The sequence below is a fragment of the Artibeus jamaicensis genome, unplaced genomic scaffold, assembly GCF_021234435.1.
Source record: "Artibeus jamaicensis isolate MK-2021 breed Jamaican fruit bat unplaced genomic scaffold, CSHL_Jam_final contig_466, whole genome shotgun sequence".
Taxonomy (NCBI): Eukaryota; Metazoa; Chordata; class Mammalia; order Chiroptera; family Phyllostomidae; genus Artibeus; species Artibeus jamaicensis.
The window spans coordinates 12,031,293-12,175,471 of NW_026521844.1; the positions used below are offsets into that span (position 1 = coordinate 12,031,293).

Consider the following 144,179-nt stretch of genomic DNA (forward strand, 5'->3'; position numbering starts at 1 on the left):
ACATTATTCCCCTTCTGGACTACTAGCTCCCCAACAAATCAAGCCTGGGCTTGATTTTATCCTTGGCCTCCAAATGTGACACTGTTAACTGAATAAATCTTTGCCCTTGGTCAGCTGATGGCCAAAAATCCCAGGGAGCCTTCCTCAAAGCACCAAGTCCCCCAGCCGGTCTAGTTCCTGCGCTCCAGGGTCTCCAAGTTCCACTCACACCCTGCCTTTGAGTCACTCTTTTTAAAGGGCCAGTTTCAGCATGGAACCTCCCAAACCCAAAGACGTGATCGAAGCTCTGTGCCTTTCCATGGAGCACAAGGACCAGGACCACCTCTACTGGCTGGCTGGTCTTTTATGTGTCACTAATCTGGGCACTAACCTTACAGCTAATAAATCCCACTCTAAAATAATGCCAGAAAAACGAGGACGACACTTTTTTTAAAAATTATGTATTCAAAGAACACATGAATAAATTCTTATTTCAAAAAAAAAGAGAGGACTAAAAAAGAAACTACAGAGATATGGATAATATTAATACAAGGCAACAGCTCCCCACATTCATTCATAACCCCCTCTCCAGAACCCATCACTGTCATCAGCTCACTGTCTCCTTCCAGGCCTTCCTATGCTGTTTAGGCACATAAAGAAATAGTTTGTTTTGGCTCCTTTTACATAAGTGAGATTTGGGGGAGACTTCCAGGTTGCAGCTTGCTTTTTTAATAGAGCAGTTAGTTTTCCGAGTTGCAGAAGATTTTGTGGGATGGCTTATGCAGTTCATTTTCCTGTTGGTAAACATCTACATTGTTTCCAAACTAAACAATGATTTCATTTTGGCACAGCTTCCATCACATAAAATTATCATTTTAAAAATATTAATTTAGAGAGTCCTGGCCAAGATGGAGGCATAGGTAGAAACGCTTTGCCTCCTCGTACAACCAAAAGACGGATAACAAACAATTTAAAAACAGTAAACAACCAGAAGTGCCAGAAAATCAAACTGCAGGACACCGACAACCAAGGAGTTAAAGAGACATTCGTCCAGCCTGGTAGGAGGGGTGGAGATGGGCAACCAAGCAGAGAGGACCCATGGCACAGCTTCGGACAGTGCAAGTGAGGCAGGACTGGCTTAACGGGAAACTGAAGATTCAGAACTTCAAACTGTAAAATTCTGTGGGGATTGAGACGGCAGGAGAAACTCCCAGTCTCACAGGAGAGTTTGTTGGAAAGTGGGGTTACAAAGGAGCAAGCAGCAGCACATTGCTTCCCTCTCTGACCCCTCCCCCACAGACAGCACCACAAAGCAACAACAAGGGTTGCCCCACACTGGCAAATACCTAAGGCTGCACTCACTTACAACATAACAAGTGCACCAAGACAAAGAACTATGGCCCAGATGAAAAAACAGATCAGAACTTCAGAAAAAGAGCTAAGCAACAAGGAGATAGACAACATATCAGATGCAAAGTTCAAAACACTGGTAATCAGGATGCTCACAAAATTGAGCTCAGCTGCAAAAGGAAGGAAAAAATGAAGTTCACAAAACAAAATAAGGCAAAATACACTGGGAGCCAGCCATGAAGGGGAGCAAACTGGGATTCAAATCAATGATTTGGAACAAAAGAAAGAAAGAAACATCCAACCAGAAGAGAATGAAGAAGTAAGAATTCCAAAAAAAAATGAAGAGAGGCTTAGGAACCTCCGGAACAACTTTAAACGTTCCAACATCCAAATTATAGGGGTACCAGAGGAACAATAAAAAGAAATTGAAAACTTACTTGAACAAATAATGAAGGAAAACTTCCCCAATCTTATGAAGGAAATAGACTTCCAGGAAGTCCAGGAAGCCCAGGAAGCCTAGAAAGTTCCAAAGAAATTGGACCCAAGGAGGAACACACCAAGACACATCATCATTAAGTTATGCAAAATTAAAGATAAAGAAAGAATCTTAAAAGCAGCAAGAGTAAAGGAGAGAGTTACCTACAAAGGAGTGCCCATAAAACTGTCAGCTGACTTCTCAAAAGAAACCTTACAAGTTCTGGCCAAGATGGAGGCATAGGTAGAAACCCTTCACTTCCTCAAACAACTAAAAGGAGGATAACAACCAATCTAAAATCAATAAACAACCAAAAGTGCCAGAAAAGCAAACCGTATGGAACTCTAACAACCAAGGAATTTAACAAATAGTCAACCAGACCAACCAGACCAGTGCAACAAGACAAAGAAATATGGCCCAAATGAAAGAACAGAGCAAAATCCAGAAAGAGAGCCAAGTGATGAGGAGAGAGCCAACCTATCTGATGGAGAGTTCAAAGCGCTGGTAATCAAAATGCTCACAGAACTGATTGAACATGATTGCAAAATGAAAAAGAAAATAAAAGCTACCCAAAATGAAATAAAGCAAAATATTTAGGGAACCAACAGTGACAGGAAGAAATCCAGGACTCAAGTCAGCGATTTGGAACAAAAAGAAGAGATAAACATCCAACCAGAACAGAATGAAGAAACAAGAGTTCAAAGAAATGAATAGAGGCTTAACAACCTCTAGGACAACTTTGACGTCCCAGTATCCAAATTATAGGGATGCCAGAAGGGGAAGAACGAGAGCAAGAAATTGAAAACTTAGTTGAACAAATAATGAAGGAAAACTTCCCCAATCTGATGAAGGAAATAGACTTCCAGGAAGTCCGGGAAGCCCAGAGAGTTCCAAAGAAGTTGGGCCCAAAGAAGAATACACCAAGGCACATTATCATTAAGTTACGCAAGATTAAAGATAAAGAGAGAATCTTAAAGCACCAAGAGGAAAAGAGACAGTTACCTACAAAAGAGTTCCCATAATACTGTCAGCTGATTTCTCAAAAGAAACCTTGTAGGCAAGAAGGGGCTGGAGAGAAGTATTTGAAGTCATGAAAGGCAAAGACCTACACCCAAGATTACTCTATCCAACAAAGCTATCATTTGAAATGAAAGGGCAGATAAAGTGATTCCCAGAAAACGACAAGTTAAAGGAGTTCATCATCACCAAGTCCTTCTTTATATGAAATGTTAAAGGGACTTATCTAAGAAATTGAAGATCTAAAACTATGAACAGTAAAATGACGACAAACTCACAACTATCAACAAATGAACCTAAAATAAAAAGAAAAACAAATAAAACAAAAACTAAGCAAACAACTAGAACAGGAATAGAATCATAGAAATGAAGATCACATGGAGGGTTATCAGTAGGGAGGGAGAAGGGGAGAATGGGAAGGGAAAGGTACAGGAAATAAGGAGCATAATTGGTAGGCATAAAATAGACGGGGGCAGGTTAACAATGGTATAGAAAACAGAAAAGCCAAAGAACTTGCATAGACAACCCATGGACATGAACTAAGAGGAACAGGTTGATGCTGGAGGGTGGGGCAGTGTGGGGCAGAGGGGGGATAAAGGGGAGAAAAAATTGGGGCAACTGTAATAGCATAATCAATAAAATATACTTAAAATGTGGATTTAAATCAGAATAAGTAATAAAAACAAGATTCTGGATATGTTGGTATTCCCAATTTTTTATTTTTATACCTGCATACGACAATAATCATAACAACTGTATTCCTAGATTTATTTCTATATACTTAAGCAGCATTATAATAAAAATAATTTAAGAGGAAAAAAATGTAGAGGGTCTATAATTTTCAATTCTTTCTACAGACAAGCTTTTGGACCTTGCACAAGTGTATTAGTTATATATTGCTGTGTAACAAATTATCCCCCAAACCTAGTGGCTTAAAACAACAAACACTGATTATCCTACAGTTTCTGTGTGTCAGCTCAGCTCTGTTGTCACTGGGTCCGCTGGCTCAGGGTCTCACACGAGTACAATCCAACTGTCGGCTACGCCTAGGATCTTTGCTGGCTATTGGTAGGAGACATTAGTTCTTTGAAGTGTGGGCCTTCATGGGGCTTCTCCCAACATGGCAACTGACTTCACCACAGAGAAGGATCACAGACAGGCAGAGAGAAAGACAGAAGTCTTAGTCTCTTTGTAACCTAGACTTGGAAATGACATTCCACCACTTTGGCCCTATTTCGTCCATTTAAAATGAGTCAGTCGGTCCAGCTCTCACTTCAAGGCAGGGGTTTTGCACAGGGAAGGACTCCAGGAGGAGGCATCACTGGAGCCGTCCTAGAGACTGCTTACTGCCAGTCACTGGGCCTTTCTGTACTTCAGTTTGGTCATCTGTAAGCATCTACCACTGTGAATATGAAAATAATTAATATATGTAAAGTGCTTAAAACAGTACCTGGCAGAGGATGAGCACTAAAAAACTTTAGCCAATTATGGATACAAAGATAATGCAAGTGTATATACCTACTCTGTGCAATACACAGTACTGAGTTCATGGTGGCTGTTCAAGAAAATACCTGGAAAGACCCACAATTATTCAAGCCCTGGCTGGTGTGGCTCAGTTGATTGGAACATCATTCCATAACCAAAGGGTTGTAAGTTGGATTCCTGGTGGGGCGCATGTCTAGGCTGCGGGTTCCTTCCCTGGCTGGGCACATATGGGATCAACCAATCGATGCTTCTCTCTCACATCCATGTTTCTTTCTCCCTTCCTCTCTCCCAAAGTGGTGAAAAATATGTCCTCAGGTGAGATTTTAAAAAAAAAAAAAGGAAGTTTGAGCATGTGGAAATTACCCCAGAAACAAAAGTAATTTATAAAGATAGAAGTTCCTACCATAATTATCAGGGGGCTTCACAGTTACCTCCAAATTTCCCACAAGCTTTCCCCTTATTAGAAATTTCCACGCAGCAAGCTCCAGTGCAATCCTGACTCATGTCTAAACCTCAACCACGCTTTGCTCTGAAAATGCACACCATTAGCCTGATTGCAGAAGTTGCCCGATTTGCAAAACCACACAATTTGTAAGTGACAGAAAGAAGGGCAAGAGCTTGTCTGCTAACTGGAGCCTTTCTCATCGAGCTTGGCAGTTTAGGTGAGGGTTTCTGGGGCTCTTCGTTTTGTTTTTTAAAGAAACAAGACTCACCCTGATATTTTAAGGGAAGAAAGGTTACTCAGTACACTTGTAGGCTTTAAGGGTCGTACAGAGGGGGAGAGGTGTCCTGCTTTGCACGTGTACCTTTTGTGCAATCCAGGACGCGGTGGGAGGGGGGAAGGAGGCCAGCCTGTCATGCGGTACAAATGGTAAATGAGTCATGAATCAGGAGATAACAAAAGGCTGGACCACCTCCCCTCTGTCTTCCCCAGGCCACAAAATCACCCAATTACAAGCCAGGCAGTAGTAGCAACTTTCCAGGGCAAATAAACCTCACAACGGATGTATGCCCTCCTGATAGAGTGCTCAAGCTCACTGTCCAATGTGCAAAGTCCTGAGGAAGGAGGAAGAAGGAAGTAGGACTGGAAAGGCCAGCCTGGCCGCCTTGAGCGGTCACAAATGTGGGTCAGCCACCAAGCCTTTCCACTCCCATCCCACCTATCTTCAGCAACTGCCAAAAGAGACTTTTGGTTTTTTTTAATTACCTGCTCGACTTAATCAGGAGTGCAATGATATGTAGATGGAAGTAAGAAGAAATTTCTCCATACCATGGGAGGCAACTGCCAGAGTAAGAGTAGATGGTTTACTTGTGTTTTTGGAAAAATAAACCAAATCTCTCCGCAGATAATTGCTTTTTCTGTTCATTGTTTCAACACCTCTGAAACAAAATTGCCTTTTGGACAACCAGGGCCTGGCTGAGCTGAAACACAGAAAGCTCACTGTCAACATAGCAAAGATGGGGACCCCTCTTCTCCAACGAGAGCTAGTAAGCCCTGGGCACGGGGGCCACCTACACTGAGAGGCCAGAGGTGGAAGGAAACGAATCTTGGTAACAATTCCACTTGTCCCCTGGTTGGGTGGCTCCACTGGTTAGAACGTCGTCCCTAGCGCCAAAAGGTTGCAGGTTTGACCCCTGGTCAGACAACATATGTATCCTCATGTAGGGATTACAAAGTTCCACTTGCTTGGGTATTAAATTAAAAATGGAAAATACTATACTTCTCCAATAAAAGTGAAACTGTGGTTGATTTCTTCTGTTGTTATTGTCATTATTATGTTCTTTATGACATAAAAAAGCACACATGGAATAAATAGAATAAAAATGTTAGAATGATTTAATGTTTTTTTTTGAAGGCCAGCTAAGGAAAGAATTTATGTAAAGTGCACCCACAAAATTCAGTGCTTTATTACAGGCCCTGCATCTGTTTTGTGACTGTGTTGAGTGTGCCAATCTTAACTCTTTAACCAGACCATAAGTGGGAGTCAGGCATCTCTGAAAGGGATATAGACTAGTAGTTAAGAAGGGCTCTGGAGCTTTTTCCAGACATTATCAGCTGTGTGATCCTGAGCAAATTAATCTCCCTGTGTCTCAGTTTCAACTATAAAAATAGAAATGAGAACAATAGTATCCATCATGTAGAGTTATTGCAGAGTCCTTAGAATGAATTATCCATACCTGGCACATAGTGGGCACTCAGTAAATATTACTTATTGTTATTCTGTAAAGAATTTTACAAGATTATTTATTTATTTTTAGAGAGGGGGGAGAGAGAAAGAGATGGAAACATCAATGTGTGGTTGCCTCTCGAACGCCCCCTACTGGGGACCTGGCCCGCAACCCAGGCATGTGCCCTAACACAGAATCAAACTAGTGACCCTTTGGTTCGAAGGCTGTGGCTCAATCCACTGAGCCACACCAGCCAGGGCCAGTTATAACTACTTTGTACCCCCTTTCCAAACTCTGACTCAACCATACTACAGTGCTTTTCAAAAACCTTCAGTGGTTACTCCTTGTCACTGAGGTAAAGGTCTTACCAGGCCACCTGAGGCTCCCAAGCACCACCACCAAACCCTAAGTCCAACGCACTCCGAAATGCACTGTCACACTCTGCTTTAGCCCCTGTTATGATGTCTCCGACCCCACCGCACCTCTTAATCTGACGCCCTCTCCCATGAGTGTTTGGTTATCTGCACTGCTCCCTTACTAGAAGGGAAACTGAATGACAACCATCATCAGAACCCAAACAATGGCTGGCGCATAGCAGATGCTCAGGAAACATTTACTGAATGATCGAATGGCATCACGGCTATTAATTTTTTTTCAAGACTCAGATTATATTCCACCAACTCTATGCATGCAGTCCTTCTAAGAAATTAAAATTAATTTCTTCTGGGCTTCAACAGTGTATTTCTTAAACACATTCTATTCACTGGTAATCAATATGAGTAGTAAACATTCACTAAAATATTTTTGAAGTAACAGCTAACATTTAAGCCGTGCTTATGATGGGCCAGGTTCTTAGCATATATCAAACTCATTTAATCTCTCTATCCCACCTATGAGATAGGTGCTGTTTTCATTCTACTTTTACAGATGAGGAAATGGAGGCACAGAAAATGAAAGAAATCCGAAGTGACACGGACAGTATGCATCCTTCGCCCAGTCCTGTCCCTCATTCCTTACCACTGTCTCTCCTACAAAATCATCTGAATCCCACCTAAGAAGCCCCTTCCTCCAATTCCAGTGTCAGCGGCTCAACTATGCAGAAAAGCAATTCAACTCGGAGCACGCAGTACACCTGAAACTGGCATGTGGTTCACTCTGCAGGATGTGTGCCTAACACCTCCCACCAAAGCCTTTAACTCGCGGGAATCTCAAGATGAGGGCACAATGCGTTATGTTGGGGAGTCACCCATCGTCTTCCTGTGGCCTCACGACCCAAGCCATATTCCCGTCACTCCTAGGGAACCTCGAACTCCACATGGACATGGAACACTGTTTATGAACTCCGTCCCCGGCCTACTAAGCAAGCCAGAAGCGCTCGATTCAATGAAGTCTCAGCCTTTCCACGGGCAAGAGAATAGAGTTTACCTCTTCCCCACCTTAGAGAGCAGGACCAGGGAGGGGCCCCAACCAACTCTTAACAGCCCAATACTAGGTGCTTTGCCCACTGCAAACCCAGCACGAGCCCCCCTTCCTGCTTCCACCCAAAGCTCCTGACTCCACGTTCCAGCCCAAGAGCCCAGCGGGCCGCACCACTCGCCTCCCCCGCGCGCCGGTGACTCAACCGGGGAAGAGAACCTCGGTTTTTTCCGACCTGTCCCAGGGCGCCCGCAGCCCGCCCCGCCCATCAGTGAAGCTCCCGCCCCGCTGGAAGTTGTCTTTCTGGTTTGAGCCCGGGGGGAGCGTCGCAGTGGCTCCACAGGGTGTGGCCACAGACTTCGGCGACGCCTTCCCCAAGGGCAGTCCCCTCCCCAGCCCCGAAAAGCAGACCCCGCGCCGCTGCGGGAGCCGAACTGCTCTTCGGCGCGGTCGGTGCTGGCAGTCGGGGCAGGAGGCGCCCACCCCAGGCAGTGCCGTGCGCCGGGGGCTGGAGCCGGGCGGGGCCGCCCCAGTCGCGGGGTGGCTCCGCCGGTCCCCGCGCGCCGGGCGGCCGCACACGTGTCCAGGCGTCACGTCCGCGCGCGCCCCCGGGGCTTACGTCAGCGGCCGCTCCGCGGGCCGGGTGCCGGGGTTCTGCGCGGCGCCGGGGTTTGGGGCCCGCGACGCCGCCGGGAGGAGGGACCTCGGGGCGCGGAGGGTGCTCGGGACGCGCGGGACGGCGGAGGGAGTCGGCGCGGTCCAGCCCGCAGCCCGCCGCGCGGCGGCCGATCCGGTGCCGGGTTCCGAGCGGGCGCGGTGGCGTTTCCCCGGAGCCCGCCGCCCTGGGGTCGTGCACCGCCCTGACCCCGGCGGCCCCGCGCTCCGCAGGCTCCCTCAGGTCCATGGTTGGTTCGGAGCGCGATGAGCCGCCCGTCCTCCACCGGCCCCAGCGCTAGCAAACCCTGCAGCAAGCAGCCGCCACCGCAGCCCCAGCACGCCCCGTCCCCGGCTGCGCCCTCGGTCGCCGCCACCATCTCGGCTGCGGGCCCCGGCTCGTCCGCGGTGCCCGCCGCGGCAGCGGTGATCTCGGGCCCCGGCGGCGGCGGCGGGGCTGGCCCGGTGTCCCCGCAGCACCACGAGCTGACTTCGCTCTTCGAGTGCCCGGTCTGTTTTGACTATGTCCTGCCCCCCATCCTGCAGTGCCAGGCCGGGCACCTGGTGTGTAACCAATGCCGCCAGAAGTTGAGCTGCTGCCCGACGTGCAGGGGAGCCCTGACGCCCAGTATCAGGAACCTTGCTATGGAGAAGGTGGCCTCGGCGGTCCTGTTTCCCTGCAAGGTAAGTCCCGGTGCCACCTGCGCACCTCTGCCTGGCGACCTCCCAGAACTCCTAACTCCTCCAGCCGACTTGCCGGCGCTGAGAGGCAGGTGATATCTGTCTTTTTTTTTTTTTTTTAAGTTTACACTTTGTCCACCTTCCCCCATACCCCATCTGGCCACTTGGAGAGTAGCTCTGGGCTGTCAGTTGCCCCAACACTGACCCCAGACTAAATGACACGGGATCGTGGTTAGAACACATCACAACTCTCCTCATGTAGTGCCTGTGTGCTCCGCAGATGTGTACTCGAGTGTGGAGTCAGGGCTGGGCCTCGCAAGTAAAACTTGGGCGGAGAAGCTGTCAATGGGGGTTTGAGGAGGGAGGAAACGGGCGAGCTACACGCACCCCTTACCAGCACTGGCTTGGCAGGATGGGTACCGGATTCCTCCTGCGCTCCGCACCTGCCATCTGCCTTGCCCCTGACACGTGGGGGCCCTCGGGAGTATAGCTAAAAAGGGGGAGGGGGTACCTACAGCCTGTTTTCTTTCCTCCAGCTACAAGAAAACCCTGCAAGCCACGCCTTCCCCTCCCCTGGCCTTCCAAGGACTGAAGAGTTGTGGGGGGTTTTGCTAAGTGGGTTGAAAACAGAATTCGATCAGGAATTTAACAAGAAGGGGATGCAGGAGCTGTTGTTACAGTTCTTTAAATCTAAATATACTATTGCAGTTGAATTTAGAATCCCAGATGTCAGTGTGTGTCAAGAAGGTTTATATATAAGCACACATAGACATAAGTTTTCCCCTCAAAAATGACTTATGCAACTTGCTGTTTTGAATGTATATTATCACCTATTTTTCTATGGCTGAAACATAGTTCTCCTTTGCTTTATTCTAAATGGCCACATAGTAGTGCATTGCGTGGTCATATTGTGACATCTGTTTACCTACATCTGTCACTTAACAAAAACCTTAGGGAGCAGTATCAGTGATATACCTGTCTATGTTCATTATAACCTAGAGCTATGCCATAAAGTTCATTTTCTAAACTTACAAATGGAAATAATGACGTTAATACTTTTGAATTTCTTTTAAAGTAACTGCTCTGTCTCTTGAGCCATTTAAGGTGTCTTGCATTTCTCCTTGGGGCTGCTTATTTTTATAGGGCAAGAGCTTATTTTAAAATTAAAAACAATCCACCTGAGAATTGAAGCTTGGGTCTCAAGTCAGTAAAATGAGTGATTTAATTTGGTCAGTGCCCTGCCACAGATCAGATTTAAAATAGCATATTCAAATAAGGGTTTGAATTCATGTTTGGACTCCGGGTTTTCTGTTAACCATAATAAATTACTCTGCTTTCAACCACTCTTCCTAATGCTTACTAATTCACCCAGTCCAGTAGTTGTTTCTCATAACATACGGACAAACTGTTTCTATAATTTTCTTAATGATCAAGAGAAGATTTGGTGATAGTGGACATAAGAGTTGGATATTTGATGCTGGGATACATTGTGGGGACTGGAGTTGCAGGGGGGATGTACCATGGGATTTCCAGGGAACCCTCTTCTCAGCCCTTTGCTTTCCCCAAAACCTCCAGTGACCAGCGGGAGAAGTGGCTTTAGGTGAATTACAGTTCACAGATGAGCGTTTGATATCAGTCGATGATATTCCATAATTTACTTTCAGAAACACGTTTTTCTCCCAAGAGAAAGCGAAGGACATAGTTATAACATGCTATATGAAGTATGAAGTTTCCCGTTCAGGACCCAGGATTCTGATTCCCATTGAGCTCTATGTTCTGTCTAACACCTGACATGCTAGTAAAGTCTTTCCGGAAGAGTGTTCTCTTGGGAATCAGGAGGGTACTCAGCCTTTCTGGACATGTCATTGATTTTCCACGTCCCTGTTCTCTAAGAATGCACTTGGGCAAAACTATCACTTTGCAAGCTGAAATTGAACAGGGTCAGCCATTCCCCTACAGACCAGGCACCAAACTTAGAACGTGATCTTGGTGTCACGTGTGTGTGTGTGTGTGTGTGTGTGTGTGTGTGTGTGTGTGTGTGAGGTTCATAATGCTGGAGTATCATGCCTCAACTTTGGTTGGCCAGTAATCCAAACTACTGACAGGGCAGCTCAGCCAGTCAGTTTGGATAAACCAAACTTGAATGTGTATAGAGGCCCACTAAGCAACCAAGATATGTTTAGTTTGGGAGGGTGAGAGCAGTAGGGAGTAGTAAGGCCTATGTCAAACTTCAGCCAAATAGGTCTGTGTACATAGCCCTTGCACTTGCTACTGTAACTCAAAAGGACTGCCTTGTCACTATCCCTGTGAGCTCTTAGAATCCGTCTCATGGGCTGGCTTATATGAGAAAACCAGTGTTGAGTTAAGTACCAAAGCACAGGTCTCAAGAGTTGCAGAAGCTGTCATTGTTTGGCTGGGAGCATTTCTGGGGGCCTTGATCCTCTCTGTGTTTGGGAGGGGATTAGACTGCTCAACTTCTAAGGCCCTGTAGTGTCTAATATTCTGTGAAATGAAGGGAGGTTATGTGGGATGTTTATTGGGTGCCTTATGTATGCCAGCTACTTCATCTGTGGGTCAGCTTTTGTTAGAGAACTCATGCCTATAGAGAGGTTAAGTGTTAAGTGATTTGTTAAGGACACACAGCTAGTAAGCGGACCAGCTTGTGAACCTACATCTCAAAGGAACACATCCTTTGCACTACTCAGTACATAGGTATTTTGGATCTAAATTTATCTCCAAGGCTCCAAATCATAACTCCAGGTTGTCACCAGTAACAAAACCTTCTGGTTGGATGAGTTCACCAAATGAGCTTTGGATAAGTACATCCCCAAAAGACAACATATCTGCTCACTATAAAATTCATTGCCAGAAATTTTGTAGGACACGGGGTAAGAGTATGGGGCTGGCATAACCTACAAACCTAATATTTGGGGGGATTTCCTTACATCTCTGCACTTTCCGAGCTTCGGTTGGCCGAAAATGGGTGTGTTGGCCAATGGCTTCCCGACGTAGGTGTGGGGCCACTTAATGAAGGGCTAGACTGCCACCAGCACCTTTGCTAGAGGGCACCATGTGCATTATTAGCACAAGTCTCCTTTTTCAAAAAGGCTCTCTGTCAGAGTGTGGCTCACTTCCACTTGTGATATTTTTAGTCCATTCTATAGCTTGTTCCACGCCTGAGAAGCTCTGATATCCGGTTCCCCGTATCTCAGACTCGCCACCCCCCGGAGCACAAGTGTAGGAGAAGTGAAGGTTGACACATTTGTGCCCTCACCCAACATTTTAGTTTAATTTTGGCCAAGTATTTCTCTCCACAGCTGTAGGAAATGCTAAAACCACTCCAGCCCACTTACACTCTGATGTGTTTTTCTTTCCTTTTTGTGTGTGTGTTCTCTAAAAGTTTCTAGTAGTGTATTTTTCAGTGATTATTGAACTGGTAAGCCTCAGTTAGCAAATCTTCCCTGCATTTGGATTGTGAGGTGTTATTCTTGTTCCTTAAGGGGGAAAAGTCAAGTTAGATAACCCAGTTGAAAGTTTAAAAGTTTCCAGTAAGGCCAGGGCTGGTGTGGCTCAGTAAGTTGAGAATTGGCTTTGACTCAGCTTGTAAACCAAAGGTCACCAGTTCAATTCCCAGTCAAGGCACACGCTTGGGTTGTGGGCCAGGTCCTCTGTTGGGGGCACACGAGAGGCAGCTGGCCAATGTATCTCTCATACATCTATGTTTCTTTCCCTGTCTTTCTCCTTTCCCTAGAAATGAATAAATAAAATCTTTAAAAAAATAAAATAAAAGCTCCCCCCGTGGGTACTCATCTAGTCCAGTGGTGACAAATTCCATATGCCAGGCTGTAGGAGTCATCAGACCCCTGGCCTCAGGGCTCGGCAGGCCCCCCGGGGCAGTGGAGACAGTGGGAGCTGTGGGGCACCTGCCACCTCCAAAGGCCTCTCTTGCCCAACACTGGATGATTGGTAGGGTGGCAGTGTGTGTGCAGCTGTGCCAGAGCTTTGGATTTTTTTTTTAAAGAAAAGCCAAAAATCTGGGTTTCTTTTAGTGTTAAGATCTCAGAGTATCTTTGTTTTGTTTTGTTTTTAACGTTGCCCAAACTCAAACGAAAGCCAACACTTTCAGGCCAGACCAACCATGTCTACAACCAAATTCCACCTGCCAGTGTGCAACCTCTAACCTGCTTCTCTGTTAGAAAGCATTCATTGCGCCTTATCTGCATGAATTTTGGAACTCAGGATGCTCCCAACTGTGTGGGGTTTTATGGCTTATTTTCTTTTCACCTTTATTTTGCCAAAAGAATACTCCATTCTGAACATTAGGAGACCTGAACTGTGTGATAGTTATTCTGTGTTTGACTTTCTACCAGCCGGTTTATTTCTTTGCACTCGAGTGTCTTCATCTTTAAGAAAAAGGCTTGGACTAAATGATTATGCCAAGGGTCTTTTTTTCAGAACCTAGTAAAACTGCTCCAGAGAAGAGGGCACTGGCCAGGAGATAAAACTAAATTCTCAGCCTGGCTTTGTATGGCCTTGGTTCAGTTACGTACTTCCCTGCGCTTGTCTGTTCGTCCATTAAAAAGAATGCAGATAATACCTAACTGGTCTGTGTTTTAAGAGCAGATTAAAAGTGGTGTTGCCCTGGCTGGTATGACTGAGTGGATCAAGTGCTGGCCTGTGAACCAAAGCGTCACTGGTTCGATTCCCAGTCAGGTCACATGCCTGGGTTGTGGTCTAGGTCCCCAGTAGGGGGTGAGTGAGAGGCAACCACAGTTTGATGTTTCTCTCCTTCTCTTCCTCCCTCCCTTCCCTCTCTCTAAAAATAAATAAATAAAATCTTTAAAATTTTTTACAAGATTAGAAGTAGTATAGAGGGCTTTTGCTTGCCACGTCAAATAGAAGATGACCTGCATCAGGGTGGTTGCTGGGTGGGAGTCCTTGGTCATCTGGAATTCTGAAGGCAGCAGCCAGGGTGCCAAAACCATTTCAGAGACCTCTTAACTTCAGAAATCCTCCTGAGACAAAATAATTTTGGAAACTGCCCCGCAGTCCTCTCTACTAGCCGCAGTTGACCAGGTTGGCTCATTGGAGCGTGCGCTGGCAAGCGCCGGCGTCCACACACAGTTACAGTGAGGCTCCAGATTTTAAAGCACAGCATTGAAAATACAGCTTTTAGGTGTAAAATTAAGAACAACAGCTCTAGAATGTTTTGTGGGAGTACTAAAGTTTAATGTTGATTCCACACATAGTTGGCCAAAGATTCTTCACAGGTCACTGTGGCCTGGAACTGGCATGCATCATTATTACTTATAGTTGGTCTTTAGCACAACCAGAGGGGAGGTGAACCCCAAAGTACATCAGGTCTGGCCTATAAGGTCGTCCCCAGCCTAAGACTGAATTAGATTCTTCATTCTGCATTTGAAGCCACACATACTGTGAAATGAATGTCTTAGGAGCCAGACACATACATCTGGTGACACCTGTAAACAGTGGCATTTTTATTCACACCCAGAAGGTCTCCACTCCTTGAAAGGGGCACATAGTAGGTGTACATTGGCTAAAGTGAATGGCAGCAGTTGGGGCCATTGGGCAAATCGTGCAGGGCGTGAACAGACCTGGGGCATTAGGATGGGGTTGCACTCTGAACATCCTGAAACAAAAGAAAGCTGAACACTTTTTCCGATCAAATGTATCTTTATGTTAAACCTTAGAACATTGTTGTCTGAGAGTTACGAGAGATACTAAAAATCCTCCAGCAGAATTTCATCAGCTTTGCCCCAGATGCCCATCATTCTCCACTACTTTCTTAAAAATTGAGAAACTGTTGTTTTCATTTCCATTTGGGTACCGATTTTCTGTAATGATTTTTAGACTCCATAGTGTCTGTGAGATAAGTTTTCAGCCACAGACACTATAGAGGTGAATGAAATATACACCTGGTGTTAAATGTGTGGGCCCGGCCTTATTTAAAACTCTGAATCAACAAAGGCAGTGTCTTCAGGGCACGGCTTTGCCCCAGGCTACCCCTTACTCTGGTAGTTTTGAGGTCAGGCCTTACCTACTGGGCCTCCTGGTCCAGATCCCACTGTGACTGGCTGGCGACCTCTCCAGGCCTCTGTGGCTTACTGGTAAAAATGGAGTGATGATTGGGTTGTCGTAAGGCTCAAATTTGGTAATAATTCATGCTTGGCCCAGCATGAGTAAACACTAACAGATGTGCACAATTAGAAGCTGACCGAAAGCAATGGCCAGTGTGGGAGGTCAGGCCAGGCATAAACTTTAAAAAGAAAAAAGAACTCTTTATTTTATTTTAGGAACCCATGGAGTCTCCCCCTGAGCTGCTCTTCCATAATCCTAATCCTGTAGGGCACAGGTGGCAAACACGAGGCCTGCAGGCCGAATCCAGCCCTCCACCTTGTTTCTACCTGGCAGCAGCACCGAGCTCCTTGACCCTAGTTCAGGAGTAGCTACATTTACACAGTCCTAAAATTACAGTCAGCCCTTTGAAGGCAACCACAGGGTTGATGTGGCCCCCGGTGAAAATGAGTGTGACCCCCCTGCTGCAGGGTTTTCATAGAGCTCAGTAGATTGGTTTTGACATAGGTTTTTCAGTGATGAGACTTTTTTCATTTCTTTAATGCTTTTAGAAGGGAAAGCCTGGTTTGATTAAGCAACTTTTTAAAATGTGTGTATGCGTGTTTCTACACATTATAGAATACGTTGTTAAAATTATTATTTTAAAATATAGAACATAGGAAGTAATATACAATTTTAATCCCCTATGATCCCCCTGCTTAGTAATAGCCACTATACTGTTTTTATATACCCTTGCCAAGTTACCTCTGCGTCCGTAGAATTTTTCTTTCATTAAAAAAAAACAGGTGAGATGGAGAATCCACACACTGTTTCATAACCTATTTTTACATCTAACAATGTGGCTACTTCCTTCACATTAATAAATAGTCTTTAAGGTCATGTTTTATGGCTGCATAGTATTGCAATTTTATAGCAGTACCAGGGTTACTTAATCAAGTTCTTGTTTGTGGTCGTATAAGTGATTGATTATTTTTCTTACTGTGATTTAAGAAAAGCAGCAGCAGCATTGCTATAACTGAATCCTTGTTTATAAGAAAAGTATTAGTTCCTAATGATAAATTTCTAGAAGTAGAATGGAAGGGCAAATGGTATGTGCAAAAACTAAAGGCTTTTGATAGCAGAGCCAACTTGCTTTCTCACTTGGAATCATTTACAGTGGAGTACCGGTCTGTCCCCCAGCACTGGCTGTTATGCTTTTGGTTTTCTTGATGCTGTTACCTTTTTTCTCTCTCAGGCCAGAGGTGGCCCCTCCGGACTAGCTACTGACTTTTCATTGCACTCACCCCTGCAGCCCCCTGCCAGTCCAAGCCCTCCTTGTCTTAGAGCCCAGCTGCCCAGCCAGCCAGTGCCTCCCCTTGTACCTCGTCCTTCTGAAACTGAATCTGTCCGAGCAGCAGGGCCCTTCTGAAGTGGTAGGAGCAGAGGAGGCTGGAGACCCCTGCAGCGGTGTGGTGTCAGAGCTGCACCTGGAAGGATGAGTGGCAGTCTGCCCGCGAAGGAAAGGATGGAAGATCTGATGGGGTTATGCGGGCAGGCCAGTGGAGTCGCTAGAAAACACTGCATACCGTTGCTTACCTAGGTATGTTTTCTCATCATGTTATCCTCCTAACTACTTTTAAGGGAGATAAGACAAACTTAGTATTCCTCTCAAGAGGTTTGCCCAAAGTCACACGGTTTGAAAGTTTGGGGAGCAGAAACTCTAATCTGGGCCTTGTGAGTTACACATACAATGTCCTGCTACAACCTCCTGCCTTTTTTGCTGCCCACTCCACCCTGCTGAGGAACAGCGACCTTCCTATTCCAGACTCTCATAGTAGCTTTAGGAGACATGGCAGTGGTACCAGAATGGCCCTCTTATCAGGATTGCCGGATTCTCAGTTCAATTTGAATTTTAGATAAAGAACTTTTTGGTGTAAATATAACCCAAATATTGCCCAGACATACTGGGCATCTTGTATTTTTATTTGCTAAATCTGGCAACCCTACCACTTAAGTCTCCTGGTGAATGCAATTGCTCTTGCCCTGACTGGTGTAGCTCAGAGGGTTGGGGGTTGGCCGTCATCCCACAAACTGAAGGGTCGCAGGTTCAATTCCCAGGCAGTTGGCTGGGGCACGTGCCTGGGTTACAGGTCAGGTCTCCGGCTGGGGGTTTGTGAGAAGCAACCGATACACATTTCTCTCACGCCTCAATGTTTCTCTCCCTTTCTCCCTCCCTTCCCCTCTCTCTAAAAATAAATAAAATCTCTAGTCCAGAAATAAGGGCTGCTGGGGATGATGTCGCACTATTTGACAAGCTGTTCGGGCAGTTGACCTGATTATGCCGGTGGGAGCCTGGCGTAGAAGAGTCAGGGCGTGTTGAAAGGGTAGGCAAGGTACTGGTAGCGTGGCTCTTTAAGGTGCTTTTGTTTGCTTGAACACAGACTCCTAAGGGACCTTACAGAACAGGTTCTCCAAGACAGTGTCTGATCGCCTGCTAACTCCTGCTACAGTCAGATGAGAAACATCCTTGGTCAAAAGTCACCTTTTGTTTAAAGCTGCTAAGATTAAAACTAAACCCCTGCCAGCCCAGGGAGTCTTTGTGAGGTTAAATGTACTCCCCCATTTCCCCCAAACCAGGATGTTCTCAGATTACTGAGATAACATTATGCCAAGGTCTTCTACCCAGATATCTTTAATAAGAAAGCTGTCTGCAACATGGTGTTTGTCAACCTTCACAGGCAAAAGGAGGACTTTTCAAGCCCCAGATTTCGACTAGAATTGCCTTCTCTATAATAAGATAGTTTGTAAAAGTTAAATATCAGTATTTTCTTGGTCCCTTCACTATTTAACAGTCCTGGTCCTGAGTGGTACTGTTCTGTCCTATTGTTATCTGTGAAACCGGTACTGTGCTCCTGGTGCGTAATTCTCTCTCTGCACCACGTCATAGCGGAGGTGAGCGATTTAGCCTTCAATTTAAGTGAAAATTTGCTAAGACTCTTACAGGAAGGATGCTAGACAGATGCAAGTTGGGTATTATAATTAATTCACAAGGAGAGATTTCACTTTCACCTGATGTTGCCCACGTCTGAACTGCTCCACTGTTAATGGGAGTCAAGGGGTGAGTCACAGGCAGACGTGTGGACGCACTGGGGGTGACATGGCAGTCTCAGTTCAAGGTCACAGAGGACACTGGGTACTTGAGTTCTAATTATAGCTACTCTCCCAATGGTTGGAAACACCTTTAGAGCAAGAAGAGCACACAGCTGTACAAATGACAACGGCACCTTTGTTTCCCAACCTGTGGGAGCTTGACAGAAAGCTGTCCACACCCTCACCCCTAGTAGTTCCTGTAAATAAAATGGCTTTTTCAAAAATGAGAAAATGAACCCTGGTTAACAAGTCCAGAAGAAACATTTTTTCCTTATATGATCTTAAGGTTTATTGAATTTTTGTTTTAATTCTTTCCAGAGTAAGGCTTTTCAATAAAGTGAAATTAAGATGGTGAGGAACAATTATCTTCTGTAGATAAAGCTAATATTCATTTACCAACAAATATCAGGTGGGTGGGAAGCAGGCAGTAAATCAGTAAATCAATGAAGAAAATTAATAGATCCATAAATTAACTGGAAAACAACCTGTGATCACTCAGTTGTATATAGGGTCACATAAATAATTTCAGTCACTGAAGAGCTAGCTTGAATTGCTAGACATCCTTTTTAAAAAGGTAAAATTTAAGTTTAACTGCAGGTTGAATTGTCAGTTTCACCATGATTTGAATCTACACTAGATCTAGCTACAGCTCTCATCTGACCAAGTCTGAAGAGTGCTGAGAAGCTAGAGACTATAACCCATAGTCCCCCAGTTATCTGCTCGTCACACCTAGGAAGTTACACTGCCGGGAATTGTCCGGGTGGAACTCGAATGGATAACTCCGATTCCATTTCTGTGCGCCTCCCCAGTGCTAAAAGGGGCTGAAGCGAGGCAGGGAGGGGAAGGGAGGGTAACTTTAATTCCTGGAGCTCCTTTTTTAGATGTGGTCCTGAATGGAAAACCTTGGACCTTGGACCACTGAGGGTGGTGGCTAGAAACTGCACTCTTGGGCCCCAGACTTGTCAGGTGCACACAAACCTCTAGAAGCATCTGAAGAGCGAGGAAAAGGCAGTGGCTTCATGGAGGTCAGAGAAGTGCTATTTATTATAAGCACTGACACCTTCATTGGGAAGTTTTGTTGGTCCACTCAAATTAGTCCCAAAGAGACTCTAGTAAAAGAAAAACTAACTTAGTTGCATTTATACATGAATACATAGTTAAATTTTTTTTTTCTTTAAAAAAAACACTATTATGATAAAACTTAATTTGCTCAACCAGTTCTGCAAAAGGACTCTCTATCCCATATGGGATTAATATGCTAACTATATCCCTGGATTCTTTAACATATTTTTATTCTTACATGATTTCAAACTTATATATCAGTCCATTGCAATAAGAGTACAAAAAAATTCCCATATACCCCTTTTCCAGATTCACCTGCTTTCCTTCAGATGCCTCGTTCTTTGTGAAACAATTCACAAAGTTGTTTCCTTTTTGCCCCATTTGCCTTTTCATTTGGGCTCACTCTGTGCAAATATGTATATTTTTCACCATTTGAATGTAAATCGCAGGCATCCTGCCCCTTTGCCCCTTACCCTTTCACTGTATTTCTCCCAAAAGCATTTTCTTACATAAGGAAGGTCTAGTTACCAAAATCAGGAAATTGGACATGGAGTAGATACTACTATCTAATCCACTGTATTCAGATTTCATTTGTTGCTCCAGTTGCACCCTTTTGTGGTAATTTTGCTTCCGCACGTCTGGTCATGCATTGCATTTAGTTGTCAGCGCGTGTGTGGCGATCATTACAGTTTACTTAGATTGAAGCAAAGTGTGGCTGGCTTTTGCATACTCCAAGACAAGGGCACATCTTGGATTTAATTCAGAAGTTTGAGTATCAATAACAAAACATCAGTTGTGCTTTGTTTTCCTTGAGATATTCTCATTTCAGGTGCTGGCACATATTCGGCTAATAAATTTCACTGTTTCCTTGGAGGGAAGCAGAAGGAGGCAGGGCCGCTGCTGCCTCACAGTCCCCATGAGAGACACGTTTCTGCCCAAGCTCATGGGGCTGCTCCTGTAGTAAATGTTGGTTGTTGGAGTTCGACAAATCGTTCTTGAATTGCTTGGACACATATAATTAAATAGGTTAAATGTCCTAAACCAGTCACAGGATCCATGACCTTCAGCTAGCACCTGGCTAAGAAGGGTTGTCCTATTTGTATCCTCATTCCATAAACAAATATAATGCAACTGTTTATTAGGTAAATTAACAGGTGCTAGTGTTTGACTATGTTTCTGATGTAGCTGGTCCTATTTGTACGTAAAGGGGTTTCTTTGCTAAAATCAAACCCTGTGCCCAAGAAAAGAATTACTTGTATTTTTTAGACCATAAGATGCACCTAGGTTTTTGAGGAGGAAAATAGGGAAAAAAATTGAAGCAAAAAATGTGGTAAAATATTTAATAACATAAATAACATATTTCACCAATGTAAATGTAAACAGAATTCAACAGCAGTATTAACAACCATTATTACTCCCAAATTTGTTGGGGGAGAGGGGAGTGTGTCTTATAGTCCAAAAAATACGGTAGCTCTATTTACTGCTTTGAGCAAAGACTTAAACGTGAAGCATGAGGTTACACACTGCCTTTCCAGGCAGAACACGTTTGCACAAGACTTTTGGGCCATTGCGATGCAAAGAGTTTCTAAAGAGAAGTCAGAAATGTTATTTCAACATTTCTTTGTTTCTCAGCCTACTGGGCTGTCCTACCCCTCCCTCTTTAGCATTCTTCTTTAGCTTTCTGCTTCTGTGTGTGATGTGTTTCACCTGTTCCCCCTCCCCCCAAGAGGTGTACTTAAGCATATTCCCACCTCACCAGAAGATATTTCCCTGTGGAGAAATCTCGTTTATAGCTGGAGACAGGTACCAGGACCCACAGGCAGCCCGGGCGCTTCTTCTCAAAACCCAGAACATGCGCCTAAGAACGAGGCATCTGAAGGAAAGCAGTGACCTTTGAACCCTTCCTGTTCTGTGGGACAAGCTGAAACCTCTGGTGAGGTGCCAGAGAAGACTTGGGGGGGGGTGCCTAATTGCTGGTTGCTTATTTGTGAGGTGTGCTCCCCACTCCTTAGGGAGGGGTTTGGCAGGGCTGTTTTCTCCTTGGCAAATCAAGGAAAACGTTAATTTTAGAACCTGCTTCTAAAAGCAGCATATTTCTCCACCTTGGTTTTTACGTTTGTTGGGTTAGGGGCAGGGGATGCAAAGCAAATATAAATTAGTTTCTTTTTCTCAAAACGTTCTTTGTTTGACCCTAAGCTGCCCTGGGTAGGGAAAGAGAAGCTGAGAGGGAGCGTGGGAAGCGGCTGTGCTCCTGAGTGGCCACAGATGACCCTGTAGCCCCGATGAGTCAGCCCGTGACACAGGTGGAGCCACCTTGCTCCATGCTTTGCAGACGACGAAGGCCGACTTCTGTGTGGGGCTGGCACCCCTGAGCTGTCCTGGGCGGTGCCTGTGGGGCTGGGCAGCGTGACCAGCTCGACCTGCCTGCCTGCGTGGGCCTCTCCTCACAGCTGTGACTGTGGCTGCCCAGCCAGGTTTTGACCCTCATTGAAATCGAAGCCTCCAAGCCTGGGTGATAAGTGCCCCCCAGGAGACACGTGGCCCCTAGAAGCCTGGTGACGTTTCTGGTTGGCGTACCTTAGGGAGAGGGCACTTGCGCTACTGGCATCTAGCATGCAGAGGCCAAGGATGCTGCTGAACATCCCACAATGCACAAAACGGTTTCTACCACAAAGGATTATTGGTCTAAAATGCCAGTAATGCCACTGTAGAAAAACACTGAAAATAAACTAAAGATTCGGTGAAGTCCCTGCTTTCCCATGCCTTCCCGTTTAGGTTTTATCCCCACTGTTTGCTCCACTCATCCTGTGCTGGAACCAGATGGAAGTAGTCCACCCGCTGTCCCTGTATCTGCAGTGAAGCCTTCCCTACCCCCTTTCCCTCCCCTTGTCCCCACTTTTTGAATCACCCCCTGTCTTCCTCTCATGGTTATCTGTATTTCTGCCGTATTTGAGTTTGCTCTTGCAGGGGATGGCCCCTCTCACCAGGAAATGTCACAGAGCCAGGTCTGCACTATCCCCCTGAACTCTAGCTCTGAGGTTCGCAGCCTGTTGAACCCTTGGACCTTGTGAGAAAACACAAGGCGGGGGGGCAGGAAGCGGGGGCGGCCAGTGCAGTTGGGGTTTCCTGCTCAGGGGCACCCAGCAGTTTTTCATACATTCTCAGGGTATCTCCAAAAGCCTCCCTCTGGTCCTGGAATGTGAGCCCCTAATTCAGGTAACAGGACCGTAGTGTTCTGGAATGTCCTTGTCATGCTGAGACTGTGACAAGCATGAAGCGTGACAGCAGGGTGCATGGGTGTGTGTGTGTGTGTGTGAATGTACACGTTTAAAGTTCAGGTTTTTTCTTTTAGAATCATTTCTAATCCAGTCGTCACAAGTGTGGCACCAGTGATCATGAAGACATGCCCTCACCCATGATGAAAAAGAGAAGGAATAGGTCGGCATTGAAGTTCAACTTTTTTAGAAAAAGCGGAGTAAGCACCTAACACTTTAAAAAAAAACTTATTCAAGTTAATGGAGGCTGTAGCAAGAGCTTTTCTCATAAGGTCATTTTCCACACAAATGCTAAGTAATGCCTTTTTCATTTGCGTAATTTGGGGAGCTTCCCTCTTCTCTATATTTGGGTTGAAGGAAGAGTGTGTGACTTGTAAGGCAAACCAAATAATTCAGAATATAAATACTCCTACTTGAGATACACAAGAAAAACTTCTGAAGTGATTGCTAGGTGAGGGATATTTGCTGTACATCAGGCTGCAGAGCAGGGTTACCACGCAGGTGGTACTGTTCTATACGCTCTTTGCCAAACTTCATCTCCTTCCTGGAATTATTCCTGGGCAGCCGTGGTAAGCAGCCCATTCTGAAATGCCTTCAGACCCAAATACTGAGGACTTGTTTCAGCCAGAGAAGCTGCCAGGGTCTGGGTTAATTCCTGCTATTTTTATGGTGTGTTTTACACTCTGGGCAGAAATGCCTCGCCCATCAGAACATCAGAAGGCTCTCTATTCCTGGCTGTACCCTGGATTTAAAACACAGTTAATAGGCATGTGTTTATTAGGGCCTTATCCTTGTTAGGAACACAAAATAAACTTGTTTCTCCCAATTAACTTTTTTATACCCATGCTTTTAAAATTAGTCCATGGTTAAAAATATGAACAAGCAATTCCTGTGGGCAAAGTAAATAACAGTGACATTTCTGCCAGTGTCTATTGAAGTTTATCACCATCCACTTTAGGTACAGGGAGGAATGGGCTGCATTTCTTTCTCTAAGCCACTTCTTCTTCCTTATTAGGGGAGTGCAGACTGGTTTCTTTGCTTCTGTACCCTCAGTGCCTACAGCTTGGGAACTTGTATGGAGAAGGTGCTCTGTGCCTGCTTGTTGCTAATGGTAAATTCAGTCATAAAAATGAGAATTTGACCTACTTAAAGTTTACAAGGGCTTGATTTCCTAGAGCAGGGTAGGGAGAAGCAGAAACAGCTGTGGGATTTTATTTGTTTTGTTTTGTTTTTAGCAGTTGGACGTAGCACACTAGAAAAACGGCCTGACCCCGCCCTCATTTGGTGTCTCCATGTCTCCCAAGGGGGTGGGGGCGTCCGGGTGGGGTAAGGCAGGCAGTGTCCCTGCCCCTGCTGCTCCGTGGGGCTGAGGCGCACTTCTAGGTTCACCCAAAGAGGTCATTCTGGCGCCTTATCCTTGATAAGACAACAGCATAGTACTCGGGGCAGGTGTCTGCTTGTGGGCCGACTCTCCATCTGATAGCTAAGAAGGAACATTGTCATTTTTATGAGGTTGGGAGCAAACATCTAATTCGGGGGTGTCCGACCTTGTGGCATCTCTGTACCACACTGGAAAAAGAGCTGTCTGGGGCCACACATTGAATACATTGTGACACATAATCACAAAAATGTCTCATAATGTTTTAAGTAAATTTATGACTTTGTGTTGGGCCCACATTCACAGCCATCCTAGGCTGCATGTGGTCCATGGGTTGGACACCCCTGAATTCCATTTAGTGTGGTCTTTTCCCATTATAGCTGTGATTTATCCATCAAAAATGTCATCCTGAGCACAAGGGAGAAAAAGGTTTTATTCGTACCCTGTTAAGGCAGTATTTTAAGGGCCGGTTGACCACAGCAGAAAACTCATGTACTCCAGGGCCCCCTCTAGTTCCTTCCTCCTGGGCCTGTCTCGAGGGCCTGACATACTTGGTCATGAAGAGGGTGTGCAGTCGGACTCGAGGGAGTGGCCTGGGGAAAGTTCGGGGGGCTTCGAGCGGAGTGTGAGGCCCTTCTCGTTTTAAACTGCACTGGCTGGAATCAAACTGACTGGCAGCCTCCCAGGGCAATTAAGCTGCTCTGGGGCGTGATCTCCTTTCACCCAAGAAGTATGTCCTAGAGCTGTCAGGGAAGATTCCAAAGGTGGAGAAGGTGAGGTGACATTACTATCATGTGAGGGGTCTCCGGCCTTCTTCTGCGCCGGGCCCGTCACTTCAGCAGGCAAGAGCAGGGGGCATTAAAGGGCCGCCTTCCCCAAAGCCTGCCTGCCAGTCACCAGCCTGAGCCAGGACAAAGTGGAAGAGACCAAAAAAGAGAGGAATCACACTATTTTCAAAATTGTCTTTAAGTGAAAAGTAGTCTGGAGATAACGTATTCCTTGTCCAACCCTACCCCTAAGTCATTTTAAATTCTTTAAAATTTTTTTTTAAATTCACAAAAAGTAAGAGGGAAGACCAGTTTTCCTAGGACTGGCTCAACAATTTTGTTTGAGGTATTTATGTTAAGAGCACTTCAGTCCTCAAGTTTTTAATGTCGGAATGGGCAATATGAAATGCAGAATGTTCCTCCAGGTGCGGGACCTGACCCCGATTTTGTGCAAGGTAATACGGTTAGTGAATGGGAACTGAGACTTGTACTCTGAAATATTCAACTCCTCTCAAGCAAAAACAGTTGAGATAAGACCATAGTTTAAGCCCCGGAGACCTGAGTGGGTGGATACTCATAAAGACCTACACCGGTAGGACTTTTGAGAAGGCTCAGCGTATTTCTTTCTGTCCTCACAGTATGCCACCACGGGCTGCTCCCTGACCCTGCACCATACGGAGAAGCCAGAACACGAAGACATCTGTGAATACCGCCCCTACTCCTGCCCCTGTCCTGGCGCTTCCTGCAAGTGGCAGGGGTCCCTGGAAGCCGTGATGTCCCATCTCATGCACGCCCACAAGAGCATTACCACCCTTCAGGGAGAAGACATCGTCTTTCTAGCTACAGACATAAACCTGCCGGGGGCTGTCGACTGGGTGATGATGCAGTCCTGTTTTGGCCATCACTTCATGCTGGTGCTGGAGAAACAAGAGAAGTACGAGGGCCACCAGCAGTTCTTTGCCATCGTCCTGCTCATCGGCACCCGCAAGCAGGCTGAGAACTTTGCCTACAGACTGGAGTTGAACGGAAACCGGCGGAGACTGACCTGGGAGGCCACACCCCGGTCCATCCACGACGGTGTGGCCGCGGCCATCATGAACAGCGACTGCCTGGTTTTTGACACAGCCATAGCACATCTTTTTGCGGATAATGGGAACCTTGGAATCAATGTGACTATTTCGACATGTTGTCCATGATGCACCAACATTATCTGGGTGTAGAGCTGTATGGTTAATAAAGGTTTTTACAGATGTTTTATTCACTATGACTTCACAGGTCAGAGTCCCCACTTACCTCGTGTTCTGTTTGAACAGCAGCTTCCCGTCTGGCATCTGCCCCAACAGAGTTCATTGACATGGGATGAATGCTGTTGGCCTGTTGGTCATTTGGAGGCTGTTCTGTAACTTGATTATTAAATTTTATTTCCTGAACAACCCTTGACAGGTTGCTTGGGGCTTCTGTAGACTGGTATGTTAGGAATCGGAACTTCTTCCTGCCCCATATTCATCCCTCCAAATTGACAAAAAGCACAGCGACTGTCAGAAGATTGCTTTCATCTTATGTTTGGGGATATGAATTGTTTTAATGCATTGTAAAGTGTTTCTCAAACTGGAAAGCTAACCAATGTGCATAGAGTCACCTGAAGTAACTCATTTTAGACATGCAGATTTGGAAGCCTGTGAATTTAACAATCTCATCAGGTGATTCTTTTCAACAGTCAGGTTTGAGAATTACTCAGTTAAATTGTGAAGAAGGGTCCAGATTTTAAAGGTGCTTTAAGATTGCCCTCTACTGACACTGTCTTTCCACAGTTTCATCCCCCAACAGCCCGTACCCCTAAATTAAAACTAGAACCACAGATCCCCAGAGCTACAGTACTCCTAAGATTTGGTCCCTTATGTTTGGGGTGGATTGCCTAGGAAAGCAAGTCATATTGCCATTGACTGTTCTCATGTAATTAGTTTTTGCTCACTAGTGTAGATGACCTGTTTACATGAGGCTTCCCTCGGAGGCCCTCCTCAACTGTAGACGGTGGGAAAGACTAGGTCGGTGGAGTTCGGAAAGCTTTATAACCAGTGTCATATGCTTGCTATTTAAAGTTATGTCTTGATTTTGTTTTTGTTTCTGTTTTTTTGCCACATTCACTTTAGTTTTTTAATAAATATTTTCCAAAAATGAATGTTGTACTTCCTTTTCCAAACTGAATAATGGGTATTTTGGGTGTACCTACTGTGTGCGGGTGCAGTGACACTTCACCACTACCTTGGGCTTGCGGCTCTCACTATTTCCACAGGAGGAAACAGTCGTTTGTCCAAGGTCATAGCACAAGCCAGGGGTGGCACTGGGGTCTAAGCTCAGTTCTCGGAACCATGGACTGTCGTCGGTGTTACGGAACTCCTCCTTGGAGCTGTCGTTTGTCTGCCAGTGCCGGTGCTAGTGGACAAGAGTGTTTCTGATACATTACGGAATCAGAAGGAAGAGGCCTGGCTAGAGCCGAAATGCTGGGTTTGAGCCAGGGTGACCCACTCCCTCAGTCCCAACCCTAAACTCTCAGAAGAATTCAGAATGTTAGCCCTGAATGCTCGGTGAGGGTTGACGACTGTTCACCTTAGTGGCCCAATGGCATTATTATAGTAACACCAGATGGGAGTGATGACTTTTGAGTTGTTTGTGTTTTTTGGGTGAGATGCAGGGTTGAGTTTTCAGCCAGGATGGAGTTCCGGCAGTTAAAGAATTGCTGAGGTAGCTTATCTTCTGGTATAGTCTTCAAATAAAAGTGAAAAGCAGTGGCCTGAACAAAAAGAAGGTGCTTAGAACACATTCGGTGAATGAAATGACAGCTCACCCAGTCAGTCACATTTCAAGCCAGAATCTGGGAAGATCCGTGGAGGTGAAACTGGGGTGGGGGAGCAGAGCTGGTCCAGATGTCTCTGTCCAGTGCAGACAGGGCCCCTAGGCACTGTTTTTGGTGCATAAACCAGCCACGTTTGTCATAATCACTTCACGTTCGTACCTAACCATTCTTGTCATATGTGATGGAGGAAACCAGGATCCATTGGTCAACAAGGTACCAAAGGGTAAGCCTGTAATCAAAAGGGGAATCAGTTGTTCCAAAGCATAAAATGTTAGCTCTTTAGCCCCAAGAGGTGAGGGCAGGGGCCAGCAGCCATGCGTGCACTGGTGGCGACACTGATTCTACAGTTCAGACTTCCCGACTCCACATTCAGACACGGTTCTAACTTAGCAAATGCAAATAAAGTTTTGGGCAGCAAGGCTCTGACCTCTTACTCCCCAGCGTTATGTAGTTCCTTTAAGTCTCTGTCACTGGAAATCTGTAAACTTAACTTTTACCTTTTTTGAAACTAAGCATTTTCTGCCAGAAAACAAACAAAAATCCCCCCAGGTCAGTACCTGTTGTAGGAGGAAGTGAAAACAGCAAAAAAGATTATGTAAATTAAATGTCTCTTTATATAGTTCCAATTTCACATGCAATTTAAAATAGCAATAGACATTTGTCATCACATGGTCCATTTATGTACCATATTTTTTTAAAAACAAAGAATTGTTTTCTTCCTGCCCTAGTTCTACATTCTAATTCGATAAAAATCTGGCTGACCAAGCAAGATGGTAAATTCAGTCTGTGCCTTACGATGCCCCAGCCATTCCAGCAAAAACAAAATTCTCAAAATACTGTGGGAGAAAATAGTCATTGATTCTGGGTGTATGTTATGTTAGTATTGGCATTGTTCTATATTTTTTTAAATGATTTTTAAACCAACCAACTTTGAGGTCAGTGATGCCCAGCCTCTGTGTGAAGAGGAGCTGGTCTTGGTTTCCCCATAAATTGAATCTTTACAATTTAACAGAGTGAGAGGGTGGAGTCCTCACAGTGAACTGCCTGCTGCAAATTATGGGAAACCCGAAGGGAGGTCACTGAGGCGTCAACCATCTTGGAATTCTACCAAGTAGAGCCTAAAACTCTACCAGTAGATTCAAACTAATGGCTGAGTGTCTCGGTCTTAAGCAGCAGAACCATGCAGCTTCCTCCCAGCCACCCAAGGAAACTTCCTTGTACCTACCTATCTTCATGCTTTTGGGACTTGCCAAGTAGCCAGCAGTCTGACCTTAGGTTTATCAGTTGACCACTCTGGTCCCAAGTTTTCTAACTAACAACATGTGAAGGTTTGTTTTCTAATAATTTTATTTTACTATAGTACTAATACCTGTCAGACAATCAAGCTACTACTAAAAAAAGTTAAGGTACTTGGTGGGGAGGGAGGAGGTGGACAAGAGTATAAGGGGCATAAATGGTAATGGAAAAAATAAGTTAAAATGTAAAGATACAAAATCTAAAATAACACAGAAAGTTAAGGTGAGTAAATCCTTCCCTGCATAGGGTGGTGCTGGCATAACTGGGACCTGCCATGTGTCAGCAGGTGTCAGCAGGTGAGTCAGCTCTCCAGCTGGCCCTCAGAGCTGGGGATGGGGCTGTGTAGTTAGTTCTGGCTTGAGAGGCCTGTGGCCTTGAGTCCTGACTCATGTGGCCTGAACTTAAAGTAAGATTCTAATTTCCCTTAGCTCGTGCTGGCCTGGAAGAAAGGGAGTGAAGAGTTCTTAAAGAATAGGAAATCTAGCTTTCTCTGTTGTTAAACCTTCTGCTTCTGCTACTAATTTTAAGCTTAAAGGTTTTTATTTGTGAATACCTTTAATTTGTCTTGAAGTTCCTAAATGACAGGTCAGGGGAAAATGTTAGACACCTGCTACCCTACCACTGTTTTACAGAATGAAGTATGAATAAATGAATGAATTTATGAATCAATAAGACCTACAAAAAAAAAAGTCACTGGTCGAAAACCACACAGCTAGTTAAAATTTTTTCTGATGACAACATGGTATATTCTGTAATGAGTAAAAGGAAAAAATTACAAAACTGTTAAAACCACAAGCTGACATTTTATGGTAATTAAGGCAAATGAAGGAAATTTGCTCCCAGTCCTGACTCCACCCACTCCCCAGCTCCTCTGCCTCCCCTGGGCCTGGACCTCTGGGAGAACTCCTAACCGCTTGTCCTTCCCCTCGCCCTGCTCCAATGCATTCTACACAGACGCACACAGCAGGCTCTTTGTAAATGAAAATGGGTGGTGTCAAAGCTCTTAATATTTTCTTTCGGAGTGCCATGATCTTCCCCTTCACAGTGCTCTCCACTATTGCAAGTGTCTATTTTATTTATTTGATGTCTGCTTCCCCTGGGCAAACTTCAGGACAATAGAGATTATGAAGTTCTTGTTTGTCCCTGTATCCCTGGGACTTGGGCACTCAATATCTGAGAATAAATTACTACCATCGGTTGGTCTGATAACAGCATCGACACTAACAACTTAAGAGTTACTATTTTATTTTTATACCAAAAGTCACTGGGGAATTTGCTGCAGTTAGGCAGGGAGAAAATCTTATAATCCAGAGAAGGGAAGAAACAATGGTATTCTCTGCCCAAGTCATTCTCTAGACATGGACAGAAATGCTGGCCTGGACACTCTGTGCCCTGAAACTTCTTATGTCATAGTGTCACCTGACATTCAAAGCAAAGGCTGATGCTTGCAGAGGGCACAGGTCAAGTGTTCTTTGAACTGCAGGGATTGTAGTACAAGAGAAGATCAGCTTGCAAAATCCACCGAGATAACAGCAGGTGCCATTTGGGGGTACCTAGTGGTGCAAAGTGCCGTGTTGGTATTAACCCATTTAATCCTCCCTATAACCCACTGAGATGTGGGTTTATTAGCCTCAATTTGGAGAAGAGAAAATTGAAGTTCAGAGACATTAAGTAACTTGCCTAAACTCACACAACTGGTAAGCAACCAAACTGGGATATGAACACATCGCAGAGTCTGTGTCCCTTCACCATGTTACATACACGATGCATCATTTTTGGTGTTTGACTTCCATGTTTGTTGACCACTAACAGAAATACTGCTTATTTGTAACAAATGGAGATGCAGGATGCCCGGTGGATACAGAACAGAACCTGTGCTTTAGAACTGCTTTCTCCACTGTCACAGCACGTTAGAAGGGAACAGTAACCTACAGGTCATCAGACCCTCACTACTCAGTGTGGTCCATCGGCCAGCAGCACCAGCATCACTGGGCAGCTTGTCAGACACATAGCATCTCAGGCCACATCCCAGACCTGCTAAATCAGAATTTGCATTTTAACACAACCCCAGAAGATTTGGGTGCAGTCAAGTTTGAGAAGCACTGGTCTAGACCAGGAGTTCTCAACCCACTTGCCCCCTTAGAAATGCCTGGGGAGTTTTAAAGCTACCAGGACCCGAGTTTGAACCCCTGGCAGCAGGGCTGAGCTCGAGTTCTTTTCAAAGCTTCCCAGGAGAGTCTAATGTGCAGTTAAGAGTTGAGAGCCACTGATCTAGCCCAACCCCACTGCCTTACTTTCTTGTATTTTTCCTATGTTTTATACTGCAGTTAACACGAGTGCCGCAACCTACCACGTCTAATGAAAGGAGTGTGGCCTTCAGGGATTAAGCAGGTCAAGATCTGGATCCTGCTTCTGCCACTCAGTAGCAGTGAGGCTTTAGGCAAATCACTATCCCTCCTTGGGCCTCAGTGTCTACATTTATAAAAGGGAGGTAATAATACGCACCTCAGAGGGTTATTGTGAGAGTTATGCACGCAAAGCGCAGAGGGCAGAACGGTCGCCCACGGTAGAGCCCTGGTCAGTGGCAGCTACTCTGACTTGCCCCGGTCAGATTGCCTAGACTGCGGATGGCTGTCTGCAGAGTGAAACCTAATGCATCGCAATACCCTTCTCCAGTATATTCTCCACGTGCGGAGCCAATGTGTTGCGGTAACTTTTGTTAGGACTTAATGAAAAGACGTGGGGAAAGGCGGTTGAAAGCAAGTTCCACAGGGAAGGAAGTCAGAGGGGTCTTCTTTCCCTGTGCTCCCTGCAGCCCCCAAGCCCGTGACCCTAGGCCCCCTCTGCTTCACTTTGCTCCAACTTGCTGCCCTGACCATAGAAACAGCTGTACCTATGGTCAAAGATGTACAATCATTGAGTTAGTATTTTTCAAACAAACAAAATACACTTTCCACACTGCATTTTGACCTGTATTTACTACAACAGCAAAATTAACACGAGTAGAAACAGCCCCTTTGAAGAAATGCCTTTACTATGACTAAAACTCTAAGAAAATACAAAATGTGACTGTGCATGTTTACCTTAGAAAGTCCAGGGCTTCAAAGGTGTGAAAAAGAGGTTTTTCTCACTCTCATTTTAGCTGTTTACAACACACACACACACACACACACACACATTTTTACAGTAAAAGGTACTTAACATAAAAAGTACCTTTTTTTTTTTAAGATTTTTATTTATTTATTTATCTTTAGAGGGAAGGAGAGAGGGAGAGAAACATCAATGTACGGTTGCCTTTTGTGTGTCCCCTGCTGGGAACTGGCCTGCAGGGAACCGGCCTGCAACCCAGGCATGTGCCCCGACTGGGAATCGAACCGTGATTGTCTGGTTCACAGGCCTGTGTTCAATCCACTGAGCTACACCAGCCAGGGCAAAAAGTACCATTTTAACCATTTTCAAATATACAGTTCAGTGGTATTAAATACACTCACATAGTTGTGCATCCTTTGAAAAGTTTTACTTATACTTCCTTTTCTTCTTGCACACAGCCACGTGTGTACCTGCAGTATCCTCATGATTCTGTGGTTCAGAAACATTTCACATTCAAATTTGAACTGGTCTGAAAAGGGGCGGCAGGGTGACGTGCATTTCCCTCGGGGTGTGCAGGGTGGAGGAGAAACTTATTTGGTGAGTGACAATCATGTGTTGAGGGCTTTCACACTTTCTTCATAACAACCCTGGAAGGGAGGGAGATAGTGTCACATCCTAAACAGATGAGGAAACTGAGGCTTCGGTAGCTAAAGTAGCCCATGTAGAGCCTCAGAGGGAGATGGAACTGCAGCCAGAAGGCACACCATGCCTGCGGGGTTCCAAAGGCAATGCTCTTTTTCTTTTCAAGAAAAATTCTTTTTATTATAGAAGTAACATATGAGTAATTGTTTCAAAAATTAACGCAGAAAAAAAGTAAAGAAAAAAATTGCTCACCACTCCTCTCCCAGAGACAGTCACAGACTCATTTTGCGGTCCTGTCCATTCTTTGCAAACACCAGCGCCTTTACTTTCATGGTGTCCCGCTGAAACTGGGACAGGAGATGGCAGAGGCATGTGACAGAGAACTTTTACATGGTTTTTCTTTCTATAGGTGTATGTGTTGCTTGAATCTTTAACAACAAAAATGTGTTCACACATTAGTTGTATGATAAAAGAATAAAAATAATTGGAAGTACAACACAGAAAAAGAATGCATTGATCAAAAAGGGAGAATTGTCAACCCTAATAACACTGAAAAAGGAGAATCTGAGAGACAAAGACTGACTCAAAACCTAGAACTCTTTAGGGCACAGGGTAAGACTTGAGCGGACGAGTTGTTTCTAATGTGAAGATCAGGCTTTCAAAACACGATGCCATTCAACCTCCCTCACCTGGTTAGCTCCCGGTGCTGGGGTCTGAACCTGGGCCTGAATACAATTTAACTCCCCCTGTAGTCTGCTTACAGAGTGAGAATGTGCTAGGTAGACTGTTACAAATATTCCAGCTATCTGGCAGTTGTACACCTTTCCGCTAATTAAAGTAATTCATTTTCAAATATTTCTTCATTCTGAGAGCTCTTTTGGTCAGTCGGCAACACCAAATTATGTCAGTGAGGACACTGTCAACTTGAACTTCCGAACTCTGAAGTCTGGACTCAGGATTATGCCAAATGTCAACTTTATGCGATTTCATAGAGTAGGTTCTAGAGTGGGGAGAGACGAGCTTGCAGCAAATAATGCTGGTCCTACATATCCCATTTGTACCAGAAAATACCATCACTAACATCATTGTTAACATTTCTCATGTTGTGTGTTGGCACAAGACCAACCTTGGACCATTTAACATCAGTGCAATACGAGGGTGGGATGGGCAGATTCTGAGGAGAGAGGCCCAGCCTCAGACAGGAGGGGGAGCCTCATCCAGCAAGCAGAGGGTGGTATCTGGCCCAAACAGTGACAGAAGATGCTACCAGTTTCAGCAATCATTCAGTCTCAGTTAGTCCAGGTAGGAGTGAGGCACCATAAGGTCTCATAAGAGCAGTAGTAAAAGGGAATCCATGAGTGAGTGACAGGCAGGAATCTAGGCAGCTGTTCACCTCAGGTAACTGGTGACTTAGACTGGGTTTCTTTCATCCGTTCATTCAATAAATATTTACCACATACCTTTTAGGAGACACCCTTCTCCAAGACTCTCATGCTTCTACATATCTTCCTGGGTATGTCCTGGATACAAGGCCTGACTGCTCTATGCCTGGGCCATTTCTCAAGGTTGTGTTGTCAGCAAGCAACCTTAAGATCATATGAATTCTCCCCTGGGGCCAAAAGGAAGGCTTACTTATTGCTTCCTATAAAAGTTATGGATTCCCCAAGTTCAATTGCTCAACTGCTTGTGCAGTCTCCATCTGGCCCACATTATGTGCATGAGAACTAGAGGTAAGGGAAAATTGGCCCAAATATGCTGATGCTCACACTGCCTGCTGTCCTGAGTGTAATGAAGTCCTTTGTTTCTGACCCTGGAGTCTCTTGTCTCTTGCTAGCACTCATGGACTAGTAAAAAGCTAACTAACTATCTTGTATGTGAGGTAGAATAAAATTCCAGACCTGAGAGCATCTAGTGTGTGTCAGGTCCCATAGTAGGTCTGGAGGATAAAGCAGGGCATGAAAATAGGCAAGGTGCCTGTTCCAGCTACATCACCAGTCAAAGTTACGCCCATCTCCCTAGCCAGCCTGCTGTTGATATGCAAAATAACCATTTCTGCATATTGGTATGAAGCTATCCTGCTATTATTGATATACAAAATAACTCTCAATGACCCTGCTCTTGTGTCCCATCCCCCAGCCAGACTTGCAGGGAGGTGGATATCCCAAATACCCAGACGCCCCAGGTTCTGGACCCCATTACAAATCCCCCTTTCCGGGGTCCTGGGGCCTCCCAGCCTAAAACCCCTTAAGGCCAGAGGAGGCTGAGGAATGCCAATCAATGTAAAAACCACATGGAGGTAGGAGGAGAACAGGAAGTGCAGAAAGCCTGAGGCAGAACCAGCCAGTGCAGTCAGAGCACAGTGCACTGGGGACCTGGTTTGAGGGCAGGTCAGTAAGGAGCCAGATCCTTGCCCTGTGAGGCCAAGAGTCTAGGTTTCTTTCCAGGTGCAATGGGAAGCTGGTGGAGAATTTTAAGAAGACCCATAAATAATCTGATTCAGAGTTTTAAAACTAGCTCTAGCTGCTCAGTAAAGAAAAATGATGGTAGTATGTAAGAGTGGAAGCCTTTAGGAAACTATTGCATGAGTCCAGGTGGATGATGTGTAAGGTGTGGCAGCAAAGGATGAGTAGAGGTAAAGCTAAAGAGAAGTGGGCGTATTTGGGCTGTTTTTTAAAGGAGCTGTTAAAGTATTGGAAAGGGAGACTGGGTGGGATGGGGATTTCAGGAATAAGAAAGAGGGAAGAACCAAAGGTGACTACTACTAGGTTTTTACCCTGAGTAACTAGGTTAAGTTCCATTTATGGAGATAAAGAGACTGGAAAACAAGTCGGTTTAGGAGAGAAATCCAGAGAGACACCTGGTTGAAGGCAGCAGTCAGATGGTTGTTTCACAAGTCTGGAGTTCTGGGGAGAGGCCAGCCTGGAGTGTCATGGGGTGGGGGGGACCACTATATATATCACTATATATAGTACTTAAGCTGTCGGGTGGGATGAGAAGACCCTATGGGGGGATAATGGGGACAGAGAAGAGAGTGGGAGTTAGGACCACATTCCAGGACCACCAACATTTTCTAGCTCACATGAGAAACCAGAGCCTGGAAATGAGAATTCTACAAGTGGCTGTCAAGGTGAGAGGAAATCCTAGAGGTTGTGGTGTCATGGGTCCCGAGGGAAAAAATTGGGTTCAAGCAGAACAAGATAGTAGGCTGTTGACTGCTGCTAAAAAGACAGTGGAGGTCAGGATGAGTTGACGTGAGCTGCTCAGCGGAGCAAAGTCAGGGAGGTCAGGTCTGGGACACCTCCCAGAGCTGGTCAGGGAGCGGCTGATGGGGGAGGTGCTGGGGAGCGAGGAGGCAGCTACTATAGGCAACACTGTCAGGAAGTTATGCTGACAAGGGGCAGAGGAATGGACTGGCTTCGGAAGAGTGGAGTCAAGTGACAGATTATTTTCTTTGTCAAGCTGGAGCAGTGAGAGCACGGTATTTTACAAGTGGGAAAAATCCCGAAGAGAGGGAGAAATGGATGATGCTGGAAAAGGAGGCAGTAATAGCAGGAGCAAAATCTCCACCAAGACCAGGGTTTTCCGGGCAGATTATTTACTTATGCAGTTAAAATGATCAAGGAGCAACCACTACTAGGCAACAGATCAAATGCAGAAGCATGGGAGAAAAAAAAAGATGTATTTTTTAAAGCCAGGTATTAAAGAGGATTGTGAAATGTAAAACAATGCCACCCCTCTCACTTTAATAAAATACACATTTTGCCCTGGCTGGATAGGTAGCTCAGCTGGTTAGAGCATCATCCTGATAAACCAACGTTGTGGGCTGGAGCCCTGACGGGGGCACATGCAGGAAATCAATTAGCGAGTGGATAGATAAGTGGAACAACAAGTCCATCTCTCTCTCTCTCTACTGTCTTCCTTTTTCTAAGATATAAATAAAATGTTTTTAAAATTAAAAAATGCATATTTAGAAAAAATGTGCTATGTTAATATGTAATGGGCTTATTATTTTTTAATAAATAAAAAATGAATTTTTAAAAATTAAAAAAAGAAGCAGCCACTATTAAAAGACACTGAAGTAAAAGAGAGAGAGGTTATAACTTCAAAAATTAAACTGAAAGCAAAGTTTGAAAAAAATGATATTTAGAAGGCCTTAGTGATTGCGTCTGTGCATATCCAGCCTTGCTGAGGAGAAAGGTACTAAATGCAGTTCAGTCTGGAACATTCCAGGCACCAGACAGTTTTGCTCTTCAGTAAGCTGTGGTGTTTTTCCAGTCTCCCTTAAAACCTGGGTGAAATTTTCCTGAGGACTGTCCAACTCCATTTGCCTGAGAGACAAGCCCTAAGTACTGCTCTGGTTACCGACCCGGCCCCCGGGACGGTGATATCAGGTAAGAGGCAGCTCAGAACAGAGTTTCCGTTACACCAAACGAAAGTGCAGGGCTGCCCAAGTCCTAGAATTACAGTGGCTCCTGCTGACAACATGAAGAGAGGTCCCTTCTAGAGTGTGGCCCACTTGCTGTTCTCTCCCTGGCCACCCCATCCTTGACACAGCTTGCAAATGGTGGAAATGGGATTAAAAATCCAGGACTGTAGCCCTTCCAACAGAAAGCTCTGCCTGCCTGCAAATGTTTCTAGGATACAGACTCTGAAGTCTAGAAGAAGTCTGAAAGTATTACACAAAGTGGCAAATTACAGTAACACAAGATATGCCACCACTACGTAAACAATGTCGTTACAAAGCAGACTGAAGTAGGAGTACATACAATTTGCTATGGGCTTCACGAGGGGGCCAGAAAAGGCTCCGTGGAGGAGGCGATATGTGCCGTGGGCCTTGAGGGTTGGACAGGGCTAGCAGGGCTGAGGCGGTGGGGAACACGTGCAAAGACAAAGGCGCAGCCTCTCCTGACCGCCCCCAGTCCACTCAGTCCCTCAGCCCAGCTTGGCTGCCTCCCCCTCCCCCCCCAGCTCTCACATTTCCTTTATCCCTACATCCCCAGAGCGGTTGTGAAACATTTACCAGCTCCTGGCACCCCCTGGCTCCATTCCAATTTCAAATCAGGCGCCCTCGTGCACGTCTTACGGAAGGGCCCACAGAGGGGTGGGAGCGAGGCTCCCAGGGCAGCCAATGCATGGAGTCATTTTGAAATCATCCTGCCCTGGGATTCAGAGTCAACCAGGCTGCAGGCACAGCCTCGGTGGTGACTCTGAATGTCAATGGTGACCTTACTCAGGGTGGGGGAGTCTAGTTCCAATGTGTGGCAGTGATACAGTTTCCTTTTCAAACAAAATTTTCTAAAGTACAAAAAAGAATAATTGAAAAAAATAACACAAAGTAAATGATAATACAGATAATACAGGGTGGGGCATAAGTAGGTTTATGGTTGTGACTATGTGAAACAGTTTATTCTTGTATTATTTATTATTGCATTATTTTCCATAAGAACAACTGCAAACTCCTTTTGCCCCGCCCTGTACACAGAAGTGGCAGTCTGCAGTGGTGGTCCCCAATGCCGACACTTTGGGAAAGACCACTCAGTGATGGGGAACCAGGCTCTGAAGACATGCACCTGGACTCAAACTCAGACATCCCTGATGAACTCCGGCCTTTCCAGCTGACAGCCCCAGTGCCGCAGGCACAGACTCCTGAGGGTGCCTGTTAGGGCCCAGAGAGATCAAGGGCTGGGGGTTGGGCAGAAACTAGCCTGACTGACGGGGGAGGGGGGGGAAATGTGGGGAGGAGCCTGGGCCGGGCCTGCTCCCCAACCCAAGCCCGGCAACGCCCTCCACTTCCTCTGAAGGGAGTAGTAGATATTCACAACACACAGCACTTTCTTCGGTAATCACCCCGCCGCAGAAGCCAGCACCCTGCTGGCCATGACTCAGCATCCCCTAGGCTCTCTGCACCGGAGGGGCTGGTGCTGCCGGAGGCCAGGCCGCCACCCGGACAGAGATGAATAAACATCCCACTGCCAGTTGATTATATAAGGGTTGGGTGTTGGTTTTTTTTTTTACTTCCCTGGGCAGGGTGGGGAGACGTGGGGGGAAGCAGAAAGGGTACTTTTAGGGTAGGTAACATAAACTAGTAGCTACATCCAGTAAACACTGGTTGAAGAGTCCTCATCCCTCCGTATGGGCTCTACAGTGATCAAACAACTTGCGGTTTAAATAAAAAGGCCCTTCAAAATTTAAAATATAAAATATAATAAGAAAATAAAATCCCAGTGCGGCGGATGGGTAGAAGAGGGTATGGAGGGATAAATGGCGATGGAAGAAGACTTGATTGGGGTGGTGAACACGTGACGGGAGAGACTCCTGGAAACTCTGTTCTTCTCACCAGTGCAGTAAAGACGTAGAGATCAGCCAGTGCAGTAGCGCGCACGCAGGGTCTATTGGTGATCCGTTCTCATGGAAGGGAACGGGCCTAGTTAAGGCAGGGGTGGGGAGCCGAAAGGCATAGGCTCAGGGTGAAGCAGGGTCAGGGCGGCCAAAGGCTGACACGGCAAACAGAGGGGTGGCAGGGCTAGAGTAGCAGGCGCAAGCACCCAGGGAGCCCAGAACACAAAGCCCCCACACCTCGCCCGCTGCCCCCTCCCCTCCCCACAGTCCTTTGTCCTGAGGACTTACTGAGGTGGCTGGATGGGAGAGGGTGAAGAGGTTACATATTGACTGACAGGTAAAGGTGGTGCTAGTTTTCCCGGACTGGGGCCTGAACAATCAAAGCTACTAATGGGCTTCTTCCTTTAGGCGCTGTGGGCCCTTTTCAGCCTTCAGGCCCTGGGATGAAAGCACAGTTTCCCAGACTTTCTTTCCCAGATAGTGGAAAAGATACACAGAGTTTCAAGGACTGCTGAGTCAGTGGGCGGGACGTGTACCCCTCCTCCTCCCTGCCTCGGTCTGCTATCTGTCCTACCACAGACTCTGTGTCCCCTGATTGCCGTCCTCTCTGTTGGGCTGTTTTGCTGGCAGGAATGGAGTCGGTGACGTCCTCGGTGACGGGCAAGCAGCCACATTAATGGGCATCTGTTCAGGGAAGGCGCCGGCTGCCTGATCTCCCCACCCTTCGACACCTGCTCTGGGCCTGCAGGCTGACTTCTGTGTTTTACACCCACCTAACTGCCTTGCCCGTTGGCCTCCAACTGGACTGGTCTTGGGGGACATGGGCAGGAGATCAGAGCTTGGGGTATGTATGCCCTCCACTCCTCCCCTGCAGGGTGTCCGGTGATGGTCCCTCCCCATACCCTGTCAGGCCCAGGGGACAGTAAGGAGTGAAGGCTCCCTGGGGTACTAGCTCTGGGGTGCTCCACTATCACTGCCGGTGTCCCTGTGGCTTACCCGCACTCTGGACACGGCCCCTCACATTCTCCTCAACCATCACACTGAGCGTCTTCCCCAGGCCCAGCCCGCTACCTAGCGATAGCATACTTAGTATATCCCAGGCTCTTCTCTAACTTTATATCCATTAAGTCATTCAGTCATCACAACTCTATGAGGTAGACAGCAGCATTGCCCAGTTTACAAATGAGAAAACTGAGGCACAGAGAAGTCAATTACTTGCCCAAGTTCACGCCATAGTTAGTGCAGCAGGACCAGCATTCAAACCCAGGCAGCGGAGCTCCTGACACTGTTCTGACTTAGGACAGGTAAGGGGACAGGGAAGGGTGTGTGCCTAGTTTTGCTCCTGGGAGTACCATGTACATAGGCTTCTGAAGTCTGGAATGCAGTTTGGAAACAGATGCCCCAGGTCCCTCTGAGGATGTCTCTCAGCCGTGGTTCTGCCGCATCACTGCAGCTTAGCCACATCCTCTCTGCCCGTCCTGTCACCCACACCCCGCTTCTGCCTGGTCTTCTCCCACCCTCGTTGCTCCTGCCCAGTGCCTTTAACCTGCACCCTCCACCCTGCCACTGACCCAGCGTGCCCTAGAGAGGGTCTGCTTGACAGCCAACCACCAGTCAGTCTGCCCCACTCTGAAAGTCACTGCCCTGGCCCTGCTTCAGGAGCCACATGGTTGCCACAAGGAGATGGGGGTCAGTGGAAAGACAGCAAGAGCCCCACTGCAGGACTGCTTCAAGGCGAAGAAAACAAGAACATACAGGAGCGGAAGCTTGAACAGCTGCTCTGAGGTAGAGATGCAGGCATTCTTTTGGGGGGCAAGGTGAAGGGTAGACATTCTCACTCCTCCCAACTGACCCAGAGACCCTGGTTCCATCCTGGCTTTCCCCAAGAGCAAGAAACTGATGCAAAATAACTCCGACCCAGTTCTGCGAGGCTGGGTGAGACCAGACACATGTCTCAGGAGCATCCACAGCACACTGGGGCCTCAGGCCTGTCCCAAGTCCATCTCTGCAGACATCCACCCCTGCTCAGCAGCTGCAGCTGGGCAGGGGCACAGGGACAGGCTACCTGGAAGAGGACAGAACCAGGCCAGCAACATGTGAAGCCCCTTTTCCAACCCCTGGGAGAGTGGCAAGTACCCAGATTCTGACAGGCTCCTCTGTGCACATTCCTTAGGCACCCTCCACTCCATTTCCCTGAACTTCCCAGTTTCCAAACACACCATGCTCATGACTGTCTGTCTCTGGCCCAGCCCCTCCCACAGTCCAGAGAGTCTTTCTCCCCTTGCTTCCAGCAAATTACCTTCCACTTGAGGAAACCTTCCCAGATACCGGTTGATCACTTGTCCTGTCGCCTGAGTCCCCCCTTCTTAGTTCATTAGAATGGCCTTTACCATGTCCCACTGCCAGTTCTTAGCTGTCTTCCTTCTCCATTAAACCATGAGCTCCTGAAGAGCAAGGGCTGGGTCTGATTCCCTCTTCTATTCCAGTGCCCTACCCTAGACCAGGGACATACTAGATGGTCCCCAAGTGAGTATTAACAAATGCGCAGCTGAAGAGTACAGGACGTAATCAGAATAGGACGGCGACTGTTGTTTCCCCAGCAAGCAGAGCCTGAGAAGAGGCTTAGACAAAGTATATATGGGAAAGTGACACCAAGGGATGGGGGGGGGATGCTGGGGAGAGGGGAAGAGGCAAGAAGGGAAAGCTATCGTGAGGGTGTGTCTTCGGACGGTCACAGCTGTGGACATCTGCAGCTCAAGGCTGCTGAGGACTCTGAGGAACGGTGCAGAAGGACCTCAGAACTGCCTGCCTCTCAGACAAAAGAGGGGCGTCTTCACCCTCTAGTCCCCACGCTTCCCCATTCATCAACTGTTGCCCACAGCATGCTAAGTCCCTTGCACGTCCAAAAGGCAACCAGGAGACAAGTGTGCCCTCTGTCCCACACCACAGGGTCAGGGGGATGTCAGGCAGAAAGTGAGCCATTCTCCACACAGCTGAAGCAATAGGTGACAGCCACATGTGCATGAAGCTGGTTGCCACAGCAGTGGCTAGAGGGGTAGCTGGGCTGAGAGGAGGTAAAGCAGGCACATGGGTTTAAGGAAAAAAAGATAGGTTAAAGCGGGGAGAAGGTTATATCACAGGGGGCCCTGAATATCAGCCCCAAGCATTACAGCCTTTTCATAGGCCACCAAGAGCCACTGCACATTTCTGGGCAGTGCAGTACTGTAAATGTCAGCACCAGGGAGTGGCTTGAATTCGCTCTAGTCCCCTCCGTCCATAAACAACCAGCCCTTCCCCAAGACTTCTCCAAACAAACACACAACCTTGGTAGAAGCCAGTGCAAGTCCTGCGCTCCCACTGCCATCAATCAACAGCCACGCCTCAGCCCCTCTAGGTAGAAATACGGAGCCCCATTTCATATTCTCCCATGTCTGCTGCTGTCTCTATCCTCCCATGAAGAACTCCCTATAAATATATAAAAATGTATTTACATTTTGAAATGTTTAGTTCTTCCTTGTGTATATCTTTAAGATCTAAAGAAAAAGGAACTTGGGAAACTTTGAGAAAGAAACCAAGAGGGACTTAACTTCTTGCAACCCATAAGGGGTCTTCAGAAAATGGGGAGCAGTCAATTCCACTCCAATTTCCAAAAATGCTTAGCAACACGATGGGTGAAAGAAAGAAACAAACACACAAAGCAAAAAGCACCTTCAAGCGAGGCCCCTGGAGAGGACGTGGGGCACAGTGTCATGACTCCCTGGTCACAGGCAGTGGCGGCTGCTTGGGCAGCACCGACACCTGCTCCGCAGTGTCCCCTGCTCCGACCGTGTGGCACGTCGTCACCCTACCTCCTGGCGCTGGGGGCACAGGTATGGGAATATCCTCCAGGGTTGTTTTCTTTGTCTTTTGGAGCTAACATAGGTTTTCCTGAACAGTTCAAGGTTAAAGGCAAGGTGACAGATTAAGATTTACCCTCTTGTATGAGTCATAGCCCGGAACACCAATCGCAGAGTTGGCCAAATGTTGTGAGTAGTGACGACACTACTGAGACAAGGTTATGGCATTCTGGCGTGATGTTCACTTAACACTGTTCATCTGATCAAGGGCACTGTCACTGTCGGTGACAGTGTATAAATTACCCATCACCCCGAAAGTCAGCTTCTGGGAATGTATCCTAAGGAGTGAATAAAGAATGTGGGGTAAGAGTTAGTTACGAGGATATTAACTGCTGCTCTTTAAGGAGCAAAAATTTAGAGACAGTGTAAGTTCCCAAAAGAGGAGGATTAAGGATGATACCATCATACAGTGGAATACTATATTCCACACTGCCATTAATATAAACACCACATATAATATATATTTTATTATATATACATATAAATGGAATTGTGGGTATTTTAGATGTTCTTTTGCTTGCTTTCTTCATTATGAGTAGGAACTGCTTTTGTAATACAGCAAAAATAATGAAAGAGTAGTCCCGCTGAGAGGATTCCCATCTGCCCGAAGTGATCATAATTTACTCCTTTTTCCAGCTTCAGCTCAAGGAACAGATTAATTTTCCCAGCTTTACCAGGACATGCCACATACTGCAAACTTCTGAGGACACAGTTGTGCAGTGGGGTACAGTCCCTGGCCTTTAGGAAATCACCTCAAGTGGTACACATAGACCTTAACGGAAACTCACCAGCAATCTCAGGGAAGCCTAGCACGTGACGCACAGCTGAGTCTCCAAGAACCAGATACTATGTTAAAGTGCTTGGAAAGGCAACGCTACACTAACACAGGCTCCCAAGCACCGCCCATTACAGGCACAACTCACAGGAAAAGCTGAGCTCAGTTGTTACAGAACTGGTATAGCGTGTGCCGCACCGGAGGGAGTGGTCACAGATAGGCCCTCTCTGTAGCAAGCTCTCTTGTATAGCTAGAATCTGAATAATGCAGCCATCCTTCCAAAAGCACCCAGTGATAGAATAATAATATTTCTCTCCTGTAGAATAATACTAAAAAACACTATTTTAAAGGAAGACATTTCACTTTCCTTGATACTATTTTACAGCTTCTCAAATTTTCAGGTGTGTCGATTTTACGGTAATCACAATTGCATGTTGCCCCCTAGTGCTCATCTGTATTATCGCACCCTGTTGTAACGGTAAGGTTGGAGTGGAGGAGGCAGGTCTGTCGGAGCCCCTCTATTTCCCAGAAGGGGAAAAATAAATGCATTGAATATGTGATAGAACTTTCAAAACTACTCAAATAGTCACTTAAATTACAAAGCATAAGCTATGGCTCTATTTTTCTATAACAATATAAAATTTGCTAACTTGTGTTCAGCATAATAATAGGTAATATTTAATGTACAATTACCATGAGTGAGGCACAATGCTAAGTGCATTGCATATATTAACACATTTAATCCTCACAACAATCCGAAGAGGGGAGAACTATTCATTGGTCTGAGCTTGTGCAGTGCCTCACAATTCAAAAGAGGGGATAGATATACAATGTTGCATCGAAACAAAGCAAAGGAGACTGCGCCCTGCAGACAGAGGAACAGTGAAATGAAGGACCACACTCCAGGTCAGTGCTCGCTGGTGTTGCCACATTAGTTGTTGTTGTATCTGGGTGAGGTGCTTTTAGGTTACCCGTAAAATTAAGCCTTTTTTTAAAACTTTTTTATTGAGATATAACTTACATATACAATTCACCCACTGGAAGGGTTCAATGGTTGTTAGTAGGTTCACAGAGATGTGTAACAACATCCCAACCAATTTGAGGTCATTTTTGTCATCCTGAAAGGAAACTGTGTGCCCATTAGCAGTGCCTCCTCGTCTCCCCAAAGTTCAATGGTCCTAGACGACCACTGACCCACTGTCTCCATAGACTTGCCTCCTCTGTCTCCATAGATTTACTCTACAGCTCATAAAAATGGAATCACACGGTACATGGTCCTTCACGACTGGCTTCTTTAACTCAGTGCCTTTTCAAGGTCCATCCACATGGTAGCATGCTTCATTTCTTTTTATTGCCAAATAATAGTTCATTGTATGAATATACCACATTTTAATTATCCATGTATCATCTTATGAACATTTGGGTATTTCCGCTATTTGACTTATGAATAGTGCTGACATGGACATTTATGTATAAGTTTTTGTGTGGACATATATTTTCATTTCTCTTGGGTATATTCCTAGGAGTGGAATTGCTGGGTCACGTGGTGATTCCATGATTAACATCAAGAACCTGCCAGGCTGTTTTCCGAAGTGGCTGCACCATTTTACATTCCCAACAGCAGTATATGAGTGTTCCAATTTGCCCACATTCTTCCCAACACATGTCTTAGTGAGTGTGACATAGTATCTCCTATGGTTCTGTTTTGTATGTATCTGGTGAGTAATGATGTTGAAGGTATAAAAGCACTTACTTTTGATACTGGTGACATAGGAGCTGCACAGCCCAAAGTAAAATAATCTAGTCTTACTTTTATTAACCATCTCTAGGCCACACTGGAAGAGCTGTCTTGGACCACACATTAAATACATTGTGACACATAATCACACAAAAAATCTTGTAACGTTTTCAGTAAATTCATGACTTTGTGTTGGGCTGCACGCAGCCCTGGAGCCTAAACATATCAGATAAAACAACAATAAACCACCAGAAGAGATGGAGTTGAAAGTTCTGAAGATGGCAAGTCATTACTCATTCATTTATTTGAGCCCCCGTTAGATGCAAAAGATTGTTCTTGGTTCTGGGAGAAAGGTGGACAGACACACAGGGGCAGTTTCTGCCCTCACAGAGCTTAATATTCTGTTAGGGGACACTGGTTAAGCAACTACTTACACAACAAAATAATTACTGTCATGAAAAACTGTGAAAGAGAAGTAGTGGAGGCTCTGAGGCCTACCACAGAGGGTCATGAGTGAGGGCCCAAGGAAGGCCTTGGAAGGGTGGTGCAGTACCAGAACAGGGGGCGGTGGCATGAAGTGGTGGGGGTGATGGGGATGGGGTGCTGAGCAGGTGTGAGGGACTGAGAGTTGGTGGGTGTGGCTGCAGTGTGGACACCCAGGAAAGGAGACTGGAGACACAAGCCAGGTGTTACAATTGGTGTTGGGGATTTTGACCTTTCCCCAAGAACAATAAGAAGCCATTGTTGAAAGGGGTTTAAATTTTAAAAGCTGGGTGATAGGATTGTATTGGCACTTTTAAATGATCACTCTGGCTGCAGTGTGAAGAATGCAGTGGGCAGAATGCAATTTGAAACTCAAGGGAAGGTAAGCAGACCTTCCAGGAAGCAATTTTAACTATGGCAGGCCAGAGGTAAAGGTAACCCAATTCTAGGGTTGGGAGAAATTTTGAGGAAACTTGGCGAATGATGCGATTGGGGGGTTAGGAAATGGAAGATGTCAAGGCTGACCCTGCAAATAGATAACAGCGGCATAAGCTTACTAATGGGAACCCCAGGGAAGGAACAAGTCGGGGACAGGGAACAGCGTGACTTCATTCCTGAGGACGTAAATTTGGGTCCAAACATCAGGTGGAGCGTGGAGTGGGCAGTTTGATGTACAAGTTGGGAACTCAGAGGCACACTCCAAGCTGGAGGCACACATGCGGGATGCCCAGGGTGCAGACGGCAAATGCAACACTGTGTGGACATGAGCTTATTTGTGGGGAAGCTATGGAACTAGAAGAGAAGGAAGCCCAGGGGCGAGGCATGAGTCACGACAATATTGGAAGGTCGCAGAGAAGAGAACTGGCCAGCCGAAGAAGCTGAGGAGAGAGTGAAGGGGTAAGATGAGAACTGGGAAGGTATTCAAGTCAAGAGACAAAAGAGTTTAGAGGACGGAGTGATCAGCGTGATTGGAAACTGCCAAGAGGCGTACAACACTGGACAACACTGTAACAACAGAGGGGTGACATCGGTGACCCTAGGGAAGGGGCTCTGAACAGGCCTGCCAAAGAGGCAACTCTGGCATGTGAGTTATTTTGAGCTGAAGGCACTTGAAACACCACAGGCTCACAAGAAACATTTACCTGTTCCTCAAAGAATTTAAGCTTGGGACCTTACCTGTGATAAGAATTATTACCAGAGATAACTTTTTCTGACTTTTCTGTAGGGCAAGGACATTACTGAACATCTGCTCTTCTCAACATCCTTGTGAGGCGCCTTACCTTTCTCATCCTTAGTGCAGAAAGCCACATGTACCTCATTTTAACTTTTTGTCTCTGATCCTCTTGTGCCTTTGGCTCTCTGACTCTTTCCTGTGTGTGGGGTCCCTGTACATGTACATGCAATTAAACTGGGTCATTTTCCCTTCCTAATCAGTGTCAGGTTTGGTTTGATTACTAGACCAGCCAGAAGAACCCAGAGAGGAAGAGAAAAGTTTCTTCCTCCCCCACATGTGGTTGAGGGGTAGGGGCCGAGGTCAGGCTGGAGCGAGGGGAAGTGAGGAGACAGACGCTGTGAGCAGGCAACCCCTTCAAGAACTGTGGAGGTAAAGGGCAAGGTCAGGGGCGGGGAGTAGCTGCAAGGTGTGTGGTCCAGGGGTGGTTGAGTGTAAGATGGCAAGATGAGGTGAGTTTAAACGTGGATGAGAAGGACCCTCCATACTGGCAGAGACAAGAGGATGAAGACACAAGGACCTATAAATCCAAGTGACAGAAAGCTTGGCTTCCAGGGTCAGACCACTTGAGTTCAACTCTTGCTCCTCGGCCTGCTACCCGCCTGGCTTTGGGTAGGATAACTGGCCTCCCTATGCCCCAGTTGCTTCTACTGTAAAATGAAGAAAAATGAGACTACTGTGAGGAGGGATAAGGAGATAATGTATGGAAGAGGCTGAGGCTTGGATAAAGCCATTTAACAATGCAGGATTCCTAACCCACACTGACCACCTTCACCCCCACCTGAGCCCTGCCCTTAGAGATTGCTCCCTTTTAATTCCTCACGGCAACTCCCAGACAATTCCAGACTCAAAGGGAGTGTTGGTGATGGTAAACTATCACCAACTACTCCCAAACTATCAAAACTACTATCTACTATCAAAACTTAACGACCAAGAGAATGTAAACATATGTTCACCAAAAGTCATAAGCTAAAAAGTTCACAGTAGCATGACTCACAATAGCCCCAAATTGGAAGCTACTCAAATACCCATGAAGAGAAAAAAATCAGTAAATAAACCGGAAAATGCAGAAACAAGAACACACAATCCACAACTACACAGGACAGCAAGCCCAAAGCAGCCAGACACCAAAGAGCACACGCTGTATGATTTCATTTTGATGAAAGACAAAAGCAGATGAAACTAATCAATACCATTAGCGATGGGGACAGGGATTCTTTCCCCTTGAAGGAGGGTAGTGGGTGGAAGGGAAGGAGGGTTGGACAAAGGGGCAGTTTCCCAGGAGGCTGCTTGTGTGTGCAGCTGACCCGTGAACAACATGGGCTTCAACTGTGTGCATCAACTTACATGAGAATTTTTTCAATAAATATTATAACTGTATTTTCTCTTCCTTATGGTTTTCTTAATAATATTTTGTTTTCTCTAGTTTATTATAAGAATACAGTATATAATACGTATAAAATACAAAGTGTTAAAACGATGGTTTATGTTATCAGTAAGGCTTCTGGTCCACAGTAGGCTATCAGTAGTTAAGTTTCGGGAAGTCGAAAGTTATATGCCGATTTTTATCTGTGGGGAAGGGGGGCTCAGCAACCCCTAACCCCCACTTTGTTCAAAGTTAACCATACTTTGATTTTTAAAAAAAATTCAGTAGAGAACATATTGGGAAAAATACTGCTTCATACTTCCCACAGCCATCTCTCAAAGTTCCTTTATCAGGTCAGCAAAGTGTATACATACATTCTGAAATGCAAAGCAGCAACAGGTTCTTGCACTTTTCCTACACAGGTAATAACCCCAGACTCTATCAAAGGTATTTAAGAGGCACCATCTCTCAGATGAAAGACTGTTGTTTCTTCTTATAGGATTTGAGGTCTTCTATTTACTCAAGATCTTCTGGATGCATAGCTTTTAAAAAAAAAAATCATCTTCCACCTCATCCCAGGTGTCCAGATACCCTCAGCCCAGGGAGGGGTTGCTCTGTGAGTCCAGGTTGTACCTCTTACTTATGGGAAACAGCATCTAATGCTGAGCAGCGGCGCTGCCCCTTTCTACAACACGCTTGCCCAGAAAACTGGTGGAGTTTCAACGAACAGTTACTTCTCGTCTGATATCTAAATCCCTGAATGCTTCAAGGTTGGGTGGCCGCCATCACAGTCCAAACTGACCTTCTCTTTCCTGGGTCTCTTGACCTTATTTCTCTCTCGAGTCAGAATCTTTGCCTGGATTTCTGACAGAATGGTTGCATGACCTAGTTCTGAACCTAACATCAAGGCATTTACCATTTGCTTTGAAACTGTACCTTCAGTTCGTTTCCACCATGGATTCCCTGTGGTCGGCACTGGGTGAGCTGCACCCCGCCTGGGACCTCCTCCAAGTCCCAGGGGCCTCCTCCCTGGGCCTTGCTCTGTCCCTGCCTGTCGCACATTTCTTGTTCTCTTCATACCTACACTCCTGCCTGTTTTCCCAGTTATGACCCCTAATGTCCGGCTCAGGCCAACTGTGACGCTGCACAGTTCAAGATCGCCCTCTCTCTTTTCTCCACCTGCCCACTAAATGCCCCTTGGAATTGGAAGTAAAACAACCCAAGGTCAACTAAGTTGTAGATATCAATAATGACAACAGAGGTCTATAAATAGATTCCATCCAAACTGATAATTTGAAATAATTCTTTTCAAATCGATCTGTCCTTATTTTCAATTTGATTCTATAAATTAGCATATGGAAATGCAGTAACCTCACTTAGTGAATTCAATGTCTTTCCTAACTTTTTTAAATGGAGAGAAAGCAACTAAATATATCACACTCCTTTTGCCCTGAAAAACCAAGACCTACATTCATAAAATTCTCATTAAAATATAAATTAAAAATCTATAAAAATAATAGAAATCTGCTTATCAGAGGTACTTCAACTGAAGAGCTCTAAACAGCCTTGCAGAGCACTCCACAGGAATTAGCAGGGAAGGAGGAGCCGGGCATTAGAAAATCAAAAGTAAAGTGGTTATGCTCACCTGTGTTAAGGAGTTTGTCTAGTCTAATTATTTCCTCAGCAACACAATGGTGAAGGACTCCAGAACTTCACTACTAGGCTCTATTATTATTATTATTATTATTATTATTATTATTATTATTATTCACACCTCTCTTTACCCCTCTTTATCAACTCTTAGAAACAAAGCCGATCCAAGTTAGTGGGCACAGACAGAGTGGAGTCCCTGAACAGTGGCATCATGCAGGAAATTGTCAGAAAAAAATTTCAGAACCTCCTCAGACCCACAGAATCAAAATTCTGTGGGGTGAGGCCCAGTGACAAATAGTTTAACAAGCCTTCTGAGTCCTGGGTCCTGGGGCCTGTCTGAGGCACCTATGACAGGAACAGGAGAGGCTGAGAGATGCACGTTTATGAACCCAAGTTAGGGGCTCAGCAACCAGCGAGCGAACTATTCTCTCTGGAAAGCCCAGGGCGACAGCCTCTGCAGGGAAATTAAGGACCGAAGTGACTAACTGGGAAAAGAAAATGATTGTGACTATTTTCACACCAAGTTTATGGACTTTATATTAAGTATACATATTTTAGTTAACATTTAATTATTAAAACTTGTTCTGTGTTTACTTAACAAAATTCACCAGCTATATACATATAGTTTGTACACTTTCTTATGTGTATCTACAATGAAGAGATTGCATTTTTTAAAATTGCCCCAAGTTGATAACAACAGTCCAAGAACATGGAGTTTCCGTGGTGCTGTGCAAATAGCTTTGCTGTGGGAACTAGGTGACTTTGGAGTTCTAGTCCTCACGCTGCCACTAACTAGTTCTGGACCGAGAGAAACCAACAAGCATCTCTGAGCCAGTGCTTCAATGATGAAGTGAAAGGTCATAGTAAATTTTACGTAACACCTATTTACTTCTGTGTGGTCCATCTACTTTTATGAAGTCACTACGGGGCCCTCAGGGCACACTGGAGGACAGACAGGTACCTTTTCTGCCATGATGGGACTTCACAACCTAGTAAGTTCACACAGACAAATAATAAGCAGAAGCCGCCTGTGACCTGTGCTGTCTCTGTAAAGAGGAGCGTAAGGGCCATGGGAGTGCTGGGGGCACCTCCTGGAAATCAAGAAGGATGAACGGGCGTCAGCCAGGAGAGGCACAGGGGAAGAGCACGTTGGTAGTAGGGACGGCATGCCGCAAGTCCTCACCGGAGTGCTGGCATGGCACATTGAAGGAATGCCGTTCAGCAGGACCTGAACGCAGAAGTGGGTAAGAGTATCACCAGTCATACCTGGAGAAGTATGGGCCAGCAGCTCATTAAATCAGCTTACACCTGAACCCCACCTGGCCTGTTCACCAATAGAAATCATGAATGGGGCAGACAAACATGGAAACACCAGTAGGCTCCTGAAACACACTTAAGGGCCTGTCCTATATTGACGGGCCATATACCTACTCTCCTTATTAAACCCATACTGGAAAATAAATCAAGATATTTTTACTTTGATGTTATTTTTTTTAAATATTTTTATTGATTATGCTATTATAGTTGCCCTTTTTTCCTCACTTTATTCTTCTCCACCCTGCACACCCCCTCCCACCCATATTCCCCTCCTTTAGTTCATGTCCATGGGTCATACATATAAGTTCTTAGGCTTCTACATTTCCTATACATTTCTTAATCCCCCCTGTCTATTTTCTACATACCATTTATGCTACTTATTCTCTGTACCTTTCCCTGCCTCTCCCCCTTTCAGTCCCCCCACCAATGACCCTCCACGTGATCTCCATTTCTGTGATTCTGTTCCTGTTCTAGTTGTTTACTTAGTTTGTTTTGTCCCTTTTTTTAGTTTTAGTTGTTAATAGCTATGAGTTTGTTGTCATTTTACTGTTCATATTTTTTATCTTTTTCTTAGATAAGTCCCTTTAACATTTCATATAATAAGGGCTGGGTGATAATGAACTCCTTTAACTTGACCTTATCTGGGAAGCACTTTATCTGCCCTTCCATTCTAAATGAAAGCTTTGCTGGATAGAGCAATCTTGGATGTAGGTCCTTGCCTTTCATGAATTGGAAAACTTTCCAGCCCCTTCTTAAAGCAAGAGTTTTTGACCCCATGGAAAGCTGTTTTGCATGTCCAAGGCCTGGTGTATTATCAATACTTCCTTGAGTCGAAGGATACAATAAAATCCAGAAAATAGAGTAAAGAGGAAGCTAGTGCCAACTCCCCGCCTCATAGATATTGTGCTGTACACTTTACCCACACACAGCATTCATACGGGGCCAGCTATCATTTTCGAAGTTGCTTATTTGCTAAAAACTGCGGGGACAATAGAGAGTTAACAAGCACAGGAGAGTCCAGTTCAGATAACAGTTCACAATCAAGCTGCCACTTCCTCTGCAGCCTATAAAAACACTTGGGCCCACGCTGGTGTGGCTCAGTGGTTGGAGCCACACCAGCCAGGTGTAGAGCGTCACTCAGGTTGGAGCGTCACTCAGTAACTGAAAGGTTGCAGGTTCGAGTCCTGGTCAGGGCACATACCTAAACTGCAGGTTCATCGCCAGTCCAGACATGTACAATCCCCAGTCCCAGCTCGGACGCCCAGTCTGAATGTGTACGGAGGCAACTGATCAATGCTCCTTTCTCACATCAACATTTCTCTCGCTTTCCTTCTCCCCATTCCGCTCTCTCTCCAAAAGAGCAAATGAAAATGTCCTCAGGTGAGGATAAAAATAAACAATAAAAAATTTTTAAATAAAAACACTTGGGTATTTATATCTATTTCTATTAAATCTCTCTTTTCTTAATCTTCTCGACTTTTTTTTTTAATCACTAACAAGATTTGAAAGAAGATCTACATGGCTATCTCAATTCACAAACTTCATTACATTCTAATTGTAAGATAATAATGGACAGTTAAAAGTATAAATAGATAATGTAATATTTATAATGTTCCAGGAGGTGTTCTAAGCCATTATATATAACTCATTGAACCCTCATGACCAGCCTATAAAGCAGATACAAAGAATATTAGTTCTTTGTACCACTTCAAAGAAGTGACTGTTAGGCCACTTCGCAGGCTCGTCAGGAGGAGTATTTTCCCATAGTACAAATGTAGAGAATGAGGCACAGAGAAGCTGGGTATCTTAGCTAAGTCACACGGCTGTTCAATTTGGAAGCCAGGGTTTAACCCCAGTAGTCTTGCTCCTCCTCGAATCCATGCCCTTAACAATTTTACTCTTGTCCTTGTCAATAATACCACCTGCTAAGTTTTCTCCTTAAGCAACAAAGAGTACTCTGGGAAGACTATAACTAAATTTGAGGAGAGGAATCAGGGGAGATCACAAGGGGGAAGGCAGACTTGAGCAGAACAGGTTGTGTCCACCATGAAAATTCCCTGTTCATCTCCTGCTGCTGGGGTGGGAGTAGGGAGTGGGGAAAGCAAAACTAATACCTCGAGCTACAGCTCTCTGAATCCTCCACCACATGCCCCAAACATGTGGCCATGTTTCCCAACGTAACTCCCAGCCAATGACAGCACAGCAGGGAGATGAGGATAGGTGCATTCCTGAAAGACGCACTCCCCTGACAGGCAACTGGCTCAGGGTCTCCCTTGGCCATATCCCCAAACTTACATAGAACTGTACTGCTTGCTTACACTCTTCCCACTAGACTTCCTTCCCTTGTTCCTTCTTTCTCCTCTCCCTCTCCCTCTCCCTCTCCTCTCCTCTCCCTCTCCCTCTCCCTCTCCTCTCCTCTCCTCTCCTCTCCCTCTCCCCCTCTCCTCTCCTCTCCCTCTCCTCTCCTCTCCTCTCCTCTCCTCTCCTCTCCTCTCCTCTCCTCCCTCTCCTCTCCCTCCTCCCTCTCCTCCCTCCCCTCCCCTCCCCTCCCCTCCCTCCCCTCCCCTCCCCTCCCCTCCCCCCCCCCTCCCCCCTCTCCTTTCTTTCCTCTTTCTTCCTTCCTCCCTCCCTTCCTCCCCTCCTTCCTCCCTCCCTTCCCCCTCCCTTCCTTCCTTCCTTCCTTCCTTCCTCCCTCCCTTCCCCCTTCCTTCCTTCCTTCCTTCCTTCCTTCCTTCCTTCCTTCCTTCCTTCCTTCCTTCCTTCCTTCCTTCCTTCCTCCCTTCCTTCCTCCCTCTCTTCTCTCCTCCACAGACCTCAGACCTGCAATGCAATTTCAAGAGCACGGCTACAGGTGTTTCCCCCATCTTGGCATTTACTTTTTGGAGAACCCAAGCTAGCAAAGATTTTAAAGGATGGACAGACATCTGCCCAGTCATTGAAAACATTCTTACAAACATCAATAACTCAGTCACCAAGGATCAGTAGTCTTTTCTTGGGCCTTGGCCACCATTCCTATTTCAATGGCTCACTTGAAACCCTGGCTCCTTTGCTTTCCTCATAGTGGGTGTTATGAATGGTATGCCCCCAAATCCAAATGTAGAAGCCCTAATCCTAAGGGTGGTTGTTTTCAGAGATGGGGCCTCTAAGGAAGTAATTAAGGTGAAATGAGGTTATAAGGGTGGAGCCCTAATTAGAAAGGATTAGTGTATTTATTTTCTCTCCCTCCCTACCTCTCTCCCTCTCCTCCCTTTTCCCCTCCCCCTCCTTCTCCCTCCTCTCCACCCCCCCCTACCATGCTCACAATTGGAAAAAAAAAAACAAAACCTGCCAGTTGAAGACACAATGAGAAGGTGGCCATCTGCAAGCCAGGAAGAGGGGCTCACCAGAAAGTAAATACGCTGGCATCTTGATCATGGACTTCCAGCATCCACTACAGTGAGAAAATAAACTTCTGTTATTTAAGCCACCTGGTCTGTGGTATTTTGTTAAAGCAGCCATAGCTGACTTATACAGTGGGTTAGCTGGGTCCTTCACCTGTCCTTTATATCCTTTATATCCTTAGTTATGGGAGATCTGTTCAGCTAGACTTCAGGTGGTTCTCAAAGATGGTTGTATTTAGTTGTGATTCTGATGTGATCATGGGAAGAGGTGAGTACAGCATTTACTTACTCTGCCATCTTGACTGAAAGCAATATTGAATATCCTTTTGATAATTCTCTAGTTAAATGCAAAAATAATTTAATAAACTGAGGTATAGCTACTTGATGTGATATAAAAATTAATGAGAATGTTTATGTCATGCTAAATTTTTAAAAGCATGATACAAAATTGTACATACAAGACATAAATATCCAGGCATACCTTGTTTTTTGTGCTTTGCATTATTGCATTTCACACTGTCAGTCATAGGCAGTCATTTAACATTCATTGATATCCACAAAAATCTTAGGGATATGTACTATTATTTCCATTTATACTGTCAACCAAAGAAGAGATTCTGGCTGTAATAAAGAACTAAATGCATTTATTCGAGCAAAGGATTACAATCCAACAGATACAGATTCAGGTAGAAACCTAAACTGTGCACTGGAGAGAACAAAGAAAGGCACAGTTTAAAAACATAAAAACCACAAAGTATAATTCTTTCATGCAAATGAAGAATTGCTGGTTAGGTTAATAGGGATTGGTTAATCCCAACATGCAAACAAGGAGGGGTAGAAACTACAAGGAGAAGGTCAAGTCCACAGGTGTCCATACAGCAGTTGTTTCAGGGTGTTTATAGCAAGTTTGATGGGGGAACTCAAGAGTTGCAAACTTCTAGTTTTAGGTAATAGTTAATAAGTCTAGTAGTTAAAGCATGTAAAAAGCCATTGTTTCAAAAACTGACGGCATGGCCTACCCTGACTCCAGGAGACCACAAAGCAATTCGACTTTTGTGCTCCAGCAGAGACCATAAGCAATCGAGGTGGTATCTGAGCCATTGTGTTCCAGGGAGAGACATCCCTCTTCCCAGGACACATATAAAGAAAATCACCCAAAACATAGGACACAGGACACAGGTAAAGAATCACAGGTCGGTGGATGAAAGGATGTTAAGGAAATTGCTGAACTTCAGCTTTTATTTGATTAACCTCTTCCTGAATTCCAAATCCTTTACCTACGCCTTTTTTCCTCCTTATGAAAAAGGCTGGCTTGAAAGGAAATGCAAGATGGTCTCTTAGAGTCCATAACCTGTCATCTTCTCAGATCGCTGGCCATCTGAGTGCTTGTAAAGATTTGAACCTCTCTCTATTTATTGGGTCTCGTGGTGACAGGCAGCTTGAACACTGGCTTTTCCAGGTTCAAGTTTAGCGACAGGTGTAGTAACTTAATAGCAGAGCAGAACTGAGGCATAAGATCTGCAGAGGCCCCACTTCCCTAACAGCCATTTGACTCTTAAGTATTCTCTTACCAACGTTTATTTCAGTTTTTTTCCTAATATCAATACCCAGGGAAACTGAGGCTGAAAGAGGCTGAACTGAGGCTTTGCATGATTCAATAGAGATCATACAAAGGTACTTGTAGGCCTAATGCTAGTTAATTAATGTAAGGGTCAGTAAGGCCGTTTTCACAACACCCAGATGTCCTTTGCCATGTAGAATCTTTTGTTTGCTTCCTTTATCTTTGCAATGACATCAAACCTCAGAAACAAAATCCCTCTCACCAGACACATTTCTGTCTTGAAAAGCTTTTAAAAGAAAGCTGAACTCTACAGTGAAAGTGTCTGCTCCAACCTGGGTAGTAGATAAACAGGTGTACATTATATCTGCATACCTATTTGTGTGTACTGAAATATCTTACAAACATTTTAATAAGTACTATGAACTGAAAACAAAGCCCCCAAAAGACACAGGTGCCCAGATGTCTCAAGCTTTTTCCACCTCCTGGATGAACGGATAGAACCAGCAATACAGAAGACCCCAGTCTCGCTAAGCAAGATAATATGTAAGGAAATGTTTTAAAAGTTCAAATCAGTCCTGGCTGGTGTAGCTCAGTGGATTGAGCATAGGCTATAAACCAAAAGGTTGCCAGTTTGATTCCCAGTCAGGGCACATGCCCGGGTTGTGGGCCAGGTCCCCAGTGGAGGCTATGGTGACAGGCAACCATGCATTGGTGTGTTTCTCCCTTTTGCTCTCACCTCCCCTCTCTCTAAAAAAATAAAATAAAATAAGATATTTTAAAAATAAAAATAAAAATTCAAAGTAGGACCTAAGGGCTGGTGGTTGTCTACACACACACATACACACACACTCACACTCCAGCATACGCAATAACAAGTGCCCTTATGGGGTCCATTGCTGGTAGCCACGACCCCTACCCCCTCGAAAAATAAAAGTAAAAAGACTTGCTCCAAAGAAGCTAATAGAGGAAAGGAAGATCATCTGGCAGAAGCCTGCTGGGGGTGGGGGGAGGCGGTCGAGGGGCACTCTGAGACTACGAAGAGCAGTTGTAAAAGACTTCTGCAGTGGCCCCAGCTCACCTTAGCAGCTCCTGGCCTGACTGCCGCTCTCTAGGCACTGCCGTGCCAACTAGCTAAGGGTGTTCTGTGGCTTTAAATCCCCGAAGTTCTGCCCCACTGCAGGCAGTTGCCCGGGGAGACAGACACACAACAGGGCTCGTGCCCCAGGCCTGGATCCTTCCCTGGGGCCACCACCTCTGTGCAAGGCTAGCTGCAATCCCGCTTCCCGTGGGCAATGGCAGGTTGGCACTCGCGTAGATTCAGGAAGCCGGAGAAGGAGGAGGACCAGGAGGAGGAGGAGGAAGAAGAAGAGGTGGAGATAGGAGTGGAGAAGGAAGTGGAGAAGGCAGATGCAGAGGAGGAGAAGGCGGCAGAGGAGGAGAATGGGGTAGAGGACCATGAGACGTTTGGCAACGAATACTTCTGGAAAATTATGAACATCGGTGACAATAATGACGACGACCTGAAGGCCTTTCGCCCTCGATTCACCAGCATCTCAAGCCCCAGCCTGACCCCGACACCTACGTCCAGCGAGCCTGAGACGACCTCCTGTGAAGCTGAGACGACCAGTGAGCCTAAGACGACCAGTGAGCGTGAGACGACCAGTGAGCCTGAGACAACACTCAGCCAGACGTCCAGAACGCGCAGCAGCATCTGGTCCTCCAGCGTCTCCCCCCAGAAAAGTACTGCCCCTGCGCGCCCTTTCCTGGAAGGCTTCCCTGGCCCTAGGGGGCAGCAGACCCAAAGATTCCAGGGCCTTCCTCCACCTGGGTGTCCTTAGGAAATACAGACCCACTGCACACACACACTCCAGTCTACCTCAGTCCCTTCTGTCAAAGGCACTAAAATCTTGGCTGAGCGGAACTTATACAATATAGGTATAGGTGAACGCCTCTTACAATTGGCAATTCAGGCAGAGCCGTAGGTGGTGCTACTTTTGCGTGCATACACAGTGATAGCATCATCTCTCACTCTGGATTTCTCCCTCTCTCTCTCTCTCTCTCTCTCTCTCTCTCACACACACACACACACACACACACACACACACACACACACACACACAAGGCACTACTCCTTCTTGGAGAAGGAGTAGTGCCTTAAGGGTGCTGTATTACTAAAAAAACAGTCCTGCAAAAAACAACTTACCTTTGTGTTTAACTTCATGTACTGAAACCACTCCAGTCACTTCCTTTAAGACATTTTGGTCTGGATGACTCTTCATTGTGGCAAGATGAGGGGACAGGACTGTCCTCTGCATTATAGGATGCTTAGCAACGTCCCTGGCCTCTAGTCCTGGCTATGCCATTAGCCCTTACCCCTCTGCGTGACAATCAAAAATGTCTACGGATGGTTACCAAGTACTTCCTGGAGGGCAATATTGTCTTTCTGAGAACTACTGATATAGAAGGAATGGCTGAAATTTTAAATGTTTCATTCAACAGGTTTTCCTAAAATATTCCAGACGTTTAGGAGAGACATGTCTGAAACAAGTTTAAATAGGTAAGAGAATGCTTTCAGTTTTCACGTTATTTTTGAAATTGATTATATTTAATTTTTGAGTAAACCTGTCGGAAAGTGGAGTAAAAATCATCCAAGGCATTTACAACTAATTTATTCAAAAAAGTTTTTTTTTAATCTACACCATTAGACACTTAGAGGAGATAGAGACAAGGTCCCTGCCCATCTCTAACTTATCACCTACCTATAAAGATGGCATATGTACTTCTTAATATCTTGAAATAATAAGTGTATGCCATGTGTAAATACTATCAACATTCAAGACATAAGTCTCTATTGGCTAAATTTGACAGTGATCAGGGACACTGTGGAGGGGAGTGAAAATTATGATCTTTTTCTTGTTGTTGCTATTAGCCTTCAAGTACCTTATAATAAGAAACCAGAAAAACACCTTTTAGAATATCTTTATAAATCTTCCCTCAAAATCTCACACCAAATCTGAGTCTACAATCTTGAATTACTGTTCACCTAAATTTTGCCTTTACAAGCAACTTTTAAATTTTTAAGCATAAGGGGAATTGTTCTGTTCCACTTAAATGTTTCTATTTATCAGACTTCTGGCCAAGATGGAGGTATAAGTAGACACACTGTGCCTCCTCACAGAAACAAAATAAGAACAACAAAGATTTAGAAATAGCCCTGGCTGGTGTAGCTCAGTGGATTGAGCATGGGCCCCTGAAGCAAAGGGTCACTGGTTCGATTCCCAGTAAGGGCACATGCCTGGGTTGCAGGCCAGGTCCCCAGTGGGAGACACATAGCGGCAACTACACATTGATGTTTCCCAGTCTTTCTCCTTCCCTTCCCCTCTTTCTAAAAATAAATAAGTAAAATACTTTTTTAAATTTAGAAACAAAATAACAGCCAGTGCTGACAGAAAATTGAACTGTATGGAAGCCTGAAAACCAAGGAGTGAAAGTAGACACATTCATCCAGACCAGTAGGAGGGGCAGAGCTGGGTGGAGAGGGGTCATGGCAAAAAAAGCGGTGGCTGGTGGACCCCTGGTGCACAAAGCAGCAGCTGGCAGACCCTGGGCGTGCAAGGTGGCAGCAGGCATACCCAGCAAGGCTGCAGACTGTGGAGGGGCTTGGCACACAAGGTGGCTTGTGGAACCTGAAGGTCCCACATTCATGTGCAGATAAACCAGATGAAACTGGGGAGTGAGACAGACCACACAACCCAGGGTCCCAGCACTGGGGAATAAAGCCTCAAAACACCCATTGAAAATACCCATGGGGGTTGAGGTGCTGGGAGAGACTCCCAGCCTCACAGGAAAGTTTGCCGAAGAGACCCACAGGGTCCTAGAATGCACACAAGCCCACCCACATGGGAATCAGCACCAGAAGAGCCCAGTTTGCTTAGGGGAAGCTGCAGAAATTACTGAAATCCAGCAGAGAGCGGAGCAAGGGCCATTCTTCCCTCTCGGACCTCTGCCCCACAGACAGCGTCACAAAGCAGCAACGTGGGTTGCCCCACCTGGGTGAACACCTAACGATCTACCCCTTATATGTTACAGGTACATCAAGACAAAAAAAGGGGGGGGGGCAAATGAAAGAACAGATCATAGCTCCAGAAAAAAATATAACTATAGATAGATAGTTGTAAAATACAACTATAGATAAAGTACAAAGAGGTAGCCAACCTATCAAATGCACAGTTCAAAACACTGGTAATCAGGATGCTCACAGAATTGGTTGAATATGATCACAAGTTAGATGAAAAAATGAAGGCTATGCTAAATGAAATAAAGGAAAATGTACAGGGAACCAACAGTGATGAGAAGGAAACTGGGACTCAAATCAATGGACTGGACCAGGAGGAAGAAAGAAATGTTCAATCAGAAAAAAAAAATGAAGAAACAAGAATTCAAAAAAAATGAGGAGAGGCTTAGGAACCTCCAGGACATCTTTAAACATTCCAACATCTGAATTATAGGAGTATCAGAAGGAGAAGAGGAAGACCAAGAAACTGAAAACTTATTTGAACAAATAATAAAGGAGGACTTCCCCAATCTGGCAAAGGAAGTCCAGGAAGCTCAGAGAGTCCCAAAGAAGGTGGACCCAAGGAGGAACACACCAAGGCACATCATCATTAAGTCACCCAAGATTAAAATGAAGGAGACAATCCTAGAAGCAGCAAGAGATAAGGGGACAGTCACCTACTAAGGAGTTCCCATCAGACTGTCAGCTGATTTCTCAAAAGAGACCTTACAGGCAAGAAGGGGCTGGAAAGAAGTATTCCAAGACATGAAAGGCAAGGACCTACATCCAAGATTGATCTATCCAGCAAAGTGTTCATTTAGAATGGAAGGACAGATAAAGTGCTTCTCAGATAAGATCAAATTCAAGTTCATCATCACCAAGCCCTTATTATATGAAATGTTAAAGGGACTTACCTAAGAAAAAGAAGATAAAAAAGATGAACAGTGAAAGGACAGCAAACGCACTGTTATTAACAACCACATCTAAAACAAAAGCAAGCTAAAAGGACAGCTAGATCAGGAGCAGAACCATAGAAATGAAGATCTCATGGAGGGTTAGCAACAGGGGAGTGGGAGTGAGAGAGAGAGAGAGAGAAAAGGTACAGAGAATAAGTAGCATTGATGGTAGGTAGAAAACAGACAGGGGGAGGGTAAGAATAGTATGGGAAAAGTAGAAGCCAAAGAACTTATAAGTATGACACATGGACATGAACTAAAGCAGGGGAATGGGGGAGGGGGTGTGCAGGGTGGAGGGGAGTGAAGGGGGGAAATGGGATAACTGTAATAGCATAATCAATAAAATATATTTTTAAAAATGTTTCTATTTCTCATCTGACTTCCACATTTAAGAAAAGATAATATATGTACAAGGTTAAGATATAAAAGTTTACAATGGTACAAAACCTAAAATCTTCATACCTATTCTCAACCCCCTCACTCCTCATCAGCACCAACAAATTATTAACAGTTTGTTTTATTTCCAGTATAAATTTAAGTAGCATATTTTTATTTCTTGATTTATCTCATAATTACTGACTCCCCACCATGAAAGATGACAAATGTAACTTATAGTACTTCCCTCCTCTCTATTTTTTGGTAGTTATATTATTTTTAGTTTTTATAATCTTTAAGACTTTAAAGTATTTAAACCTCTATTTCTTGATTTGTCAATTTTAGTAACTATTAACTTATGAAAATTAACACATTAATGCACATCTACTTCCTTCCACCTCTTTTCTTACCTTTTCCTCCTCCAATTAACAAATTATATAGCAAACTATATTAAAACTTATATATTTATATAAAGTCATATTGCTTTACCAACTTTATTATGTTTGCATTATATTTTATAATTATAATTAACTCAGTGCTTTGGGTACAGGTTGATTTTTAAAAATGAAAATCAATAAATAATACTCATAATTTCCTGCTAAGATCCAATAATGTGACTGGATTTATGTATCAGAAAATGAAACCCTATGTTCATAAAATCTCGCTCCTAAAAGATGAACTTTTCAACTCTTAGGTATTTTTAGTTGTCTTCAGTTTTTCTTATTTGGGCTCAATGTCCACACTCGTGATTCTGATATTGCTTTCTTTGTTTTTGTTTTTGATTTTTTTTTTTTTTGCTGGAGAAACGCCTCAGGTAATTTTTTCATGCAGATTTCATGGGAAGTCAAATTTCTGAGTCCTTGCCTATTCTGAAATTTCTTCATTGTCCCTCATTCTTTATTAATCAGATAACCTGGCAAAACCAACACTTTAAAACCAATTCCCCTCAGTACTCTAAACACACTGGTTGCTTCATTGCATTCTAGTATCCAGTATTGCTGACCAGGGATTTTTAAACCTTTTCAAACACTACTTGCTTATTTCCTTCCCTTCACTGCCTCTGTTCTTTCTTTTACAACTCCTAAAGAATAGCTTTTGGGCTTTTTGAATATCTTCAAGATTTTAGGTGTTTACATGCTACTACTATGCAGCCCTTGTACAGAATTTATTTCAGGATACATATTTGCAATTTCCAAGAACAAGTTCTCATTCTCTGTTGGTGTTCAAATAGTTGTGTGGGTTTTTTAAAATGTCTTTAAGGGTACTCTCATAGTATACTTAAATTCTTTGGGGGGATGTATTTTTTTTCTGTCAGGATCAGTTGTTCTATTTATTTATCTTGATCCTTCCTCTTCCATGCCTCTGATTGTCCTTAAGTGACTGGTAATCCTTGGTTACCCATTTATATTTACCAGTTAATAACTGTTAGGTAGCTAAAATGGAGTTCTGCCAGTGAGTAGTTATGTTTTAACAGGGCTTGTGGAAGGAAGTTTGACTGTGAGTCCTGCGTAGGTGGGTGACTTTTGTCAGAGCCAGCTTCCTGTGGAGTGTCGGCAGGAAGCAGCAAGATGGGCAACTCCACTATTACTGGAGTTATAATAAGGACAATTTACTGGGTGGTTAGAGTTCTTCATGGGTAGAATGTGCCTGTCCCTTCACCCAAGCCTGTTGAGCGGGTCCTAAGTAACCTCATACTGTGCTCTGCTTCTCTTTCTGGCCTAAAACCCCTCAGGCAGGCTGGTCATTAATTTTTAGAAAGCAGTTCTTTGGGCTTCATCTGGAGATTTAAGTAACTTCTGCCAAATGCTCTGTATAAAGGAAGAGAAAGAGTCTGCCTGGTCAGCTCTTCCAAGGTCACTCCTTGAACTTTAATGACAGGTCCTATTCCCTTTCTCTGCATTTGGCTGAGTCTGAACTAGGCGCTTCTTGGGAATTCCTTCAGAAGAACTTACCTCTTTTGTCTTGAGCTGTGGTATTCTCTGCTCTGCTTTTCCATCAACCTGAGGCTACCTATGCTTTCTCACCAGGACTTCTTCAATATTATTTGTCTACTGATGACATCTTTCTTGTTTTCCAAGGCTATTTTTTTGTTTGCTTTGAAGTATTTGTCATCTCAGAAAGGAGGGACAAAAGCGTGCATGCAGGTGCTGTCCTGACTGGACTTCCTCCATGGGAAGCTCTCTTTCCCAGATCGAATCTTAATTCCCTCTCGTAAGTCTTCCTAAGAAAATACTTTTTCAATATTTCAAAGTATTCTCTAGTGAATTTGGTGAGAATGTATTTTTAAGGCAATCTGTGCTTAAAAGCCATAAAAATGTCACTGACATTGGCTCAACTTCTATCTTTAATGGCCCTATTACCAGTCAGATTGAAAATGAGAAAAGTTTTAGGAGCAGATAAGTGTGGAATACCACAAGTGTGGGAGCCAAAGCGGTCTGGACCCCCATCTGCCCCTGTGCACGTCATTGCTGAGAGGCGCCCTAGGGCCTCCGTTTCCTGGCCTGTAGAAAGGGATATTAGTACCTGCTTTGATTGTTTTTTTGCAGAGATAGATGAAATAATGTGAGAAATTAACTACTACGTATGTCGTCTCTGTAAATATTCAGAAAATGTAAATTTTGTTATTACCTTTGGTGGTCTTCCATCTTGACACAGGATTTCAGAAACAATCTTTGATGTTGGTTTAAGGCCGGCAAAGAGACCTAGATGAAGAATGTATTGATTTTGTTAACTGTGGCATTGGAAAAAACCCCAAGTATTAAATGTTGTTAAGGGCTTGCTCTTCAGTGTGCCTGTCCTCTTGGCCCCTATAACTTGTTTTCACAGGAGCTTCCACAGACACCTGCACAGCCAGCTTCGGCAAAGGAGTCCCTCACCCGTGACAGGACACAGTCATTTCAGAATAAGAGCAAAACCCCCCCACTGATGGGCTGTGCCAAGGGACAACCATCAAAAAAGGAAGGTGGAGACCTAAGAGAACAGAGAAATATGAAAGAGGGACAATCAATCCTAACATTGACTAAACTTTTTGGAAATTTTTTTGTTTGATAACTTTGGAAGATGCCCCAAATTGTTACAAAAAAGAAAATTTAGAGAGGCAAAGGAACTTGAAAAACATTAATTATTGTTTACTTGTTACCACTGTCATTTAAACAGTAAAAGTCAATAAATTCCTGACTACTTACTCTGTCAATGATAACTCAAGTAACTGATTAAACTACTTGTAGAAACAGATTATTTAATTACAGTGCATTTAACTGCAGCCTTTAAAAAGAGTTTGGATTATTTTTAAGCTATTTAGAATGAACAATATGTTCTCATTTAAATTCATTTCAATTTAAATTCAAGGAAATGTTTAAACATACACACCACTAGCAGCACGCACACACAGAGGGGGTGTAGTAATTTAGTCCTTGAGGGGAATAATAAGGTACTGACAGGGCCCAGGATTTAGAAAGGAGTGCTTTCTAAAGAACAGATGTGATGCAAACAGTGTGCCTGACTTCACTGACGAGATAAAAATGGAGGAAAATATTTCAAAGAGAATAGAATTCAGGATCTTCTATGTACATTTATTATTTGATTGTTAAATGTACTATATTTAGAAGAACTGCTAACAACTATAGAGGTATACTCAACAAAAATGTTTTGTCTAAATTCCAGGACAGTCTCTCGCAGTTCACATCCAGGAACCCCAATATCAGTTCAAACAGAAGAAAGTTGGCTTCGAAACTTGTCCTACAAAAAGAAGTCTGGTGAGTAGTTTGATGTCTTAGCTTTTTGCTGGGTGATGAGATGGCACTTTGGAAAGAACACAGTGTAGGCAATCGGTAGATGGAGGTTTGAATCCCAGACCTAACACTAACATTGTGATGACTGAGCAAGATACTTAACCTCATTCAGTCTCAGTTTCTTCATGTGTTGGCAATAGTCATACTTCTGTCCCAGGACTGGCACTTATTCTTTAATCAATGGTAGCATTTATGTTCACACCAAGAAATAATCTGCCATTATAACTTGGTGTATGTCTTTACTTTTTATTATAGAAGTAATGTATGCATGCTGTTTTTTAAATGTCAAACCATTAAGAAATATATAGTATAAAAATTTAAATTTTAACTTATCAATATACTCCTCAGAAATAATCTTTGTGAATAGCCTTTTCTTTCAAGTTTTTTTTTGTTTTATGTTGTATCACTTAATCAGGTGCTCGTTGAGCACCTACCATATGTCAAAACACCTCTCATAAGGCCAAACCCTGTTCCAGCAACACGGCAGTGAACAAAACAAGCAAAACCTTGCCTCAATGATCTTCTATTGAAATGTGGAAACTGAAAGTAATGGTGAGATAAATAACACAAAAAAATAAATAAATAAATATATATTTATATATATATAAATATAAATATAAATATATATATATATACATACTCCGTTGGGTGATGTAAGTGCGAAAGAGGAAAATCAAGCAAGTAAAGAGATGAAAAATGTTGGGTGCAAGGGACGCGAGCTTATACATTGCACTCAGGGAAATCTCACTGAGAAGGTAAAATATCTGAGCAGACCTCAAGCAGGTGAGAGAGTAAGCCACGACGGTCTCTGGGGGAAGAGTGCTGCAAGCCTAGGAAACAGCAAGCACCTCCCTCTAGAACAAGGAAACGTCCTGTGTGGCAGCAGTGGAGTAAGGAGAAGAATCTTAGGGGACAAGGTCAAAGAAACAGTGAGGACCACATCTTTTCTGGTGGGAATGAGTGGGAAGTCGCTGGAGGGTTGCACAGAGGAGTGACACAATCTCATGTCAAAATGGACCAAATATTTAAAAGAAACATGTTAATTACCACCAAATTAATTTCTATAGCCCATGTAATTCTGATCGGATTTTTCATCAGATTTTGACAAGTCGATTCTTTGATCTTGTTTGGCAGTGTTAAAAGATAAACTGAGGCATTTTCAAATGTTTAAGGGTTTCTTTGAGCAAACATTCATTTGAATTGTGCGGCATCAGACCACAAATGTTTAGGAGCATACCACCCACAAGAGCTTTGGGAGAGGTTTTTATAGAAAAGACAAGGGAGCAAAGCAAGGAAATTATTTGACTGGCTAAAGCTTCAGCGGTTACATTATTTGGAGAAGCTTACTTGACTGCTTGTGATTGGCTGTAACCCTGAAGCATTTACAGGAGCTGACTCTGGCTTGGGTTTGTTTGCTTACACAGGAGACACCAAGGCACTGGAGCTGCCTCTAATAACCTCCATGTTTGATTGTTTTAACAGCAGCAATCTAGTATGCCTCTCCATTTTTAAAAAATGAATATTCTTTTGTAGCCTTTTATTCATAGAGGCTCATGCAGCTCTTATTAGTTTATTCCTAGGTACTTTTTAGTGTTTTTTATTGATGTAGCAATTGGAATCTTTTTTTATTGTATTTTCTAATTGGTAATGTCACTATATGGGAAAACTGTTGATTTCTATGTATTAATCTTGCATTTCTGACCCTCTTATTAACTCTAACAATTTGTCAGTTGAAAGTCTATTAGATAATTATATTTCCTGTGAATAACAGCAGCTTTATTTCTTATTTAATATTTTTACTTAGCAGCCAGGAAAAATAGATGAGTGTTACCGTATATACAGTTATTGTGACTTATGTCATAAATCTCGTTGTGAGATATTTCAGTGTTTGTTTGGTTTGGTTCTTTGAGCTCTTCCCGATAGCAAATAATGCCTTAATGAAAATCTTTGTGCATTAATTTTTTTATACAGCAGGTCCTTGAATAATGTCATTTTATTATAATGTTAAGGAGATATCGTAAGCAGCTACTTCTTAAATACCAATTAGCCAATGGTAAAATTAATTTTGTTAGAGGTCATTTCACTTAAAGTTGCAGAACCTGTTGAGGACATCTGAGATCTTACTGTACCAGTACTTGCATTTCTGTTGGATAAAATGCCTAAAACATATTTAAAAGTTTTCCAGATACTCCACATAGAAAGTATGTCTAAACCAACCTCTTTCTCCTACAGCAGTCCTTGCTGACCCACGCTCTGCTGCAAAATGGGTCAGCCTCCTCCCTTTACCTCTGAGTGACTGCAGACTGTTCTGATTGGTTTTTCATCATTCCAGTCCTATATGCTTAAATTTCTAGATTTGCTTAAACTTCTAGATTTATTCAAAGTGGCTGGTATGTTGATATCTGCCTTCCCCATTTCCAGTACTGCCCTGGAATCTGTGGAGGAAATAATCCTGGTGCTTTAGTTCACTGTGTTGAACTTGAACCCCACTCTCCACCCAGCACCTGCCTACCTGAAAAATCTTTTATAGAATAGCAGACATGAAGTAGATAGAATAGTACTTAAAAGAAGCAGAAAATAACTGGGTCTGCAAAACATGATTATAATCAAGTAAAGATGCATCTGTGTAGTATTCCAGTACTAGAAAGGAACAGGAACATTTTTAAATGTGAGACATTGGAGTGGTGGCTTTTCTTTCTTTGTTTCTCATTGCTTATAAAATTATATTTAGAAAAAGGCAAAAAATTGAACATAAACACCATAAGGGTACTTACTTTTCCAAGAGACATATTTCCTTTTATATTATACTTCTTTCCTACTTTGTCATGGCTAATGGTAAATGTATACTCTTTTTACAGAAATGAAAACACCCTCTACAATGAAGGAAACTACACTTAAAAAGAAACCTAAGTTAATAAGAAGTGAGTGGATGTTTGGAGTTATCCCCTCTGCTGGCAAAGGCAAACTGCTACTAGGGACTCACCTTAACTTGGACGGTGCCCACATCCTTTAGAAAATTCCTCCCTTGCCCTCACTATTGTGGCTCAGTTGGTCATGACCTGAGAAGTCAAAGGTTGCTGGTTTGATTCCTGGTTGGGACATAGGCCTGGGTTTCAAGTTGCATCCCCAGTCAGGGAGCATGTGAGAGGCAATTAATGTTTCTTTCTCGTATCAATGTTTCTCTCCCTCTCTTTCTCCCCCTCTTCCCCTCTCTCTAAAAGTAAATAATAAAATATTTTTTAAAAAAGAAAGAAAAACCCTCCCCTAAGAATATATGCAAGAAGGTGGTAAAAAGCTAGGGGTTCAGGGCATTTAAACGGTATGTATGCATGTGCAAGTGTGTTTGTGTATGTGTAATGGGCTGGGATCTCCAAACTAGAGCAAATGGGATACACTGCACAAAGACCTTAAACTTCTAAATCTATCATTTTCTCTTCAGAAAAATGGGTAGTTAATCCAGAAGAGCCAGAACTAAATATTTTATGTGAGCTGGAGGTAAGAAACGTTTATCAGTCCAAGCAGTAAACTGTGCTCGTGGTAAAGAGCACGTAGTCAGTCTTCAATCTTCTTTGTCTCCCTCTCTGTAATTTAGTTTAAGGAGGACTTCGTAACACTGTTCGAGCCTTCTCTAAGAACATTACCCAGCGTCGGGCCACCGCCCTTTCTGGCATTCCAAAGAGAGAGTTTCAACTTTGGCACTGACTTCGAGGTGATTTTCTTTGTTTTCTTTACTGTAATAAATGATGTGAAAAGTCACATGATGATTTGCACAAAGAACAGTGAACATATGTAAAAAATAGGCAAACCCACTTACTTGAAATAGCTCTTAGGATGGCTGTATTAGTTTCCTAGGGTTGCTGTAACGCAGTGCCACAAGCTAGGTGGCTTAAAATGATAAAAACCTATTGTCTTACAGTTCTGAAGGTCAAAATGAAGGAGTCAGCAAGTCCAGCCTGTAGGAAAGAATCCTTTCTTGCCTCCTCCTAGCTTCTGGTGGTGGTTGTCAGTCCTCATTCCTTGGCTTGTAGCTGCATCACTCCAGTCTCTGTCAAGGTTGTCCTGGTGTTCTGTGTGTGTCTGCATCCAAAGGTCTCTCTTCTCCAAGGATACCAGTCATCGGATTGAAGCGCACCCCAATGACCTCATCGAAACTTAATTACATCTGCAAAAACCCCATTTCTAAATAAGGCCACATTCACAGTTACCAGCCGTTAGGACTTCAATATGTCTTTTGGTAAAACACTACTCAACCTATAACCGTGGTCATAAAACCTGGAAACATAGGTAAAATATAGGTTTGCCATATTTGATCATGTTAAGTGACCAATTAATGCCTGTGCTTGATAGGCAAGGAAAAGGTCACCTTAGTAATTCCAACAGGATGGCACACGATTCTGCTTCACCAGGGTGGTGAGGTACTGACTGGTGGAATGATTACTTCCAAACTTGGGTATTATGGCCATGTGGAGAGAACTGTGCAGCTCCCAGCCCCTCTGATTACTTCTCCCATGTGCATTAAGGGTGCAGGCTTTTTCAATGAAAACAAAAGACAGTCATGTGAGGCAGCACATTTCAGAGGCACGTGCAGGAGTTCAGGGCAATGCTGCGCAGATGCCCTAGTGTGGCGCTCGTTGCCATTTTGTGCAGCACATCAAACTGTGCAGTTTAATGAGGGGCAACACATTAAATATACCATGCCACTGCATATCAGTCAACATGGACTGTGTTTATTTAGCCCAGGTCTCTCAATGGTTTAGTCACCCCACGGACTCTTTGAGTTCAAATTTTTTATTCAGACATAGCACCTTCCTTCTTCTGAACCACAAAGGCTTGTATCCAGGGAAGTTTCTTCCCTGACCCCCAGAGATGGGCCTGAACATGAGGAAGGCCATGTGCCCTTTCTTCCAGGGACCTGTCCCTGCACTAGCACCTGGGAAGGCTGGCTCCTCCTGCTCTTTGGACAGACATTCCAGGTCCTCTGTGATGGGGCTTTAACGCTAGTTAGTTGAGGGGCAGCAACAGCTGGCTTGCCTGCCTTTCTCTGCAGCCATACCCTCTTCAAGGGCAGATTACAGCCCAACTCATGGTCTTTTGAAGCATCTCCACCTTGCTTGACCCCAGGTAAAGGGGTGAAAGGACCTTGAGCTGAGGAGCCCACTACCCAGACCATTGTAAGAAACAGGTTGTAGATGGCCTGGCTTTGTCAGCTGTCCTTTGCCTTGCCCCACATCTGGTGGCCATCCTAGGTTTTACAATACCATCTTTCTATTACAAGGCTTCACCTTGCCACCCCCTAAGTCTTCTGCTTTTGGCTATATTATTTTGTAGTTTCAGTGGGCTAAAGGGACTGGACAGAACTTTCGGGTAGAATATCCCTGATGGCACTGGTACCTCAGTTGCACATTGGATCCACCATGGCCACTTGCCAGTCTTAGAGAATGGTTTCTATGGCAACTGCAGAAGCCCTAGTGGTGTTCATGACCTGTAAGTCAGGATCTCAGTCTTTTCCTGCGGGCCTCTACTGAGGCTTGCCTCCTTGCCATCATGCCCTCAGGTTGCCAACATGGCCATGGCCCCTCAACCCCTCACTGAGTCACCCAAACTTCTAACTCCAAGTTCCCCTTTTGCTTCCCCTGCTCTGCCTGTTCTCTTCCTCAATTACCTTCATAGCCCAGACAGGAGAATTTAGAGCCTCAACCTGGGCTTCCTCTTGAGAAAGAACTCTAATTTACAAAGTTGGTCATTGTAAATGGTGGCCTACATAGTAGTGTGAAGACTTTTTTTAACCTGACACTTCCTTTTTTAAAATATATTTTACTGATTATACTATTACAGTTCTCCCATTTCCCCCACTTTATTCCCCACCACCCTGCACACCCCCTCCCACCCACATTCCCCTCCTTTAGTTCGTGTCCATGGGTCATACATATAAGTTCTTTGGCTTCTACATTTCCTATACTATTCTTACCCTCCCCCTGTCTATTTTCTACCTACCGGCTATGCTACTTATTCTATGTACCCTTTCCCCCTGTCTCCCTTTCCCACTCCCCCACTGATAACCGTCCATGTGATCTCAATTTCTGTGATTCTGTTTCTGTTCTAGTTGTTTGCTTAGTTTGTTTTTGTTTTAGATATGGTTGTTAATAATTGTAAGTTTGTTGTCATTTCCCTGTTCATATTTTTTATCTTCTTTTTCTTAGGTATATCCCTTTAACATTTCATATAATAAGTGCTTGGTGATGATGAACTCCTTTAATTGACCTTATCTGAGAAACCCTTTATCTGCCCTTCCATTCTAAATGATAGATTTGCTGGATAGAATAGTCTTGGATGTAGGTCCTTGCCTTTCATGACTTGGAATACTTCTTTCCAGCCCCTTCTTGCCTGTAAGGTCTCTTTTGAGAAATCTGCTGACAGTCTTATGGGCACTCCTTTGTAGGTAACTGTTTCCTTTTCTCTTGCTGCTTTTAAGATTCTCTCCTTATCTTTAGTCTTGGCTAATATAATTATGATGTGCCTTGGTGTGTTCCTCCTTGGGTTCAACTTCTTTGGGATTCTCTGAGCTTCCCGGACTTCCTAGAAGTCTATTTCATTCCCCAGATTGAGGAAGTTCTCCTTCATTAGTTGTTGAAATAAGTTTTCAATTTCTTGGTCTTTCTATTCTCCTTCTGGTACCCCTATCATTCAGATGTTGGAACATTTAAAGATGTCCTGGAGGTTCCTAAGCCTCTCCTCATTTTTGAATTCTTGTTTCTTCATTTTTTTTTCTGATTTGATGCTTCTTTCTTCCTTCTGGTCCACACCATTGATTTGAGCCCCAGTTTTCTTCTCATTACTGTTGATTCCCTGTACATTTTTCTTTATTTCATTTAGCATAGCCTTTATTTTTTCATCTAATTTGTGATCATATTCAACCAATTCTGAGTATCCTGATTACCGGTGTTTTGAACTGTGCATCTGATAGGTTGGCTAACCTGACACTTCTTGAAAGATGGTATTCAAACTCCTTAGAACATTTTCCTAAAATCTAGTATGTGTTATCTTCTGTTCCTTGCATTTAGTAACACACTGTATATCCCCCTCCCCAACAAGGGACTCTGATGTCAACAACCACTTCTGCAAGTGTTTCTTCTCACACTAAGAAGGCACCCACACAGCTCCCGATGGACTCAGCTGTGCTCTGGTGAGCTCCACCAGACAGAGGCCCTCCAAACACCACCCCAGTGCCCTCAATCCTCAGCACTCTTAAACAGAAGTGATGTTCCACTCTGGAATGTACAGATCTTGCTGGCTGGGTGCCTTCCAGTATAGGATCTCAGCCTCCTGAAAGTTTCCCACCAACTATTCCTGGAAGTCTTCAGGGTTTCTGACAGGAGTTCTCAAGGAGGTTGGCACATCCCCACCACTCCTGCTGTCCTACTGGATGCTCTCTGGCCCTGTCCAGAGCTCTGACTCTGACTGCTCTCAGAGGCTCTTATGGGCAGGTCTTCATTTTTTTCTCTCTCTCTGAAGGAAGAAGAGGAGGAACTATTACCCAAGTGTGAATTTTGTGGGAGTGATCTAAGAACATTTCTTTCCATTGTGGATATTTATGCTGACAACAGTAGCTCTGAACCAATAGAATATGTAAGTTCTAAAGCAAGCTTCCTGAGGAAATAGTGTTATTTTTAAATGTCACTTTTAAATATATGTAGTATTTTCTCCTGCATGTTTTCCCTGTATTCTTGAGTTTTGTATTAGCTGGCTGGGAAACACAAATTATAACCACAATGAGATACCATTCCACACCCACTAAGATGGTTATAATTAAAAAAAAAACAGATAACAGCAAGTCTTGACAAGGATGTGGAGAAACTGGAACCCTCATCCACCTCTAAAGGGGAATATAAAATGGTGCAGCCATGTTGGAAAAAAATGTCTGGTTGTTCCTCAGAAAGTTAAACATATCATTACCATGTAACCCAGCAATTCCATTCCCAATAGAATTGACAACATACATCTATACCAACACTTGTACACAAATATTCCCAGCAGCATGAATTAGAACAGCCAAAGGGTGAAAACAGTCAAATGCCCTTCAACTGATGAATATGGTATATTCATGAAATCAAACATTATTCAGCCATGAGAAGAACTGAAGTACTAATACATGCTACAACGCAGATGAAACTTGAAAACATTATGCTAAGTAAAAGAAGCCAATCACAAAGTGCTCTATATTGTATGAGTTCATTTATATAAAGTGAATAGAACAGACAATCTATAGAGACAGAAAATAGATTAGTGGTTTCCCAGAGCTGAGAGGAAAGGAGGGTAGGGAATGACTGTTAATGGGTACAGTTTTCATGTTTTAAAATCGATTGCGGGGATGGTTATACAACTCTGTATACACTAAAATCCACTGAATTACATACTTTAAATGTGTGAATTGTATGTTATATGAATTATTTTGTTAATTTGTTATCAAAAAAGTTATCATAGATTGTAATTCAAACCCCATGAGCCATTTTTGGTTTTTATCCCCTCTAATTATCTTCATTCTAGGACTAATGAGGTGAAAACAACCCCTTTGTTTTTCAGGCCCCCTGTTGTAGTTATTTCCAAAATCTGATCGACTACATCTATGAGGAAAAGCTAAAAATCCAAAGCACTAAAGATGAATTGATCTGTATCAAACCTCACTCAGCCCACGGCACTGACATTGATAGGATCAAAGCAAAGGAAAAAGCCCTGAGGAGGTAACATCGAGCCTTTGATATTGAAACTTAGATAGGTCCACTTACAGAGCTTTTTGTAAAATGAACCTTGTTTTTCAAAATACATAATTTCAAATATACAGTCTCAGTGAAGAAATCAAATTGGCCAAAGCAAACCTATTACCATTCCTGGTAAATGTTATGCAATTCAGAAGCTCCCCAAAACTCAGTGAACTCACTGATTTAAAGTAGAAATTTACCAACCCAATTCTGAGGATTCATTTCAGAATTCCTATAAGGGAGAAATTTGTCCACCACACAGAGTAGAGACCCATGTGCTGTGATTAAATAACAGGATTCACAGGTAATAACAAATAAAAATCATAAGGGATGGCACTTACACAGTTAAAATTTGTAGTATATTATTTTAAGCTTGAAACACACTTCATATTTATGCATCTTTTTTTTTTATTTTGTAGAAAACAGGAGCAAAAAATGGCCGCACATTTCATAGTAAAAACAAATGAACACACTGGTTTCTTTGAAGAAGGTGAGTTCACCAATGCTTATGTTATAGATCAGTTGTATATCAGAAAACTCATATGTTTTTGGCCAAGAGCTAAAACTGGCACATTAAAAACAAAACACCATTTGAAGTTCTCATTACAGTCAGTGCATTAGTCAAAATGGCTCAGAAAATCTGGTGTTCCATCAGCTTTTGAAATTTTCAGTCTTCATCTCATTATAGATTAAAATAAATCAGCAAATCTATAGAGCACTTCACAGACAACTGCAAAGAGCTTTTGAGTTCATTGTCTCTTGTTTTATTCAGCATACATCCCATTTTATTTTCAGGTTGGGGCATGGAAAATCTGTCCAAGTTAATTAGATTACTTTCTTCATACACAGCTGCTGGCCAGTGCAGTTATAGTACTGGTGCAATTGAAAAAGCACTGATTTTAGATTCAGAAGTTCTTCCTCCCTCTATCCCCCGCCCCACTCCCAGGGCACTTTTAAAAAATTTTTACTTCCTTTTTAAAAAAATTCTTGCTTATTCTTTTACAGTTGCCCCAGTTTCTCTCCCTTTGCCCTCCTCAGTCCAGCCCCCTCCACCCCCACTCCCACAGTCAATCCTCACACCATTGTCCATGTTCATAGGTCATTCATACATATTCTTTGACTAATCCCTTCCCCTTTTTCCACCACTCCCTGCCCCCACCACCCTTTCCTCTACCTTCTGTCAGCCTGTTCCATGTTTCCATGTCTCTGGTTCTGTTTTGTTCGTTAGTTTACTTTGTTCATTAGGCTCTTCTTATAAGTGAGATCATATGGTATTTGTCTTTCACAGAATGGCTTATTTCACTTAGCATCATAGTCTCCAGTTCCAGAAGTTCTGAATTTATAGCCTTGCTTTTCTACTTACAGTAGCCTATCTGCTTTGGGTAAATTACTAAATCTTTCTGAGTATCAGTTCCTTCTCCACAACTCAGTGCTATTGAAAAGATACTTAGTGGAGGGGCGACAAAAGGGAATAACTTGGGACAACTATAATAGAATAAACAATGAAAAACTAAAGAAGGAAAAAAGATACTTAGAGAAGATACATTTTGGGTTTTTTTTTAAACTAAATCTCTAGTATAAAGTTCCTTGATATTCAATTGTTTACTAATAAATCTAATGCCAAAAAATTGCACTTATTAAAATTATCATTTTTCCTTCTTTTAACAAAGGAATGGTCTCATTAATTTTTTAACAAAAGAAGGTCTTCACTTTAATTTAATAAAGGTTCTCACTTTTATTCCATTAAAAAAAAGTCTGATAAATCAATGCATTTGTAATAAAGTTTAAAATTTCATTTTAGAATAGAGGTTTTGGAAATTTAAAAAACATATATGTACTTTCATGTGATTCTTTTCCCATTAGATTCAAAACACCTCAAAACAATTTCTTATCAACTTTCTGTGGATATTCCAAAAAAAGAGGTAATCGAAGACAGACTATTTGATTTTGAACTAGAAAAAAGAAACATATCCATTGCTTGTTGTGATTCTAGGAAAGCATGTGGAAAGGTAATTAGCTTGTAATTTGTTTTACTTGCTACTCTTAAAAAATTATTTTACCTAAAGTTATAAAAGGTGTCATGATGAATATGGCAGCCTGTGTACATGGCACACTGAACTATTTGTCAGGAAGAATTGGTATACGGACTTGGTCTTTTAACTTCTACCAGACTTTACAACAATATTTTACATATGTTTTATAGGGGACTAATTCAATTAAAATCTTTTTACTTTAAAATCTGATAATAATATATTAAGAAACATTTGGAATCCTTTGAAAATTAAAAAGAAAGGGGAAAATATCCAAAAATCATTATTAACATTTCAATATTTTCTAGACCTGCACTAGCCAATATAGTATCAACTATATAGTGTCAACTATTAATAAAAATAAATTTAAAATTAAATAAAATTTAAAATGTAGTTTTCAGTCACACTAGCTATTAACACTTTTCAAGTGTTTAATAGTCATGTGTAACTAATGCCATCATGTTGCAAGGCAGATATAAAGCATATTTATGGTCACTATAAGTTCAGCTAGACAACACCATCCTAGACTTTCTTATTCATAGGTTTTTGTTAACATACTTGCAATTATCATTACATATGTATTTTTATCTTTTTAAACAGTTATAAAAATGTTTCTGTGATATCGTGTTAATTATATTAACATTAATATCTATGTGCTTTTTCATATATTTTATCTAACCATTCCTTTATTATTGGACATAGATGTTGTTAACAATTTTTTTTGCTATACTAAATAGCAAAAAAATATGCTTTGAATATCTTTGTGTAGAGACTTATTTTTATATAAGTACAGATCCTCAGAATAGGTTCCTAGAAATTAAATTACCGAGACCAGGTTTGTTTCTCTTGGGTGACAAGAATTTAAGTGATGGCAGTGTACTGAGGTGCCTGACAAAATCAAATCCAAACACTGTCTGGAAGGAGATTACTCATCCAGCCTGCAAATTACTCCTCTAAATTATCCTTCAAATTTAATTACCAGCACACATGCAAAGAATCAAAGACACAAGGAAACTCAATACCACAATAAAAAAAAATCCAGAGAAATAATATCCAAAAAGAAAAGACCTCCAAAGACTTTGGAAATTGAAGTAATCTGTTTGTTTATTTATTTATTTGTTTTCATTTATACTTGACATACATTATTAGTTTCAGGTATATACTCCAGTGATTAGATATTGCATAACTTACTAAGTGATCATCCCAATAAATCTCACACTCACGTGACACCATACATAGTGATTTGAATATTATTGACTATATTCCCTATGCTGTGTTTTGCATGCCCATGACTATTCTGTAACAACCAATTTGTACTTCCTAATCCCCTCACCTTTTTCATCCATCGCCCAACCCACCCCTCCCAACTGGCATCTGTCAAAATGTTTTCTGAGTCTATGAGCCTGTTTCTATTCTGTGTGTTCATTTATTTAGTTATTTAGATCATTGTTGATAGATATGTATTTATTGCCATTTTATTCTTCATATTTTTTATTTTTTTATTCTTCTTAAAGAAGACCCTTTGTTACTTCATATAGTGCTGGTTTGATGGTGATGAAATCATTTAGATTTTTCTTGCCTGGAAAGCTCTTTATCATTCCTTTGATTCTAAATAATAGCTTTGCTAAATAATAGCTAAATAATAGCTATTATTCTAAATAATAGAGTAATCTTGGTTGTAGGTCCTTGCTTTTCATCACTTTGAATATTTCTTATCAATACCTCTCTGGCCTGCAAAGTTTCTGTTGAGAAGTCAGCCAGTAGTAGTCTTATGGGAGCTCCCTTTTAAGTAATTAAACTGCTTTTCTCTTGCTGCTTTTAAAATTCACTTTTCGTAGTTAACCTTTGGCATTTTAATTATGATGTGTCTTGGTGTGGGCCTCTTTGTGTTCATCTAGTTTGGGACTCTCTGTATTTCCTGGATCTGTGTGTTCATTTCCTTCACCAAGTTAGGGAAGTTTTCTGTCATTTTTTAAAATAAGTTTTCAATTTTTTGCTCTCTATTTTTCCATCTGGCACCCCACGATGCAAATATTGGTACACTTGAAGTTGTCCTAGAGGCTCCTTACCCTATCCTCATTTTTTTGTATTCTTTTTTCTTCTTGCTGCTCTGTTTTTTTTTTTTATATATTCTAAAATGCTGGTTTGATTCTTGGCTTCATCTACTCCACTGTTGATTTTGTGTAAATTCTTCATTTCAGTGATATATCCTTCATTTCTGACTGGTCCATTTTATGCTGTTGAAGTTCTCATTTTTATAAAGTTTTTTGAACTCTGCATCTAGTAGGTTGCTTATGTCCATTCTGTTAAGCTCTTTCTTGTTTTTTTTTTGAGTTTTGCTCCATTCTTTCATTGGGCCATGTTTCTTTGTCTTCTCATTTTGGTGTCCTTCCTATGTTTGTTTCTATATGTTAGGTAGGGCTGCCTGCTACATCCCCAAGACTTGGTAGCATGGCCTAATACAGTGGGTGTTCTGTAGGGTCCAGTGGCACAGCCTCCCTGATCACCCAAGCTGGGCATTTAAGGTGTACCCATCATGTTGGCTAAGCATACATTTCTCTTACAGTTGAGCCTTCATTGCTGTTGGCACAACAATGGATGGGATCTACCTCCAGGCTGATCAACTGCAAAACTGGCTGAGAGCACTGATCACCAACCTCTGACCATGGCAGAGGATCAGCTGTGCAGGGGACCACCTCACAGAGCTGGTCTTACTTCAACAGGATTCTGGTGCCCACTGAGTCTGCCCTTTGAATGTGTTGCTTGTAGAGGTGGTTGAGTGGTTATGCTTCAATGTGGTCTGCAGCTGCCCACTGAGTGTGCTGGCTCTGGGGCCTCCCAGGAGGTATAGGCCAAGGTCAGCCACCACGTGTACTCTGCCAGGGGCCTCCTGGCATGAGCTACGAAGTGATCTTCAGATAGCTGCTACCTGTGCCAAGGTGGATGTGCCCAGGTGAGGCCAAGTTGTGAACGAAGGCCAGCTGCTACTAGTGCCAGGCCCACGGCCACTTAGTGGGAGGCACAGGGCATACTGGGGCCAGATGCAGCTTATTTGGGAGATTTTAGGAAAGTATAAAGCGTGAACTAAGTCAGGTCATTCATATGAAAAAGCCACTGCAAACAGCTTGGGTGTGCTGGAAAGTTGGGTGGCACAGGGATAACTATTTTTATAAAAAGAAATAATTGGCTTCAAGATATTTGGATAGAACAGAAAACTATAAAGTGACAAACAGGTTTGAAAAGAAAATGTAAACTTATAGAAATGAAAACAACAACTGAAATTTTAAAAAACTTAAAAGATAAGAGTTAAACACAGGTTAGAGCCAATTAAACATAGAACTAATGACTTGGGAAAAGGGTTAAAAAATTATTAAAATTCACCAGGGGGGACAAAAAAAGGTAAGGAAAACTGAAGAGAATATATGATTTGAAAGTAAAATGAGGGATCTGAAATGTTTTTATTCAAAATCCTAGGAGAGAAGAAAGATAATCAGGCAGAGGTTGTATTTGAAGAGATAATGACTAATTTTCCAGAACTGACAAAAGAAACCGATCCACGGATTTAAGAAGTCCAATGAACGCCAAGCAGGGTGGTTATTTTTGTAACTCCTAGACACTCCGCAGTGAAACGGCAGAACACCAAAGAAAGAAAAACTTGAAAGCAGAAGAAAAAAAGGTTCCATTTATGTTTAAAGGAGAATAGTAAGATCATAAAATAACCTTATACTCTTATAACATCTCCTGACAGCAACAACAGAAGCCGGAAGGCAATGAAATGTCTTCAGTGTGCTGAAAGAAAGTAACAGTCAATCTAGAAGTCTGCACCGAGTCAAGAAAATATGCTCCCAAAAGACACTGTTTGGCAAAAACAGTTTGTCACTAGTAGTCCCTCATAAAGGAAATTCTAAAGAATGTTCTTTGTGTAACTGGGTAGTCTGATATTCAAGAAAGATGAAGAGCAAAGAAAGTAGTGTATGATATATATGGATAAAACTAAAAGTTGACTGATAAAACAATAATAATAATAAAGGATCATGGAATTTTATAAAACAGGATAGAAAAAAATGAATGACAACATAGTACCTGATTTTGGAAGAAGGCTAAATCCAGTTATAGTGTTCTAAAGTCCTTCATTAGGAGCATGGCTAATACACAGCTTAATTCAGACTTTGATAAATTAACTTTGCTTGCTGAAATTTCTAGAGTAGCCAGAAAAATAACAGAAGCAGAGAGCATAACCCCCCTGTTAGTAGAAGTAGGGCAAAAAATAAGATAATTTATTTTAAATGCCCCCAAAAGTTAAGAAAGGATAAGAGAAAAGAAAAATGGATAATAAGAGATAAATAGAAAACATCAAGGACTGTCAGTAATTGTATATAAATACTGTAAACTAAATACTCGAGTTAACAAAGACTGTCAATTTTTTTTTAATTTCAACCATTTACTGTTTATAAAAGATACATCTAAAATATAAGGATACAAAAAGATTAGATATAAATTGATAAAAATAATATATCATGAAAATACTAAAGAACATTACTAGGGATAAAGAGGATCACTTCACAATGATATAAGTTTTAATCCACTAGGAAGATATAACATTACAAATATATTCCCATATTAACATAGCCTCAAAATATGTAAAAAAAATTTATAGAAATAAAAGAAAAAATTTAAATCCATGATCATAATGAGATACTTTTACCAACCGCTGTCACAATTGAGAAGACTATTCGATCAAACAGGAGCAATAATAAAATAGAATATTTGAACAACCCATTTAACAAATTTGTTCACATATTGGAAGATTAACTATTTTAAAGATAACATTCTTCCAAATTTCAAATTCTAACAGGATTGGATATTTATGTATGTTAAGAAAAGGGGGGTACTGACCTCATCTGATTCTAAAATTTACATAAAAATATAAACAGTCCTGAGCAGAAGGCCGGGAGGGAGGGACATGCTCTACTAGATATTAAGATCTATTACAAAATACAGTAATTAAGACAGTGTCATGTTACGGTAGAATAAACAAAGAACAGAGTCCAGAAGCAGACTCAGGCATGCGTAAACGTCCGATTTACAACGGCAGTGGCACTCCATGGTAATGGAGGAAGAAGAATCTTCTCAATACATGGTGCTGGGAGAGTCAATTATCCTTATTTTTTAGTGAAATTGGAACCACTATTCACATCATATGTAAAAATCAATTCCAAGCGGGTTAAACACCTCAATGTGAACTGCAAAACTACAAGGATTTATTTTATATAGGAGAATAGCTTTGTTACTTCTGGTTAAGGAAAAATTTACTAACTGATGAAAAGAGCAGTGTCCATAAAAGATTTGATTAATTAAAGTTGGGAAAGACAATCAAGAAAGGGTAAATATTTTAGCACATGTGACATACAAAGAGCTTATATCCTAAATGTAAAAAGACATGGAAAAAATTCCACCTAATAGAAAATGGGCTCAAAAACCATTCATACTTCTCAAAGGAGAAAATTCAACTGATCTATAAACATATGTAAAGGAGCTCAACCTCCTGGGTAACCTGGGAAAGGAAAATTAAAATCAAAATTAGAGATCAGTACATATCTACCATATTGGCAAAAAAAAAAGTTAACTGTGATAGAACTGTGTTGGAAAGGATATAGAGCAACAATCACTATTATTTGCCTCTAGTGGGAATGTAAATTGGTATGACTTGGAAATCATTTTGGCATCATCTCGGGATTCAGAAATTCCACCTCTGTGTTTAATATCCATGGGCACTGAATATCGGCATACATTCATAAGAATGTTCACAGTATCATTGTTTCTAACATACACATGAAAGCTATTGGACTACAGCTATACACTTGGACATGTATGAAACAATGTTGACAGAAAAGTAAAATATTAAAAATATATAACATATGATTCCATTTGTGTAAAATTCAAACTGGGAATAATTGAACTATATTGTTTAGAAATTATGAAAGCAAAGAAATTACTTTGAAATGAGACTAGTGGTTATGTCTGTGAAGGATACTGACTGGGATAGACATACTGGGGGCTTCTACAGTATCAGTTGTTCTCTTTCTTGACTTGGGTGGTGATAATGCAGGACTTTATAATTACTGATTAACAAAATAGCATGTTTTAGCACTTAATCTGAATGTATTTCATAATCATTTTAAAATGTCTTTTTAAAATTTTTTTATTTTTAGGATTATTTTTATTATTTGTTTTTGGAGCAAGGGGAAGGGAGGGAGAGAGTGAGAAACATCAATGTGTGGTTGCCTCTTAGGCACCCTCCACCAAGAACCTGGCCTGCAACCCAGGCATGTGCCCTGACTGGGAATCGAACTGGTAACCCTTTGGTTCACAGGTCAGCACTCAGTCCACTGAGCCACAGCAGCCAGGGCCATATTTCATAATTTTTAAAAGTGAAAAATATATTATCTTCTAACATAAATCGCAACATTTACATTAAAATTTAGGTTGTTTCACTGGTTAGCCCTAGGAATTCTTGTATCCATTGTATCACAATTCAGGGTTAAAAATAAATAGAATCAAATTCAATCTTTATTTTATCATTAAATATTGTTGGGGGACATTTCATCTCCCTATGAAGTATTACCTGTAAGAGAGTTAAACTTGGAGATAAAATAAAGAATAGCTCCCTGTATTTCTTTCTTCATCTTTTCACACTTCACTAGCATTGTACTCAGATGAACTTCAAGATCAACCTTGAGGAGACACCAGATGCTGCAGCTGCTACTGGGGTATAAAGTCAGTTTACTGAAGTATAACTTATCTAGAGAAAAAATGTACCTTCTTTGGATGTACAGCTGTATGAATTTTGTCAGTTATGTAACCACCACTACAATCAAGATATAGAATATTTTCATTATAGCAGGGCTGACTTTTATCTTCTGTTTTGTTTCGTTTTTATAGTGGTATGTGCGTAAATTAAAACAAAAACCCTCCAAACAGATACATAATGTCAGATTAGTTTTATCAATTTATCTGTAGGGTTTAGGGACCATCTCTAATAATTCCTAAGGATTTTCCCTGTTGCTGAAGCGGGGCAAAACATTTAAATTAAGAAATGGTGTGTATAACTGTCTAGCAAGCAAAGGATGTCTGTTGTCACACTTAATGCATTCTATCTTAAAAAGTTAACACGTAAGTGTCCTTTTATTTTGTGTAATTTATAGATTGTGAGAAATGAGCTCTTGGAGAAGAACTACAAACATGGGAGCAAGTTTCTAACTTCATTTCCAGATGGAACAACGCAAATATTGTATCCTTTCTAGCAACAAGTTACTTTCATTAGCTTTATCTATTCACAAAAAGACAAAGAAAAAATACATAGAAAACTATTTTAAAAATAGATATATCCCCAAATTCTACCACCTAAAGAAAAACTTAACATCTTTTCATGTTTTCTTACTTTTTTCTATGCACATATAATATTTTTTAATCAGTTTTTCAGCTACTCCTACTTTATAACTTGCCCCCTTTACATATTTTATACAATACATAATGTTATGGGTATGTAATATACAATAAATACAGAGATATAACACCATTTTCTAGCCACATGGCATTTCATTATAGAAATATATAATTCATTTAACATGTCCCTTGTTACTGAACAAAGGTTTTTTGCTATTATGTACAACAGCTAAACGAATAGCTTTGTGCACATTTCCTTGCACACTTATCACTTATTTCCTTGAATTAAACACCTAAGGGTAGAAAATCTAGGTAAGGAGCTATGGACATTTTAAAGCTTTGGTAGATTTTGCTCCCAGAAAAATGTATAGCAGTTTGCACATCCATGAGCAGCATGTCATTTTTTAATACAAAAATTCAATATCCATTTTGCAGAACACTAAGTTATCCATTACTTGAACTTCTTCCTGATGGCCAGGTCACTTGGTATTTTGACATAAAGCCTATTTAATATTTTTAGGAAAAAATATAAAATAAGGAGGGCTTTTTGGTGAATTAAGGGCCTCACTGTGTAAGAGAAAGTCATTTTTAGTATAGATTCCTAAACGTTTAGTCAAACCTCAATAATAAATCCAAAGAATGACTTTCATGGCATAAGTAGTGTAATGAAGTTTTAGTTCCCTAGACACTATGAGAAAGAGTGTCAGTTTTGCTTTAATTGGACCAATAACTTTGAAATAACTGCTGCAACTTTTATTATTATTGATAGTTATCACTTCACGCCCTGACTTTAAATCTTAACTCTTGAAGACTCTGGCTCATTTTCAAAATGATTCGTTATCAATCTTGTGTTTCCTTCATCTCTGGACTTCTGGTCAGTTTAGATAGGACTAAGTATTAGCAGTCAGTAAATTATCCTCAGTATATTTGATTCCTTTTGATGGCATGTAAATGAAATTGCTTTCTTAATTTCACTTTTGGAATGTTCACTGGTAAAGTGTAGCAATACCATTTGTTTTTATAGGTTGCTCTTGTAGCCAACAACATTACTAAACTCATTCGTTCTAACATATTGTTTTGCAGAGTCCTTAGGACTTTCTGTATACAAGAGCATGTGTTCTGAAAATAGGTATCGTTTTACTTCTTCCATTTTCAGTCTGGATGTCTTGCATTTCTTCTCTTTGATAAAATTGCTGTGACTAGACCCTTTAGTGCAACACTGAATAGAAATGGGGAGAGTGGACTTTTTTGTTTAGTTCCTGATCTTAAAGGGAAAACACTCAGTCTTTATTATGTTTTATTTTTTAGAGATTTTATTTATTTTTTTTAGAGAGAGGGGAATTTATGACAGAGAGGGAAAGAAACATCAGTCTGTTGCCTATCCCACATGCCCCAAATTGGGACCAGGCCTGCAACCCAGGCATGTGCCCTGACCAAGAATCAAGACAGCGACCTTTCATTTTACGGGATAACACCCAACCATCTGGGCCACACTGCTTAGGGCTTTATTATGTTTTCTTATTCGCTCTTTATTCTGTCAATACAGTCTATCTCATTAATTGATTTTCAAATATTAAACCAACCTTGTACTCCTGGGATAAATTCCATTTTGTTATGGTACATAATCCTTTTTAGATATGCTAGATTCCATTTGCTAGTATTATGTTGAGGGTTGTTTGTGTGTTATAACTATATTTTGATCCACATGAAAAGCATAACATTTTTAGAATAAAAAACAGTACTTCCCATTTTTCAGAATGCTTTACATTTTCAAAGAACTCTCATAAATTGAATTTATTCCTGGAATAATCAAAGACCATTAGAACAATGACCTTATCTGATCTCAGCTACCCATCTGGAAACCTAGCCATCATCCGAGTGCCCAACAAGACTAACGGTTTCACGTGTATAGTCCAAGACGACATGCCCTCTAACCCTGCCATCCTGGCGGTGCTGAATTCTTTTGGCAGAAGTTCCTGCTATCATCCCAATGGAAATGTCTGGTAGGCTTCTAGTTTCCTCCTGCTGCCATTGTGCTGTTTGAGTTTGTGAAACTATTTTTCCCTTCATTTTTTCCAACTTTACTGAGATATAATTGACATACAATGTTGTCTAATTTAAAGGTGTACAATCATGTTGATTTGATACACTTAAAAACTGCAGAATGATTGCCACCATAGCTAACACCTGCACCATGCCACCTAATTATCATTTTTTAGTATTGAGAACATTTCATGTATACTCTGTTAGAAACTTATGACTATAACATAGTATTATTAAGTATAATTACTATGCTCTACATTAGATTCCCAGAACATATTCATCTTATAATGACATTTTATTTCTCCTTTTAAATGATAAAATGGCTCTAAGAAAATTTCTTTAAGTCAGTGGTCCTTAGATAGTAATTTGTAACTCAGAGAAATATTTGATTTATACCTTTCTGTGTGCTTCTCAATGGAAAAATCCTAGGCAAATTTATAAAACAAAGTTCATCATATTCTTTCTATAAACAGAAAGAAAATATGCAGTATATAATTTCAATATTATAAAAACTTTATATAAATTATAAAGTCACCCTAGGGATTTGGAATATGGATTCAGAGAGTCTCTCTAGAATCTGTGTCCTAATAATATTATACTGCCTCATCTGAGGAAATCATTTATAGTGCACAGGTGCTACACTAGGTTGTCATTGTTGGAGATATACTTCTAACTAGTAACTTCCTGTAACCACAACCAACAAAGATAACATGCAAACAAAATATCTAGGGAAATTGAGATTTCGATCCCATTTTTATCCACTAACTTATCTACTCTGACTTCATATTATTTCATTTATGAGCAAATAAAATTTAGATTCTAACTTCAAATACAATTTAAACTTTTTGAGCTTTTCAGAAAGAGTTATTCTCTCTCTTTACATTATTTAGAGGTATAACAGTCTCATCCTGAGAAATTCTGCCAATTGCATGAAAGTTTGGACACGGTCAGAACTTGAGAGAGTTAGGACACAGAAAGCTATTTGTGTTTGTAGTCCAGTGCAGTAATCAATCCATTATCTCCTTGTATATTGGACAATTTTTACTTACCCTTTGGGGCTCAAGAGCAACTCTGTATTACATTTGTTGGAGCACTACATTAATTATCACCAGATATTCGTTAGTTTCTAGGACTTTTCCATGTCAATAAAGCCCTCTGAACCACTAACTCAACTCTTGGGCCCTCTGACATGATTCCTTGATATGGATGTAACTTTTTCTAGCTGCCTCTTGTGAAAGAGACCTCTACCTGACCTGCTGGACTAAAGATCTTTGAATGCAAATCCTGGGTCTTTGCTGCTATATAGCATGTATCTGTACATGATATAGACTCAAAGAATGTTTATCAAATAAATAATTTATCCAGATAATTCTGTATGCTACTTCCCAGCTACAATAAAATAATCACCTCAATTTCCCATTTGTACTTTTGCTATTAGATTACTACCACTTATCGGTAGGGAAATAAGATGTTAATGATTTTACTTACGGGTCACTCATTGCCAACTCACCTAGTTGTTTTTTTTTTTTTTTTAAATTTTGAAGTCAGTTGTATATTAAGAGATATTCCTTTTAAAAAGATTTTATTTATTTATTTTTAGAGAAAGGGAGGGAGAAAGAGAAGGAGAGAAACATCAATGTGTGGTTGCCTCATGCCTCCATCTGGGGACCTGGCCCACAACCTAGGCATGAGCCCTGATTGGGAATCGAACCAGTGACCCTTTGGTTGACAGGCTGGCGCTCAATCCACTAAGCCACACTAGCCAGGGCCGATATAGCTTTTAAAAAATAATTCATTATTAAATTAAGCCAACTTTCTGAGTACCCAGAGCTCTACATATTCTGTCTCCTAAAGAAAGGGATGGTGATCCAAGTTGGAAGAAGGTGAGAGAGTATGAGAAGGATGTAACTGAGAAGAATGGGAAGCATTAGTGCCACTAGCTTGCAGACTGTGCAGAGCTAAATGTGTATGTTTGCAGTAAAGTGTGGCATCAGTGATGCTAAGAGACTGGGGAGCCCAGCTCATAAGTTCCGCCTTCTGTTCCGTTACAAAGCCCTATCCACCATAGTGATTTCAGAGATGTCCCCTGAGCCTCTTCCGCCCACACCTGGCCCTGATGAGAGGCTTCCCAGGCTTCCTGACTCCCAGGTGCCAATGCTGTTAGAAAACACTTGTACTGAGGCCAAATTGGCTTTCCCCAAAGCATACACTCCCTGGTCTTCATTTGGGCCTGGTGAAAATCTAAGCACTGGTCTTCTCCCATCTTTCACGTATAGCCTACTCTCCTGTATTTCTTCTTGTCCAGACTAAAACCCTGCTTCATCCTTCTTCCCAGCATATCATTTTCCAGATCCCTTTACCATCCCAGTTCCACCCATGAGACCCATTTTTGTTTATCAGGTCTTGAATTAAACTCAGTACTTCAAATTAGTATAGAATTCTGTCACAGTCTTATCACCTGAGGTTTTCTGTCATTTATAGGCCATTGGCTAGCATAGACTACTACTCCCCCTTGGTTAGCAAATGTCAGGGCGAATTTCAGAGTTGAATTACAATGTTTCTGTTTGCAATTGTTAATATTATTTCTTCCCAGGATATACATCAATATCTTGGGAGGCCAATATTCAGATCAAGCCGGCAACAGAATAAGGGCTTGGAATTGGTCAAGTTCTGTTGCTCCCTCATCCTTTGTTTCATTTAAGCCTGTCTTCCTGGCTTTGAACCATTATGTTGGAATGCGCATCTTAGAACAAGACAAGATTTCAATCACTTTCCTAGCAATGGGCCAACAGGCAAGGATCAATGTCGGAACCAAAGTGAAGGTAGGTACATTTTAAAAAAACAGTTAAAGCATTTAGAATAATAATAAAATAACTTTTGTTAGTGTTATTACTGATAAATTATACTTGTGTGTCATCTACCATCCACTAAGAATTTTGGAATTCAATTTAAAAACACATATGGGAAAGTTTCATATGGGGTTGAGGGAGTCTTATAAATTGTTTCTTCACCCTCAGAAATTCCTTCTAATTCAGACTTGGATCCAAGCAACAGTTACCTAGTGTTTACTCTGCGACTATACAGTGCTGCTTTCAGGGTTTGGTTTTAGGATTTTTTCTTGTGTTTGCTTTTCTCTGTACTATGATAGAAAGCCATGAGCTAAGTCAGGAGGCCTGGGTTCTAATCATGTTCAAGGCCAAGCATAAGCCCTATTTTGTTGGAGACACTTCCAGACTGCCTAGCCCTTGGCCAAATGAGGGTCAGTCGTGTCCTTCTCTGGGGTGTCCACAAAACTCACCTCCGTTCCTGTGCTTGCTGAGCCATACTTCTATAATTGCCCTCACAGCCACTTTCCTTACTGGTGGTGAGCTCCTGAATTACAGGATCTCTGTCTTACTGATTCCTCTATCCTGCCCAGGGCATGGTCCAGAGTACACTTTCAGTAACTGACAATACTGTGCATTGGTTAAGAACAAGGACTTCAACTTCGGCCAAGATGGAGGCATAGATAGACACTGTGCCTCCTCATACAACCAAAATAAGGACCTGAAACAATTTAAATCTCAGCATCTCTGAAATTTAAAAACAAAAAACAACCAGTACTGACAGAAAATTGAACTATATGGAAGTCAAACAATGAAAGAGTTAAAGAAGACACATTCATCCAGACCTGTAGAAGGGGTGGAGAGGGCTTGCAGCAAAGCAGCGGCTGGTGGACCCAGTAAGGCGGATTGTGGGCAGGATGCAGTGTGCAAGGCGGCTGGCAGACTGGGGCAGTTCCACATTTATACACAGATAAATCAGGCAAAACCGGGGAGTGAAACAGACCGCGCAACCCAGGGCCCCAACGCCGGTAAATAAAGCCTCAAATCACTGATTGTAAACACCTGTGGGGGTTGAGGTGCCAAGAACGACTCCCAGCCTCACAGGAGAGTTTGCCTGAGAGACCCACAGGGTCCTAGAATGTACACAAGCCCACCCACACAGAAATCAGCACCAGAAGGGCTGAAATTACTTGTGGGAAGCAGGGGAAGTGACTGAAATCTGGCGGAGAGCAGAACAAGCACCATTCTTCCTTCTCGGACCCCTGCCCCACATACAGTGTCACAATGCAGAGCAACAAAATGGGTTGCCCACCCGGGTGAACACCTAATGCTCCACCCCTCACTATGTAACAGGCATATCAAGACAAAAAAAGGGGGGCCTCAATGAAAGAACAGATCAAAGCTCCAGAAAAAATACAACTAAGTGACAAAGATGTAGCTAACCTATCAGATGCACAGTTCAAAACACTGGTAATCAGGATGCTCACAGAACTGGTTGAATTTGGTTGCAAATTATATGAAAAAATGAAGGCTTCACTAAGTGAAATAAAAGAAAATGTAGAGGGAACCAATAGTGATGGGAAGGAAACTGGGACTCAAATCAATGGAGTGGACCAGAATGAAGAAAGAAACAACCAAACAGAAAAGAATGAAGAAACAAGAATTCAGAAAAAAATGAGGAGAGGCTTAGGAACCTCCAGGACATCTTTAAACATTCCAACATCCAAATTATAGGAGTACCAGAAGGAAAATAGGAAGACCAAGAAATTGAGAACTTATTTGAACAAATAATAAAGGAGAACTTCCCCAATCTGGGGAAGGAAATAAGACTTCCAGGAAGTCCAGGAAGCTCAGAGAGTCCCAAGGAAAGTGGACCCAAGAAGGAACACACCAAGGCACATCATCATTAAATTACCCAAGATTAAAGATAAGGAGAGAACCTTAAAAGCAGCAAGAGGAAAGAAGACAGTTACTTACAAAGGAGTTCTCATCAGACTGTCAGCTGATTTCTGAAAAGAGACCTTACAGGCAAGAAGGGGCTGTAAAGAAGTATTCCAACTCATGAAAGGCAAGGACCTACATCCAAGATTGCTCTATCCTGCATCAAAGCTATCATTTAGAATGGAAGGGCAGATGAAGTGCTTCCTAGATAATATCAAGTTAAAGGAGTTCATCATCACCAAGCACTTATTATATGAAATGTTAAAGGGATTTACCTAAGAAAAAGAAGATAAAAAACATGTACAGTAAAATGACAGAAAACTTGCAGTTATTAATAACCACAACTAAAACAAAAACAAAAACAAACTAAGCAAACAACTAGAACAGGAACAGAACCACAGAAATTGAGATCACATGGAGGGTTATCAATAGGGGAGTGGGAAAGGGAGAAAGGGGGGAAGGTACAGAGAATAAGTAGCATAGCCGGTAGGTAGAAAATAGACAGGGGGAGGTAAGAATAGTATGGGAAATATAGAAGCCAAAGAACTTATAAGTATGACACATGGGCACGAAATAAAGGTGTGGAATGTGGATGGCAGGGGGTGTGCAGTGTGGAGGGGAGTGAAGGGGGAAAACGGGACAACTGTAATAGCATAACCAATCAAATATATTTTTTAAAAAAGAAATACATGTATATACACTAATGACAACAAAAAAAGAACATGGACTTCAGGTTACAGAAGGTATAATTTCAAATCTCAACTCTGCCCTCTAGCTAAGTGGGTGAACTTGAACTTTAGTTTCCTCGTGTTAGTACAGGCAGACCCAGAAAAAAGCCCCAAGACTAGAAATCTACCTTTTAAACTGATGGGCAGTGAAAGGCTGAAGAAAGAGGCAGGCCACTCCAGTCTGGCAATTAACAGAGTTCATTAAGGGGAATTCACATACAAGGTACATCTGGGGCAGAGGATGTGGATGTCCTCCACACTGCTTGACAGGCACCAAAGAATTATACAGACCAAGGTGAAGGAAAATGCCCAGGTAAGGACAAGGGCTGTTCCAGGAACCAGCACACCATGGGGCATAGAAGAGAGGTACTATTTACATCAGAAGGACAGTGTGGATTATAGTCAGACAGCCTCTGAGGGAAGCAGTCTCTGTCCTGGCCCAGGTCTAGCTCACGGGTCTGGCAGCAGTCATGTCATGGGGCAGTCTGTCCGTCACACTTCATCTATAAAATGAGGGTAACGATTCCTACTTTTCCGACTGTCGTAAAGATTCAATGAGAATGCAAAGTACTATGCGTGGTGCTTGGCATCAACTAAATACTCAGTCAGGGATAGTTAAACATACATGTTTATTTTTAAAATAAACATGTTTATTTTTTATAATTTTTATAAACATGTTTATAATTTAAAATTATTCCCAATTTCCCTTTTTAATGAATGGCCTTTGGCTTAAATGCTGTTCCATCTGATGTTAAATTTCTACCTGCTTTCTTTCACTTGCTTGGTGCATTCTAGTTTCAATGGTGCAATGGCCTTTTAATCTAGTTTCAAGTTGGATGTGTTTCTTGTAAACACATATAGATGGATTTTGCTGCTTTCCGCAACCTAATAAAATCAGTCTGTTAATATGTTCTATTTTGGTTACTCTAAAATTTTTACCTATATATTTCATATGTATAGAATTAACTCCCAAGTCCTCCAGTTACTTCTTTTCCTTGACAACAATAACCCTCTCAAATCCTTCAGAAAATGTTAACTGTGTATGTTCTAAAGTCTTCCTCTGACTACTAATTCTGTTTCCTTGAACGAACATAAGCATCTTTGATAGGTAAATTTGGTACCTCTGTCACGGAGCCAAAATTCCTCAAATGTGTGGTGGTTCTCGGTTCTGTGTTCATTTTTGTGGTTGAGAATCCCTGTTTTCCTGCACGTTCTGCTAACTGAAGTCTGCTTCTGATGACTTCAGTGAAGTTGTATGTGCTCTGGAGGGGTCGAAGGTGAGCCCCAGTGCCAGGCTTGATGCAGGGGGAGGCAAGGGCTTCCTCCCACACTGTTATTCTAACATTTGCCTCAGGGCCCCTCCTGCTTCTCATTTCTGTTTGACTTTGAGCTCAGAATGTGTGTGTTTTAGGTTAGTGGTTTCATTTAATCATTTATCACTCTGGATAAGGCCCCTATCTGCTTTTTGGTTTTTCGGAATTCCTCAAGATTATTTCTGCTGATAAAATTTTTTCCTATTTTCTAGAACTATTATTCCCCTCCAAAAAAGTTTTGTCATATTATGAGATTTGGAATTGAAGGGAAGTTAAAAAATGCTGATCCATTCTTGTTACTCATCCATCTCATACTCCTTCCTCCTTCCCTCCCTTCCTTCCCTCCATCCTTTCTCTCCACGGGGAGGGATGAAAACGCAGGATATTGTGAGTTCTTGTGTCTTTTGCAGGCAAGTGGTCACTCAGCTTACAGAAGGCAGTAATTCAGCTTCTATCTAGTCTGCCCCACTGAACACCCCTCTAGGCTGGTCCTGAAGCTGCAAACTGGAAACTTCTCAGGCAAGGCTGTGCTAGCAGGTCCATTCACCTTCCTGCAGCTGCAAACAGACGTCAGCCTGAATCAAAGGCTATGAGGAAGTGAGGAGAGCAGGGGCAGAGGAAGGGTCATGGACAGGGTAATGTGGACCAGCCTCCTGGAGGTAGGGGCACCTTTCAGGAGAAGGAAGAGTTTTAGTCCTTCTAGTCCTTCTTGAAAACCCAGCTCAGGTGCTGCCTCCTCTGTGGAAGGTTGCCCCTCAGTGCCCCATTCGCCTCCAAGCTGGTGCTCACAACATGGGCTCCTACAGGGCACTTCCCAGGGAAGAAACTGTGTTTGCAGCATCTCTGTGCTCCCCTAGTACATGCTGGTTAAGTTCCTTGAATAAATTGTAAGCATTTGAAAGTATCTGAATCATTTCCTCTGACCTACTCTGGTCTCTCAAGTCTCCACAGAATTTCAGGTTAGAGTAACACCACTGCCCCTGCTTATAATCAGACTCAAGAGGGAATCCAACCCCAAATCAGTGTAGCCACTGGCCTCGGCCCACAGGGACCATTCCCACTATTAGATCCTCAGCTTCCCTTCTCTTTCTCTTTGCTGGAAAGCTAACAAACCCTGAGGAGATTCCAGTTCACCGCTACATCAACAAGGATGACCTTCTTCTGCTGGCCACTTTAATAAAGATTCGACGCCTGTTTCATAAACTTGAAGGATGTGTGAATTTCCCGTCTGGCCAGGTTTGGGAAAAATTTAAGCAACCGTCTTACCTTTCTTCACTTTCTGTAAAACTAATGGCCCTTTGTCACAATTCTGGTATAAAGCAAGATACAATAACAGCAATAGCAGCTATAATAAATGAAAAAACTTAACTAAGAATGAAGATGCTTTCATTGTTTCATTGATTTTTTTAGGAGGAGGTATGGGAGATTTCAAGAAACATATATAAAATGACTAGAAAAGAACAAGAAATATGCTTTGTTATAAATTTAGAACACATCCTGAGTCCTCACTGGTTTACATTCTTGCTTGGAGAACAAACAACTCACTTTCAGGACACCAGAGAGGGATAAAATCAGCAAACGTGTCTGTATCAGTTAGACTATTATCAGGAAAACAAAAAGCAGGGAGAGATTAGATGCTTCCAAAACCATCTTAAAGGCTGGGAATGTGAAGGCCAAGGAAAACCCTGCTGGCTTTCAGGAAACTTAGAAGTGAGAGGATCCCAGGAAGCCAGGAAGCCAACAGCACTGACATGAGAGAGTGGCAGGGGCTCCTCTGGAAGCTGCCACCTGGCCGTAGAGTCAGGAATAACTGCCATCCGCCTGAACGGCCACCCCTTTTGCCAGGGATGAATGGCAGCTGCTGCTTCTCTCCCACCTGGCAGACCTCAGGCAGGCACCGCTTGCTGGGAATTGTAACAAGAGCTACCGGCAAAGGATTCTGGAACATTACGTATCTCCCCTTCCAAGGGGACAGGGAAGGGCTGTGCAGAATCTGCACGGACAGCCCAGCACTGATTGTTTCTTCTGCTCAGTGATAAAGCTGCTTCAGAGCAGAAGGCAGACTTGAGAGCTGGAGTTGGCCTCGGAGCACCTGGACCCCGCCTCTCTTCAACTTCTGGACTTAGTTTCCTATTATTTTTAAAAATTTTATAATGTTAAGTTTTATTGGAATGGAATGACCACATATAGCCTAAAGCTATCATTCACCTTTTACTTTTTAAGTTTCCTTGTAATTATAGTTGACATACAATGTTATATTAGTTTCAGATGTACAACATAGTGATTTGAGATTAACATACCTTATAAAGTGATCTCCACAATAAGTCTAGTAACCATCTGTCACCGTACATAGTTATTATGATTATCATTTACTTTGTTCCCTAGGCTGTAGAGTACATCCCCATGACATGTTATAACTGGAACTTTATGCATCCTAATCCCCTACTCCTTCTCTGTCCAATGCCCTGTTCTCTGTTCTCTGGGAGAGGGAGAAATATACCATAATTTGAGGGGCCATTTCTATAGAGAATTCCAAATTTGGTGCTAACGCACCAGAGGGATTAAGCCTCTCAACCACTCACCACTTAGGGTGAAGTACTAAATCACATCGTTTTCCCATAAAGAGTCAGCTGACAAAGGGCAAGAAGGGAATGGAAGGGGATGGAAGGGAAAGGAGTAAGTGTTAGAATGGGAGATTCAGGGGAAGGCTGAGTGCTGAGCAGCGGGAGGTAGAAACTCAGGGAAAGTAGCTGAGCTCCTGGGAGACAGGGCCCAAGTCTTGGCATTAACCCATTCACCACCTTTTATGTTGTTGTTACCTTTAGTTAGACTGCTTAATAGAAACTGTTCGCATTGAAGACTCAAGTCTATAACTTTTCATTTCCACGCTTGCTAACCTCCACTGCTCTTTCTAAAAAAGAGGTTCTTAGACTCACATTTTGATCAATACTAAATCTCTCTTTTTGATTTTTGCCTCTTCCTTTTCATTGATAAGCAAACTTTTAGTTTCTACAAGTGAGATAGAATTAATAAATAATTGAGATAAGAGTGTAAGCATATCTCTGAAAATTAGCACATGAGAGTAAAACAAGTAACAGTCGCAACAAAGCCTTGACTGAACCTGTTTTTGTACATCAGGAAAAACCATTTCAGGGGTTAAACCCACAGTAGATACTGCATAAGGCCTTGATTAGCTGGAGATAGGCAGGATAATTGGATACTATCTTCTCAATTTCTTTTTGTAGTAGTAGTTTCAGGTGTAAAGCATAGTGGTTAGACAATCACACACTTTACAAAGTAATCCTCTGATATTTCAAGTACCCACCTGGCACCACACATAGTTATTACAACATTATTGACTATATGATCTATGCTGTACTGTACTGTACTCCCCTGTAATCATTTTGTGATTATCAATTTTTAGTTCTTAATCCCTTTGACTTTTTCACCTAGACCCCAGCCTCCCTTCCTCCCCTCTGTCAGTCCTCAGTCTGTTCTCTGTGTCAGTGAGGCTGCTTCCCTTTTGTTTGTTTATATTGTTCCTTAACATGTAAGTGAAATCACGTGGTGTTTGTCTTAGTCTAACTGGCTTATTTCCCTTAGCACAATGCTTTCCAAGTCCATCCAAGTTTACCCAAAGAAACCTGAAACAGTTATTTGAAAGAATGTATGCGCCCCTATGTTCATTGCAGTGCTATTTACAATAGCCAAGATTTGGAAAGGGCCCAAGTGTCCATCAGTAGATGAGTGTATAAAAATATTGTGGTACCTTTACACAATGGAACACAATGGCCATAAAAAATAGAAGAAAATCTTACTGTTTGCAACAGCACGGATGGACATGAAGAGCATTGTGCTAAGTGAAATAAGCCAGGCAGTGAAAGACAAATGCCACAGGATTTCACTCACTTGTAAAATTTAATGAACTACCAAGCAGAATAGGCACAGGCTCACTGATAGGGAGCAGGCTGACAGCTGGCGGGGTGTCTGGGAGGGTGGTGAAAGGAATGAACAAAAAAGAAAGAAGAAAAGGAAAAATCTCATGGGTATGGACCACAGCGTGGTGATCACCAGGGGAGAGGGCTGGGCGGGAGGTAGAAGATGGTAAAGGGGAGCTAAATGGTGACGGAAGGGGACTTGACTCGGGGTGGTGAATGGACGATGTGTTGTGGAATTGTGCACCTGAAACCTGTATTATTTCATTAATCAGGGTCACCCCAATAAATTCAATAAAAAGGAAGAAAAGAATACCTCTATATGAAACAAATCGGCAAGTAAAAAATAGGTGATATAAGACTACATGTGTCCACAGCCAGGAAGAGAAACACTGAGGTTTCTCTGTCACACCTGGTGGCAACCTAACACTAGCCAACCTACAGGGGAAACAGCTCTATTGTTCACAACTACTTTATTCTCTACAGGACTGGCACTGGGAAATGAACATGAGAGTGTAACATCACCCAGACTTCAGAGATTGTGTCATGTCCCAAATAACACAAAGGCACTTTCTGTGTTAAACTATTAAGTAAAATGACAACATACTGAAAAAAACCAATCAACTGCTTTCTTGTTCATGTGAAAACATATCTCCCAACAAACGCTGAATGAATGAATGTAGTGAAATCTCTATGCAGGATGTACATGGCCATGCAAAATAGTTCTGGGTGTCTCTTCGTTGCTCTATATGTGCTTCATAGTGTGGGTTGTGAATATACTCAAAGTGATTCATCTCAAAGCTGAGTCCTCACCAATCCATCTGGGGAAAACTTGGTTTTTCTGGATTGAGCTGGCACGGATTACAAATTTCTATTCAAAAATAAACATGTCTGACACTGTCTACATATAAATTGAATGTGTTAATAAACCATGTTTTTATTTCAGGTTTCACCCCATTCCTTTGTTCATGCGTTTGATAACTATTTATTCAATGCCTGCTTTGTGCCAAGCACCAGTAATACAAAGCTAAAAATCATGCTTCCCTCTTTTCAAGGAAAAAGACATGCAAAAAGAGATCATGACAAAATGATGAGGTACGTGCAGTGACAGAAGCACAGGGAGCGCAGAAAGAGAGCACCTATGCCAACTTGGGCACCAGCCGTCAGGTGCGGGGGCGGGAGGAGTCACAAAGGCAGGGAGTGAGTCAACTGACCAGTCTCAATATAGTCAGAATTTTCTCCCAGAAGAAACAAGTAATCCTTCAGGGCAGGGGTGATAAACTCATTTTCACCAGGGGCCACATCAGCCTCATGGTTGCCTTCAAAGGGCCAAGTGTAACTTTAGGACTGTGTAAATGTAACTACTCCTTAACAGTTAAGGGAGAGCTCGGCACTGCCACTGGGTAGGAACAAGGTGCTGGGCCGGATAAAACAGGGTGAAGGGCCGGATTCGTCCCACGGGCCTGGTGTTTGCTCCCTGTGTTTTAGTGGGTGGACTGAATGCAGGAATCATGAGTGATTCAAATAATGCCTACAAAGTCACAAATGCCTAGATGATGAGTAAATGGGCATGTGCTCAGCCCCTTGCAGAGTTTCCCACACCATCATGTGAGCAAGACAAGGCCAGAGATGAGTCAGGCACATTGCACCCTTGACTAAGCACTTAAACCAAAAGACCTCCAGAAAGATAAAGAAAGAAAAGCAGAGGGTCACAGGTGTCATTCCAGGCACGGAGGGTAGAAGGGTATGACTTGGCTTCAGTCCAAAGAGGAAAGTTCAGCTGTGGACAGAGTCAGTGCGTGAGATCTTGGGACAGCTCAGAAGGAAACAGACAGCACTGGACAGAGTGTTGATTTCGGGTACTATGAAGTTTCTCTGCATTCACCCTAATCTATACACCAGTGGTCTGAAAAAGGCCGAGACTGTGAAATGTGGAAGTGATAGAAAAGAGTAAACAGCTTCCCAAGTAGGGAAGGCATTCATGTGCACATTTATTCATTCAGTAAAAACTTAACAAACGCAAGCCATTGTACATAGCACTCATGGAGTTTATCTTCGAGGGAGAGAAACTATGAAATAAGTAATTTCAGAATGGGATAAATGCAATGATAAAACCAAAGAAAGTAATGTAAATGAGCACCGTGGATAAGTAGGGAAACTATATTATGTGGTTGCGGCCTCTCGAAGGAGCCGGTACATAACTGCTGAGAAGAAATCTGTCATACAACGAGCCAGGGTAACAGTGGGAATGAGTTTGTGGGCATGTCCCGGTAACAGAAGGCCGCTGGGAGTGCGGGGGACTGTGGTGCCAGGTGAGGCTGGTCAGGGAGGAGAAAGCCTGCTGAGCCAGGGCTGTGTGTGCCAGGGTAAGGAGTTTGGATTTTATTCCACAGACACTTGTCCCTTTCTTTAAGGAGCACCAATTACAAAGCCTATAGAGTTGATCTAATGACTCATTATCCTGTATTTTTACTCTGGTTTTCAATGAAAGCTGGGGTCAAGGATAGAAAGCAATAAAAATGTTCAAATAACATTTGGAGAACATATAAATTGGAACCATCACTTTGGAGAGCAATTCATATTATCTACTAAGCTGGGTATGTACATGCCCCAGCAGATAGAAGTTCCATTCCTACAATAGATAAATCCTAGAGAAACCCACATTTACACAGAGACAAAAGCATTGCTCACTGCAGCATTAACAGAAGGTGAAGTAAATTGTGGTGTCCCTCCCAAATTCATACACATCTAATCCCCATGTGATGGTATTCGGAGGGGAGGCCTTTGGGAGATAATTGGGTCATGAAGCTGGAGCCCTTAACAATGGGATTGGAGCCCTTAGAAGAAGAGGCTCACTCTTTCCTTCACGTGAGGCTACAAGGAGAAGTCAGCTACCTGCAACCTAGAAGACGGTTCTCACCAGAACCCAACCATGCTGGCTCCCTGATCTTGGACTTCTAGCCTCCAGAACAGTGAGAAATACATTTCTGTTGTTCATAAGCTTCCCAGCCTGTGGTGCTTCATTAGAAAAGCCTGAACTAAGACATGGTGCATTACACACAGTGGAATTCCATACAGCAGTGAAAAGAAATGAATTTGAACTACCTGAATCATTAGGAGGAACCCTCAAAAATATTTTCACTTTGAATATAAAACCAGGAGGGCAGAGAAACACATACAGTTGTTTCTATCAATATAGTTTTAAAACATGCAAAACAACCTTACGTATTCCTTAGTTAGACATACCTATAAAGAAAGCATGAGAATAATAGATGTCAAATCTGGGCTGGTGCTTCGCACCAGGGGTGTAGGTGATGGGGAAAGGCACTCAGAGGGCCTTGGCTATTCCTCAAGCAAGGTGGTAAGTTCATGAGCCCTCATTAGTTATTCTTTGCATATTTTTAATATCAGAAATTATTCTGTTTTTCATTTTTTAAAACTCTGGCCAGAAGCAGGCAAGCAAACATCCAAAGGGCATTTGAAGCATTTATTGGGGAGAAGCGACAATATTGTGAGTCAGTAGAGGCTTTAATTAAATCCTTGTGGGTAGAGAATCATGCCATGAAGGCTGGAACTCACAAATTTATTTTCTCCTGATTCAAAATGTTCCTTTAGTCAATGACTAAGGAAAGGAGAACATTGGACAGAAAAATGCAGGTTCTGGCAAACTGAAATGTCAAGGACACTGACCTCTTTTCCCTTAGATTATCAAATTAAAAAATGATAACAGCCAACACAACAAGAGCCATCTGGTATGATCCAATCAAATTATACCCTTTTAGAGTTCTGGCCAAGATGGAGGTGTAGGTAGAAACCCTTTGCTTCCTTGCACAGAGAAAAGGAGGATAACAACCAATCTAAAACCAATAAACAACCAGAAGTGCCAGAAAATCAAAGTGCATGGAACTCTGACAACCATGGAATTAAGGAAACAGTGAACCAGACCAACCAGACCAATAAGACTGGTGGACAGAGAGAACCCACGGCAAGCCAGCAGACCATGTGGACAGCGCTGACTGAATGGAAAACTGAGACTCAGAGCTGAATGTGGACTGAGGTGGGGTTGTCTAAGTGGGAGAAACTCCCAGTAACACAGGAGAGTTCGTTGGAAAGTGGGGTTAGAGTCCAGCAGGAGAGCTGCACTGTTCCCTCCCCGGCCCCGCCCCCGCAGACAGCACAACTGCAGGGCAGCAAGGAGGGTGGCCCTGCCTAGGGGCACCTGAGGCCCGACCCCCTTACAACTTATCAGGAGCACAGAAACAAAGAAATATGGCCCAAATGAAAGAACAGAGCAAAACTCCAGAAAGACAGCTAAGCATTGTGGAGATAGCCAACCTATCTGATGGAGAGTTTAATGCCCTGGTAATCAAATTGCTCACAGGACTGACTGAGCTTGGTTGAAAAATTAAAGAACAAATGAAAGATACCCAAAATGAAATAAAGCAAAACATTCAAGGAACCAACAGTGAAGAGAAGGAAAACTGGGACTCAAATCAATGATTTGGAACAAAAGGAAGAAATAAACATCCAGCCAGAGAAGAATGAAGAATCAAGAATTCAAAAAAATGAAGAGAGACTTTTGAACCTCTGGGACAACTTGAAACATTCCAATATCTGAATCATAGGGGTGCCAAAAGGAGAACAAGAGCAAGAAATTGAAAACTTATTTGAACAAACAAGGAAGGAAAACTTCTCCAATCTGGCTAAGGAAATAGACATCCAGGAAGTCCAGGAAGCCCAGAGAATCCCAAAGAAGTTGAACCCAAGGAGGAACACACCAAGGCACATCATAATTACATTACCCAAGATTAAAGATAAAGATAGAATCATAAAAGCAGCAAGAGAAAAGGAGACAGTTACCTATAAAGGAGTTCCCATAAGGGTATCAGATGATTTCTCAAAAGAAATCTTACAGGCAAGAAGGGGCTGGAAAGAAGTATTTGAAGTCATGAAAGGCAAGAACCTACATCCAAGATTACTCTATCTAGCAAAGCTATCATTTAGAAAAGAAGGGCAGTTAAAGTGCTTCCCAGATAACGTCAAGTTAAAGGAATTCATCATCACCAAGCCCTTATTATATGAAATGTTAAAGGGACTTCTGTAAGAAATTGAAGATCAAAAACTATGAACAGTAAAATGACAACAAACTCACAACTATCAACAAATGAACCTAAAAAAAAGAAAAACAATGAAAACAAAAACTAAGCAAACAACTAGAACAAGAACAGAATCAGAGAAATGGAGATCACATGGAGGATTGTCAGTGGGGATGGGGAGGGGAGGAATGGGGGGTGAAGAGGTACGGGGAATAAGAAGCATACTTGGTAGGCATAAAATAGATAGGGGGAGGTCAAAAATGGTATAGGAAATAAAGAATTCAAAGAATTTATATGTACAACCCATGGACATGAACCCAGGGGAGGAATACTGGAGGGTTGCAGGGTGCAGGGCAGATGGGGAATAAAGGGGGAAAATTGGGAAAACTGTAATAGCATAATCAATAAAACATACTTAAAAAAACATGTTCCTTTAATACTTGTTTTTTAACTCCACTCTTACACAATGCTCCAGAAATCAAGCCCAGACTAAGAGTTAAACATGAAAAACTTTGACATTCCAAGTCCTTTCAATTCTGGGTGACCTGGACTGCACATAGGTGATATTTCTCTGCCCAAAAAGATGTGCTACATTTCCTGTGCCCATACTGCCTGACTTCTTTCCCCAGTGCCAAAATCAGGCAGGGACAATACACACTTCCACACCCTGCAAGTTTTGACCCAATCCATTCACTGTAGCATGCACCAGGTGGAAAAACACAACAGAGTTCCCAATTGCACAAAATCAAATGATTGTTTATGAACTCTGCTGGGACCTAAAAATGTTTTGATAGCTTTTCATTAATCCTCCTTCATAGTGATGTATTGCTTACAATTTAAATCGTGCATGATCCTACCAATTCCCAACAACACCAAATGTGAAAGATGGTGAGTCCCAGGTCTCGCGGCTAACCAGAGTAGAACAAAAAGTGAGCCCAAGTCTTTGAACCCCACCTCCAGTGTTCTTCCTTCATTCCTCATCGGTGCACTCTTTACCAGGCCAGCATGCTAAAGCAGAAGCCATCAGACTGTCCTGGGGCAAGGCTCAGCTCCTCCACCAATTAGCTTGTGCTCCTGGAACAGTTACTTAACCTCCGTGTTGGCTCAGTGCTCTCTCTGTAATCTGAAAAAAAGAAAATCAACTTCCTGTGGTTGTAGTGACTATTAGACAGAAAACGTGCTCTGCCCGGCCTGTTGTAAGCCGTGCCCATGACGCAACCCCTGTGATCACTGCAGAGCCTGACAAAGCTCGTGCAGACAACCAGCCTCTCGCTCACACAGGCCTGACCAAACCAGGGAATGGAAGCACCTTTCCTCTGAGGATAGAAATAAATTATGAAGTTAGGTTACTGGATAATTAGATTAATCAACAGCAACTGAAAGCTGGTGTCTAGTCTAAATGAAATGGTTTAATTACTAATTTAAAGTACAGTTGGAAGCATTAAAAATAGTAAATGTGACTTTGTTCCATACCAACATTTTGTTTCACCTTTGCCAACAGAGAACAGACTTTGGAGAGTGCTAAACAAAACACACCCACACATGTAAGTTTTTGCTGTCTTCATTGTTTATCCATCCTAAAACATGTGAAATAATGCATATGGATCAACTTCTGCTTCATTAAACTACAAAGATAAGGTTTAAATAAATTACATTCTAATAAATAGCCCTTGGCCCTCCAGAAGGAAACAAAGCAATCTGTCAAGACCAGCAATCTTCAAACTTTTGCTTCCTCATACCCTTAAAAATTGAAAAGAAAAAATTGTAATGTATGTTCTCCCTTGCCTATTTTCCATCGACACTTGAATGATTTATCATAAGTAAAAGCAGTTGTGAGGAATGTAATTTCCAATATATTGTAAATCTTGATGTTTTAGAATATAAAACACTATTTTATGAAATGAATCCAATGGAATCTAAATACCCACCATTATCCACTGAAAAATATATGAACCAGCTTTTCTTTAATGACATTGTTTTTTTCTTTTTGAACTTACACTCTTGTTCTACTTCCTCCAAAGTTTATTGGACTGTGATATATTTTCATGCTTGAAGATCTAGTGTTGATTATGTGCTTGTGCTTCTTGACTACTAAAGCACATATTTATTTGTAAAATTCTAAACTTTACTTTTTATAACCTTAAGACTCTAAGTGTTCAAAATTTGTTTTATGTTAACATCACAATTATTAGCAGCACATAATTGATCAAAACAATATGACAAGTTTTGGTACAATGAAAGTAAAATTTCAATAAAGATTTATGACTCACCATTTTCAAATTTGGTGAAAAGCAAAGAACTGCAAACTACTTGACAGTCTCTTCAAACTGGCAGCTGTCAATCAGTCTGCAGGCCCCCCAACCACTAGCACCTAAGTGGGTAGAGGAAATGTTTGCCCACTGCAGTGCTGTGTGTGTGTGTGTGTGTGTGTGTGTGTAATGGAATCTGGGTATTCGTGGCCGAGAACCACCTCCATTTTGTGCCTCACATGAGTGGGGTGGGGAAATTGGATAAAGCATGTTTGGGGTGTCAACTGTACCCTGGATATTCAGCTAAAGTTGATCCCCTGAAGAAGCCTTCACCCCTGGGGCTCCTCATACCCCCTGTTTGAAGATTACTATTCTCTCCACTTTTCTGTATATTTTTAAATTTCCACAAAAGTAAAAAACCAACATCCGAATTATAGGGGTACCAGAAGGGGAAGAGGAACAGCCACGAGTGGAAAACTTATTTGAAGAAATAATAAAGGGGAACTTCCCCAATCTGGCAAAGGAAATAGACATCCAGGAAATCCAGGAAACTCAGAGAGTCCCAAAGAAGTTGGACCCAAGAAGGAACACACCAAGGCACATCATCAATAAGTAACCCAAGAATAAAATGAAGGAGAGAATCCTAGAGGCAGCAAGAGCTAAGGGAACAGTCACCTACAAAGGAGTTCCCATCAGACTGTCAGTGGATTTCTCAAAAGAGATCTTACAGGCAAGAAGGGGCTGGAAAGAAGTATTCCAAGTCATGAAATCCACAGACCTAGATTGAAGATTGATCTATCCAGCAAAGCTTTCATTTAGAATGGAAGGGCAGATAAAGTGCTTCTCAGATAAGATCAAATTCAAGGAGTTCATCAACACCAAGCCCTTATCATATAAAATGTTAAAGGGACTTATCTAAGAAAAAGAAGAGAAAAAAGATGAACAGTGAAAAGGACAGCAAACTCACAGTTATTAAGAACCACACCTAAAACAAAAACAAACTAAGAGGACAGCTAGATCAGGAGCAGAACCATAGAAATGAAGATCACATGGAGGGTTAGCAACAGGGGAGTGAGAGGAGGTGAAGGTATAGAGAATAAGTAGCATAGATGGTAGGTAGAAAATGGGGGGGGCAAGAATAGTATGGGAAATATAGAATCTAAAGAACTTGAGACACATGGTCATAAACTAAAGGGGGGGGAAATGGTGGGGGAGGGGGTGTGCAGGGTGGAGGGGAATGAAGGGGGGAATAGAACAACTGTAATGGCATAATTAATAAAATGCATTTAAAAATGCAAAAAAAACCCCAAAAACAAAACAAAAAAACCCCATGCACAACATACATATATATATATATATATATATATATACACACACACACACACACGTGTTTATACACATGTGTACTTGGATGGTCGGGTTCCATCACTGGATTCTAAATTTAAATTGACCTGAGATATAGATGGGTTCCAGTAGCTTTTTAAAGCTCCATGCAGTTGATTCTAAGGTGCAGACAAGGTTGATAATGACTGCATTAGGGCTAAGATAAGGGAGAAAAAATATTTCCCTAAAAGCATCAAACTGGCGTAGCTTCCTGCCTACACTAGGATCATCATTGCGTGTGGTGTCAGCAGGGCCTGTTTTATTTTTTTCTTTGTGCTTGAAGGGAAAACCATCATCTCTACCATGAAACTCTCTGGGACCTGCTGGCTGGGGATCTGTGGATGGGGAGAGGGTTGGTTCTCTCTGGAAGAGCACACTCTCCCAGGCAAAGATCAATCTGACAGCCTTAGACTGAAAGAAAAGGTACTTTGTAAGAATCAACTTTTTTTTTTTTTTAAAGAATCAATGCATTCATTTTAAGTGCAGTATCATCCCTTTATCTTCTGTACTGCAGACCTTTTTATTCCTCTATAAGCAAGGTGTCATATTTGCCTCTGGCTGTTGTAAAGGTTTTTCTCTTTATTTTTTGGATTTTACAAGATAGAAAAACAAGAGAAAAAAATCAGCAAAACCAAAATTTTATTCCTTAAGAAGATCAACAAAATCGACAAGCCTTTAACTAGAATGGCAAAGGGAAAAAAGAGGGAAGACTCAAATTACTTAAAACAGAAATACAACAGCAGACATCATTACCAAACTTACAGAAATAAAAAGGATTATAAGAAAATACTGTGAATAACAGTATGTTAACAAATTAGATAACAAGTGAAATGGACAAATTCTCAGGAACACACAAGATACTGCAACTGATAAAGGAAGTAAAAAAATGGGGAAAGGCAGAAAACTGTACTTGAACAACAATAAAAGAAATGTATTCGGCCTATAAGAAGAGATCAAATTAGTAATTTTAAAACTTCCACAAAGAAAAGCCTAGTCCTAGATGACAATACTAGTGAATTTGACCAAACATTTAAGAGAGGAATTAATACTAATTCTTCATAATTCTTCACAAATTCCTTCAAAAATACAAGAGAAGTGACCACTAGTCAACCCTTTCTATGAGGCCAGTATTACCCTGATACCAAATCAGACAAAGATAGAACAAGAAAAGAAACTAAAGATCTATACTGCTGATGCATATACTCATATAGATCAATGGAGAACTGAGTATCCAAATATAAACCCTTACATTAATCATCAGTTGATTTTTGACAAGGTGGCAATACAAACCAATGAGTAAATAATAATCTTTTCAACAAGTGGTGTTCAGAAAACTGGATATACACAAGCAAAAAATGAACTTGTCTCCCTCTTCATACCATGTAAAGAATCAATACAAAATGGATCAAAGACTTAGCTCTAAGAACTGAAACTATAAAACTCTTAGAAGAAAACATAGGCATAATAAAGCTTGATGGCCTTGAATTAGGCAATGGTTTCTCAGATATAATAGCAAAGGCATATTAATAAATTTGTCTTCATCAATACTAACAAGTTTTGTACTTCAAAGGGAACCATTAAAAAAGCAAAAAGACAACCCACAGAATAGAAGAAAATATTTGCATATCTGGTAAGTATAGTGTGCAGAACAATGCAATAAATGCAAGACAGATAACACAATTAAAAATGAGCAAAAGATCTGAATAGACATTCTCTAAGATAGACATAAAGATTGCCAATAAGCAAGTGAAAAGATGCTCAACATTATTAGCTATCAAAAAATGCAAATAAAAACCACAGTGAAATACAACTTCACAACTACTGTGGTGGCTATAAACAACAAGTCAGATAAAACAAAAAGTGTTGGTGAATATGTAGAGAAATTGGAACATGTTTACAGTGCTGGTGGGAATGTAAAATGGTATAGCCACTTTAAAAAACAGTGTCAGTTCCTTAAAATACTAAAGTTACCATATGACCCTGTAATTTCTCTCCTAGGTGAAACTCACCCAAGAGAATTAAAATTCACTCGAGAATTCAAAACACATTCTCATACAAAGAAATTATTCACAAAGGTTTATAGTGATATTATTCTCAATAACCTAAAGGAAATAACCTAAATGTCCATCAACTAATAAAAGTGCTGACTCATGCTATAATATGAATGAACCTTAAAAATAGTGTGCTAAGTAAAAAAAAACTAGGATAAAATACCATGAATGATATGATTCCATTTACATAAATTGTCCAGAAGAGGAAAATCTATAGAGACAGAACTTAGACTAGTGGTTGCTTAGGGCTGGGGGTGCCAGAACAGGGAAGTGATAGCTAGAGGATATAGGTTTTGTCTCTTTTTTTTTTTTTTGAGGTGAGAAAAAATTCTAAAATTGACTATTGGTGATTGGATGGGTTTGTTTTAGGAAAGACAAACATATTCTAAAATTAGGTTGTAGTGATGGTTTTATAAGTCTTTGAATATCACAAGAAAATCTCAAATTGTACAATTTAAATAGGTAAATTGGATGGTAAATTAATTATATCTCAAACTTTTTCTAAAAATTGGAACATTTTTACCAGTATTTTTCAAATATTTTCTTCTCCCTTCACCCTTTGATACTCTAGTTACTCAAAAATTATATCTCAGAATATTGTCCCATGTGTCACTAATGCTTGGTTGATTTTTTTTTCTTTCTTTGACTTAGTTTGTTTTGCTATATCTTCAAGTTCAGTGATCTTTTTATCAGTGTCTAATCTTCCTTTAAGCCCTCCAGTGAATTATTCTTGTAAGATACCATATTGCTTTATTACCAGAAATTCCATTTGGTTCTTTAAAAAAAAAAGACTTTATTTTTAGAGGGGAAGGAAGAGCAGGAAACATTAATATGCAGTTACCTCTGGCATACCCCCTGCTGGGGACCTCGCCTGCCAGACAGGCATATGTCCTGCCTGGGAATTGAACCCGATTCTTTGGTTCGCAGGCCAGCACTCAATCTACTGAGCCACACCAGCCAGGGCTTGTTCTTTTTTATATCTTCAGTTTTCTCATCATTGTATTCATGCTTTTCTTTAAATATTTGGGCATATGTATGAAGACTTCAAAAATCCTTGGCCCTGGCTGGCGTAGCTCAGTGGATTGAGCGCGGGTCTGCGAACCAGAGTATTGCAGTTCGATTTCCAGTCAGGGCACATGCCTGGGTTGCAGGCCAGTTCCCAGCAGGGGACTCAAGAGAGCGACCACACATTGATGTTTCTCTCCCACTCTTTCTCCTTCCCTTCCCCTCTCTCTAAAAATAAATAAATAAAATATTTTAAAAAATCCTTGTTTGCTAATTCAGTCATTTTAGTCATTTCTGGGTGATTTCTAATGATCAGTTTTTCTCCTGGATAGGGTTCACATTTTCCTATTTCTTCCCACATGCAATAATTTTTTATTGGATTGATATTGCAAACTCTATATTGGGAAGTGCTCAATTTTGTGGTTTCCTTCAAAGGGTGTAGGACTGTTCTGTGAGGCAAGTAGGTTACTCTGGGATCATGTTGAGCCATTCAAGGCTTGTTATTAACATGCAGGTGTGAGTAGTCTTTACTTTGTGGGCTAGTTTAGCCCTAGTGCCAAGGTGTGTCCCTTCTAGGGTCTTGACTAAATGCCCTAAATGTGTAACCCTCCATTCTGGCAGTTCAGAACATGTATGTTTCCCAGAACTTTTAAGCTCCAGGAACTGTCCATCTTACAACTCCCCAATTTGTATTCAGCAAACACACAAGGAAATACATGATGAATCTTCTGAGAGTCTTTGCATAGCTCCTTCCTGTATGGCACAGGTGGCAAACACAAGGCCCATGGGCCGAATCCAGCCCTCCACCTTGTTTTATCCAGCCCAGTACCTTGTTTCTACCCAGCAGCAGCGACAAGCTCTCACTTAGCTGCTAAGGAGTAGTACATTTATACAGTCCAAAAATTACATTCAGCCCTTTGAAGGCAACGAGGAGAGTGATGTGGCCTCCGGTGAAAATGAGTTTGACACTGCTGCTCTATGGTTTTCTGCGCTATGAATGCTAGCCACCTCCCTGAACTCCAATTTGCAGTCTCAACTTAGTAAGGTGACTGTGCTCTGCTTGGAACTCTGCTCTCTGCCATGTGGTCTGAAAAGTGACACTGTTATGAACTGAATTGTGTTCTTCCAAATTCGTCATGTTGAAGCCCTAACCCTCAATGTGACTGTAATTGGAGAGAGGGCCTTAAGGGAGGTAATTGGAAGTCAAATAAGGCCATAAAAGTGGCATGTATCCTATATGAATCCCAGAGGACTAGTGTCTATACAAGTGATCCCAGATAAACTGTCTCCTCTCTGGCACAGAAGAAAGGTCATGTGTGGGCTTGAGCCATCCATAAACCAGGAAAAGAAACCTTACCAGAAGCCAATCTTGACAGCACCTTGATTTTGGCCTTCTAAGTCTCCAGAATTTAGTAAGAACGTAAGTTTGTGTTGTTTAACCTACCTGTCTATAGTATTTTTCTTAAATATTTATTTTTTTAGAGAGGGAAAGGGAGGAAGAGAAGGAAACATCGATGTGAGAAGCACTGATTGGTTGCCTCCAGTACGCATGCCAACCGGGGACTGTATCTGCAAACCAGGCATGTGTCCTGACTGGGAATCAAACCATAACCTTTTGAGGAATGACACTCAACCGAGACGCACCAGTCAGGGCCTGTCTGTGGTATTTAGTTATGACAGTCTGGGCTGACTACTACAGCCTCCAAGTATGTAGGTCTTTGCTATTTCCCTTTGTCTCGGGGATCAAAGCCTGCACCACCTGTTGTCCAACATCTGAAAGTAGTTGTTTCACATATTTCATCTACTTCTAGTAGTCTATTCAGGAAGGTTAGTTGGGTCCCAGTTATTCCATCATGGCCAAAAGTGCAAGTCCCACCGCAACTCATCTTCTAACTAGATGATATTCAGAAATCTCTGAGGGGAAACGATGGAGTGACAAGCCCATCACGCCGTCTCTACTGAGACGGGAGGGTCCTCCACATACCAGGCGGCCCAGCGTAGGCCTAAGCAAGATCTCAGATTTCAGCAAAGTGAGACTTCTAGGTTGTACTCATGCTTGTATTGACATGGAGTTCTTCAGTCCAACAGGGTAATCACTTTAATTTTCACACACAATTTTCCTTGGAATTCATAAGAAAACCTAACCTGCTCAGTATCCTCTAAGTGGGGATATCTAGGCTCAGAGTCCTTTCTGAAATCAGTACTCACGGGACCTGCTGAGTATTATCACTGGAAATTAAAGCCAAAATTATATCCTGGGCTGCGCTACACAGGGCAAAAATGATTTCTCAGAAAGACAAGGAAGAATCATCACAAGAAACCACAAGGCACTTTAATTACAGCGAACTTAATGCTCTCAGGGCAAGAAGAGGCACTCCATAGCCAATGAGCAGAAAATAGATACCAAGAGGAATTTAAATGATACCCGAAAGTTAAAAGCTAAATTATAAACATGAGAGTTTAGATTTAAGGAGGATAATTCTAAAGGAGTGTAAGTTTTGGCATGACACTGAACCCTGGAGTTTAGAAATAAAAAAAATCCTTCAGAATACAAAGAGATTGTGACCACAAAAGCTGACATTTTAGTTGAATAAATTACTGGAAATACATCCGAGGTCAAAAACGTCTGAAGAATGAGATGCTACGAGGATCCCAGAATGTTCTCCTTAGAGGCCGCCTCCTCCCTCTCCTGTTTCCACTCCACCCCGCTGCCCTCTAGGCCCCCAAATCCTCACGATGGCCAGAACCCTCTTAAAACCCAGACCTCACTCTACTGCTCATCTATACAAAAACCTTCCCTGGCAAACATCCGTCGACTGCTGCCCAGTTCTTTAGCTCCCAGCGCCCTCATCCATCTTTCCCCAATCTACCTTTCCAGCCTCTTTCTCACCGTATCACCCCTACCTCCCCTTCCCATTCTCTATGCTCCAGCCCCCTCTTCCTACAGATCTTATCGCAAAGACCCCGTGCCCCTGTGATTTCTCATTTTAAAATGCTGTCCCTTCTGCCTCCCTCAATCCCAACGCCATTTAGTGAAAATTCTGCCTTCGAGGGTTTAGATCCAATGCCCCACGTACCTGCGTTCTTGTAGTCCTGTTAGGCTTCTTCTTTTTCCAGGACTTACCATGTTTTGCTGAATTTAACATTTTGTGTGGTTGTTTCTTTTGCCATAAGCCCTTTGTAAGGAGGAACTGTATTACTACTTCACAACAGCTATCCTCCATTATGTAGCACAGAAAGCCCTTAAAATATGCTTTTAAGATGCTAAATGGAAACATTATTCTCAAGTTGGAGAATTCCAATGGGTTTGACTTTCAAGTTGTGATTTGCTTGCCCCTCAGTACAGGCTCCAAAGCTACTTTCCCCACTCAACCTAAGGAAAGGTAGAAGCCCAGAGGACTAAGACACATTATTGTTATCTGAAGACATTTCTGAACTCGACCAGACTGAAGTGTTAATCACTTACCATCCAACTCGTTAATGCAAATGCCTCCAGGGTGGCAGGGCAGCAGGCAGGCGGGGAGGCTCCTAAACCAAAGCCAGTGTTTATTAAGTGACATATTTCACAGCTGCTTTTTGAATAAATACTTTATTTTTAGACAGAGGGTAGAGGAAGGAGAGAGGATGAAAGAAAGAGAAACATCAATGTGTGGTTTCCTCTTGTGTACATACTACCAGGCACCTGGCCCACGACCCAGGCATGCTTCCTGACTGGGAATTGAACCAGCAACTCAGTGGCTCACGGGCCGATGCTCAATCCACTGAGCCACACCAGCCAGGCTTCAAAGCTGCTTCTGATCACAGATGCTTTCCCACACAAATTCTAAAGAAACAGGCACTTTGCTAGAAAACAATGTAATGCCTCTTCACTATTCCTTTCTGTTCTCTGGGGTAACCCAGTACCACCTTCAAGCCCTCCCAGTTCTTTTCTTTTTTCCCTAATCAAAGAAAAAGGATTTAACAAGAGCCATTTCTCTTTGTTGGGACTGTTACATTTGACAGTCTCTCCCATTAAAATGTTTCTCACCCTCAATTTAGTCTTTTATTTCATTAATTAAACTGAAAGGCATCCTACGGAAAAACTCCTGAGGGAGGCAATAGAGACCACTTGAAACCAAAATGGGCCTCCTTATATCCTTCCAGACATAAGGGTAGGCTGTCCGCTCCCACCCAAAGCAGTAGATCGGATTAAGGTTCTTCCCCTCAGGCTCCAGATAAAGACTGTGGTAGAAGGCTCCATTCTGGGACCCCAAGGACACTGCATAAGCATGTCTCCATTGACTTGGTTTCTGTCTCGTCTTTCTCTTTCCCTTTCCCAGCACCCTCCTCCAACTCCCAGCGTTAACCCAGGGCTCTCGACAGCGGCCCTATCGAAATACTGCAGCAGATTCTTCTTTGCTGTGGGAAGTTGTCTTGGACACTGTAGGTCCCTCCCAGCCTTGGCAATTGAAAATCTCTTATCACCAACATTCACTAGAGAGCAAAACTCCCAGTTGAGAATCACTGCCTTTACAACCCATTCATTCTTCCACCCATCCATTCATAAGTAACAGTTACAGGACCACCATTTTAGATTTCCTCAAAACGTTCAAAGGCTTATATTTTCAGCATGTTTATCATTACTCTGTACAGTATCCAATTAGCTTTTTTGGCATTGTAAGTTTTTATACAACATTTTAAAAGTTAGTTATACTTCTCATATTATATGCGCACATGCACCTTCTGGATACAAATTTCCAGGAACACATCTTCTTCAGTTACTTTGCTTTACTGCAGATGATATAGAAAGTCTATATACGGTTAAAGAAAATGACTCTGTAGTGTAAATTACTTTGTTTCCTAATACGGTGTGCACCGCCCCCACCTCACCCCAAGGGAAGTGAGATGCAGTGGAACTAAGACCACACACAGCATAAAGGCAAACACCATTTCCTGGAACGTAAATTTGGCTTGAAGATTTAGGTAGTTATTAAGAGTAAAACAAAATTTTTATGTTAAAGTTAACATGAACAATTTGGAGTGAAATAAAATTTTGCATGAATTTTAAAATGAGAGACATGAACAAATTGTTTTGCAATGGGTCACAGCAAGCCATGGTTCCAGGCCAACCTGTGTCTCAGCAGAAGTGCTGACAGGCCCCAATTTAGTGAAACGGAGCATCTTCATTGAATTAAAACTGTAAAAACTTCCAGAGAACGTAAGATTTACACTCCAGCTTTGAGGCAGAAGTGGTATTTTAAACCTTATAATAACCTTCCTGCCTAGGACCTGTAGCTGGTAATCTGTCTATATGCTTGTACAATTTTCATCATGGGAATAGTTGAGATGATAAATGGTCAGAAAAACTGCAATGTGTAAACCCATTTTGGGGAAGAGAAATAGCCTGAGCCACTCTGTTCCTTGAACTTAGATATGTTAGAACAAAAATTTATCATGTAAACATGCCTTCTCTTACTCTGATGCCTCCTGTATGCCTCAGCTTTTTAAATATATTGATTTGTGTGAGAGAGAGACATGGAGAGAGGCAGTGACCTGCTGTCCCGCCCACCCATGCGTTCATCGATTACTTCTTGCATGTGCCCCAGCCAGAGACCAAACCTGCAACCCGGACACATTGGGCAACACTCCAAACAACTGAGGTCCCTGGCTAGGGCTTTTTGTTTTTACATTTAGCTGATTTTAAAAATTATAGCCCATCTTAGCTAAAGCAAAAGTAAATAAACAATGTAAAATGAAGTTGATATTTTAAGTTTGCTTTGTTACTGTCTCTTCTCTTTACACCTAATTTCTGACACCCAAGCCCGACCAACAGTGCAGGTTTTTATTGTTTTTGCTTTTTAACTTTTTTAACATTGCCACAAACTGTGGCAAAATAATCTCACTCTCTTGGTCTTTTCTTAGTAGATCTTAAAATCTTTCACAACATCAAATCACCAAATAGCTGTATAATGCATTATAAAATTTTATAGAAAGAATCACATTTATAAGCAACCTACTGTTTAAATACATTTTTTTAAGGTCCACAGTATTTGTTAATTTTTGATCATGAGAAACTATTCCTTAGTCCAAATATTCATGTTCCATAGTTCAGGAACACAGGTCAATGACAAACTTCCACGGAATTCAAGCCAAAGAAATTCTTTACATTCCAAAATAACTTGGCACTCGGAAACATATACCAGCCTTCTTCACCTCCTCAAAATCTTTCATGGAATTGAGGGAGAAGAGAAAGAAGTTAGAGAAAATCCCAACAAGTGGAATAAAGAAGTAAGAGCCAACATCATAGGCCCATAAGCCGCTAGGTCCTCTCACCAGAGCCCCCACCTCCACACATGATCAAAGGAAGAGAACCCCTGTGGTGGTCACAGAAGTCAGTCAAAAACTGGCTAAAACCAGATCATCCCAAGACAGAAGAAAAAAACTGACCAGAGACCAACACCAAAGCTCATTATACCATCATTATAATGAAAATTGACAGTCACCAGAGAACAGGACGGAGACAGATCTGCCCAGTCAGGGTCTGAAATGTGTGGGTTCCTGACTTCATCCAGGGAAGATTTCACAACACAGGCCTAGGTGATTTAGACACAGTAACAGAAGAGAGCCACACTGAGCTGCATGGACTCGGGAAAGGAAGCGACACTAAGGAGCCACAATGCACTGCATGGACTCAGGAGAGGAAGTTATGGAGGCAAAAGAGGTGAGTCACACTGGGCTGCATGGATTCAGGAAAGAAGTTACAGAGGCAAAAGGAGGATCCTTCTAAACAGGTTCAGGTGGTTAATGCCCAGGATGAGCTGCCACTGCCCGATACTCCCCAGGCTGCATGTCTTGTGGGAACCCTTAGAATTTAAGAGAAACACGCACCTGAGGAAAGGGGCGGCTCAGGCATGCTTGAGACAGTGCACGCTGGGCCCTTTGCCTTGAGAGTTTTTATCTGTTTTAAAGGGGAAGTATCAGGGGACGGTCTCAACAGAATAGTCAACAGTTTTCCAGGTATATCTATCTTGTAATATGCTGATGAATCAAAATAAGCATACAGACAGGGGATTTGGGGATCATTTGCTGGTCAGCTTCACTTCTTTATCTTGGATTTATCTGGCTCTACTTGGGCTTTTTTGTTGTTTATTCCCCTGACTTCATCTGTTCTGGAGTTTGGCTGGCACTAATGGCATCAACTGGGCTTCTGTTACCTATCTCCCTGACCAGGGTGATTTAAGCTACTCCCACTCTGGTTGTGGAGAACAGGCATAAACTATCTGCTGCAAAATGTCCTTGGTTAGGGATGATAAGATCTGATGATTTATTAGCAGGCTGTTAATTGCTCAGCCTTAACTATTTTGCCTCTAGTTCCCTCATTCCATTTGCCAAGGAATTCTCCTAGCTTCACACTATCCTACCACCACCACAAGTAGAAGGGGTGATAAGGGGGGCGAAAGACACAACACTTTTGGAAGAAGCCACATTAGGAAAAACGTGCCCTCCTAACCAGAGGCGGGGTCAGATTTGGCACAAGATAATTCAAAAACTGGGAACACATAAAATCCTCAAAACTGACCACATGCACAATTCACTTTAAGTCAGCCTGCATCCTGGCCTCTGTCTCTACTTGAATAAAACTTGCATTTTTTTCTCACTTTGACTCTTTCTTGAAATCTTTCCTGCACAAGTCAAGAGCCTGACACACAAAAGCTCCCAAACTCTGCTAGGGCACATCTAGCCCCTACCTTGGAATCAGTCCAGTAACAGAATCACAATTTCTGTCAAAACATGTGTATGACTTTCTTGGTTCAGCCACAGCAATCTTATAGAAAACTGCAGCCCCCAAGGATACAATGATCCCTTCAGTAATATGAAGTCCCAGACCCCTGGCCAAAGGCCAAACATCTGAGGTTCCATCAGAGCACTTAAATGGATGGTAGTTATGTTCCCCTCAACACCAATGTCCTTCCTGACAGAGAAATGGACTGTGCTACAGCTGTGCAGTACGTAAAAAAAAAAAAAAAAATCTGTATTTTAATACTATAAAAATAGTATCTCACCTCCAGATCCCATAGGCTATTAAAAAATGAAAGCTAGCAGCATTTTCTAATACATGCATTTTTTAATATTTAGGAGAAATATACCATCAATACATTTCCCTCCAAACAGACCTGCTCTTAGCAACTCAAGAGTAACAATAAACAAAGGAGCAACAATTGCTGTTTTTTTCTAAGAGGAGTTGCTAGTACACAAACTAAATGAGTATAGCTGAAGGCCCAAGGGAATGTTGGTAGCAACCTGCCAACCAGGTTGTATATTAACGAAGTCAAGCAACCCATTGCTAGCTCTACCCATTCCAGATAATTCCCAAATAGCAAAGAACTTGATCTGAGCAACTTATAACCACAAAACTTATATTAAGCAATTATGATTAAGGAGATTGAGGGGAGTAAATAGAGGAGTTAATAGATGATAAAATCATCTGAATGGCCATCAAATGAGAAATAGAGTCCAAAGATAGAAATGTGACCCAAGCTGCACCAGAATATATTAATGGGACTTGACTTCTTATTTCTTCCCTACCCTCCCTACCCCCACACAACCTTCTCCTCAATTACAATGGAGGCTCGTAGGGGAACGAGGCCAACTTAGATGAAAAGTTCTGATAATCATATTTGAATCCCAGAGGCCAACTCTACATGGATTTTTTTTTAGTGACATGAATCAATAAATCCTTTACTGGAGGGGGCAAGGCTTAATTAAGCTCAGTCTGGGATTTCCTAGTGATTTAAAGAGCACTATTGTGATTAGTAGAATAAAATAAGAACTATGTAATTTCTCTATGTAAAACTATAAAAATTAAAGATTTGTTTTATTGAATATAAAGGTCAGTTGTCACTAAAAAATGTAAGCATACTGTTGCCTGCTTTACTCTGAGAAAATCTAGCAATTCGAACAAGTTATTTTACACTCAAAGATTGAACATTTCCTTTTAAAACATCTATCTAAAAAGATTTAAAATACTAAACCCACAAAGATTTTTTTAAATGTTGCATTATTAAATTAAGTCCTAACCTGTTTCCTTAGAAACAAATTCTTACCTGAAACTAAGTAATACTGAATGTCAACAGTAACTGAAAAATAGAAAAAACATTTAAAAAATACATAACCTTCCACCCTGCTTGGTGTGGCTCAGTGTACTGAGTGCCAGCCTGCAAACCAAAGGGTGCCCAGTACAGGGCATGTGAGAGGCAACTACACACTGATGTGTCTCTCCCTCTCTCTCCCTTCCTTCCCTGCAAAATAAATAAATATAAATAAAATCTTTAAAAAAATTATATAATCTTCCTCTCACCTCATTGCTTCTCTTTTGAGTTCCTATTTTACTAGGAGTTCTTGTTCTTATTGAGTCATTCTGTCATTCTAGGAACATGAAGCAAATTGTGCGAAATTTCTCCTGTGTTTCATGAGCTCCATTTTCTTCCAGGTTGAGTCCAAAGTCTTGCACTCTGTTCTGTGGTGCAGTGCTCCTCAGTGTGAACCACACACTAAGGGCTTCAGCATTGTGAAGAAGACTGGTTGAAAGGCAAATTACCAGGACCCATTTCAGACCAAGTGAAGCAGCATCTCTAAGGATGGGACCCAGGGATTTGTACCAACATTCTTAGGCACACTAAAGTTTTAAAACCACTACTTGCTGTAGTATGTTTAAAGTTATCACTTTGTTTCTTTTTATTTTGCTCATGTTTAGCTTAGGCAACAAAAGACATTTTTAAGTCTTGACTGAGAGTGGGTGACTTATACTCATACCACAGAAGGTGAGACCAGTTTCTATTTTTCTTCAGGGTCCTGTTCAGAGATAGGTCTAGTTCTATGTACTTCTAGGGAAAAGGAGCCAGGGACTGCAAAGAAAAAGGCTCAGGAGATTTTTTAAAAAAAATCTGAACTTTGCTTTCTCTTAACTGTCTATGCCAATTAAGAGGAAAACACCCATCTCTTACTTCTCTCCAGATTTAGAGATGATAGTATGACTTTCTCAGGAATTGTGGAGCCTGGGGGTCGAGATGAACAATGTTGCAAACTATTCCTTTCTGTCTTACCCCCAGCACAGAAGCCATCTCAGAGCTGATGACAGCTCGGCAACATTGAAACACAAGTGGACTGTAGACTGGAGAAGTAGTTAAAGGTCCAAGAGTAGTTAAGACTTAAGAGACAGACTTTGGGATAGCACTGGTTGGTTTAAGAAACCATTATAAAGTAAACACTGAGGACACGAACTGTTACAATGTAATGTTTTCCATATATAGTGAAAGTATAAAGTGATCTAGCATAGATTTAATTCCACAGCAGAGGGGTTCCTTACACATGAGCTTAATAAAAGTTTATTTTCGCAATGCTAGAGGTAAGTCCCAAACTTTATAATTCCTCACGTTTCTCTCAAAAAAAATTTAAAAAGCTTTATTATTAAATATCAAATCATGCTTAAAAAGTCTGTAGGCTATTTTTAACATCTGAATTATTTTAAAGTATGACAATGATAAAATGCCAACAATAAAAGTCCTAAACTAAAAACATTCAAAATAAGAGTCACCATTGGGATCCTGTTATATATTGATAGTGGTAAAGACTGATCAACTGATGTTGTTAATGTAAGTACCATAAGTAAAGAATGCATTTATATTCTGAAAGCATATTTGTCCTGCACATGTTGATACTGAGGTATAAAGCCATGGTTTGCCAACATTTTTTTTTATTAATCTAACAATAATTCTTCCACGATAGCAACTGTGGTAAAAAAACCTCAATAATATTAGCCAACCTGCTGTCATAGTTTATGGTCTTCTAATTAATATAGTACACTGACATTTATAAACTACAGACATACAAATTTGTAAGCAACTAATAAATTCTGAAATGTTAGGAATAAAACTATATTCTAAATAGCCTCATTTAAGCTTTCCCTTAAATTTTTCTTTTTATATTCATGCTTCCCACTAATTTTTCACTCAACTCCATTAAATCCTAGATTTAAATATGGCCAAAGATAAAACAACAATATTGAGATAGGTGTCAACAAAATAGCTGAGTTTTATCATAGTCTAAGCTACCTAAAGCTATTCTCCAAAAGACAATTTATTCACCCAAGGCAAACATGGAAAAAGTTGAATTCAAATTTTAGGTTCTTCATGGTTGACCTGACAGGTACACAGGAACAGACAAGGCTTGAGGACAAAAGGTCTAAATGCTAAAGGGTTAACTGTCACTAGTGGAATGTCCATCAGCTGAAGAAGACCGTAGATACACTCAGCAATATGTTCAACTTACAGAAGTTAACAAGTTTGAGCTGGCACAAAACAAGTTAACAAGGTTTTAGCCCTAGTTAAAGATAACAAAATGTTATTACACCTGAATAACAGTAACCTGTAAGTAACTTCCCAGCTTAAATTGTTTGTATTCACTCTTGCCACTATATGAACTTAGGTTAACAGCTCTTCAGTCTTAATTAAAAAGATAAGCCATTTTAATCCATTTTCTGCAGACTAACTTCTTGTCAGCCAGAGATTACAGTATATCCCATGCATTTAACAAATACTCAGTGGCAAAGTATATGGTTGTGCTAAGTGTTTGGTGGACCCCATGTTGAATTATCTCATAATTCTTCCATAAATCCCTTGACTTCCACTAACAAATTTGGACCTACCACTTCTATTCCTATATGGAAGCCACAGTATGTGATGACCATTGTTATATGACTATTTTTCTACTTTATGGTCCTATTTCTGCTAAATTACTCTCACAGTCTTTTTAGAATTCTGGAATGATATTAAATTCACTGAGTAACTTTTTTTTCCCAATTTTGTTACTCAAATACAATAAAATTCTGATACACTACTGTGTTAAATTAGACAGGTAATCCCCATCCATCTAACATTACTGTTGTAAAGAGATTCAACTACATTTTTAGTGAAATGAGCATCAATGGTAAATTACCTGTTATTGTGTGTGAATCTAAAGTGTGTCCCTTATGTAATTATCTGTAAGTCAAAACAAAAATTTAAGCAGATAACTGTTAAATGTAATGTTAACAGGTACGCTGGGCAATAAATTCAAAGTTTTTATTTAATTTATATCCACTTAGTTTTTTATTGAGTTAAATAAATATAAAGGCCCAGTCAATTAACTCATTAGATTGGTCAAGGCAAGACACTTGAACTATAACAGGATTTAAAAAGTAGTTGGTCTTTTAGTAGTTCTCTGGTAATCACACACACCCGCACACACATACACACAAATTGGTAGAGTACTCTGCATATAGGATTTCTGCTCCCCATAATCTTGTATAATGCACTGTTCACAATCTGCAGTATTTTGAAACCTATATAAATTGGACATGAACAAATTACAGATGTCCGATAAACTGTTATAAAGTATTTGAGAACTTAACTATATTCCCAAAAAGATCAATTCTAAACTATAAAAGAGGAAAATTCATATAAAATCACAACAGATTTAACAGACATCTTTGGGGGGAAAAAACAAATTCTAACTCATTTTGCTACATTTTCAAATATGACCAAGGAAAAAAGGTACAAGAAATAATGTTTACATTTTAAAAAAACTATTAACGGAGTGGATTTGGGGGAGAAAAAATAACTATACAGTATTATTGCACTCCACGAATGTGCAGAATTCCAAAATGTGCCAGCACTGAAAAACTGTCTTGCATTGAGGTTTTCCAAGAGGTACAACGAGCCTGCAAGAAATATCTGGTCTGTACTAACAGTTTGCTGTCTTCAGTACAGGCCTTCATAATGTCAGTCACGCTGCTCTTGCAAAAATCCCTTAATGTCTGAAAGACACAGAAAACAGAATATTTTATTTCAAACTTCACTCCTGTAAAATCAGTTCTTGATCAGAGGACCTGAGAATATCTCTGCCTAGCAGAAGTTAACATTTATCTATGTTCATTTTATTGGCTTACAAATTGTCTGTCTTGAACATGTTAAAAGAATTTGCATACCCTTAGGAACTAGGTATTTGAAGGTAAGAAGAGAATACACACACACACACACACACACACACACACACATTTTTGGACCATAAGATGCACCTAGGTTTTTAAAGGAAACAAGGAAAAAAATTTTTGAAGCAAAAAATACGGTAAAACATTTAATAACATAATATTTCACCAATGTAAATGTAAATAGAACTCAACAACCATTAACTAACAATGGTTGTTAATGGTTGCATTAGCAATCATTCCTCCCAAATGGGGGGTGGGGGTGCATCTTCTAGTCCAAAAATATGGGGGTGTATACATATATATAAACATCCTACTATTCTATCAATTCTGGCCTTTAGAAGTTTGTACTTAAAAATGATGTTATAAGCCCAATTATTAAGCCTTGAAGATAACAGTACAACTTTATTTTGGCAGACCCAAACTCTCTTGATCTCTTCTACACTTTAATGAAGAAAACATCCATCTGTTGAATCCCAAGTTGGAAACTCAAGTGGTAATATATGCAATATCTATATCTTGCTGATTTGTGATGAGAATTACCTGATATCTATACATAGCTCTTACGTAGTTAAACTACTTACAAAAGAGTTTTCAGTGCTGATGGGTGGGGCTATGAGCGATGATGTGGAATTGAATCCATATGCACATTGAGCTTCATTTCATTGTCAAGAATTTGAACAAGCTGTTGCATGGATGGAAGGTGACCAGATTCCAGCTTAGACCACACAGGTACATCTATAAAAATAAATGGTACCAGCACCCCCAATTAAAGATGATTCTGTAATGAACATTCTGTCCACAAATATTTATTGTTTATGTTCACAGCTATGAATATGAAAGTGAGCAAAAGAATTAACCTTTTTGCTCTTATAGAGTTTACATTCAAGTAGGGGAAATACAAAAAGAACTATACAAATAGCTACAAAATCACAGTTGTGTACTAAGAATTAAAATAGAATATACTATGAGAGGGAGATATGAGAGGCTGAAAAGGTATCATTACACTTACTATTATTAAAAGTGAGAGATTAGCTCTGGCCAGGGCTCAGTTGGTTAGAGCACTGTCCCAATATGCAAAGGTTGTGGGTTCGATCTGAGGTTAGGGCACATGTAAGAATCAATGAATGAATGCATAAATAAGAACAACAACAAATTGATATTTCTCTCTCCCCCTACCCTGTCCCTCCATCTAAAAAAAAGAAATCAATAAAATATATTTTAAAATTTACATATAAAAGTGAGATTATGCACTTAAAAGTCAGAGAAAGCTGAAATATAAAAGACTGGTATGAGGGAGGCTGGAGAAGTAGGCAGGGACTAGATCGGGGGTCAGCAAACTGTAAAAGGACAGATAGTAGTAAACATTTCATTTGGAACAGATATACAATCTGTGACAGCCACTCAACTCTCACGGTGGCCTGAAAGTAGCAACATGCAACACGTAAATGAAGGGGCATGGCTGTGCTCCAATAAAACTTGATTTACAAAACAGGCAGCAAGGGACGTGGGCCTCAGGCCAGGTTTGCTGATCCCCAGGCTACATCATACAGGGGGCCTTTCGGCCACGTTAAAGGTTCTGGTCTTTGAGAACAAAGTAGACACATTTAATAAATTTAAGGCAGTGCATTTTACATATTTTTCTTTCTCTTATCTTCACCTAAGGATGTACTTACTGATTTTAAAGAGAACAGAAAGGCAGGGGGAGAAACATCAATGTGAGAAAAAAACTTCGATCCACTGCCTCCTTAAGTGCCTCCAATGGGGACCAAACCCACAACCTAGGCATGGGCTTTGACCAGGAATCAAACCCATGACCCTCTGGATTACAGGACAATGCTCCAACCAGCAGGGTGCCACATTGGCCAGGGCTGAAATGGGCATTTTAAAAAAACTTACTCTGTTTGTAGCATGTGTCAGCAAATTTTTTTTTGTAAGAAGCCAGAGTAAATATTTAAGGCTTTATGGGGAAGAGGCAAAATATCAATATAGGTACTTACATAACTAGAGAAATAAATTTAAAATTCCAAAAGTTTTTCACTGATGAAAATCAAACCTTTAAATATAAACACTAAAATCTGAATTTCATATATAATATCTATGTATCACAAAAAATTGATACTTTTAAACAATTAAAACATATAAAAACTATTGTTATCTCATAAACCAAATCTGCCAACCTCTGGTTTAAAGAATGTATTAAAAAGTAACAAGATAACTACAGCTTAGAGTAGGGTGACACCAATGAAAAATAAAGAGTAGATTTTTGAAAAATGTAAAAGGTAGAACTGAGAAGACTTGGTAATCCATCAGGTATAAAAAGTAAGGGAGAAAGTGATGTCACCCTAGGTTTCTAACACGGACAACTGGGTGGGATAATAATGGTGCCATTAAATAAATGAGAAATGCCAGGTAAAGTGCAAATTGGAGTATACAAGAATTACAGGAAGCAGAGGTAATCAACAATCTGGGAGCAGAAGTTAGGCAGCAGGAGATTTCTGGGTATAGCATCTGGAAGACAGACCTAGAGCTCTCTAGAACTATACATTCAGGGGTCATCATACAGATGTGTTTTAAAGCCATGAGAATAGATGAAGACCATATAAAGAGATAATTTAGTGTATTATGAAAATTAGAAAAGCCTGATGCTCATTATAAATCACTTAAAATTTATCACAGAATGCAAACTATTCAGAACCCACCATTCAAAGTTATCTCAAATGCACCTGTTGACATACACTGGTTCTCAATCATGTTGCTTAAGAAGAAAACCATCATACATGCATAGACCTAAAAGAAAATATAATTAAGTACATAGGCAAAGTAATCTTGAAATCAAAACAACATGACAACTTAAGACACAGTAACCTTTAAATAGCCTCATTTTATTTGGTCATTGCTTTTTAATTCTACTTTAAAAGTTTCTATACAAATTATTACTGCTGTTCGTATGTTGAATAATATACAAAGAAAAAGAAAAATGCAACATTAATTCACAGCTCTATACATGCTTAAGAACTTACATATGATATTCATGATGTAGAAATAGAATTTCTAGAGATCTCTTAATAGCCTGGGTAAGTTTAATGAAAGAATGCCAGAAAAAGAAGGGCTCATTTTACTATTTTTATAAAATAATGAATGAATTCACAAGAGACTACTGATGCAACAATCAGCAACTCCATGTATTCAATACAACCTGTCCACATTCCAAACAAGTCATTTTAAGTCAAACTGTGAAATATGCATTTGGTCTTCCTCCCAGTTTCTGGCACAGAAGACCTAAAATCCTTGGAATTTCCTAAGTGATGGTAATGGATAAGGTGTCTTTTCTTTTGTTAATGACATAATTTTTTTAACCATACCTAATGATGCAGGCTGGCTGCCAGGAAAGCCACCCATGTGATTAGAGTGGTGGTCGACTTCAGTTTCAAGCAAGGGAAGAGGAGCTAGAGGTCAAATTAGTTGCCAGTGATTTAATCAATCATGCATATATAATGAAATCTCCACAAAAAACCCAAAAGGACTGGGACTGAAGAGCTTGCAGGTGGGTGAACCTTTATACAAGGACACAGGAGAATGGCACACTTGGAGCAGGCACAGAAGCTCCCTTCCCACACACCTTGCCCTATGCATCTCTTCCATCTGGCTGTTTCTGAGTTATATTCATTTATAATAAACTAGTAATCTAGTAAGTAAAATATTTCTCTCGAGTTCTTCTGTGAGCCACTCTAGCAAATTAAACAAACCCATGGAGGTGGCTATGGGAACCTCCAATCTGCAGCTAGTTGATGAGAAGCTCACGTAACAGCTTGGGCTTCCAACTGGGATCTGAATTGTGTGTGTGGTGGTGGTAGGTGGGTGTCTTGTGGGACTGAATTCTAACAGGTGGAATCTGATGCTATCTCCAGTTAGATAAGCATAAGAATTGAGTTGAATTCTCAAACACCCCGTTGATATATAGTAATTGTTGGTGTGGTGGGAACCCTCCTAAACACACATACACACAAATTGGGCCCAGAAACCCAGAAGACAAACTGAGGAAAAAAGCAGGTTAGAAAGCACTGGCATATTAAATTACTTTCATTCACCTTTGAAGGCAAATCTACATTCTCCCCAAAGACTAGAAACTCCCTGATGGACAGTGAGATTTTAACAAAACCATCTGAGTAAAAGTAGAATGTAGTAAGGATGTCAACTCACAGAAATATGTTTAAGAAAAATAAATCAAAATGCCCAAAGCTGATGAGAAAGGGCTTTCCCTGCCAACATTCCATTTGAGGTAGATGGGCTTTGATTTCATAGTGGTTACCCTAGCATTTTGGAATAAAAGTCTACTTTCAGGGTAACAGTATACAAGTGAGTATCATGTAAGTTACATTTTCAAGTTCATTCATCTTCCACAGTAGATCAACAATTTTATGTACCTATAGAAGTAAAATGCATCAAAGATATTTTGAAGTCAATAAATATAAAAAATATTATCAATAAATACTTAACTTCCTACACAATTCTTAATCCTACAGAAGTCAAAGTTTTGTTAATAACAGGGTAGAGATACATTTCAATTAGAGGTAGTACCACCTGAGGATGTTTATCTCAAGAGGCTGTGCCTGTTATATGAGAGTAAGTGTTTCCCTAAGAAAAAGTACAGCTATGGAGAAGTCAGCTAAAGGTAGTCTCAGCCCAGGAGGACAAGGCCACATAGGACTCCAAAAGATAATGTTTCTTAGAAGGAAATCATCTCATCAAGAGAGAAATAAAAATTAATCCCACCTCTTACAGCAGAAAGGTAGGCCCTCCAAAAAAGACGATTTTAAATAGAACAGATGAAAAAGAGATCTAGAAAAAACATATGCTATAGCAAGACCCTACCAAAAAAAATAGCACAAGACTTTTACGTATGTACTGATTGTTTCGGGTAATTTGCTCAACAGATTTACCATGAACAGGGTCAAAGGACAAATAATATAAACAGAATATATGTGTATGTTTTGATAAGAACAATTCAAGTTCTGTTTTTAATGTAAATAAACCCATTAATATCCATATCTGTTGGTACAAAAGACCTTATATATATTATGTATATATTATGTTTTGCTAGATATAATCAGGCCTAATTACAATACATAATCAAAATCACATTAAATTACATTGTGCCCAGGTTCTATTAAAGTAACATGTCCCTATCCTTCAAATAATAAAAAGTAAAACCTAATCATTCTTAAAGAAATATGAAAACTAAGGCCAAAGGAAAAAGTATGTTATCAGGTGAACCAGCAACAAGTACTTAAAAAAAATCATTACAATGTATTCATTGACAACCTAAAAACTTAAGAGCTGCCAAAGCCATTATGTTACATACCTTATTTTCTTGGCCCCACTGCCAGATGCTAGGAGCTTGCATGCCAAAGAAAGCAAAAGGATCCTTGCCAACAATTATTAGGCCTATTAATACTAGCTTGAAGACTGACAGGAAAGATGCTATGTGTCTATCAAAAGAAAAGAAAAATTCATCAGAAGCCATAATTTCTCATTTACTTCAAAACGTCGTAACTCAAGTATATGTGCATAGACACTTTCTAGACACCAAATCTAAGTTATTAATTATAACTACTGAAAAAGATAATAACTAGTTTATTATACAGTTTTAAAATAAAAATATTATATATATTAAATCAATTAAAAATTAACCTAAAGGATTATATACAACAGTACATGTTATTGGCCTTTAAAAATATTATTAACAGTACAGAATTTTATACCATTTGACTATAAATATTTTGGAGTTCATAGCCAATCGCCACAATAACAATTACAGAAAAAAAACCCACATCTTTTGAAGGAATATCATCTAGAAAATGAATCTATTTCCCTTTTTCCAGAAAATTTCTTCTGTATTTTCTATTTATGAAATAGTGGTCTCTGGATGTTATTACGACCACCAAAGAAATAACCATAACCAGGGAAAGTTAATTAAGCTACTTCAAAAAAGGCTGTAAAGTCAAATTCTTTTCCTTTTAAGTTACTAAAATTTACTTACCTATATATTGGTTGAGGGAGGTAATTCTCTCCTTCAATGCGGATGTCTGGGTACCGCTGGCTAATAACCCGCATGTACTCCTCAAACACCCGCCTATACCCTCAGGAAACACTGCAGAAAAACAAAAACACTTCCTGTAAGTGACTGAGAATATGTCTAGATTTCTCCCACAGTTAGACAAAGCCTAAAACTTACCAAGATTAAAAGTGTTTCTCAAGAACAGTCACAAACTAACAATGACTGAGCTGGATGACTGATGTAGGGAGGTTTTCCCCACAAGTTTCACATACATAAGTTACCTTACCCTCAAGTAAATCCTCCACTCAAATATTAGACTTTATTGGTTGGGGATATTGTTGGACAACAGCAAATACCTACTCATAAATGTCAATGTATTTTGAATTTACAAATCAATTGCCCTTTTAAAAAAATCAATGACTACATAAACACTGAAATGAAAACAACTCTTACTCATCTGAAATAGGGACTTCCAACACTGGGGCACTAGAAACTTAAAAAAATACCAAGGCATTAGACATGAAACTCTACTTCTTATTCTCACTCTGCCCTCACTGGGCAAACACAGTTGCTCAATCACAATAAGAGGAACTTAAATAACTTCTCTATCCCTTCTAACTCTAAAATTCGATGCTACTTTGCAAAGGAAAACAGAGATTGGAAAGATAATTTTCAGCAATATGACAGTATATCCACACCATTACTCCAGATATTCAGTCAATAGCACCCAATTATTTTCATTAAAATCTCTGAACAGCTAGATTATGCATCCATGGTGTTGCCCTCAAAAGTAATGGAGGAAATGGCATCGGAGTGCATATGAGGGGGAAAAAGTACACTGATCTAAATAACTGAAGAAGATGCAAATAAAAAGATGTTCATGAACCACAAGAATACTGCCCACACTACTCATCACATAATCCCTACCAAAATTCCAATGGCATTTTTCACAGAAATGTAACAATACTAAAATTTTTATGAAACCATGAAAAGATCCCCAAAGAGCCAAAACAATCTTAAAAAAAAAAAAAAAAAAGCTGGAGGAATCATATTAGGTTGACCAGAAAGTCCATACATTTTTCCCATAAAACAAAAGACACATTTTTCATTTTCACCAAAAACTTTATTGATTTGGATATTTTGAGTATGTCGCTATCTTCTGAGTAGTATAATGTTGACTGTTCTCAATTAATGTCTCAATTTAATTGCATTTAACATCAACTGGTCTACCCAACTATGCAGCATCATCCAGCAAGAAATCTCCAGCAGGAAACTATGCAAACCACTCGACACATTTGATCGGTCATAGCACTCTCTCTTTATACTGCACAAATCTTTCTTTGCATTTCAGTTGTGTTTTTACCTCTCTTGAAGTAATAAAGCATAATATGCCAAAAATGTTGCTTACCTTTTTCCATCTTCAATATTAAAATGGCTGCACAAAAACTCACCAATTTTGATTAAGTTTTTTTTAAATACATGCTGATATGACAGCTGTCACTACAATCTAACAAAACTGTTTCAAATGCTCTTCCCTTTTGTGGCCATCACTGAGGTGCCAGCAGTCAAAATGAAGTTCAATCCCTTTGTGACTTCTGACTGGAGTAAGAACCATAAAAGGCATTTCAATGCACCTTGCCACATTTGCAGGAAGATTATGTCTTCACTTTTGAAAGAGCTGAGACAGAAGTACAATGTTCAATCCATGCCCATCCAAAAGGATGATGTTCAGGTTGTGTGAGGACATTACAAAGGGCAGCAAATTGGCAAAGTAGTCCAGGTTTACAGGAAGAAATGCATCATCTATATTGAATGAATGCAGCGAGAGAAAGCTAATGGTACAACTACTCATGTGGGCATTCACCCCAACAAGGTGGTCATCACTAGACTAAACCTGGACAAAGACCTTAAAAAGATCCTTGAACGTAAAGCCAAATCTCACAGCATAAGAAAAGAGAAGGAAAACTACAAGGAAGAAACAAATGAGGAGATGCAGGAATAATGTAATCTTACATACAGCTTTAATTAAAAACTTGAAATAAAAAAAAAAACCCACTATTTCAAATGAAGTTAAAGACAACTAAATGCTACCAGAGTCATCTCACAGAAAAACACCAAACAAACTTTTTGGCCAACTCAGTACTTCTTGATATCAAACTGTAACAGGGTGCTGAGCTAGAAGTCTTCAAAATGGAGAAAATCCCCACAGCTATCAATTGGAGGAGGAAGGACAGGAGAAGTGGAGCAGGGTCACTGAGAGTTACTTTGCATGTTTGAAGAACTTGGCCAATGTTTTAGTAATGTTAAAGGCTGTGCCTGCTGGAGCAAGAGAGATGGGCCCTGAACTCTAACCTGCAAAGCTACGTAGCTGGAGGGGCTTGCAGAGCAAGTCAGAGCAGCATGGATGGAGCCTAGGTCTCAGGGCCGAGCTTGCCTGGACTAATGGCAGCCCAGGAAGGCAGAAGAAACCAGAGTGCTGGCGGATGTAGCCCAGTGTGGGAGGAGTCGGAAATGAGGTTAGAGAGGAAGATCTGTGCAAGGATTTAAACCCAGGTGTGGCGGCCATACTGAGGCTTAACCATGAAGTTTGAAAGTACAGAGGGGTCTCTCTTGACCACGCTGCTTAGACAGAAGCAGAAAAGCAGGATGTAGCATCCATGATTGCTCTTGACCATGCAGCTGGGGAAGGAGAAGCCTCAACCATGTAGCAGCAGTCCAGGGTCTTGCCACACGGTTTGGAAGAATGTAGAAGGCTTCCCCAGCCCACCATGAGGATGTGGTTCTGGATTAAAAGCAGGAGTCTGGTTGCACACAGACCACTGGAGGAGGCCAGAACATAGATGGGAACCTGCCCAGCTAAGCTACAGATTTCTATTTCTTTTCCTGAGAAACAGTACCTCTAACTGGTCTGGTTTGGCAAGGGGGCACAGGACTGTGGGTTTGTGGGAGTTTCTTTGTTTCTAAAGGAAGTGAGATGTTAACAGCAGAATTCTGCCGTTATTCTAAACCTGTATAACTCTAGAATAAATCATTCCTTTCCTTTTTACCAAACTCTGGCATTGAGGGCCACAGTTCTTATTGGCAGCGAGCAAAAAGAACCCAGAGTAATAGAATTAAAGTAGTTCTGTAACAAAACTCTATTACAAAGCTATAGTAATCAAGAGTATGGTATTTGCATAAAAACAGACACACAGATCAATGGAACAGGAGAGAGGGCCCAGAAATAAACCCCTGTATATATGGTCAATTAATTTTTCACACAAAGGAGCTAAAAACATACAGAATAGGGAAGGATAATCTCTTCAACAAATGATGGCAGAAAAACTAGACAGCCACATGCAAAGAATGAAACTGGACCACTATCTTACATCATAGACAAAAATCAACTTAACATGGATTAAAGACTTGAATGCAAGACCTAAAACCATAAAATTCTTAAAGGAAAATATAGGAAAAAGAATCAAAATAAAAATTAAAAAGTGGACTCCATAAACTAAAAAGCTTCTGCATAGCAAAGGAAATCATCAACAAAATGCAAAGGCAACCTACAGAACAGCATTTGCAAGCTATCTGATAAGGAGTTAATATCCAAAATACATGAGAATCAAACAACTCAAAAACCAAAAAATTAATAATATATTTAAAAACTGGACAAAGGACCTAAACGAATGGCCCATATTTACATGAAAATGTGCTCAACATCACTAATTTATGAGGGAAACACAAATCAAAACCACAATGAGATATCACCTCACACCTGCTAGGATGTCTATTATCAAAAAAAAAAAAAAAAAAAGATAAGTTTGGTGAGGATGTGGAGAAAAGGGAACCCTTATGTACTGTTGGTGGGAATGTAAACTGGTACAGCCACTGTGGAAAACAGTACATAGGTTCCTTAAAATAGTAAAAATAGAGCTACCATTTGATCTACACATGTAGGTATATGCACATCCCACCTGTGGGTATACAGCTGAAAGAAATGAAATCACTATCTCAAATACATCTGCACCTGCGCGATGACTGCAGCAGACAGACTCACGGATACACAGAACAGACTGACAGCTGTCAGAGAGAAGACGGTTGGTGGCTGGGTAAGAAGGGTGAAGGGATTAAGCAAAGAAAAAAAAGACTCATGGACACAGACGCCAGTTTGGTGATGGCCAGAGGGCTGTAGAGGGGGAGAGAGGTAGAAGACGGTAAAGGGGAGATAAGTGGTAATGGAAGGAGACCTGACTTGGGGTGGTAAACACACACGACGATGTACAGATAATGTATTGTAAAACTGTATCCCCCAAACCTGTCATTTTATTAACCAAGGTCACCCCCATAAATTCAATTAAAAAAAGAAGTATTTGCACCCTCACGTTCAATACAGCATTACTTACGACAGCCAAGACATGGAAACAACCATGCCTCATCTACAAGAGATACATGAATAAAGAAAACATGGTATGCATAATACAATATTATTCAGCCAAAACAAGGGAAATCCGGCCATTTGGAATAACACGGATGGATCTTGACTGTATTATACCAACTGAAGTAAATCAGAGAAACACAACTATTTTAAGATCTCACTCTTAAGTGGAATCTAAAAAACCTGAACTCACAGACACAGAGAGTAGACTGGTGGTGGCCAGGTGCTACAGACAAGAAAAATGGGGAGACACTGGTCAAAGGACGAAAACTTCCAGTTTTAAAATAAATTCTGGGGATCAAATTTACAGCATGATGAACATTATTAACAGTACTCTACTGTACACTTGAAAGTAGCTAAGGGAATACATATTAAATGTTGTCACCAAAACAAAGGGAATTATGTGAGGTGACAGATGACTAACCTTTTATAGTAGTCATTTTACAACATACAGTGTATACATATATCAAATCAATGCCTTAAATATATACAAATTCTGTAACACTTAAATACATGAAACACATAGTTATGGAAAACATAAATTCTCGATATAAAGCAATGAAAGTACTACTTGGTACAGAGAAAGCAGGACCGGCAATTATGTTATAGTAGAGTAAAACCTGAGGTAGCAGCTTTTTTAGTTATACTATCATCAAAAAAAAACACACCAATCATCACCATCAACTAAAGAGAACAGCAAGTTTATGTCTGACAGGGTAAGACGGTCCAACTATCAGCATTTCAGAAAACTAATTTTCAAAAAAAAAGTGAGAAATTCATCAGTCTTTTTTTTTTACAATTAATAGTTCATACTTTCTCTACATTTAGAATAAAAATTTTCACAGAATATTTCATCCATTAAAAGTACGAAATTGTTTTGCCCTGACTGGTGTGGCTCCATGAGTTGAGCAGCATTCCACAAACCGAAAGCTTGCTGCTTCATTTCCCAGTCAGTGCACATCCCTTGGTTGTGGGCCAGGTGCCCGGCTGGGGCGTGTGAGAGGCAATCCATCAATGTTTCTCTCCCACGCTGATGTTTTTCTCCCTCTTTCTCCCTCCCTTCCTCTCTCTCCAAAAATAAATAAATATTTTTTTAAAGTATGAGTTTTTTTCAAATGGAGACAAATCTCTATGGCTAAATACTTAAAAACATATAAATCTCTAGATACCTTATCTTTACTAAATATTTAACTTATCCAATATTTTATTATTACCATTGTTAGATTTATCAAGTATTTGTATTTTGCAACAGTTACTTTTTCTATAAGAAATTCTTTATCATGCTTTTATTACAGAAAGAATCTAGATTACCTATGTACCCAGCTACCCTGAAATCAAGAAATGCCACATGATTTCAATGCCCAAGTTTGCTCTGGTGTTTACAATGGAACTGATTATTTAAAATTATAGTATCTAACATTTAATGCAGTATTTTCAGAACTAGACACCTAGTTAGTTGAGGTGAAACTTCCTTTTTTATAGATGAACAAAAAACATGAAGCTCAGAGAGATCAAGTGACTTTTCCATGGTTATATATTCACGTATCAATTATTTAATTGACTCAGATATTTAGTGACTGCCTATTATGTGTCAAACAAACTATATTTGACAGTGGGTATGCAGTGGTGAGTGACCTTAGTCAGGGGAGAGACTGGAACACAGACTTTGTGACATGAGATCCTGGACCCCTTCCATTAGACCTCAATAGGACAATGAGATGATGCAAGAGCTAAGGAATTAAGTTCTCTTTGTTTACAACGCCATAATCAATTGCCCATACAGTTGGCCTCCTAGTCACAGAGATCTCTGTGATTCTTCCATGATGAGGAGATTCTCCATCAAGGAGATCTAAGCCTGTGGGTTCCAAGGAGTCTGTCATATTTGTTCTGTGAGTTCCAATCCTTCACCCAGGAGAGCCCTAAAGAGCTCTAGCTGAGGTGTGTCTATGTGCAGACAAACACTACTGGCCAGATTCTTCCCAGTCACCCACTTTTCTAGCTACTGTGCTCAGAAGCCTAATTCTATCCTTGGTTCTTCTAGTCCCATATCTTCAGTGTAGTCTCAGATTTTTATACCCAAATCCAAACAGAATCAGCCCATAACCCTGAAATCCAAGACTTAGAAAAACCAAGGAACTTTTTCCCCATATAATTGTTGTTCTAAAAACCATTTTCCTATTTTGAAACAGCAATCAATATTGTTGACAGAAAATAAAACATGTAGTATTTCATTGAGGTGGGCAGTAAAGGGCCAGTAATCATACCACTTCTACCACCACACCCAGTTCTCCCAAGGTATTCCATTCTTTCCGGATCAGTGAATAAAACTATAACTTCTAGTATACCTCCAACAAATAAGTACCTAAACATGCTAAAAATATGTTGCAGCAGCTGCCCATTCTTTCTGTCCCTGGATCAAAGTTCCTTAAGAACTAAATTTAAATCTTGAAAAGCAATCTTAAATTTAAGTCCAAATCACCTTGCAAATCTCTTTCTAGTAATACAGAAATATCTTACTTATGCAGTCAACTTTTGCAACTACTCAATTTTAAATATTTTTCATACAATACTTTTCTAAAAGAACTTGCATATTCTCTGTCAATGCTAACTATTGGAAATAGATTCCATGCTTTTTAAAGTCCATCATGTTTTCAGTCTAATTCATGGTGCCAAACAACCTGCTCTTTCCTTTTTCTATAATACACCTGCACCTAATTACAGTCAAAAATAGCTTACTCATCAAAGTTGGGCCTGTCACAAATCCCAACCTCTCACAAGCTCTTATTTAAACAGGGTGTGCTTTCCTTGGGGCATCCCACTTGAATCTCCTTTTCAAGTAAATTTTCATTTAAAAAAATTTTTTACTTACTGATTTTTAGAGGTGGGGGAGGGAGAGACAAAGAAATATCAATTTGATGTTCCACTTATTCATGTATTCATTGGCTGGTTCTTATTATGTGCCCTGACCAGGGACCAAACCCTCAACTTTGGTGTATCAGGATGATGCTCTAAGCAATGAACTACCTCACCAGAGTCCTAGTGAATTTTCTTTCTCCTAAACTCTAAGGGTCCCCAAGAGAACAATGGGCGGCAAGAGCTTTACCCAGGCTAACCACAGGACACTGTCTCCAAGGCCCCTTTTCCTGAGTTTCCAGTGAGCCTACAGCAGCCCTGCCTCAGCTCACTCCTTTCCTGTAACATTTCTAGAGAGTCAAAGCAGCAGGCCTAGCCTCTCTCCTGTTGCTCCTTCTATCCCAGGCCCTTTCTTGTTTCACTGTCCCCAGCTTTAATAACCATACTCTCAAAAATTTTTAAAAATAAGAGTAATCTCAGACATTTGCCATTATAAAATAAATACTTATAATTTGTTTTTCCCATCTCTTAAAATCACCTTCTTCTTTTATTTATAATGCCACAACCCTCCAACTGTCTTCTCACCCATACATAGGATTAGATCCTTTTACCCCTTGCCATAGTTGATGTTTCAGATGAACTGGGATTTTGAAAAATTATTATCTCCATACAGGTGAACATTTAACACCAAGCTGTTGTAGGTACAGAGCAGTGATAATCTTTCAAAAGGAATGAGAAGAGGTGTAAGTCGATCTGAGAAGAGAGAAAAATGAAATACATTTTACTGAGAAAAGCACAAACATGACCCAGAAAAACAGTGGATGAAGTCTTCTCAGACCCTCCAGTTTTCTACTCTCACCCTGTCACGAGGCCCTGCTACACCCTGCCTGTGGGTGCTGAAACTATTAGGTGATTTTAAAATGTGTTGGTCAAACCAGTTCAAACAGATTTCTGCTACTTACATCCCAATAACTTCAACTAGTATTTCCCCCATGCTGTACCAAAAAAATCAGGAAGATGTTTTGTAAATACTGTAGTTTCTAATTGTCTACAACGATGACCAGCCCAATAGCTCGCTAATCACTGAAAACTGCATTTTTAAAAATAATCTTTATTTCTCTTCATTCTGTTCAGTAAATGAAGTAGGAATAGACATTTGTCTGGTACATCACCAGCTTTAAATGTTCTAAGCAATGAATTCTGAAGAGAGCACTCTGTAAATACACAAGGAACATGATATTAAGGGAGTTAATAATGAACAAACCTGATAAATGCTTTTCAAAAAATTACAAACAGGAGTGCTCACATATAACAAACATGTATGATTTTTCATGGCCAGAAAGCTATATACATTTTTTAAAGCTGAAAATCAGAATAAAGTTTCAAAGGTTTATTTTACTAAATTCTCATAACAGCATTAAAGACCACACAAATAATAAATTACAATAATAAGCACTTGATAAATGGCAGGATGTACACTCTGCTGTTTTTAACTGATTATTTGACTCCAGCTTTCCTCATTTTCTGTCCTTTTCCCTCCTCCATGCTGAGGAAGGCTTCATTTGCATATATTCTCTCCTTAGCTTATAAAGCTCTTCCCTGTATCTCCTGGTTGCGGTTCCCCATACCTTTGAAGATTTCATTTTCTCTTCTGCAAAACCTTCCAACTCCCCTGAATGGGCAATCTTTCTATCTCCTGGATTTTTAAAGTCCTCTATTATGCCCTGTTTCAGAACAGAATATTTTACTGTATGTCTGTCTCTCCCAGTAAACAACTGGTTTTCAAATATTACTGTAAAAAACAATTTCATAATTTCCTAGAAAGTAGACAAAAGAGGCAGAAAAAGTGGCATGAAAAAAAAAGGGCCTAAAAATGAGGACTCGATTATCAGCAGTTCCTGATAAAACCTATGTGGAAGACTTCTTCCTCACCAATCCCAGGCTACACTCCAGTCAGTGAAAGGTATACGAAGTCTGTCAGGAAAACAGACAGCCAGAGATCGGACTGGAATGCACATGCATTCGCTGCACTAGTCAGTGGGGGCAGTAGATGCCACTGAGTGAGCATGTGTACTGTGGTGGCTCTCACATTCAAAATGACAGTAAGCAGAGTAAAGAACCTGCACCAGATTTTGTGTTAAACTTGAACAGTCCTCCATCGAAACAAGGATGATTCAGAAGGCCACAGCTATGGGCGACTGCTGCTTGGCTGCTTCATCACGACAATGCGCCGGCTCATGCAGTCTTTTCTGGCCAAACATTAAATCACCATAGGTGACTCAGCTCTGCTACAGCCTAGATTTGGTACCCTGCAACTTCTAGCTTTTCCCAAAACTAAAATCACCTTTGAAAGGGAAGAGATTTCAGACCTTCAGTGAGATTCAGGAAAGTAGGACAGGGCAGCTGATGGTGATTAGGAGAACTGTGTGAGGCCCCAAAATGCCTACTTTGAAGGGGACCAAGGTGTCATTGTCCTATGTACAATATTTCTTGTATCTTCTTCAATAAATCTCTACTTTTCATATTACATGGCTGAAACCTTCTGGACAGACCTCATACACATAAAAACAAGACTTTCTTTTTGGAAAGCGGGGAAGGTGACTAGTAGAGGAGCCAGAGAGCTCTAACAACTCGTAAGTGACAAAAACAGAAACACATATGCATGCTTCACCTTTTTCCTTTAAGCTTCCTACCAGTACGCAGTAGAATAATTGTATACTACAAGGAACTGGAATGCAACCAACACCCTGTTTTACAGATGAATAAGATGAAAGCTAAAGAAATTATTTTCCTGAAAGTCATTCAAAAGATAAGAGGGCAGATCAAGTAAGAACCTGGGACTCCAAACTGCTATCCAGTAAATGCACAATTTCCCAGTAACTCTCCTAGTTCAAAATTTATGAGGTTATACTGGTATTTCTAAATTACATATTCAATTTGAATTCTAGCACTTACTGTAATGGCAAACTGTAAGTAAACAAATTTCAATTTCCTGGAAGAGATTAAAACCTTTAAACACATTACCTACATCTAAAAGCTTTGAACTAAAGTATTTCGTTCATTATTAAGTATAAACAACTATTACATAGTATTCAGTTACATGCTGCAGTAAACAAAACAAAATGGCATTAAAATTCCATGTAAACATTACAGAACTTTAAAAATCTAATGTAGTGGTAGTCGTAGTAGCCACCATTTTATTTGTTCTCTCCAAACACTATTAGTCTACTATACGGATCAACTTATTACTCATTGTTTCACTGATTCTAAGAACTTTCCCTCTATTTAGCATCTTTTTTTAAAAATAGGATTTGTCTTATAATCATTAGTGTGTCACAGTTTAAATGGCAGTATTTTTTTCTTCTGGATAGTATACTACAAAATAATGGTATATTTTACATATCTTAAGTTTGGTGAAATACAGTAACTGTTATTTAAGTTTTTAGTTTCAGTTACTGTGGCTATATGGGAGAGATGAAAATTATTTTGCAGGATTTTCCTCTGGCTACTGCTTTTAGTCTTGAAAATTCAGGACTGCTCCCTTTCCCTTCCCTGCACCATAAACACACACACAAAAAAACATAAAATCTGTCTCCTTTATCATTCCAGTGAATGGTGCAGCATTGCTTCAGAATTCAGGAATCATCTCTGACACGTCTCTCCTCCTCAATATGTAATCCATCATCAAGAACTGCCAAGTTGCCCTGGCTGGTGTAGCTCAGTGGATTCAGTGAGGGCCTGCGAACCAAACAACCGTGGTTTGATTCCCAGTCAGGGCACATGCCTAGGTTGCAGGCCAGATCCCAGGAGGGGATGCACAAGAGGCAACCACACATTGATATTTCTCTCCCTCTCTCCTTCCCTTCCCCTCTAAAAGATAAATCAAATCTTAAAAAAAAAAAAAAAAAAGAACTGCCAAGTTTATCTCCTAAAGATCTCTATCCCCTTTACTCTCTAATTCTAGTATCACCTTTCTATTCCTTGGAATATCACCTTGGATGATACTCCAAGATCCATCATCTCTTGCCTGGGCAATTCCAACAGTTCCCCTAGAGGCTCTGCCCACATCTACTCTTTGGCCCCTGGAAAGCTTTTTCCACAGAGATCCTAGCTGATCTTTCCTTAACAGGGCCTGCCAAACCATCCAGGGTCACGCCGCCTTGGCCTCCTTAAGAAATCATGTTCTCTCTCACCTATGAGGCCACTAAACATGTTATTCCCATTGCTTGAAAGCTCTATCTAAATAAATTTTACCCTTTAAATATCAGTTTGAAGTTCATATCCTCATGGAAACCTTCTCTGGTCTCCTAACTAGGCCTCTCTCATGCCACATAACTTCCCTTCACAGTATTTAATAGAACTGTAATTTAAATGTATTGCCCACAGATTAATGACTGCTTTCCACTTTGCCTGTACATCTATGACAACATTGAATTGAATTCCCAGCACCAAAGTGCCTGCACAGAGCAGATGCTCAAATATTTGTTGAACATGCAATGTTAAGTCTACAGTAACTAATAGGATCTCTACAACTCACAACTGCTCAGCTTTCTTCAATTCAGCATTTTACTATCTTGATCAATATCAATATCCAAATCAGTCTTTATTTTCTTGCCTCCATACCACAAAAACAAAAGCTGAACTGGTATAAATTTAAATGAACTCCTTCCTTTTAGTAGAAGTAGCTTCATTTATGTCTTAAAACTCTACCTGTAATTTGGTTGTGCTAAAAATACAGCAGTGGATTCTTAAATTAACAAATATTGGAAAGCTCTGCTATATTCTGCTTATGTTATTAAATCTTTATTTTATCTACCATTCTTAGTAAATCAATTTTCACATGTTCAAATAACTACTAACTGTAGAGTTTAAATTGCAATAACTAATTATATACTACAGGCCTGATTACATGTTAAATCACATATGTGGGGAAATTAAAGTATGCATACAAACCATGCCAAACAGTACCTGTCAGAATACTTTTACACATAAAAATAACAAGAAAGGAAAATGTGAGAATGGAACTTTAAGTTCTGATTAGAGAACTTCTTTTTTTTATGTTCAATGTTTAAACATCCAAATAAGCATAATAAACTTTTTCCCCAAATATGAAATCAGCATCCTCAAACTTACCCAACTGGACTGCTCAATCAACTGACATAATAAACCAAACACTCAGGTATGCAAAGTAACACTGTGCCATTTTTGTAGGCTTCATGAGGAGCTATATCTGTCTTATTCACCATAGTATCTTTAGTCCCTGGCACAAGCAAGTATTGAATGAATATTTTTACACAAATGTAAAATAATCAAGTTTGTTTTAAGCTATTTTGCACACCTGATCCCTCTCCCTTCAATTTCATTTGTGTGTTGTTGCTTGTTTGTTCTATTAGCAATTACAAAAGTGGCACAATATCAGATGCTCTGTTAAGCTATAGTAGTTATAAGAAATAGAAAACAAGTGACAAAAGCAATTGAAAGTAAAAATAGTACCATCTTTGTAAACAATAATTAATGAAAAACTACATTTTACAACACTCATATTTCAAATAGAATTACAAGAATTTTCACAGATTTATCCTCAATTGTCTTAGCTTCCTCTCCATTCCCAATCTTGCAAATGAATGTCCAAGAGTTTTTCTACCCAAACTAGAAGCCCGATATTTACCTTACTGCATACAAATTAATCTCTGTAAAAAGTAACAAACAAGCTAAATTTACCTGTATTTGGTAGGGCTGTTAATAAAGTTATTTCTGATCTGCACATTAAAAAAAAGAAAGCAAGCCCTGGCTGGTGGGGCTCAGTGGATTGAGTGGTGGCCTGTGAACCAAAGGGTTTCCGGTTCTATTCCCAGTCTAAAGCACATGCCTGGGCTGCAGGCCAGGTCTCCAGTAGGGGGTGCATGAGAGGCAACCACACACTGATGTTTCTCTCCCTCTCTCCCTCCCTCCCCTTCTTTCTAAAAATAAATAAATAAATTTTAAAAAGGAAAACTGAAGCACTTCTGTATGCACTACCACACTCAGGGTGACTAAAAAAGAAAATTCGTACTAGGCTTTTGAGACAAGTGTGTTGAGAGAGGAAAGAGGAGAGGAGAGAAGAGAAAATGGGGGAGAAAGAGGGAAGGGGGAGAGAGATGGAAAGATGGAGGGAGGGAAAGAGGAAGAAAAAGAAACAAAGACTAAGCATTAAAAGTTCAACTGCAATACAGTACTTAGGATTTTTTTAAAGTTTAATTTTAAGGACTAAATGCTCTTCCCTACATTTGTTTTACACATTTTAAATACTTTGTTATGAATACCCTAAGTGGAAGGTACACATGTTATTGTGACAAGTACTTCAATATAAGCAACTATAAAAGAAGAGTATTTTCTGAAAACCACATGTGAAGCCAAGAGATACAAAGGTAGAAAATAGAAAAATTACTAAATGTGGAAATTGCAGTCTTTTTAAAAACTACTTGAATCCAAAAGTGTCACATTTAAACCTTAAGAATACTATAGTATTTACAGGTTCCTAATATGACTGCCAGCTTATTAAAAAATAAATTTAAATGGTCAAGCCCTATCTCCCATTTGCAGTAGAATATGAAAGATGATATATATCAGGTATATATATATATATCAAACAGTACACAGAGGTTTTTTTTAATCCCCAAAATCTCAAGGTTTTTAGTTTTCACTCAAGAAATAGTCTCACCATCTTATTTTCTGACTCTCAAAAATCTTACTTTAAAAAAAAAAACTTGCTTAGTCTTTAAAGATTAAGCAAAAAGCTAGTTTGATAAGTAGAAAGTCTAAACTTTTAGTACCCTTACGATAACACATGAAGTTTGAAAAAGCTGATTTTAAATGCATTCTGGGCAACACCAATATTCCAAAGTATCAGTACTCTGATGATTTACTAATCTGATCATACTTTCTTTTTTTTTTTTAAAAGTCACCTTTTGCAATACATAATTCTAATTTCTGCCATTTTACCATGTTTATTTTAAATGAGTCTTTCAAACCTTCCCCAAACCCATTTACCTTATTACAATGCATTACTGTTCTAATACTTAACTAGGTAACAACAAAATCACTTAAAGTACAAAGTCGAAAACTAATGGAATTTTCTCTTTCTCTGAATGTACAAGAGGAAATCTGAAAGTTAGAGACGCCAGGTCAGACAACCCCTGGGAAGTGGGTGTAGAGAGAAAGGGGGAAACGATCCACTTATCTCAGAGGGAACGGTTGTCAGAAGAGCAATGTACTCCTTTCTCAAACACACTTTGGAAACTGCAAACAGAATCGGCCTCCCCAGCCCTCTCCACGCCCTCGAGCTGTCAGGAGCCTACTCCCTCACTCAATCACCAGGCAGGTAGCTCCTGGAGAAAAAGGTGCTTGTCTATCACTCGCAGGTCCCCTTCAATGACCCGAATTAACCCTCACCTAGCGGGGCATGACTCGGCTGCCTGGCATAACCCTCGGAAAAAGGAGAGGAAAAGTGAACTGGGTGGCAGATGCTGGGAGCTTCTCCACCAAGGCTGCGCCAACTCACGCCCAGGTCCGTGGGCAACAGGGGAAGCCGTAGCGTGACACCGCCGATCCAGTCCCCCGCACTACCAAGTGTCCCCACGTCCTAGCCTTTCAGTATTTAACCTTCTCATGCCCTCCATTTACCTATTCCCACCATTCTAGGAAGCAAGGAAGAAGCGAGCAGATGTGAATGGAGGAAAAGAGGGAAGCCTGGCCGTCCTGGAAAAGGACCGGGAGAAGGCAGACTGTGGAAGGCTGCTGGGGGTAGGTCCGCTCCGCTAGGCCGAGAAGCCGGGCCCTGGCGTACGGAGAGGCAAGGAGTGGAGGCGCCGCAGGGCAACCGGGGTGCACGGCACTGACTCACCAAATCTGGAACTTCAGCAGCGGCCCAGTGGCGTACTGCATCTTTAATCTCTTGCTAGGCACGCTGCCCAGGTTGGCCGAGGCATCGCTCCGGACCAACGCCGACGCCGCCACGAGGAGCAGTAGCAAAAGCCTCATCTTACCCAACCTCACCTCTTCAGCCGCACTCAAACTGAGACTGCGGCCAAACCTAGGCCTAGCAGGAGCTGAGCTGCTCTCCACAGCGCAGGCGCAATCCGCCAAGGTCGGGAGAGAGGCGGGAAAGCGCCTGCGCAGCCTCAGAGCCTGCGCATGCTCAGGGAGGAAGAATAATATTTCTGTGTTCTGACCTACCATCTTGGGTGTGTGCGGAGAGTCTGGCGTAGCAGGAGAGAAGTACGGAAGGAAAGGAGCAGCCTGTGGGCTATCAGAGTAGCTAATAAACTGTAGCTCGGGGCACGCCTGGGTTCTACATACAGTTTCATTAATTCAGACGTTTATCTTCCTGAGACACTTAGGAGCGCCTACTTAATCAATAGTGTTTAGTAACTATTGATTAAGGTATGGAAAAGAAAAGAGAAAGCTGTTTCAACCTGACTGATAATTCACAGCTCATAGAGCATAAAGTAAAGCAAGTAAATGAAGTAGTGTCCAAGATAAGCAGAGAGGGTCTTCGGAATTAATTTGTCTAAACTAACCTCCTGGCTGCCTAGTATTTCTGGTCTTAGAAAAGCATTTGTTGTTTTCATCCTTTTTATCTTTTTCAGTGTCACAGCTTGTCATTACGTACAATGTGCCCCCTTATGTGGATCTGCATTTAAGTGTATTCCTAACCCCCCATGAGACTTTCTAAAGCTAAGATACATGCTCAACAGCAAAATGACTACTTCCAAATGAAACTAATCTCTTAGAAATAAGATAGTTAAGACTAATAGTGGGGAATGATGGGGAAACTCAAGAGTTAGAAACTTTTAGCTTTAGTTATATAATTAGTAGGGTTGGTGATTAATGCATATAGAAACCTGTTGTTCCAGGAATTGGAATGTAGGACCAGACCTACTTGACTCCAGGAGGCCCACAGGCAAGTCAACCTTTGTACCCTCAAAGGACTGCAAGTGATCAAGATGATACCTGAGCCTTTGTACTCCAGGGAGAAAATGTCCAGATGCAGATAAAGAATTGCTGGAATCTCAGGACTGCAACTTTTATCTTACTAACCTCTTCTCAGAATTTGAATCCCCTTACCTACACTTTTCTTCCCCTTACAAAAAGGCTGGCTTGAGTTGAGATGTTAAAATGGTTTTTAGGGTGCATAACCCACTGTCTTGTCAGATCACCAGCCATCTGAATAAAGTGCCTATAAAGATTCAATTATTGTCTCTACTTATCCTTTGTGGTGTGACAGGCAGCACAAATGCTGACTTTTCCTGTTGCAATATAATCCTGGCCTGCAA

General features: G+C 41.4%; 3 protein-coding genes and 1 pseudogene across 3 annotated transcripts; 3 read left to right on the forward strand and 1 right to left on the reverse strand.

Moving 5' to 3' along the window:
- Window positions 1–8,812: 8,812 nt before the first annotated feature.
- Window positions 8,813–27,112, forward strand: SIAH2 (siah E3 ubiquitin protein ligase 2). Its single transcript, XM_037136135.2, has 2 exons — window positions 8,813–9,229; window positions 25,572–27,112. Exons 1-2 carry the CDS (start codon window positions 8,813–8,815, stop codon window positions 26,127–26,129), a joined length of 975 nt encoding a protein of 324 aa, XP_036992030.2. The 3' UTR covers window positions 26,130–27,112.
- Window positions 27,113–42,821: 15,709 nt separating this feature from the next.
- On the forward strand, window positions 42,822–94,180 carry ERICH6 (glutamate rich 6). The gene is given in 15 exon segments (XM_037136149.2): window positions 42,822–43,023; window positions 57,854–58,216; window positions 59,054–59,111; window positions 65,603–65,708; window positions 68,979–69,024; window positions 69,170–69,225; window positions 69,323–69,439; window positions 73,243–73,356; window positions 74,311–74,468; window positions 74,906–74,976; window positions 76,350–76,495; window positions 83,722–83,807; window positions 85,810–85,965; window positions 88,599–88,827; window positions 93,917–94,180. Coding segments are annotated over 15 exon segments (2,172 nt in total).
- A 24,611-nt stretch (window positions 94,181–118,791) lies between these two features.
- Window positions 118,792–142,982, reverse strand: SELENOT (selenoprotein T). Its single transcript, XM_037136136.2, has 6 exons — window positions 142,748–142,982; window positions 127,578–127,688; window positions 126,900–127,026; window positions 124,237–124,324; window positions 122,119–122,272; window positions 118,792–121,363 (listed from the first exon to the last, which is right to left on the reverse strand). Exons 1-5 carry the CDS (start codon window positions 142,882–142,884, stop codon window positions 122,148–122,150), a joined length of 588 nt encoding a protein of 195 aa, XP_036992031.1. The 5' UTR covers window positions 142,885–142,982; the 3' UTR covers window positions 118,792–121,363; window positions 122,119–122,147.
- LOC119042403 (60S ribosomal protein L26-like) lies at window positions 129,130–129,597 on the forward strand (annotated as a pseudogene).
- Window positions 142,983–144,179: the final 1,197 nt, after the last annotated feature.

What these genes read in the sequence shown, in the direction of transcription:
- SIAH2 (XM_037136135.2), top strand. Translation starts at nt 8,813, where the DNA reads ATGAGCCGCCCGTCCTCCACCGGCCCCAGCGCTAGCAAACCCTGCAGC. An exon ending in CGGTCCTGTTTCCCTGCAAG is followed by an intron (nt 9,230 to 25,571) that starts GTAAGTCCCGGT and finishes CTGTCCTCACAG; the next exon opens with TATGCCACCACGGGCTGCTC.